This window comes from Pseudorasbora parva, chromosome 21 (genome assembly GCF_024679245.1).
Source record: "Pseudorasbora parva isolate DD20220531a chromosome 21, ASM2467924v1, whole genome shotgun sequence".
Lineage (NCBI taxonomy): Eukaryota > Metazoa > Chordata > Actinopteri > Cypriniformes > Gobionidae > Pseudorasbora > Pseudorasbora parva.
In genome coordinates this window covers 31,444,022-31,588,200 of record NC_090192.1, presented here as the reverse complement: position 1 = coordinate 31,588,200, position 144,179 = coordinate 31,444,022, and the positions used below count along the sequence as shown (strand labels likewise).

The 144,179-nt window shown below is 38.1% G+C and overlaps 9 protein-coding genes across 20 annotated transcripts in view; 3 read left to right on the top strand and 6 right to left on the bottom strand.

The window, feature by feature from the left end:
• Window positions 1–6,388: 6,388 nt before the first annotated feature.
• On the bottom strand, window positions 6,389–49,894 carry qki2 (QKI, KH domain containing, RNA binding 2). 6 transcript variants are annotated; one of them, XR_010900273.1, is made up of 8 exons: window positions 49,183–49,893; window positions 32,765–32,904; window positions 25,929–26,045; window positions 20,467–20,610; window positions 16,869–16,956; window positions 14,834–15,121; window positions 13,025–13,812; window positions 6,389–8,779 (listed from the first exon to the last, which is right to left on the bottom strand). XR_010900273.1 is itself a non-coding variant. In XM_067430293.1 (8 exons), the coding sequence occupies exons 1-8, from the start codon at window positions 49,322–49,324 to the stop codon at window positions 8,763–8,765; spliced, it is 1,014 nt and encodes a 337-aa protein (XP_067286394.1). In that variant the 5' UTR covers window positions 49,325–49,894; the 3' UTR covers window positions 6,389–8,762. The 6 variants fall into 6 exon arrangements, 4 of the variants coding, with proteins under 4 accessions (XP_067286394.1, XP_067286392.1, XP_067286393.1 ...); XR_010900272.1 differs by having other exon boundaries at window positions 14,834–15,124; window positions 49,183–49,891; XM_067430293.1 differs by having other exon boundaries at window positions 13,025–13,102; window positions 49,183–49,894.
• Window positions 49,895–77,914: 28,020 nt separating this feature from the next.
• prph2a (peripherin 2a (retinal degeneration, slow)) lies at window positions 77,915–83,035 on the bottom strand. Its single transcript, XM_067430323.1, has 3 exons — window positions 81,778–83,035; window positions 80,726–80,972; window positions 77,915–79,275 (listed from the first exon to the last, which is right to left on the bottom strand). The coding sequence occupies exons 1-3, from the start codon at window positions 82,356–82,358 to the stop codon at window positions 79,066–79,068; spliced, it is 1,038 nt and encodes a 345-aa protein (XP_067286424.1). The 5' UTR covers window positions 82,359–83,035; the 3' UTR covers window positions 77,915–79,065.
• A 2,629-nt stretch (window positions 83,036–85,664) lies between these two features.
• On the bottom strand, window positions 85,665–87,577 carry tbcc (tubulin folding cofactor C). The gene has a single exon (XM_067430322.1). The coding sequence runs from the start codon at window positions 87,206–87,208 to the stop codon at window positions 86,153–86,155; it is 1,056 nt and encodes a 351-aa protein (XP_067286423.1). The 5' UTR covers window positions 87,209–87,577; the 3' UTR covers window positions 85,665–86,152.
• A 390-nt stretch (window positions 87,578–87,967) lies between these two features.
• bicral (BICRA like chromatin remodeling complex associated protein) lies at window positions 87,968–96,798 on the top strand. Of its 2 annotated transcripts, none has more exons than XM_067430319.1 (11): window positions 87,968–88,332; window positions 91,382–91,427; window positions 91,541–91,589; window positions 91,665–91,730; window positions 92,259–93,623; window positions 93,714–93,774; window positions 94,111–94,195; window positions 94,301–94,446; window positions 94,535–94,629; window positions 94,753–94,855; window positions 95,364–96,798. In XM_067430319.1, exons 1-11 carry the CDS (start codon window positions 88,242–88,244, stop codon window positions 95,822–95,824), a joined length of 2,568 nt encoding a protein of 855 aa, XP_067286420.1. In that variant the 5' UTR covers window positions 87,968–88,241; the 3' UTR covers window positions 95,825–96,798. The 2 variants fall into 2 exon arrangements, with proteins under 2 accessions (XP_067286420.1, XP_067286421.1); XM_067430320.1 differs by lacking the exon at window positions 87,968–88,332 and adding an exon at window positions 88,377–88,606.
• Window positions 96,799–96,816: 18 nt separating this feature from the next.
• si:dkey-21c1.4 (mitochondrial nucleoid-associated protein 1) lies at window positions 96,817–104,727 on the bottom strand. Its single transcript, XM_067430321.1, has 5 exons — window positions 104,442–104,727; window positions 103,116–104,213; window positions 98,988–99,089; window positions 98,793–98,909; window positions 96,817–98,708 (listed from the first exon to the last, which is right to left on the bottom strand). The coding sequence occupies exons 1-5, from the start codon at window positions 104,449–104,451 to the stop codon at window positions 98,680–98,682; spliced, it is 1,356 nt and encodes a 451-aa protein (XP_067286422.1). The 5' UTR covers window positions 104,452–104,727; the 3' UTR covers window positions 96,817–98,679.
• Window positions 104,728–105,565: 838 nt separating this feature from the next.
• Window positions 105,566–109,977, top strand: si:dkey-21c1.1 (uncharacterized protein LOC100150256 homolog). Its single transcript, XM_067429165.1, has 4 exons — window positions 105,566–105,700; window positions 106,197–106,319; window positions 107,406–107,517; window positions 108,248–109,977. Exons 2-4 carry the CDS (start codon window positions 106,288–106,290, stop codon window positions 108,497–108,499), a joined length of 396 nt encoding a protein of 131 aa, XP_067285266.1. The 5' UTR covers window positions 105,566–105,700; window positions 106,197–106,287; the 3' UTR covers window positions 108,500–109,977.
• A 1,184-nt stretch (window positions 109,978–111,161) lies between these two features.
• Window positions 111,162–122,677, bottom strand: tepsin (TEPSIN adaptor related protein complex 4 accessory protein). Of its 2 annotated transcripts, none has more exons than XM_067429164.1 (13): window positions 122,634–122,677; window positions 120,585–120,657; window positions 120,409–120,500; window positions 120,151–120,244; window positions 118,940–119,007; window positions 118,567–118,648; window positions 117,198–117,266; window positions 116,249–116,437; window positions 115,986–116,172; window positions 114,945–115,058; window positions 114,680–114,758; window positions 114,430–114,564; window positions 111,162–112,110 (listed from the first exon to the last, which is right to left on the bottom strand). In XM_067429164.1, the coding sequence occupies exons 2-13, from the start codon at window positions 120,655–120,657 to the stop codon at window positions 111,613–111,615; spliced, it is 1,680 nt and encodes a 559-aa protein (XP_067285265.1). In that variant the 5' UTR covers window positions 122,634–122,677; the 3' UTR covers window positions 111,162–111,612. The 2 variants fall into 2 exon arrangements, with proteins under 2 accessions (XP_067285265.1, XP_067285264.1); XM_067429163.1 differs by lacking the exon at window positions 122,634–122,677 and adding an exon at window positions 121,359–121,515.
• On the top strand, window positions 121,900–125,638 carry ndufaf8 (NADH:ubiquinone oxidoreductase complex assembly factor 8). Of its 2 annotated transcripts, XM_067429166.1 has the most exons (4): window positions 121,900–122,177; window positions 124,457–124,513; window positions 125,131–125,241; window positions 125,586–125,638. In XM_067429166.1, exons 1-4 carry the CDS (start codon window positions 122,097–122,099, stop codon window positions 125,604–125,606), a joined length of 270 nt encoding a protein of 89 aa, XP_067285267.1. In that variant the 5' UTR covers window positions 121,900–122,096; the 3' UTR covers window positions 125,607–125,638. The 2 variants fall into 2 exon arrangements, with proteins under 2 accessions (XP_067285267.1, XP_067285269.1); XM_067429168.1 differs by lacking the exon at window positions 124,457–124,513.
• Window positions 125,639–138,749: 13,111 nt separating this feature from the next.
• The window catches only part of slc38a10 (solute carrier family 38 member 10), a 29,593-nt gene continuing 24,163 nt past the window's right edge, over window positions 138,750–144,179 (bottom strand). For 3 of the 4 annotated variants that reach the window (XM_067429158.1, XM_067429159.1, XM_067429161.1), the window contains 5 exons: window positions 143,789–144,179; window positions 143,476–143,568; window positions 142,835–142,855; window positions 141,404–141,655; window positions 138,750–141,208 (listed from right to left, as the gene is read on the bottom strand). The exon at window positions 143,789–144,179 is cut by the window's right edge and continues 74 nt beyond it. In XM_067429158.1, the coding sequence (XP_067285259.1) occupies window positions 140,070–141,208; window positions 141,404–141,655; window positions 142,835–142,855; window positions 143,476–143,568; window positions 143,789–144,179 (1,896 nt within the window). In that variant the 3' untranslated portion in view covers window positions 138,750–140,069. The remainder of the gene's footprint in view (window positions 141,209–141,403; window positions 141,656–142,834; window positions 142,856–143,475; window positions 143,569–143,788) is intronic. The other variant, XM_067429160.1, reaches the window with a different exon arrangement.

The window sequence follows — 144,179 nt, the reverse complement described above, 5'->3', positions numbered from 1 at the left end:
GCTGGACATGTCTTTGTGGTCGACATTGTTTTAGATCAAGTGGGGTTTGTTTCCTAGAAGACCCTGCTGACACCCCCCTCGGTTCAACAAAACCAAGGGAAGCTGATGGAATCCTGATTTTTCAAGCGATGCAACACAGCCATTCAAAGTTAAATGGGAGGGGAGTTGAAAGCTAATAAACAATGACAAAATGATTAATACAAAAGAACAATATTTATGTAACATTATTTAGAAGTTAAAGCTAATTTTTTTGGGGGTTAAAATACATTTTTGAACAAGTACACAATAAGCCAGTATTCAAAACTACTCCTTAGCTTAGCCCCATTCACAACGGAATGCAGTAATAATGTGTTTTAATTATAGTGGTATGGAAATTCAATTCGTCATTACATCACATCTGTAAACATAAAGAATGTCTGAATCCAAAATCTGAATCCAAAATCACCCGCTAAACCCTCATTCACTGTTCCCTACTTAATATAGTTCACTTGAAGGAGTGAATGAAAACGAAGTCGGACAGCCGTTGAGTGTACGTCGGCTGTACACACTCGTTATTGCGGTGCAATGTGAGACTGAATGAGCGCACTCAATAATGTCCACTATGGTTTAGGACACCACCGCAAATAGCTCTCCCCTCAATTAATGCCCTTTTGAGGGTATAGTCGATTTTGGATTCAGCCAATGAGTCCAGCTAGTAGTAGCACACCTGAGGAGCATGTTCTTCAGTGGATCATTTATAGCCTTTTCTCACAGCAGCTGGAGTAATTAAATGTATAATTTTGATGGCGGATTGTTATCCAGAAAGGTCCAAATGACATCATCAGTGACAAATTCAATCCGTACTCAAAAGCAAAAGCAAATAACTACAATTGCAGGTTTCAAACTGAGATGGCGACACAGAGGCAAAACTTACGTGTTCTTCAGAGATAGAAATGATGTAAAAAATGAAGTGACAAAAAAAAAATGTATCTGCCCAATACAATACATATATGTTATTTATTAGCTTTTTGGCCCAGACGAGACCTAGAAGGCGACAACACATTCGGCTTTCATCGCAGTTAGTTCTTTGATGTCGGGTTAATGTGTCCTGGCCTTTACAGAAATGTGTCCTCGCTTTTTAAGGACAACAACAGACGTCTGATAGGGACAGTTGTTGTAGTACATTTAGGAATCTGCTCAAGCAGCTGCATCGGTTTCTTCACATTTATTGCAATACAGTAATACAAACGCAATAACGTCATAAAAGCAACATGACAACATCTTACAACAGTTCCCACATGATTTATAGATTATCATGACAAAATATGCTTATCAATGACTTGAAGATAGCAACTCCAGATCAGCTACATAAATTCGTCAACTAACCATTCAAAAACGTCCTGTTGCATTCTACATGTTATCACTTCTTCCATCTTCCAGTCTCTCCAACATTGTTTGACTCCGTTTTAAATATAAAAGGCTGAACAGTTTCTGACCTTTTCAGTGTGTGCATGTGTGAGGTAATTGAAGCTGCTAACATGAGCTCTTGAAACTCCACCCTCTTCTTAAAAGGGGACCAGCAGCAGCTCATTTGCATTTAAAGGGACACACACAAAACAGGTGCGTTTTTGCTCACCCTCAAAAAGACAACATGCTCTAAAAATTATATATGGGGTATTTTGAGCTACAACTTCACATACACACTCTGGGGACATTAGACTTATTTTACATATTGTAAAAAGGGGCATAATATGATCCCTTTAAGTTGCTTAGGTTGCTTTAATATAATAATATTAATTTATTATATATAATAAATTATATATATATATATATATATATATATATATATATATATATATATATATATATATATATATATATATATATATATATATATATAATACATAATTTTTAATGCTTAAATGCATTAAATAATAATATATATAATTTTAAATGCTTACACCACATCAGTCTTACTTACTGCTGTATTGCCAAACATAATGTAAATATTAAAAATTTTAATGGTTACGCCTCTTCATATACCTGCAGTTTTAAGATCTTGACAATGCCACCTGCTATCATATTTTGCTTCAATAATATTAAAATTGCTAATAAAACCGAACATTTTCAACCATACCAACTTCCTTAGCTGAAATGAATGCTGGACTAGCTAATGTGCAACTACAAAAGGATTTTTTTTTTTTTACAACCAATAACATGTAGTCGAGTATCTGACAGATATTACTAAAATAAATTGACTGTGAAGGACAGTAAAGTGTTTTAGAGCGGTTTAAGGTGTGTGGTTGAAGCTATCAAAATAGAAATCACAACTGCCTTCAACTGAAAACCAGCCGCCATATTGAGTTGTATTGCGACATCCCTATTTCTTTATCTACGAGGATTTTGCTGCCTCTTCCTTAAACTGACTTTGGGTTGGGCCTGCCATTGGCATCCAATAAGATCAGTAGATTGACAGGGAAGGAAGGAAGGAGGGAAGTAAAATGTTCTATTTTCGTTTGGTAAGTTAGGACTGAGAGTTCTCAGTTTGTTTGTGGGCATAAAGGTTGTAAAGGTCATCGCAGCCTCTGAGGGGGAAGTCAGAGTGCGAGTCAACAGAGGATACTGTGTCTCTCTCTCATAGGCTCTATACAAGTACTTGCCCAGTTCATCTTTCCTCTTTAGCCATCAACTAAAACCGTTATCCATTCCACTCATTAAACGTGCTGCTGCATTACACTCCATTACTTTAGGTATAGGCTGTGTTTTGATAAGGTAAGCAATGCTGTAAAGTTAAGGAGGTAGGAGGGGGCATCAGACAAAGAACAAGACAGGAAATTGAGGTTTTAATTGCAGGTTAGAGATGGAGAAAGGATGGGGGGGGGGGGGGGGGGATGATTACCTAACATAGCAGCTAGTAATTTGGGACAGGCAGGAACCATTTAACACAAAACGCGTGGTGTTTAATGAACAGTTTGCCTTCTGTGGGAGCGAATTAATCGCACTCTTTCTTTTTCCATCTATTTCACTTTCTCCCTCTGAGTGCATGTCCATTTTTGTGCTATAAAAGGAACAGTGTAGAACTAAAATGAAAAACCTCTATTTACTCACCTTCATGCTCCATAAAAGCCTATATGCTGCATTTCAATCTCTTTTTTCATACATCTCACAAACATTTAATGTACCACATAAGTTCCAAAAACAAGAATAAAGGTAGGCTAGTCCCAGTCTAAGACTCGTGCTTAATTCTTCTCAAGTCATATGATTACTTTGTTTGATAAACAGACCACCGTTTATTATTTTTCTTTCTGCGGTCAGAATTTTCGCTGCCGAAATCCACTTATTTCAATCCACGCGATGGCCAAAGAGTTCCTCTCGCCGATTTCCGAACGTGTTTAAATTGGTCACCCCGACAGAAAGCTTTGTCTTTTGGTCTGTTTCTCTCAAAAATATACTTTTTAAACCATGGAATAGCCTATAGTCCGTCAGTTTTATGAAACGCTTTTATGAGTGTTGTTTTTGGCATCGAGTTTATAGCCCAATATGAACTGTATAAAATAACGGCATAGTAGGGATTCAATTCTCGAGAAAAAAAAAAAAAAAAAAAAGCAAACGTGCAGATAACAAATACAGAGTAATAAAACCAAGGAAATTTTGGTAACGTTTAATATTGGTACAATATTTGTAATCTGTTTAAAGTTGATTCATGCTTGACATTTTTTTAGATCCGTGACCACCTTGTTTGCTATTCTGATCATTTTGCATTATTTGAGCAATATGTATTTACATTTTTGATTTACGATTTTTTTATCATCCGTGACCGTGATACTTTAGGCAGGAATTGAATCCTACACTGTGTAACTTTTTAAGTTTATTCTTAGCTAAAAACACTTAGCTATTTCAAAAATATATGTGCTCATTAATGTATATTTACTTCTTTCAAGTAATAAAGTATTCTCTTAAGTTTATAATAAGCCATGAAAATACATACGGGTGAGGGGTTCGAATGCCGGTCGCCATTTTGTCCCTTCATTTTGAAAGTACAGTAGCCAGGGACATACCCATAAATTCAAGCTTCGCCTTTCGCGTTTTAAAGGAACACTCCACTTTTAAAAAAAAATAGGCTTATTTTCCAAGTCCCTTAGAGTTAAACAGTTGAGTTTTACCGTTTTTGAATCCATTTAGCCGATCTCTGTATCTGGCAGTAGCACTTTTAGCATAGCTTAGCATACATCATTGAATCGGATTAGACCATTAGCATCGCTCTCAAAAATGACTAAAGACTTTATTTTTTTCAAAGATAATATTTTCAAAGATAACATTACTATTCTGTAGTTACATCGTGTACTAAGACCAACGGAAAATTAAAAGGGACCCACTTTATATTAGGTGGCCTTAACTACTATGTACTAACATTTTAATTAATCATTTGATACAATGCACTTATTGTGTACATACATGTTTTTACATTGTACTTACATTTTAAAAATACCTGCATGTAATTACGTCTGTAATTACTTTCTGTAGTTACATTTGTAATTACACAGTTGGCACTTCCCTTACACCTATCCCTGCCCTTAAACTTACACACACACACCACCTGTCCCTAACTCTACCCGTATCCAACCACAATTTCACCAAAATTTCTTTGCAATACAATTTGAACACAGTAAGTACATTGTACTTATTTTTGATGTAAGTACATAGTACTTAAGGCCACCTAATATAAAGTGGGGCCATTAAAAGTTTTGATTTTTAGACCGATTACAGACTATTCTCTCATTCCTGTGTAATAGTCAGGGAACTGCTGCCATGCAATGGCTGCAGCAGTGCAGTGATATTACGCAGAAAATAGTACCTAGCCATATCGGCCTAAAAAAATTGTTTTTCATTTTCTGTTGGCCTTAGTACACGATGTAACTACAGGAGAGTTAAGTTTTAAATAGGAAAATATAGTAAAAGTCTTTTGAGAGCGATGCTAATGGTCTAATCCGATTCAAAGATGTATGCTAAGCTATGCTAAAAGTGCTACTGCCAGATACAGAGATCAGCTGAATGGATTCAAAAATGGTAAAACTCAACTGTTTAACTCTAAGGGACTTGGAAAATGAGCCTATTTTCAAAAAAAGTGGAGTGTTCCTTTAACACTCGATGGCACCGTGTCGAATGTGAAGAGGGGGATTGCCATGTTAATCTTGGACTAAGGTCGGCCACCGTAGAAAAAAATGATTTTGTTAAAACGAAATCAGAATTGAGAGGAACTGAAACTATTATTCACTGGATGGTCATATACCTTTTCACTGCTAGATGGGGAAAAATATCACACAGTGTAGCTTTAAGAGATTAGGAAGGACAAGCATATGAGTTCAGAATAAAATGAGGGTGAATAAATATTATATTGTTCATTTTACAGTAAACGATTCTTTTAAAGCAATCTTTGTTGTCACAGCGCGACAGTCACGGATTCAGCTCTGTTGCTGTTCTTTTGGATATGACCAGATTTGTTTAATGGTTGGTGACTTTGCTATAAACTGAAAGGGAAACAAAAGCGAGTAACTAGGACTCTTGGGTGCAGTGATGAGGTCTTGTGGGAACTAAAAGAGTCTGATTAGCTTTATCAGCTAAACACAGACCATTACACACAACAGAAGTTCATTAAAACAATAGCCTATGTGAACATTTAGAAAAATGAAAAACCGTATTCAGAAGGTTATTCAGATTTCCTTCGCGACTCCAGATCCTCTCAAAATTGGCTTTTAGAAAGTGTTATGACCTCTGTGATTTCCCTGAGGATTCACACTGTTCCAATGAGGAAGTGATTTATTTTAAACCTAACATTTTATAAGCCTGATGTTTGTTACTATAGTTAGGCAGTGATGATGAGCATAGCTGAAAAATATTCCAGTTAGTGGGTGTTATTGGACTGACCTTCAGTTATATTGCAAATGACAATGTTTGCTTCTTTTGTTTTCTTACCCATTTCAGAGAATCTGGAAAGTTTTGGTTTCATTGTATTGTTTCAATGGACTCCATTGAAAGGCAATTACCGGTGTAATCTATCTGTGGATACTCTTTTCTTGGTGACTCTTATGACTTTTCAAAACAGCTCAACAGATGGCTACAATACAAAAACAAGCACACATAGTGGAGAGTGTTGAGAAAGAGAGAATAATAAAACTGTGAAGTGGAGGTGGGTGTTCTTCAGCTCAAACAACCGTATCATTTATATAGATTTTACTTCTCCTTGAGCTTTTTTGCTGCCCCATAATCATCCTGTCACGTTCATGTTAAATGCAGAAAAGTTTGGACCCAGATCTTCTCCATTATCTACAGCAGACCTGGATCAGATTAGTAGGCAAAGTGTTCTGGCACATGTAAAAAGCACAAGAGAAAGAGCGACCAAGTTAGTTTCTTTTTTTAAAACTATGATTTTAATTCTGCTATTGCTTCTCATTACAGAGTTTAGTCCAGCATATTTCAGTCAGTAAAACACTCTTTTGCTTAATTTCACACAAATCCTGTTCTAAAGATTCAAAGCAGACAAAAGAAATTATTGACGGGGTTAAATGTAAAGAAATCATCAAATGTTAGTACAACCGGCAAGAAAAGATTAATCAAATTATATAACTAGAAATGGTTAATAGCTCACAATTTACATAAGAAGGCACAGAGGCAAAGCAACAATGACAAACCAAACACTCCAGCAAATCATAACCACTTTAAAACTTGCTGGAACCAAATAATATTGTTCATCAAATGGGGTTTTCCATTTTCCACCACCTGTGGAATTATATCATCTTGGGAAAAATAATATGTCTCATATCAATTTTTGTAATAAGGCATACTGTTCATATCTGGAAATGTGATTTAATGTTATTTCTCACATACAAAATATGATAGAAAAATACATTATAAAATGTTACAATGGTTATAAATAGGACCATATATTTTCCAATGCAGGGAGCTGCTTGGGTTTGAAATAAAAAATGACAATAATAATAAGCTTGAATGGCAAGTTGCAGTTCATTGGCATATACAATACACAAACACTCACTCACACAATCATCAGTAAACACACATGCTCACACACGTCGACACGGTCTATGGTAATACTGCATGGAAAGCGAACACTAAACCAAAAAAACAAAACAAAAAAAACACACACATTAACAAAGAACTCCAGTTCCTGACAGGGTCAGAGATACTCGTAAAAACACATTTCATCCATTAAATATATTTGCAGGAGCAATTTCCAGATTAATAATAAAAAATAAAAAATGACATGCAACCGGATAACCTCAAACATCTATAAAGTATTGCATTTGCTCTGCATAAATACAACCAATATTATTTAAAAAATAAGGAGATGTATCTTCTCAAAATCCAGTTATGATAACCAAATAACCAAATGAAATCATAATTTGTTAGTTTCTTTTAGTCTCATTGTTCTTAAGCACTGAAATGGTACTGGAAGACCAACTGAAGGAAATTTATTCAGTCATTTTAATAAAACTGAAAATCATTTGCATAGGAAGGTATGGAGAAATGTGACATGTCTGCACACAAACATGCTCCTCTAGTACACGTCAATTCTTCAAAAGGAATAAAATGTGTTCTGTACTAATTAACCCCAAACCTTTATACATTTCAACCTGCTGAATTGAATAAATGCTCCTTGAGATATAGGCAGAGTAAAAAAAATATGGAATCTAAGTAATAGTTTAGAAGTCGATGTGCTTCATTGCTGTATAACAGATGTAGTGATGGCTCTATAAACATACACACACACATTTTCAAAAAACAGATTGCGAGCATAAAGGGCTCAAGTAGTACCTAATGTAGTGTGACAGGGTAAAACTCTAATCATTCGTAAAGAAAAAATTATCAAATGCACATAAAACACTAGTTTTGGAGTTCTGTACACCTCTTGTTTTCATGATCATCGATAAAGAGGAATTGAACAGAAATACCTGATATGTTGGCATATAACACATTGATGGACATTCATACTTGTTCATAATTGATGATATTGTGTAAAATAAGGCACTTGTTTTTTTTATTATTTAAAAAAGACACCGTTTTGGTCTCTAAATATGTCATAAGGAAAGCGTTGTTTGTTCATCACATTTTGACAATACTGTTTTGTTTTTAAATACAAAAAAGGATCACCTGTGAAAAATATATAATCATTTCCTGTGCAGCACCCTCATATCAAAAAAGATATTAATTGACGTTCAGTGTTTGTACACTTCCTCATGTGACTGAATGCTTTTCGACAGCTCTCTGAAGAAAACGCTGGTAGGCAAGCATGGCTTTTACATCCCTTATGGACATTTGGACCTATAAGTCAGTTTTAAAGTAAACTCTTCAGGATGGTATGAGAACTAGAACTGCAGTGCTCAAACTTATAGTGTTAAACATTATGCTCAATTAGAAACAAATAAAGATGTGTGTTTATTTAGTGTGTGCTTGTGAAAGGCTAACATTAGGGTTTTAGGTGTCGCCCAGACAGCGTTATTGCTTTTTGACACTTCAGTGCAGGCTGGGAAGCCCAGCAGGTCACCTGACCAAGGAGGTCCGACGTTTGAGAAGGGGAGTGATTCGGTTCTGCGGGTGGTGGCGTGGGGCCATCACGGCTTCTCGGCTGTGTTAAGCGAATTAAAGCTGCTTCTGGGCTCACCAGCAGGCTGCCAAAACATAGAAGCGAAGGACGAGAGCCAGAGAACTGGTCAGCAGGCAGGCAATGGTCAGGTCATCATTGGGTGAAGAGTTCAGAGGGTCATTGGTTAGTTGCCGGTGGCGGCTGGGTTGTTAGAGAAAAAAAAATGGACAGACAGAGGGGAAACGAAAAAAAAATAAAAGGACATAAAAAGACACAAAAGAAAAAAGATAGAGAAGGAGATTAGTTTCAGCTAGTGACGGTTGGATGACAATATGACATTACTAATTACAGCTACTGTAAGAGAAAACTGCTCAACGTCTACATTAACACAGCAAAATCATGAAAGCCTCATGATTTAACTCCAGAACCCATCTCCCAGGTGAAAATGGTTAAAGAAGCAAAAGGGCAAATCAATTACAGAGTCATTACGAATTAAACTAACAGCACTTAATAGTTAGTAGCAGTCAACAGAGTTTGGGTGTTTGGAAGAAACCGAGAGCGAGATGTAAAAGGCCATCGATCGTGGATTAAGAGATGCAAACGTTTCGAGGAAGGATCCTCTGACTGCTATTAAGCATTAGAGTGCTGCTTCAATACAAAGCCACAAAGCTGCTAGTGATAATGATATGGATTCATGAGTAGTTACAGAGATGTGACGAGAGAAGTAAAATCAGAGAGTGACAGGCTAATCAAAAGATTTCTAGACAGTACAAAAAGCTTGGTGGGTTTTTAACTCAAATTTTATTGCCTTTAAAATTGGACTATTTACAAAAAAAACAAACAAAAAAATACAGAATGATACTAAAGCACATCGGCTGAAATTTAGGGCTAAAACCACACTACACACACACAATGAACACAGTCTACTTGTTTCGCAAGCTGATAAACTCTTAGCCTATAACTTATAAGACAGTGTATCAAGACTGTCGACAGGAACGACATCCTAAAAACAAAATGTACCCCTTATGGAAAAATAACATGACATTGTTCTCTAAGCTTACATGTTCATAAATTCCCTATTCATTTACAAATACAATAGAATTTCATAAATGTTCTTGCTTTATAGTTAAACATATTGCTTTCTTTACACACGATAACTTTTTTTTCCATACATTTGACAAAATTCAAAAAGAAGCTTACTGCAAAACAACAAACAAGAAACAAACAAACCAAAAATGGAATATTTCGTCAGTTCATCTGTTGTTCTTGTGCTAACAGGCAGGCACAGTGTGTGACCGTCCTGATTTGATAAACAACCTAACATCTCTTGAGGTTTTTTGCGTTTCGTTTTTTTTTTCCTTGTTTCACTTTGCTCTGTCTGAGTAGCGCAGACTAGGAGCTGGTGATTTAAAATCTTCAGTGCAAAATACTTGTGCCATATTTTTATGATGAGGAATTTCTTGAATGGGGAGTTTAAGGGATCATAAGCACTCCAAACTACTTTATTTTTGAAATGGGCAGTGCTTATGATGACTTACACTCTCAAACAAGTCCTAACCTTCATAACTAGTCTAGTCTATCTCATGTGACACTGTCCCAAGCCAAGCGGAAGGAATATTTCATCCAATGCCTTTCATTCAAGGGCATTTTCCCTGCTCAGGAATCTTTTACAAGATCTTTCTGTGGCTGTGGGCAGTAAGCCAGACAAGGCAGATTTGACTTTTTGTGCAATTTCACAATTGTTATGCATTAAACTGGTCAGTTGTATCGGTCTATTAAATTATGACATGTTAAGTCTTATGGGAGTAAAATTTACTTATATTGATCAGTAGATTCTCACGTTTACAGTTTTTTTCAGGAGTCATAGTTATTATATGTACAATTTTGGCACATCCACATGTTTGTAATATGAGTTTAAGTAAGTTTCATTACAGCCATCTTTAAAAGCTGGTGCTGTAATTCCCTTAGATCCAGTTTATTCCATTTAAGGCAAAGATTTTCATGACTATGCTCAGTGACCCAGGCCAGAAATTATGACTTTAATCTAAATGACAATTATCAACTGATCTATACATAAAAACTGCAGTAAAAAGGATCAATAAAGAATGTAAAATGAAAAAGAAGGCATTATGAAAGAATACATTACAAATCGCGAGGAGGAAAAAGAAAATCAAAGCATCTATCTGTAATGAGATACAGCTTATATAAAGCCTGAAAGAATATGCAGTATTGCATTTTCTCAATGAATATTATTAAGTATACATCTGTATCATAAATTGGGGGAAACTGGCATTATATTCTAATTGCGCCCATCTTCTAAACATTAGTTATGCTGGTCTGGCCAGGTTGAACTATGATAAATAGTATTATGGTTTCATTATACCATGTAAGACTTCCAAAACCTAAATCTTGTAAAGATGTTTCATTATTCGGAAAAAACTCTGTAAGCTGCCAAAAACAGTTTTTATGGATCAGGATTGGAAAGTAGATTTAAATGCGACACTAATGTACTGTATTTAAGCGGCATAAAATTATCTGCAAATACACTAAGAAAGGATATCAAAGGAATGACAAATGAAGAATAAACAGGTGAGCTCCATTACCCTTCATTGACTATGAGCCTGAAGGCCATCACTACGTCATCAGTGTAAGGAGTGCAGCGGACAGTCAGTTTGGCTCCATGAAGGTTCTGTGAACCCCAAGTGGTTCTAACACTATCACACTAGCTGTTCATCTACTAAACTTCAGGTCATGTTTGTCTCAATACACAATGCATGTAAGTGCTGAAGTTATCAGATCATACATCAATAGTCTGTTCCAAAACCTGGTGAGCTGCCTACAGAGGAAGTATTTTAAGGCACATTTGCAATGTGAGGGCTAAAGATAGCCTCGTTTTACCTCCTTTTAGCCTAAGGCAGAATCGTATGTATCCTTCACGTAAAAGGCAAACTAGAATGCATAAATTTAATTACTGACAAGTGTTGATTAAAAATAGTTCAGTGTACTTTAGCCAGTATGCGTTCTATGCAGAGGTGTAGTTTATGTGTGTGTGTGTGTGTGGGGGGGGGGGATTCTTCTGAGAATTTACAACTTTAAAACGCTATGGAGAAAGTCAAACATGATCTAAAATAGCCATATCAACTAAAAAGACGGATGAAAAGAGGAGAAAACATCATCTTCAAATTGCGTAAATTATATAAACTACTCATGACCATCCATACTACAATTTATCACGACTTTGAGGAACATTGAGGAGCCATCCTCACTTGTAATTATAGCCTTACTGTAACACATACTAGAGTTAAACAATTACAACAACGATATGGTACATTTTCATTTAAGGCAAGTACAAGTTAGAACTATAAAGTATGGACTTTTTTGAATTACTGACCAAACAATCATTTTTCCCAAAATGTGTTCTGTTCTAATGATGACTGATAGGAAAAAACCTGGCCTTCAGATATCCCATAGATGACATAGCCGAAATCATTATGAGCCTGATGAACTGTTAAGGAATAGGAAATAAATCAATTCAATATAAGAAAATGTTGAGTAAGCTTAGTTTGACTTCCCATGGCACTTTGAAGTAGAAAATTCTGTCAAACTGTTAAGGTTCCAGATGCTTAAATAATATAAAATACATCATATATCCTATGTAAACAAATAATTGTTAACTATAGGATAATACTTTATTGCAGAACTGACTTTGCATGTGTGGATTATAGGTAAGGTAACACAAAATACCAATAAATAAACAAACATATAAATGTATAATAAATGTAAAAAAATGCATAAGGGAGCATTGTCAGGGGTTCATGCTCCAACCCTCCAATTTTCACGCCCTTCGTTCATCTTTATCCTTATAGTATCACACTGTTAGCTTAGCAACATGCTAACTGCAAACTATTGAAATCCATTGCTGAGTCTCCTGTGTGAAATGCAATTTATGTTACGCAAATTGTACATGAACAATGTTCCATGGTGGTTATGATGCTCTCTTGGAAAGTAGCTCACTAGATATTGGAACAGAACTTAAATCTCAAGAGTTTGGAATGTTTTCACAAATTGAACTATTGTAAATCAGTTTTTTTGTTACAGTATTCTATTTTTTTTTTTAACCTTCGCTCCAGTGACCCCAAGAACATGATCAAAATATAATACAAGTAAGATGATGACACTTTCAGTTTCAATGCATTTCTAGGTTGGCAGGTTTAGTGAGTAAACAAACCCTGCACAGTGTGACTGGCATGTACTATACCTGATAACAGCAACACTGAAATCTCAAATGATGCTTTTTGTTTGGCAGGTTAGAAGTTGCTAAAAACAGTTCATCTCTTTGTATTAAGTGAGATGCAGTGAAAAAGACAGTGTAATCAGCATACCGAAGAAGAGAACACACGCACACGCACACACACAGCACAGTTTGAACACTGGAGCTAAACTAACCTCGTTCTGCGGTCACTACCCTTTGGTAAGGATGGACGCGCATATCCTGCCTTCGTACTTTAGTAGTCACTGCACCTGCTCAGAGCGCAACATTGCCAACAAAACAAGAATTAACAGATTATTCATCAAAATACATTAAAACCACATTTCACACAAAATTGTTTCACAAACAAGGCTTGTAAATCCAAATTACAAGGCACAAGTGACTTCCTTCATTGTGAAATCACATCATATGTTATTCCCCTTCTCAATTTCCCAGTAAATCTGAAGTATTTCCATCAAAACACTTTTTATAATGCTCTGACTAATTTATACAATGACCATAAAGCCCTTGTATTCCTCTCAACACACCATTTGCTTCAGATAATATGAATTCACTACAGGCTTTCATGGAGAATGTTTTTTTCACAAGCATGTTATATTAGCAATAATACTGATCACTCTCTAAATATCTAAGATACAGTTGCAGGAGAAAATAAGTGATACAAATATTACAAGCTAAACAAATATAGATTACTTTCAAACAGAGGAATGTAATAAGGCTTAATTATCAGTATTTATCTGAAAATATCCATTTTTAATCTATGAATAAGTCAACAAAACAGTTAAGACCAGTGTAAACACGAGTAGTAATGATCTTTAGTCTTTTGTTTCTTATAAAAATCAGTTTCTTCGTTTGCTCTTTTGTTCCAAGGCGGCTGTAAAGCAAAGCATTTTTAACACTCGTATGGGCTGAAGACTGTGTAAAACCCCTGAGCATTACTAGCCTTTTGTCGGGAAAGCCATACCTACAAGGACAAGACAGAACGCTGGAGTTAGTCTACTGGATCTCTGAGCAAATGAGGACAAACTGTGTACTCGAAAAAAGGTTTGGGCAGTATATGTGCATGCAGAAAAATAATACAAAAATTGAAAATTAACTTTAGCTTTTTTTAAATATAATAAAATGTAATGTTAATAACAATATATATATATTTAAAATATAGAATATAAAAACACTTTAATATATGTTATTTAATGAAATATTTATTTGATGTTAATATATAGTTTTATTACTTTTGGTAACACTTTATAAGTATATAGTAACAAAGCATTTTTTTATACGGTTTTAATAAAATGTTTAATTAGCTCATATGTAAAGAGTTAAATAATGCTTTGTTAACAATTTATAAACCATAAATATTCTCACTTTTGATTAGGTCATGGAAAATGCCATTAATTAAGTGTTTTAATCCAGCCTTTGTAGGACATTATTTACATACACACCCGTTGGGTATTATGGGGACTTTCCATAGAAATAATGATTCTATCCCCAAACCCTAACTGATGTATTTTAACAACGTGACCTAATTGTATGCGTTTCATATTGACAGCATTATGTTATTAATTATTATTTTTAAATGGTTATGTTTAGATTTGGATTTAGGCTTAATGCATTTGTAAACACTTTAAAGAAATCTTAATACACATATAATTAATGTCCAATAAAGGTTGGATTAAAAAACTTAATGACATTTACGATATTCCATAATCTAATGTAAGTGGAGAACTATTTACTTTATTACAGTATAAGTATTATATAAAGAGTTACCTTATTATTATTATTATTATTATTATTATTATTATTATTATTAAATTATGAATATGAATGGCTACAGACAGATGAACAGTATGGCAAAATATCTGCCTGTTGACAATACCATAAATGTTTGGGTATATCATAATGCCCAGTCATAACTCCAAATCATGGTAACTGAATAATCTGTACAAAATACCTTTAAAGCCAAAACAAATAATCAAGTCTCTTACCTAAAACACCACTTGAGTCAATAGGATATTCAAGAATGGAGGTGGCAGGGGCTAGGGTGTAGGGGTAATCGTAGGGTGCATAGATGATGCCTGACTCTGGGCTCTGTTGTACGAGATGGTGGGGTGTGCCCGTGGGCATGAGGGCAGAGGTCTGGATCTGTCGGATGAGGGGCATGAGGGTGGGTGCGGTGGGTGCAGGGGTACGCAGTGCCCCAGTGGGCATCACCGGGGAGGGGCCGGTGATAATGCGGGGAGCTTGAGCTGTGGCGGCCAGGGAGAAGGCTAAGGCTGCTAAACAGAACAAGATGCACAAGAGCAAATACACAAAGATGTGAGGAAAAAAGAAATTTAGGGGCTATTCAATTTGGCAATTCAATGCCTTAAGGGGGTCGCACACCGGACGCGAAGCTCAGCGGCATTCAAATTTAGAACAACTTCCTGAGTTGCCGCGGACAGGCGCCGAATGCCGCCACCGGTGTGTGTACACTCATTGAAAACAATGTGTTCGAATTTTAAAGACGTGGTGCCGAGCGCCACTGAGCTTCGCGTCCGGTGTGCGACCCCTTTTACATTTCAAAAATATAAACCAGCTGCCTGCCTATGCAATAATTTCACACAAGCACATACGAGAAGTTTGCTTATTACTTCATCCATATGGACAGTGCCTGCATTAAAAAAAAATTAGGGATGGGCAACTGTCCAGCAGAGTTTAGCCCCAACCCTTCTTTCTAGCATTCCTGAAGACATGAGCTATGTCCAATTCAGAGGCTTCATACTGATCACAGCGGCACGACGATGGCTGTCACAGTTTGTATCTAATAATAGAAATAAAGTGGTGTAAAAGTTGATGTCTTACTGAGATGCGATTATATAATAAAGAGTATAAACTATCTATTATATATATATATATATATATATATATATATATATATATATATATATATACAGAAATGGACTATGGTGAACATAGTTTAACTTTCAAAAATGTCTGGTACAAACACTACTGCCATTTTTGCAGGGACAGTCTGACAATAAACGCATTTAAGACAAACCTGAAACATTGGCTCAAGAGTAACCAGGTCTATAATCATTGTATCTGAATTGTTGTTTAAGTCTAATGTTGTCATTTTTATTGAATGTGTGTACTGTTCTGTTATTTCTTGTCCTGACCATTGTCTTCCGAGACAATGTGATCATAGCCTCTGATGTGTTGTTTAAGTCTAATGTTGAAATTTATATGACTGCATGTATTGTGTTATGTTATTTCTTGTCCTGATCTGCCAGGGACTACAGATGGAAAGTAGCCAATGGGCTAAATCTAGCATATTTACATATATGTTCATCAATATGCACTGTCCCTTTTAAATGAATGAAAGAATGAATGAATGAATGAATGAATGAATGAATGAATGAATGAATGAATGAATAAATAAATAAATAAATAAATAAATAAATAAATAAATAAATAAATAAATAAAAATGTATCAATGGCAGTTGTCATTGTTGCTAGGAGACAAGAAACAATCCTCCATGGGCTAGAACGTCCCATTTAACAACACTGCGGCCTTCGTAGGATGCAGCCTCTGAATTGGGACACAGCTATTGATTATCTGATCAGGTGTGTTTGATTAGGGTGTGAGATAAACTGCAGAGGAGTGTCCCTCTAGGACCGAAGCTTTCATTTTAATAGTTTCCAAAAAGTTCACAAAACCCCAAAATAGACAGCATATCTAAAACTGAAATGATCTACAAAGAGGGTGCAAGATATACACTTAGTGGCTCAGGTTTAATAAACTGCAGAAAAGATTCATAACAAACCCCAAATCAGAATGTATGAGGAATATCAGTATAGGGATATAAAATCCAATATCTAGCCAGCACTGTCAACATAAAGCTAAAGAGTCCAAAAGAGTTGTAAATGTAAAAAAAGTAAAACTTTGAAAAGAAATGAGTTCAATATAAAGGGATGAATATTTGATGGGAAGAGAATCTGGAAAGATAAACACAGGTTTATGTTCGATGATTTTATTCTTACGTGACTTGATATTGGCATCTCTGTATGTGCCGTTGAGTATGGCCAGCTCCATCAGCTGCATTTTTTTCAAGCTGTCTTCACCTTCCGCCTGCACATACACAAGGAATAAATAAATTGTTAGGAATAATTTAACATTGTTTAGCTTACTTAAAAAGATTCTACATGACTACACCTTTAGTCTGCTAGCTTATTTCAGAAGTGGGCAGTGGAGTGGCCTAATGTTTCACACTTGCTAACAGCTAGCAGATGATTTACTCTGCCACTGTTAAAACAAGCCAGCCCCGAAGAGCAGGAGGTTAAAAAAACAGATAGCATTACTCTCAGCAGCGAATGCCATGATCAACGCCTCTCTGCATTCCCGTTTTACGTCAGCTCATGTTGGAAGCTGTTACCCCTCTGCACAGCTCACTTCCCATGAAATGGACACTTTTTTGTCAATTAATGATGAAGTAGTCCATATAAACCAGTAGTTCTCAACCAAGGGGCCTCAGCAAATATATTATATATATATTTTTTTATACAGTAATATACACCTGGAAAAGTCATGAGGCCTTCGAATATTGTGGACAACGGAAGGCTTTGGAGTCAAAAAGGTTGAGAAACAACACTTGTTTCCCACCTAATCTGTGCATGACATGTAAAACAGCCATAAATGCACTGATCTATTGGCAGCAATAGATCAATAGAATAATATAAAAATTCAAGCAAAAATAAGAGAAAATATCAGAAACTAAGTCTGGATTTTCGTCAAGCTCCCAGACAATGAAGTCTGAGTTCAGAGCAAGTCAGGGAGGGGCATGGCAGACAGTGCACAGAATAATATGAACTATGTCAGCAAGCAGAGAAGCGAAAGAAAAGCCGGGCTTTTCAAAGTGGGATCAGTGTGAGTATATGTGTGTGTATGTGTGTGTACACCGCTCTTCTCTCTGCTTGCTTTGCTGAGATCTGTCAGCCAAATGACCGAAGCTAGCGAATATAAACCTCTAGTCAGACTGTGTGTTAGTGAAAATACAGTTATAATCATTTAAAATTATTGATAAAGGAAATGCTGGATTCAACAAAACACATTAAAATCTGAGTTATTCTAGAGAAATTCACATCTCTTCCATTAGCTTTTAGTAGAAAATTGTGGAAGAGCACAACTCTAGCTCAAACCTTTAACAAAAAACTGGTTTTCAACTGGTTTGGCCATGGGATCCACATAGTCCTACACTGTAAAAAAAAAAAAAAAAAAACTGGTCTCCAATTGAACATTTTCCAGTGACTGGTCACATCTAATTTTTTTAGTTGGCCAAATTGAATTTCTTTTAATTAAATTATATAAATTCACAGAACTTTAATTTGGCCAACTGAAAAATTTAGATGTCGGAAAAATTTCACATCTGGAAAATTTTCAATTGGAGAGGCCTGAAATGTTTTGCAGTGTATGGTCAAAGTAAAATAAAGTGGAATTTTTGGTTAATGTTACGATTGCTAAATAGTAAAAACCCAATACTAGCATGAACTGTTAATAAAACATAAGGACAAGATAGAATAGTTTAGATTAAAGAAATATATTGAAAAAAGTTTAGTCACCATTCAAACCAGGAAAGAAACTAATGGGATGAATTTGCTTGGAGAGTGATTTGTTGCTATGGGGATTCTTTTATATCTTGATATATAATTGAAGAGATGCATTATTCTCCCAAGTGAGACGGGAAGACTACAGATTCTAGTCTCTGAGGGGAAGGGATGTCTTTCAAATGTTTTGTGCCTTGAGCTGGAAAACAAACGCTACAAGAACTTTTTTCTACACTGGCAATGAAACGTTTAACATTTTTAAAATATGAAAATGGTGACGAAAGTGTCATTGGCTTATCACTGCGATACTGACTTGCCTAAAACAGATCAAATTCATAAATATCAAAACATGATCTTTGGACAATATTTTATTACAAAAAGCAACATCTACAAATGTTTCACAGCTCTGAATGAGTAGGCAATGACAAAAAAAAAGCTGAACACTTCCCCTGGATGGTTTGATGAAGACAAACACAAACGCAGTGGGTTTACCTTTGAGACGAGAGCTTCCTGGAGTAAACAGTGCTAAACTTTATAAAGAGCTTATTCCCCATTCAGGATTCCATTGCAGAGAAAGGGCACAACTGTCAATCAAGGATCAGTGCATCCCCAAGAGGGTTACCATGGTAGCACCACAGGGAGTCCAGAAGCCCTCTCTCTTTGACAGCAGAGAAGGGATTACAATCCACAATTACATGAAATTCCTGAATTCTATTCTCTACTAATTCTATTCAGCTTTCTACATTAAATAGCTGCTGTTCACAACAAGAAATGACACAGACTCAAGAAATATGTTTTGTATTTCACATTAAAGTTAAGAAAACTGCATTAGTAACAGTATTATTTTATTATTATTTATTAACTATTGCAGTATTTAATCAAATGTATTAAACACTGTATACTATGGCATTAATTTATGTATTATTTTGAATGAGTTTTTTTTTTTCGGTTTAAATTTGATCAACTAATTCATATTTATTTCAGTTTTAGTAATTTTAGTACTTCAACTGAAGTTAGTTGTCAAAGCACCAGTTCTGATTTTCATTTAAGTTTTGCATTTAATATTTAGATTTCATGCAAGCTTTATTTAATGAACAACAACATTTTTGCTTTATTTTTAAGATTAACAACACCACATAAATGATTTCTTTGAGTGAAACTGAACACTTAATGAGGGGGAAAAAACTATACAACTCATTTTACAGGTATTAAACAAGAATAATATTTTTATCAGTAATTGAAGTTAAGAACACATGATTTAAGGCGTAAAAGCAAAATCATTTCAGAGGACAAGGAAATCGAATTAAAGTAAATGGTTCCAATTTTGATTTCAACCCTCTTTTTTATAAAAAATAAAATAAAATCCTAAAAACCATAAAAATGTCAATTGTCATTTGACATTTTAATGTATCCAGCTTAGATTACATAAATTAAAAATATAAAAGACAAAACGCGGTGAAAAACACTACAGAAAAAGAACATTTCTCTCAAATCTCACTAGGCTTCTAATGGCACTTCCTCCTAACCTGCTGTCACTTCCTTTAGACCCAAAGGTTAATTGGCATTCAGCTCTGTGTCCCAGAGCAATGCTGAGACTTCCGTTGGGCCCCTGTAGGGATCTTTTGAGTCTTGACCCTTCAGTCCTGAGCTCCTCATTAATTTATAAGCAAAGGTAATTAAGCCTATTAAAAACTGCCCACGGTGCTCACCTTTGCACATCTGGAGTCATGCGTGCTCATTGGCTCCAAACTTATTCTCATGGAGGAAATCGACTCCTCTGTTTCTGCTCCCGCTCATATTTACCTGTCTGAGGTTGCAGAGCAACTAGCAGGAAAACAGAAGACCTGCTGAGCGCAGCTCTTTTTATTAAGCGTGTTCTCCTCAGATTAAATATATTTATCAGTGCCCAAGCGTTGCCCAAGAGTTGTTTGTTGAGGTGAATCGATGTGCTTTTGCCACTCTACAGATTTTTTAAAAACCTCTTCTCAATAAATACACACAAGGTCAGGAGGACATCAAAAGGACAAACATCACTCACCGCAGGGACTAGCAGTTTCTTGACCTCCTCAACGGCTCTCTTGAGTTTGATCTCAGCACGGTTCTGAGAGTCTTCCACAGTTATGAGGACATGCAGGTCTTCATTCAGGTGTTCCCAGTTGGGCTTTCCTCTGTTTTGCTCTTCCTGTTCAAAAGAACAAAGAGGAGCTGTTTGAGAACCAGGGCTGTGTACAATATTCAAAACTGAATTAAGAATTTCAAATCAATGCCTGAATTTGAATTGATGTGTCAAACACAATGCAGAACTACAATTCAAATTTGAATGCAAGTAAAATTAATTTAAATCCAAAATTAATTTAAAAGTGTAACTCATTTCCAGACAGACAGAGGGAAAAAAACAATAGACAGAAAGAACAAAATGACAGACCGACAGACAGACAGACAGAACAAAAAACAACAGACAAACAGACAGATAGAGAACAAAAAAATGACAAGACAAAAAGAACAAAATGACAAACCAGAAAACAGACAGACAGAACAAAATGACAGACAGACCAAAACAACAGACAGACAGAACAAAACAACAAAACGACAGACAGACAGACAAACAGAACAAAACAACAAAACGACAGACAGACAGAACAAAATGACAGACAGACCAAAATGACAGAGAGACAAACCAAAACGACAGACAGACAGAACAAAATGACAGACAGACCAAAACGACAGACAGACAGAACAAAACAACAGATAGACAGACAGACAGAACAAAACAACAGACAGACAGATCAAAACGACAGACAGACATGACATAAAACGACAGACAGACATGACATAAAACGACAGACAGACAGAACAAAACGACAGACAGACAGACAGACAGACAGACAGACAGACAGACAGACAGACAGACAGACAGACAGACAGACAGACAGACAGACAGATAGATAGATAGATAGATAGATAGATAGATAGATAGATAGATAGATAGATAGATAGATAGATAGATAGATAGATAGATAGATAGATAGATAGATAGATAGATAGATAGATAGATAGATAGATAGATAGATAGATAGTCAAATTGTGGATTTAAAAATAACGAAAAGGCTACAAATAAAGTCATGGACAGTCAGAGAAGAGACAGGAAATGACCGTGAGAAAGGGGTGAAGTGGGATTTGCAGAGACTCAGGTTGCCCGCATAAGCGCCACTGGAAGACGTGTCGAAGCACGTGCACAACCAGCCAGACCACGTTCCAACAAGACATTTTTTATAAAGTATTTTCCAGGGACATTTGTAAGACTTTGGATCGTTGTCTATGAGCGCACAGACCACTTCCTGTCACTCCACGGCGCTCCGCTTTCTATGGAAACTTTTCCAGACTCTTATTCCAACTGTGCAGCTGCAGCTGCACATGGACAAAACCTAAAACATCAACAGAGTCAGACACTTAGCAACAGTTAGCTTAGAGACGAGTTACTATCGGTTTATCTCAGGGTTCAGACCGCCAACAGCAGTGACACTCCTGTTGTCATAGAAACGGGGAGTTCTGTCCCAAGCATTGAGCCTTATTGAATGCATCGTCTCCAGCTGGGTTTTTCATCACAGCGGGGCTTATGTTTACGATACAGAGCTCAGGCCAACAGAACAATCAATTACTGTGAACTCGCTCGCCGACTTCTGAGGTTCCCACTTCAAGCAATCACAGACATCGGCTTGGCCTCAAGGGTAAAGTTTGAATGAGAGAAACAAAGGCATAGACGACCCGGCCTCATCCTTGACCGGGGGACGCCAGTCTCAGAGCACAGTTGGTGGTGTTGTATTTGCTAATAAGTGGCTGCCACCTCCTCAAAAATAGAGTAATTAGATGATCAAATATCTTGTGCACAGCTGGATGTGTGCTAATAATAATTTTATTCTGAAAAAAAAAAAAGTCTAAGCAGCAGCACAATGCATAGAGGTCTTCTTCTGGCCTACTTTTGGTCCGCATGCAATTTTGTGCACAACACAGCAAAGTCTGTAAAAGTTAATAACGGCTATAGATCAGCAGTGAACGTAAAAGGCCAATCCAACACAAGCTATAAATTACAGGAAATTCACAGCAACATGACTTTAGCAAGCTTTCTTGGAAGGATTGAGTACCTAATGGTGTATTTGCTCTATTTTCATTTGTACACACTTCCCTCAGACATAAAATCTTTATTTTCCTTTTGCATGATCTGAATTACAGCGTACAGCCTAAACAGGCTATTCTGTCATGTCATGTGATATTATAAAGTTAGCAGTGTGCTAAAGGAATAATTGACTCAAAAAAGAAATCTGTCATCATTTACTCACCCATACAGGCTTCAGAATCAGTATGACCTTTTCTTCTGTGGAATATGAAAGAGCTATTTAAGGGATAGTTCATCCAAAAATTTAAATTCTGTCATTAATTACTCACCCTCAAGTCATTCAAAAACTGGGTTTCTGAATCATTCATAGGCAGTAATGTTATTACCACCTTCAAGGCCCAGAAAGGTAGTAAAGGCATCAGTAAATGGTCAATGTGACTACAATGCTTCAACCTTGAAGGGTTAGTTCACCAAAAAATAAAATGTATGTCATTACTGTCTCACCCTAATGTCGTTCCACACCCGCAAGACCTCAGTTCATCTTCAGACACAGTTTAAGATATTTTATATTTAGTCCGAGAGCGTATTCAAGTGTATGCACACTACACTGTCCATGTCCAAGAAGGGAATAAAAACATAATCAGAGTAGTCCATATGTGACATCAGTTAGTTCATTAGAATCTCTTGAAGCATCGCAAATACATTTTGGTCCAAAAATAAGAAAAACTACGACTTTATTGTGCATTGTCTTCTCTTCCGCATTTGTTTTCAAACCTCAAATAAAGATTCAAACGGTCATGAATCAGCGGATTGATTCATGATTTGGATCGCGTGTCAAACTGCTGAAATCACGTGACACTGGCGAACCGAATCATGAATCAATACGCTGATTCATGACCGTTTGAATCTTTATTTGAGGTTTGAAAACAAATGCGGAAGAGACGACAATGCTCGTAGTTTTTGTTATTTTTGGAACAAAATGTATTTTCGATGCTTTAAGAGATTCTAATTAACTTTACTGATGTCACATAAGGACTACTCTGATGATGTTTATATTCCCTTTCTGGACATGGACAGTATAGTGTGTATACACTTAGATATATAAAATATCTTAAACCGTGTTCCGAAGATGAACGGAGGGTGTGGAACGACATTAGGGTGAGTCATTAATGACAAAAATTTCATTTTTGGGTAAACTAACACTTTAATGTTATAAAGCGACAAGAATATTTTTTTCTGCGCAAAAACAAAATAACAAAAAACAATTTCTTCTCCTTTGTGCACAAAAATTATTCTCGTCGCTTCATAACATTAAGGTTGAGCCACTGTAGTCACATGAACCATTTTAACAATGTCTTAACTACCTTTCTGTGCCGTAAAATTGGTAATAACGAGTCTGTGTGGGATCAGAAAGCTCTTTTCATCAACAAAATCTTCATTTGTTTTCCGAAGATAAACAAAGGTCTAACTGGTTTGGAACGACACAAGGGCGAGTAATTAATGACAGAATTAATAAAAATTTAGCTAAACTGTCCCTTTAATTTGAGAAAATCCAAGTAGCTTTTTCCATTAAATTAAACCACAAAATGTTCCTCATATTAAGATTTTAGCTTTTATTAAGACAAGCTTTTTTGCTCGTTTTGGAGACTGACAGTGTCTGTTCCCGAACCACTTTAATTGAAGAAAAAATGAACAACTAGGATAAGCTTTCTGTGCTCCACAGAAAAAAGAAAGTCATACAGGTTTGGAATGACATGAAGGTGAGTAAATTAACAACATAATTTTAATATTTGGATAAATTCACGCTTTAATTATGAACACCTTTCACAGCCTAACAACCTAACCTTTATTCGAGGAAATGTGACAGTAAATCTAATTTAGAGAAAGAGAATAGATGCAGATGGCATCTCCATTTGACGCCTGACTTGTTTGCCCCTGGCTGTAGCTTTTCTTATTTTTCTCGCTTCCTTGATTGCCATAATTTTTCTCAAGATTTATGTGCAAGTTTCGCTCTGCTGTCAGAATAGTTTTAGTGTTACAGAAAATAAGTCTGCAGAACAGGAGTTGATGGTTTCATAATCTAACTTTTGATTTTAGGACAATATTAAAAAACTTCAAAGATTTAATTTTGACATGCTATTATAACAACAGCCTTTTGCACAACCCTGGTGGCTTCTCTCAGAAAACAATTGTCAAACTTGAGGAAACAGCTGAGGTTTAAACTTTCGATTTCAGTAGTCTGTTCTGAGCTTTCTAGATGTGCAACAACTAGTCTGGCAAAGAATGCTGAGCCACCAGTCTGTTTTTCCATCTTGACTTACAGAACGAAGCAGCCCTTTATAAGCATGTCTGGTGTGATAGACAGATTGTGCAATGCAGTGGGAGAATTGTGCTTTGCCTAAGGCATCTTAGCTCATTGTGTTCCATTAATTCCCCATAAATCTGAATCTCATCGATGCCTCTAACCCAATATTTTACCATATATGCTCTTAATGTTTTATGTGCACGCCTGTGTAGGAAGTAAAAGTTGCAGTTTGATGAATAAACAGATGGTGTATCCTCAAAATTTTAATAAAACAAGTGATTTATATTATGCAAAAAGGAGACATTTGATCATCAATACTACGGGCTTGGAGTGTGGGAATGGGAAACAGGCCTAAACTCAAGACTATATCACGTTGAAATCAAACACGATACATCAAACATCTTTGAAAAGCACAAATGCAATGCTATTAAAGTATAACAACCTTCTGTTCTTGTTCATTTGTTCTTTTCTTGAATTCGCTAGTTTAAAGTACTGGATATTTGCAACATGCCCAAATTTACTCTTACCAAAAAAAACTTGGACTAAATGGTGCAGGATGAGACATTGAAAGGAAGTGAAACCATATTCTTTGAGCTTGAAAAACTAGCATTCTCCTTTCTCTAATAGCCCTCATTTTCATTTTAATGCGACTCATTTTTCCTCTGTGTCAGGCAGCCTTGGAGGCAGGCAGATCGTCTGCCTCAGTTCTTCAGTTGGGAAGGCCATGCAGACTCCGTCAGGAATTCCATTAAAATGGAAATGCCTGGATTTTGTCTCCTCCCATTTGGTATCTATTAGTTATGCGCTGTCGCAAAGATAGTATATGGTCTTCATCACTATAAAACATGGCTCACAAAAAGAAAGAAAGAAAGAAGGAGAGAGCGAGAGCGAGAGAGAGAGAGAGAGAGAGAGAGAGAGAGAGAGAGAGAGAGAGAGAGAGAGAGAGAGAGAAGGAAAGGAAAAAAGCAAAAATGGAAAAGACAAGAACATTTAAAGAAATAAAAACAATAACAAACTAAAGAGGAAAAGAAAAAGATAAATAGTAAAATGCAAAAGAAAAAAGGAAATAAGAAGATCTCACCTTCTTCTTGTCTCTCATGGAGCCTTTGCCTCGCACCATGATCTTGCAGCCCGTCTCGGCCTCCAGTTGTTTGGCTGTCAGGCCCCGGGGCCCCAGGATTCTTCCAACAAAATTGAACTGTGAAGAGCCATCAAAAGGTAGAAAAAACAAGAGTTCTTTCAGTGGAAAACATCTGCATTTTACACATCTGGTGTGAGCTGAAAATCTGAAGCGGATCTGAAATCATTTGTGTTGCAGTCTCGATTACTGTGCATGTGCATTCATTTTATATGTGCATATTTCTGATATTTGAATCATTATATAACTATTTAACTTCGTTTAAGCCTAGAGAGGCAGAGGCAGAGGCAGAGGCAGCCACAGTCACATCCTCAAGGTTACAAAACAGACCATCATGCCCTCAGCTAATGGTTCTCCCATATGGAAGCTTTGGCAGAGCTCGGCGTAAACTGCAGCATGGTAACATAATTGTATAATTCAATCAAAGGGAGTCTGTAAACCCTGGCAGAATGTGTGGAATGTCTAATCCCCTTTTATTGAAAGGGGAACATCTAGAGACCAAATGCGGTTTTTGGAATGTACCATTTGCCACAGGGAAGCCTTAACCGTGCTCCACCCTATTCCTGCACTGACGCAAGTCACAAGGAACAAATTTAACTCAACAAAGGGGTCAAAGAGTCATGTAAACACTAATACCTTCCATATTTAATAGCTAGATTTGAAATAGGTGCAGGATAGGGCACATAAAAGGGCTTGCTTGTTTTTTAGTCCAATGAAAAATCATGTTCCAATTTATTTTTATAAGATGTCTGCTGTAAAAGTCATATAACACAAACCTGACGTGGGGATTTCAGCAAGCAACACTTTGTATTCTTACATTGACATACTATTTTTAAGTTAATTTTGAAGGGATTGTTAGGATGATTTACTCACCCTCAAGCCATCCTAGGTGTATATGACATTATTCTTTTAGACGAATACATATTAAAAAATGTCCTGGCTCTTCCAAGCTTCATAATTACAGTGAATGGCAGCCCAAAATTAAGCCCAAAACAGTGCATTTATCCATTAAAAAAGGATACACACGGCTCCAGGGGTTAATAAATGCCTTCTAAAGTGAATTGATGGGTATTTGTAAGAAAAATATTTAACAAATTATAAAGTAAAATATATAGCTTCCGGCGGATTGCCTTTAATAATTAACTTACGGAAAAAACGTAACTGACGCGGCGATGACGTCGGACGTAGCATAAGCATTTCATCTGCTGTTACACTTTCTGTGAAAGGTGGTCCACCGAAAGCTCGATATTTTACTTTATACATTTTTAAATGTGGATTTTTTTCTTACACAAACCCATTGATTCACTTCAGAAGGCCTTTATTAATTTAGTGGTGTGGATTGCTTTTATAATGGATGGATGCACCTTTTTGGGCTTCAAATTTTGGTCTCCATTAAAATGCTTTGATTAGCCAGGAATTTTATATATATATATTATATATATATATATATATATATATATATATATATATATATATATATATATATATATATGAAACTCTGATTGTATTCGTCTGAAAGAATAATGTCATATACGGCTTGATGGTGATTAAATTATTAGATACATTTTCTTTTTGAGTGAACTATTCCTTTAAGTTCCTTTAGATTCCAATGTGAAAAGTGTTTACTCTGAAATAAAACCACACATTTCCATTAGTTTCCGCAATAAAACGAATACCACAAACATTATAAATTATGTTTTTCGACGTCTGGTTAAGTAAGCCACCAGTCAAGAAAAAAACTGAATTATTAGTAAAGCTGCGATTCGACCCATGGAATGATTTTTATTGCGCTGTCCCTTTAACAGTGGCCAGAACATTGTGCTTTTTGGCATTTGTGGTCCAGTGGCAGCGCCGCTCTTTCAGCATTTAACCTTATCTGTCACAAGGGCTGAGTGATAAGCCAGGCAGCTGCATCTCTCTCAGGGTCACAATGCATTCTCTTCCTTTTAAAGCTCATGTCTTGTCGGTCTTGTCGGGCCGTTCACAGCTGCTGGGGGTTGTTGGCGCTCTGTGCCATATATTTAGACATGAGCTCATCAAACTACTGTGTAGCTGGCACTGACGGTCTATGTCCTTGTGTTATTGTTGTTTGGTGTTTTTAGGCAAGGTTTCTGTAAATGTTGGCTTAGTGAACTTAGGTTTTGTCATTCAAGATGTTTCTGGCTACCTTCCTCTCATTCTGGGGTGTGATTCCCCAAAAGCATCATTAGCCAACCATGGTCACAAGTCCTGTTGAATTGTGTTGGTAACGACTGAATTTGCGACCATAGTTGGCTTCGGGAAACGCACCCCAAATTGTTAAGTCATATAACAGTGAGATCCCGAGTCAGCGTTGGTCTCGCACAGACTGAATGACTGAAATGACAGCTACTGTTTCATTTCCAAAACAAATCCCCACTGATTACCAGGTCATGCAGATTAAAGATGTAAGGTGTTTAATTTCTTCCAATCAAAAATGTAATCATGTATATCTGATCATAACCTCTCAGTGTGGATCATTTCGTGAACCTGACCTAGAGCAGATTAGACATTTCACAAGTGAACAGGATGTTTCTTAAAGGTATGGCAGCAAAAAATAGACAATTCATTTCTAAGAGTCAGAGGGTGGAAATATTTTTTGTGTTTACAGCACAAAAATACACTTTACTAACAGTACAAGTGGACATTGGGGGGGGGGGGTACTATAGTTCAAAAGATTGTTTTTTTAATGTTTTTAAAAGAAGACTTAAATGTGCAACAAGGCTGTATTTATTCAAACAATAATACAGTAAACCAGAAATATTGTGAAATAATTTAACTATTTAAAATAACTTATTTCCATTTGAATACATTTTGAAATGTAATTTATTCCTGTGATGCAAAGCTGATTTTCAGCATCATCAGCATCTTCAGTCACATGATCCTTCAGAAACTTTCAAAAATGACGATTTTCTGATTAAGAAACACTTATATTATCATCAATGTTGAAAACAGTTGTGCTGCTTTTTGGTGGAAATATGAATAAAATATTGTATTATTATTTTTTATGTGTGTTCATCTGAAGAAAGCAAGTCATATACTTCTGGGATGATATGAGGAATTGATGAGAGAAAATTCATTTTTAGTTGGAAAAAAAAAACTATTCCTTTAAGAAAACAAAGAAAGTCATAGAATGCTAACAAAAAGTAAACACTGTCTTTTATGTGATTTTGAACTAGCTCAATCTAAAGTGTGTGGTTCTCAATGAACAACAATGACGCATTGGAAAAACTCATTACCAGTCGACAGCTAGAGTGAAAAGAGTGGGAAGAGGATGACAGACTAAGGCGACGGTCTTTACATAGAAACAGTGAGAGCATGCAGAATAGAAAACTAATCATCATTCCCACCCCTCCCCTTAAATCTCCTCATCAAAGTCCACATTTGTTTTCACACAGACTAGGCAGGCAGGGATAATGTTCTAGATCATTCTCTCCAAAAGGCGACGGAGGACAGAAAGGCCAGTGACCTGCATGTCTCTCACCCACACTTGGCACTGATTGTGGGACGGTGGTAGCCCTGACAGTTTCCCGCGGGATTATCGGAATTCTGGTTCTATTACAGGGGAGCAAAGCCTGATGATTGATGGCTGCAAATAAGATAAGATTTGTTGTGCCCCCAACCAATCTTTAAAAGGCAACGACCAACAAAGTGTAAAGAGGAAAACAGGAACAGGCAAAGCAACAAAGCAAAAATAACTAACAGAGAATAATTTACACTTGCTAATCATATACATTTGTTTTAAACCTTGAAGTTGAAAACATTAGATTTTGTATTTGTAGTTGATTAAAGGAAAATCTAGCTGGTTGACTAAGTTATGTTGAAATGGCGAGAATTTCTTGAGAAATTCTTAGAAGCATCAATAAAAAATATTTGAAAATATCAAAACGCACATACAATATTCCACCACTTTCTAGCAAAAGTGAATCTTTGTTCACTTAAATAATTTCAAAATGTAAGGATTTCCAGCTATATTGCAATATAAGTTATCTATAAATTAATTTAGCCAAAAAAGAAATGTTTATTTCCAGCAACATATTTTAGTAAATTTATTTTAAAACATTTCACTACAGAACAAATATGTACCTTATTTTGAAGTGAGGCCAGTAAAAATGTAGGGTAGGCAATTAAAAACCAGAAAATCCCTTGTTGAGCCTGAATAATCACAAAAATTTGGCAATATTGTACATGAGCAAGACCCATTGGTGCTGGTTGTGAGCTGCTCCAAATGACTTTGTTGCTTTATGAAGTTTGTGACCTCAATAAGTCACTCAACAATGGCAAATTCTAAGCAGGTTGTCAAAATGCATCACATTTTAATACACTAGACACCAGACATCAAATCGAAAGTTCCTGTGTGTTGTCATCCATCTGACTAATCTACTCAAAAGCTTTTCTTTCATCAAATTGTCTTTACTTGATGCAAGAACAGCATCAGAATGATATGCATTGCATTTTAGGAGTTCCAATTTCTCTGCACAACTTTTCAAACGTTCAATTTGTACACTTGCTCAAGTGCTGTCAGTACACAGTTGGGTTTCCCTGATATAGAGAACAATGCAAAGAGGTTAATTATAACTAAACGAGAGATAAGAGAGAAGTCCCATTTATGCATCTCACATTCAAACTAGATTAGCCCTGACCTGACTATCACTCTTATCAGCTCTTTAAAATGGCAGAAACGTGAGAGCTGACAGCCAGAAACCCTCCTCTGTCTACTCAACGTCTCCATAAACTCAGTCTCAACCCTAAACCCGGTCAAGATCAAACGAGCCAGATAATCGCCCAATGAAAACATACATCCCAACACTTTGTTCAGTTCACACACAAACGTTTCAGATTAGGCTCTTCGCAGAATCCACTCTCAGGCCTGATGAGCGTTTCTGAATAAATTATGTTTTCTGAGAAGACAAGCTTCCCTTGCATACAGGAATTGACAGTCACGATGCATTCAGAGAAGAAACACAGGCTGTGAGTCAAACAATGCCTAGGCTCACAGTGTTCACCAATATTTACCATGCTAATTATTATCTTTTGATTATTGCTGGCTTAGTAGAGACAAGTTAATTGGATCAATCTACCGCAGGCTTCTCCTGCTCCTCTGAGTCGACATCTAAGGTAAGACAATACAAAAAATACAAAAAACCTGCAATAATAGACTTGACATAAATGTGTTTAAATTACCAATTTCTGTCAATAGAGTAATCTACAAAAACGTGTTAATGTAATACTAATTGCATGGACTGGTAAATGTGCATTTTAATCCCACATAAACATATTTCAGAAGGTTGAAATGGTAGTTTCGGTACATTACTTTTCCAGTAATACCATGTAATAATGGTATTAAAAATTACTTCTGTAAAGCAGCTTTATTGCCCTTAATTCAAACTTCTACCCAACCGTCTATGAGTTGGAATAGAGCAAGGACTTTGGGCAGCATTTGGGACAAGGCCAAACATTATTTTTGCAATTCTGGGAGCCATTAGTGTCACATAAATGGCTTTCTATTTTTTATTTGCTGCCTTTAATACAAACCATTGGCATGAATGTGTTGACTCTGTGGAAAAAAATAGACTGTCAGAAAAAACCCTTAGGGACACAACAGATTGTTTCTGTGCAGTAGCCTTAATGAGACAGATTTGTATCTTATATACCCCTAAAGACTGCCTATTAGTATGTTATAAATTAAATCTATTATTATTATTTTAGGTGTGCATACTAATACCTTAAATGTACCTATTAGTATCTTATGCCAGGTTCATACTACATAATATTTATGTCTGTTACGATAGTCACTGTGTCAGATTATGCAATTTTGTCTTCTAAAATCATCTCATCGCGAACAAGACTGCACGTTACTTTCTGACCAATCCTCACTAACCGTCTTTAACGATGTTCTTGATGTCATCAAGGCGGCGGAACTAACGACTGAAAAAAAGAGCGCAAACAAACAATGGCTACTGAAGTGGAGCTCTAACAGGGTTGCTGAAGTGCCTCCGCTATCGTTCACCAGCATTCATCTTTTTCACCCTGTCCTGGTAGTCCCTCAAAGATACATCATAATGGCAGGAGTGTTGCCATATCTCCACAAACCTTTCCTTCATTGCATAATGACAGCCACCAAACAGCACCAATACTGTCGTCTTTCTTTTGTTTCGCCATGTTTGAAAGCCATGCATGGAAGAGCTTGATGTGACGTTTATGAAATCACTCAAAAGAGGCCGTGCCAAAATGTGGCTGATATCGTGTAGTCTGACCCAAGCATTAACGGGTTTAGTTCACCGATAAATTAAAATTCTGTCATTAATTACTCACCCTCATGTTGTTCGATATCCGTAAGAGAAATCTTCGGAACACAAATGAAGATATTTTTGTTGAACTTTGACGGCTCAGAAAGACCTCCATCATCCACAATGTAATTTCCTCGCTCATGACCCATAAAAGGCACTAAAGATGTCGTTACAAAGCCCATCTCACTACAGTGGTTCTACAATCGTTTTATGAAGCGACGAGAATAGTTTTGTGTACGGTCTTACAGGTTTCAAATGACATTAGGGTAAGTAATTAATGACAGAATTTGCTTTTTTTGGGTGAACTAACCCTTTAAGATATATAATCTTTAGTGTAAGGTAACATACAAAAAGTAAAGCATACTTTTTAAGGGTCTTTTTTTTAAATACTTTTTTTCTGACAGTGCAGCTACTAACAAAAGATTTCTAAAACATTGATTTAAGTTACAAAAGCAGTGAAGTAATACTCACGTCTGGGAATTCTTTGACAGGCACATAGAGTTTCTCTTGGAGTTGTGCAATGGGCCCCACAGCATCCGGGAGCTCGGAAGTCCTTTTATCTGTGCCGTTCAGAGTGTCATTGTACATGTCCTTCCGTACCCGTCCGATTTCTGTCAAACAAACACATTAACAACTCGATTATACAGAGGCTCATTCCATAAAAGTTGCCTCATCTATCTTTAAAAACAAAGAAAAGCACTTTCTGTTAAAAATGACTTGCATGAACTCATCAAGACTCCTGCAACTATTAAATATAAAGGCAACTCCTAAAGGGCATGAGAGCCCAGCCAGCCATGGAGGAGCTAGCGCACCATGATGTGCATTCACAAAGAGTGAATCAGACACCAGCCTTTTGAATGCTCGCTGGTCCAAACCGAGGAATTCCAAAGAGACGAGCTTAAAAGACTGGAGCGATAATTATTATTTAACTAAAGCTCTTTAGAGAATATTGGGAAGAAGCAGCAGTATATTAGAATGGATTTACACTGTTGTACAATATGGTTCAAAATGACAACATCAAAGCACGGCCCAGGCCTACAGATCAAAATGACCTAAATATAACCCTGATCTGAGCTAGCTGTAGCTTGTTGGGCTCCCATAGGATCCCCCCAAAGTAAAGCAGAGAACCTCAACAAGCTCTCATAAGCAATAACTCAACAGCACTCAGAAGGATGTGGTTCTCTTAACTCCGCCGACACCACCACCCCATCCTGAAGAACGAACAGGATTGTTTTCATATGCCTTACATTAGGGAACGCAGGCATGTAAGCATATTTACACTCAATTACATACAACACATGCTCTTGGCACGGCCCCAGCAACCATGTGTTTGATGCCTGCCAAGAAAAGCAGCGTTTTCTGATTTACAATGAATTTTTAAATGAATCCAGACCGTGCTGTCACATTAGGACTGGTTTCATCTGTTCATATGCTACAATTCAGAATAAAGCTGATGAATAAACCCGCCGAAATACAACCAGCCATTCAAGGTCCCACAATGAAGCACAAATCCAAACATCAGCTCAAAGCCGATTAATTTACACATTCTGGGACTTACACAAGAAATTGGTACTATTGGTTACTTTACATTGAGCGTTGAAAGGGGATTAAACAGTCAGTCAGAAGTTTATATAGGATTTTGTGTGACTCTGTGGCTTAACATTCCAGTCTCGACACTTTGGACTAAGTATGACTTATCCCATGAGTCACAAGGGCTGGGCGATAAATACAATATTCACAATGATTCTGCTGCCAGTAATAAATAGCAACATTTTGTATATGGCGATTTTAATGTTTTTCTCTTTCAAACTTTAGTTAGTATGTAATGTTGCTGTTAGAGCATAAATAATACCTGCAAAATTATAAAGCTCAAAGTTAAATGCCAAGCGAGATATTTTACTTAACAAGAGTTCCCTTTCAAGGCCTGCAGCGAACGGCCGGTTTGGACTACTGCAGGAAGTGCAGGGATGTAATGCCGTCACTAGAACCGTTTGTTGACTAACCCTCCGCCCACAAGAACACGCAAAATAGGGGGCGTGGTCTCGTTGCTCTCCCACGTGGAGAAGAGCGCATTCAGCGCTTGCATCTCCCCGTTATGGTAAGAGGTGGGACCTTACCATCCAGGCAAAGTGCGCTAAGCTGCTGTCCAATCACAACACAAGAAGCGCTGGCCCAATCAGAACTCGTTACGTGTTTCTGAAGGAGGGACTTCATAGAACAAGGAAATCATCAGGCCGTTTTTAGGACAGAGGAAACAGCGCTGTACAGATAAGTCAATTGTGTGAAAAATACTGTGTTTTTTTTACACGCGAAACATGAACTCATGATATATTGCACACTGTAAACATAATCAGAGCTTCGAAAACACGCGAAGAACGGGACCTTTCATATAGTATTATTAAAGCTACACTGTGTGATATTTTCCCCCATCTAGTGGTGTAAAGGTATATGACCATCCAGTGAATAATAGTTTCTGTTCCTCTCAATTCTGATTTCGTTTTAACTCCTACGGTGGCCGATTTAGTCCAAGATTAACATGGCAATCCCCCTCTTCGCCATCGAGTGTTAAAATGCGAAAGGCAAAGCTTGAATTTATGGGTATGTCCCTCTTTGGCTAATGTACTTTCAAGATGGAGGGCCAACATGGCGACCAGCATTCGAACCACTCACCCGTATGTATTTTAAAATGGCATATTATAAACTTACGAGAATACTTTATTACGTGAAAGAAGTAAATTGACATTAATGAGCACATATATTTTTGAAAGAACTAAGTGTTTTTAGCTAAGAATAAACTAAAAAAGTTACACAGTGTAGCTTTAATATATTACCAAATTGGGTTGCATTGGTGCAAATAAAAACGTTCAATATTGAATCTTCTTTGTATTCAATTAGTAAATATTAAATGTGAAACATTTTGGATCTACATGGAAACACTTGGTATTTGGTAAATGGTAAATCCTTATATTTAATAGAAATCTAAATGAATACTACTATCTATTTTAACCATATATATTTTGTCTGTAGTACAGCTGAGGTGAGATAAGACATATAATTTTCCACCCCCAGTTTGGCTGTTATTAGCACAAGCTTCAAGTGCACTAAAAACAAACATTACAGGTGAGTGGTCAACACTGCAAACCACTACATACACAGACAGTGAGATAGTCCTTCCTACTGCTGCAGACTATCATTTACGTGTGTGTGTGTGTGTGTGTGTGTGTGTGTGTGTGTGTGTGTGTGTGTGTGTGTGTGTGTGTGAGAGAGAGAGAGAGAGAGAGAGAGAGAGAGAGAGAGAGAGAGAGAGAGAGAGAGAGAGAGAGAGAGAAAGCGAGAGAGCGAGAGAGGGGGGGGGGGCAAGACAACTCTGATTACAGTTTGTGTTTGTTTACCGTCATCCAAGTCTACAGTCCAATACTACAGTATGATATACTTGGTCTGGTATGGCTGAAAGCGACCAACAACTACATCACTGAGTCATAAATATCACCTCCATAATGCCAGCAGATCCTGCACTCTAAACACACAGCGCTACAGATAACCTATTCAGTTGCTGTTATTTAGTAATGACACACTGTCATGTGTCTGGTTTAAACTTCTTCTGACACCTTTAGTATTTTTCACGCTTTCAGTGTTAGCCATTGGAAGTTTGCACCTATATCGTAATTTCAAACAGGCAAATTTGATTTTTAGACTTTCTGAAACTTTTGACTTTTTCAACCTAAGAATTGGAAAGCAGAAATATGTGCTGGCAGAAAAACAAGCATGATTTAATGTGAGATGTCAGACACATTCCTTGGTCATTTAGTGAACAAAAGTGTTGTTGCCTGCGAGAGCTGGCGGTCTCCAGACCATGCTGGACGCTGGATAAAGACAAAGCGGTTACTCAACCAAACACTGCTTCACAGTGTGTGCCAGTACATAAGGTCTGAAAAGATGTGCGCGCACGCACGCACACACACACACACACACACACACACACACACACACACATCAAAAGTGGAGATAACAAGAAAAACAACACAGTATGAATAAATAATTTAAGGAAGGTTGTCAATTCAAATACTTAATAATATCAACCAAGTACGCAATACTTGTTTTTTCCATATCCAGTTTCCACAAAAATACTATTTCTCAAGGATTTTCACATTAACATTAATAACAATAAGAAATGTTTCCTTATCAGCTTATTAGAATGATTTCTGAAGAATCATGTGACACTGAAGCTGTCATCACAGGAATAAATGAAGAAAATATATTAAAATTAGGGTGGCAAGATATTAAAGAAAAACATGATATGCAATAACTCATTAAATAATGTTGATGTGCGATACGATAATGCTTTAAAAACGAATTGTGAAAAACTAATTCGATTTAAAAACTGAAAATGATATAACCAACATACATGTTTCACTTTCTTTGTTATGAGAAAGCATAAAACTTCTGAAAGTGAACAGCAGTGTTTTAGCATTACATAAAAGTAAGTGTAATTTTAACACTTGTAAACTAGTATAAACCAAAGGAGTTAGGGTTTCTGGAAGGCTAAATTAGGTCTAACAACAGAAATTAAATAATCTGTAATTATAATAATAATCTTTACATTACATTAGGTTTCATTAGTTAATGAACAACACTGTATTTTTTTTTTGTATTTTTTTGCTGGTTTTAACCTGGTTGCTTTTGCTAAAGTAACCTAAAAAAAGTAAAAAATTTGAGTTGATACAATGAAGGAAATGTGTTTAATAAATAGAAACGCAAAATATTATTGTATCTGAACCACATAAAAAAAATTGATAAAACATGAAAATGGCACTATTTGGCATGTTTCACTGCGTCATCAGAAATAAACACACAATTACCCAATATGCTTATAAAATCTTTTAATAATATTTTAATAAAGGTTATCGAATCTCAAAAAACATTCATTGTTCATTCAATGAACTCAAAATTAAGGCAACCAGGTAATTTTTTTTCTAGATAATTTTTTACAGTGTAATAATGAACTGCACTTCTAAAGTATTAATGATTGTTCATGTTCATTTTACCACATTACTAATACATTATTAAAATCAAAAGTAAAATCTGAAACATCCTCCCCCACATCTCCCCCTCCCCCCTATTGACAGAAATGAGAGAGGGAGGGGGAAATGTGAGGGAGGATTTTTCAGCTGGGACTTTTTACTGCGCCGAGTCGAAGTACTCTCAGAAGTGCTATTCCGCCATACATTATAGTTCTCCTTTTTAATCAAGAGAGACGAGAGAGGTATGTATCAACACATTTTATTTAAGGGAATAACAGTTTAATATGAAAAAGCGGAGAAGTATCCCTTTAAGAGCTACCTGGATCCAATATGTTGTTACACGTGTGCTTGCTTTCTGTCGGTTTACTTCATAACACAAAACTGACTGAGTTTAAAACTCCCTAATATTTGGCCATATAAGCTAAAGAAGAGATCTGAAATCTGATTACGTGCTATCTGAGAGGCGGCTTCCTGTGTGCGTGAAAACTTTGCTTATTGCGCCTAATGAGTTTAAGCATATCACACGTATGTAACAGTCATGTATCCATCTATTCTCTGCAGCACACTAAAACTTAACCTTTTGAACAATTAAAATACAGTTATAGTAAGTCATTGCCATATACTTATCGTATTAAGTACATTGATGTACATCAATACATTGTGCGCCCCTAATTTAAATTACAAAACACACAATATTACTGTTTTACTGGCTATCTGTGCCCTATCGTAATTCATAAAAAAATATAAAATAGTTTTTTTGCAATGACTGATTATAAGTCCCCACTGATTTATGAGTCTCAAATAAAAATCTGTTTATTTAATTATTAATATTATATGTACCACTCCACGGTAAAGTGCACGTCAGGCACCAGAGAGTTTTAAGACTTTGGAACAGAAACAGATTATTTCAGTCTCTAACACACACAGTCAGTGGAGTTGACCATCTGTGGCAGTGTGGGAGAGATGAGAGACGCTGAGATGAACAGAGGAAACGTGATAAAGAAAGGTAAAAAAAAAAAAAAAAAAGCTAGAAAAAGGTTGCAAGAGGGATGAAAGAGTAGACCGCAAACCGTGAAACCATCTGGATAATAGTCGACTGCCAGGAAACTGTCCGACGACTCCTTAGTTTTCACACAGAGAGCAGACACCAGTTACTGCAATTGTCAGGCTCTTAGTGACAGGGTACAAACAAATGTGTACATGAAAGAATAATCTTTCCCTTTTGCTCTGACATATCTTCAAACTGAATGCTGTTTTAAGCTTCAGGCCAAATACCTGAGGTGAAAGCACGTCTATTGCAACAACCATTTTAACCAATAACTTAAGACCTAAATGCAACGTAGTGAAATGATTCTAAATAACAGCATTTTGAATGTTTGCTGTGTTGACATCTCCTTGCATACGAATAATCTGTCATTATTTAATTGTGAGTGCCACGTATGATGAACAGACACAAAATTTAGCAACTTTTCACTAAAAAGCAGATCTGCTTGCATAGCTCTTAAAGGGTTACTTCAGCGATTAGCATATGGCTTTGTATCAGTAGAAACCCTGGAGTATATTCAAATGATTGTGCTTCCCCCCCTCATATCCCCCTGAGACAAGAGATTTATGCATTTTATTTCTGGAAAAATTCCTCAGATGATGCAAATTGACAGGAATTTTTGGCCAAAGGTTAAAGACTACAGCCAGCAGAGGGAGCTATTTCTGCATGTTTTCAACCCACGCATGGGGGATGGGAGATCACACTCACAGCTCAGCTCGCAGCTGCAGGCACTCATTTAAACGGAGCTATACTGAGCAATGTAAGTGTTTTAACTTCTCAAATTAATTTCTATGAAAGTTAAGCTTCCAAAGGCATGAACTGAAAACCCGTCAGACTGCACATGCGCTGTGAATGTATATGCCGCGAGCGCGGACGCGTTTATCTCAGCTCATCACGAGAGCTCATTCAGACTCCTGCAGCGTTAGTGCTGTGACATTCGCGTGGTGACTCACTCATTATATTAAACAGACACATTCAGTATTTGTTTAATTGTAGTAGTGTCGTTTCTCCAACTCAGTCACAGTAATCCAGTAGCTTTGGCTTTGGGAGTGGCCTCACAGGGCAGCAAAGCATTCTGGGAATTGTTGTCTTTCCTCCCCATGAGACAAAAATAATTTTCTGTCTTTTCTCAGTCTAGAAGGCACCAAATGCAAAAAATAAAAAAATAAAAAATCACATTTCTACTACATTAATGACCCAGTTTAAATACAGATTCATCTTCCCAGTGCTGAAGTATCCCTTTAAAGAAATAGTTCACCCAAAAATGAAAATTCTATCATTAATTGCTCATAATAAGATCTTAAGCCCCGTTTCCACCACAGGAACTTTACCCAGGAACTAGGAACTTTGGGTGGTACTTTTTGTGTTTAGACCGCAGGAACCAGGGTCTAAATGAAGTTCCGGGTAAATATTTCCCCCTCCAAACGGCCCTGCTCGCGAGGTAGTACTTTTTCAAAGTTCAGGAACTTTCGAGGGCGGGACTTGGGCGCTGAACATGCTGATTGGTTGAGCTCACGCAGCATTTTAGTTCAACGGGCATTTTTAAAAGTCTTTTGCGAGGTTCGGTCTCGTTCAGTAAATATCAGTCTTGCTCTCTGTCTGATGGCACGCGTTCGTCTCAGCCATCTCAAGTGCAATGTAATAGCTGATAATAATATACATTGTCATTTTAAATCTAGCTTTACAAGCTTTCTGAATATGCTGCATGCTGCGGAATCTGCATATTAGTGCTCTTTTCTGTCTTTGTTAATTACCTCGTAAAGCTATACATAACCAGCAAAAGCAGCACAGCTTGAATCTCTTCCATACTCGTTATTAATTTTTTTTCACCATGTAAACGACCTGACCGTTTACTTTTAAGTGTGCGTCCTTACATGACGTGACGGCGCGCACCGCGCTCATGTTGACAAGAGAGGAAAGTACATTTTTCTGAGGGGTAAACTTTTTATTTCGTAAGTTATGAAGATAATGTTGGAGTAATGACACGGCGTATATTGCCCCGGGCAGTTTTTACTTTAACTGCGCCTGACAGAATATTTTTTTTTTTTCTGAGATGATTATTACACTTTACAACAAATAAATAGCTATAAATAATACTGTATTAGTCCTGGTGGCCGTTAAGAGTTGCTATGGCGACAGTTAACACATTCAGCTGCTGGAGAAAACAGCGGCGACATTTTTGATGCGGCAGACAAACTGCATGTGACAAAATGATTGCGATTGAAAGTCATCACATGTAAACACCAGATTGGTTTAGATAGCGTCTCATGTAAATAGTCCACTAAACCTTTCAATCGGTACACTTAAAAGTGATTACTGTCCTTCACTGATTTGGAGGAGCAGTCGCGCGCAGTCCTACATCATTTGCCTAATCTTCTCGGAACTTTATCGCGGTCGAAACGCAGACAGCTGCAGGTCTGGGGGGGGGAGTTCCTGTAAAAAAGTTCCTGGTACAAATTGTTCCGGGTAATTTTGGTGGAAACGGGGCTTTATATATATTTATGAGAGCTGATACGCAACTGAAACTTTGATGCTCACATCAGTTGTGGTAAACGGAAGCTCAAGCATTGTTTGAATGATTAACCAATGAGCACGTTTGAGCTTTCGCAAGAAGTTTGTTCTTGTTTGTCAAGCAGTTTCGTTGATGTTTTGTTGATGTTCACTGATAAATGCTTATGTGAAAAAAAGCCTAAATTCAATCTGATCATCATCTAAAGCGATTGAGTCTCTTCAGATTAATACGGATTCATTTAATGAAAGTCTTACGGGTTTTAACAACATCAGTGAGAGTAATTAATGACATCATTTTAATTTTGGGGTGAATTAACCCTTTAAATTAATGCCAATAATGTTTGGTCATGTGATGTGCCATAAGAACCATGATCTCCAATGTTGTCATTGACATCTAACCTGACGTGAAGCAGTGAAAGGTACCATATATCACTCAAAAGCTACAGTGGAGTACACGACTTTCAGAGAATATAGTCTAAACATTTGACCTGTTCATCAAAATTACTTCAAAACATATAGACTGAATTGTATTAATGATTGGTGAACGTTAAGATTCTTCTAATGCTTCCTTTGACTAGAAGAAAAACAGTAGATTTAGAACAACATGAGGGTGAGTACATGTACATGACAATTTCCAATCAAGGTCATTTTGATTCTCCTTGCAATCAGGAAATTTGAACGTGCAACTTGCACTCATCACTCTGATTGTGATGGTCAGCAATAACGTGCTGTTGTGATTGGATGATTGCTGATTAAGTTTAAGCTGAGAGAGACAAAGAAACTGTCTGGTGGTGTCAAGATGACTGCAGGGCAAACTGGCAGTTAAGGGCGAGATAAGTATTGAGTATTTACAGATGCAAGCAAAGCTGCATGGAAATCGCAGGAGACTGATGAGATCACTGACACGCTTGATAATCAGCATCTTATCAAAGAAAACGGCCAAAAGGGAGACAAAGAAAAACAGACACACAGACACAGACAACTGAAAAGCACCTTCACAAACACTAGACATGAGAAGCTAAGATTTGACCTGAAAACGACATTATGACTTTATAGCTCCAGGCCAGACACTGCCAAACATTCAGAATGGCCATTGCGAAAAAAAGATCCTGTCTGAAGGTCAGGAAGTCAGATTTAAATCATTAAAACAAATATTTCCCAATATTGTTCGAGATTCATCCCTAAACTCAATCCCCTTGATTCTGGGAATCGGTAGCAAAAGCCAGATGTGTTATCCCTTTGTGGACGAATATTTATTTAGCTTTTCTCTGGGAAAGAAATCAATTGAGGCCAATTATGAATGTTATTCCATAGAAAAACATTTGTTTTTGTCATCTTTAATCGAAATAAGAACTTGTGCTGACCTCTGAAAGAACTTGCCTTTACTAAACCCTCTTACTTTCAAACCACTTTGACCACTTTCTATGATCCAATAAATTCCTGATGGATAAAAAGAATCATGTCTCGGAAAATATAAATATAATAAATTATAAACTTCCTTCCAGAAGTTTCCAGACAGCGCTGCCACAGAAGCATTATCTACAGATCCAGTAGTGCTCCACACCTTTCACAGGTCTGGGATTAAGTGCATATCGGCAGTCGGAATGAGATCAGTTACTTAAAAACAACAAATAACCAAATGTTTGGACAAAACACATTCCCTTTTAATAATCGCTGGGATCAAGTCATTTACACACAACGCTGGATAGGACACTCAAGAGTTACACATACATTTTTCCTAAAAGACAATTCCCCAAAGAGTTCATCTTGTCAGATTCCATTACTCATTAAACACATTTTGCTGGACTGTGAAACTTCTACCCCTTTGAGAAACACGTTGATACTTTTGAAAAGGTTTTTAACCAAGTAAATCCAAATTTAGCCGTAAGGTTTTTTTGAGGGGATAAATCGTAAACATAATTTAGCTTTATTTTTGAATAATTAAACCTTGTTCTTGCCATGAACATAGCCATAGAAAAAAGAAGTCTCTTATATGGACCTTTTATTTGAGAAATACTAAAAACAGCAATATCGTGAAATATAAGTTAAAATAATGGTTTTATAGTTTAAAATATTATTTATTCCCATTTAGCAAACACTGTCACACGATCCTTTAAAAATAATTCAAATATGATGATATGATGCTTAAGAAACATTTCTTTTTATCATCAAAGAGTTGCTATGATTTTTTTGATTAAAAGAAAGTTCAAATCAACAGCATTTATATGAAATATATTTTTTATAACAATGTTAAAAACATTTTCTTTAATCAATTTAATGCATACCTGCTGAATAAAAGTGTTAAATAAATCTAACTGACCCCAAACTTTTAAACAGTAGTGTAAATGTAATAATACAATACTGCTTTATTAATAAAGCGTTTTCTGATGCTAAATAATAACTTGTGTGATTTCCTGATTGAGTTTATCATTGGGTTGAAGAGTTTTAAAGGGGTGGTTGCATGTGATTACACTTTTTTAATTTGAGTTAGTGTGTAATGTTGCTGCTTGAGCATAAACAGTCTCTGCAAAGTTACAGCACTGAAAGTTCAATGCAAACAGAGATGTTGTGTTTTTCGGAGGAATGGGCTTCATAGAAGCAGGAAGCAAACGAGCTGTTCAAAAGACAGTGGATACAGCGGTGTACAATAAAAATACTGTTATTTTTGACATGGGACATGGGACTTATAAGACATGTTATACTGCACCCCATAAACACAACCAAGCCTGGAAAAAAACACTGAACCACCCTTTAAGAATGATTCATTTAGTGCATGTTCATTTTGTAACATCTGTCCTGACTGCACTTTCCAGGAATTTGAGGGAAGCTGTCTAGTCGACATACCCTCGCCCCAAACCTGATCCCCTGGGACTTTCTGCATCTCTCTCTGTCTGTGTCACGGGATCTGGCTAAGTAGGTAATAGCTTAATGCAGTCAAAATCAAAGACCAGGGATGTCACATGTATTCAGTCGAAAAGGTCATATAACTTCACTCACACACACCACACTGACACACATACACATTCGCTCACACATTTACTCACACACTCACTCAAACACTCACTCACTCAAACACTCACTCACTAACACACTAACACACTCACACACTAACACACTCACTCACACACTAACACACTCACGCTCACACGCTCACACACTCACGCATTCTCACACTCACTCACACTCACTCACTCACTCACACTCACTCACTCGCACTCACTCGCACTCACTCACACTCACTCACTCGCACTCACTCACTCGCACTCACTCACTCACTCACTCACTCACTCGCACTCACTCACTCACTCGCACTCACTCACTCACTCGCACTCACTCACTCGCACTCACTCACTCACTCACTCACTCACTCACTCACTCACTCACTCACTCACTCACTCACTCACTCACTCACTCACTCACTCACTCACTCACTCACTCACACTCACACTCACTCACACTCACACTCACACTCACTCACTCGCACTCACTCACTCACACATTCACACTCACAGAATATGGAACAATTATGAACTTGTTAAATAACAGATACATGGACACAATTATATTTGACAAAATATTTTCCTGGAACACACATTAATACCCAATACACTCTCTCTCTCTCTCTCACACACACACACACACACACACACACTTGATCTGTGGAAGATTCAGCACATCTAACAGTCATGAAGTGCAGAAGAATCATGTGATCTTTGCTCCAATCCCCTCTGTGTGTGCCCTTGTCACGGTCATATGATGCATATAGGTCAGAGTGGTGTCTCTTCATTGCTCATGTGCCAGTCTGTTTGGATGGGGTGATCAGAGCTTTACAGTTTACCAAGAAGACCATAACGTGAGGACAATCAGAGGTCAAGAGGCGCGAGAGAGATTTCAACTTTCCTAACACATTTGTCTGGAGCAACTTTCACCCGTTTAAGAAATACATGATACTAAGGAGACATGTAAAACTACCAAATTACTAATTTAAGTGACAGACTTACATATATAAAAAATAAGGTTTTCATGGGGTTTTGGGGGGGGGGGATTTTTTCTCTTATAAAACCTCTCATAAAATAATATTTATTTGACCTCCTGAGGTTGACCAGGAAACTTTCTTTTGCTGACCCTTTTATTGAAAAATTGTGAAAATAATTGTTTGGCTATTTTTGTACCCCATTTATTGAAAATGTTTCCAACAATAACATTTGACCAATGTTGTTAACACAAACCCAATATAAGTTATCCTTCACAATCAGAGGCAACAGAAAAATTGCAGTAAAAAGAGGGGGGGAAAAGCACATTTCGCAACAATTTCATCTTTGAATCACTAGTAGGCCCTCTGGGGCTCCGAAGTCCCTTTTTATATCTAAAATCAGATAAGAAAAAGCCAGTGTTTTTAAAGAGAGGTTTAACACTGCTTCTGGATCCTCTCCCAGATATTTTCCTTCTATGATGGCATAATTACTCAAATACGGTAATTAAATTAGCTGAATACATGTTCCTCAGAGGAAACACAAAGGAAGTGAGAAGAAAAAGAGCAATACTTGGAAAACCAACACTGGAGATTTACAAAACCCAGATCCACTAACACACCACTGTGCAGAATATCAAATATAGATTATCAAATATTATATATAATTGGCTGTGTTAATTTAGAACACTACAAATCCATTGCTATTAACATAACATTTCAAATAATCCAGAGATAAACCTAGACCAATAAGAGCAACTAGAAACTGTCATGATGCCTTGAAATGTATAGGTAAAAAATTTACACATTTGAAAACTGCAAACCCAAACAACGGAGCGCAATGAGTGTGTTAAAAAATAGCCTACAAGTGCTCAGGCAAAATACCAAGCTTATTATTCAGTGACACGTTTAAAATATCCTGAGAGAACTGGTATCATCATACAAGGAAAATATATGAGACAAAGCTAAACTTCCTCCATTTCCACCTATTTTTCTGTCAATCATCATTTCAGGAGCTCCAACCAGTTTTCAATTTGCTCAACTAAAGAGAACAGAAAACGCTAAATTAGCTCTAAACAGAGGAACTGAAAACCCTCGAGTTTATTTATGACACGTACTTCAATTTGCCACAAGCTATGGGTAAGCTATGATGACTCTGGAGAGATTCAGTGTACCAATGAAGCAGAATTCACTCTAATACGGATTGCACGATAGTCTGGATATACAGATCACCCTTCTCTCTATAAAAGTATTGCAGTGATAACCTTTATATTATTACACTGGATTATCAGCAATAAACTGTGAATGAAAAAAGCCAGGTCCATGGGCTGTTTGATTAGAATGAGAGAGAGAGAGAGAGAGAGAGAGAGAGAGAGAGAGAGAGAGAGAGAGAGAGAGAGAGAGAGAGAGAGAGAGAGAGAGAGAGAGAGAGAGAGAGAGAGAGAGAGAGAGAGAGAGAGAGAGAGAGAGGTTTTGTTATCACATCCTTAGCTTCCACTGCATTCTAAGAGGAAAACTGCTGGTAACATGCGTTCTGCGGCATTCAAATATGTTAGAAGTGCGTCAACTTTGAGCAAACTCAAGCTTTTCGCTTTAAGAACAAAACTTGTTTTACAAATCCATCCAGGACTGGAGAGCCTGGACGGATGATGTGCCACTTTAGTATATGTTAAAGTCCTACCTCTAAATTCACAAAACAAACAAGTAAGTTAGTCTCAATCACAGCCAGCAGTTCTCCAAATCTGAGTATCATCCAACTGCGCCATGACCCGTAAAGATATTTTGTGATTGGATTTATCCGTGCAGATTTAATAAGGTTACTGCAAAATATCTCAGTGTGTTTGGATTTGATTAGAGATATTTACAGGGCATGTAATTGATTAATTTGAGCAAACAAAAAAAGCTTTAAAAAAACTTGGTGTAGGTAAGTTGTTATACCTCTAAAATGTTTCTGAAGCCAGTTAAAAATCTAAACATTATCATCATTGTTACAGTCTGAAAGAATAAACAAACTTCTGTAGTAATAAGCCAATGTGTTCTTTCATTCATCAACAAATCAGTTTTTTTTTTTTTAAATAAACTTTCATTTCATTCCATGGAGACATATTCATTTCGTTAATCAAAATCTCTTTGACTGCTTTCACTGAAGAAACCACAAGCCAATATCTTTAAAGTAAAAGCTGAGAAGAAGATTACTTTCATTAGTTGGTTCAATTGAACAAACACACCTCCTTCACAGAATAAATCGTTGTTTTGAGGTAGCACTGAGTTAATCTTGTTAAAGGTACAATATGTAAGATTCTGAGGATTAAAATATCCAAAAACCACTAGAACAATGTTACATATTTTGTTGACTTGTGTATTTATATTATTCCAAGAATATTTAAATCCAGATAATAAGCAATTGACCTATTGGTAAGCCCCTCCCCTCGAATGCAGATTAGCCAATAGCAGTTGAGCATCAGTTGCACGGGCACCAGAACTCCGACATCTTTAGAGAAACACTGGAAAATCTGATCCTCTCATCGGTTTGATGGTGCTTATGCTACAAAAATGGTAAAATGATGTTCCTGTGGTACTGTAACACTGATACCAGGTATCCTGAGAGGATTTTTTTTTTTTTTGATTGTCATACTCTAATTTATGATTAAAGTTAGTGATAGGTTTACTTACTTTTCTCACGTCATTTAACGGAGTATGTTAAATCTACATTTCAGTGCATCTCTCCATATTAGATGGTTACATGTAATTAAATTAAATTTAACCTTAATTTAACCTTAACCCTGTGGTATATGAATAGTGTTGATCATGGATGTTATCATCTGTGATTGTATGAGGCTTCTCCTCATAATGTTAATTATCGTTTAGTTTGTTTTTGTAAACATTTTTGATATTTCTTAGAGTTTAAATATGTTTAAGGTCTACTTTCTCTTACTATAGTTGAGGGACTCCTATTTTGATGGGTATTATAGTTTACGGGTAGTGAAAGGGAGAGCTCGCACACAGTTTATTGGAGTTTTTTTCCAGATAGATTTACCAGTTATAAACTGCACCCACGAAAAGGCAGAGGTCTGTATATGTTTGTTTTACAACAACAAATTGTTAGTTGTTGTATGAGTGTTTTTGCTTGGTATGTTAATAATAACGCAACAGAGATAGAGTTTCTGAATGAGATGTAATGCGCACGCTTTGTTTGTTCAGCTCTTACGGTGATCTTTTTGGAGTAAATAATGATGTAATAAACTTCATAAACGATCAGTGGAGTTTGGTCATCATTCAGACAGGGTATACGCTACATTTTGTGTCCAAAAACATCTTGGTATAAGGTTTTCACACTGACAGCTGTCATTGTAAGACATAGCAAATCTGTTTGTTTGTCCGAGTTAGCAACAGTAACTAAGGGGGGTGGGGCTTACCGATAGGTCAATTTGAACCAGAACACGGGCTGTGTCCGTGCCTCACCTATCAATGACATCATACCCGCGTGGAAACCATGGAAACACCAAAGACGCATTAATATATTATGTGTTTTATTAGACAGGAGGAACTGTTTGGATACATTCAACGACAGAAACCTAATCGTTGTTAGTTAGCTCAACACAGTTTTCACAGTCTTACTGTTTAAATCTCGTTTTCTTGATTTACTGAGAGTACCATGTTTTACCATGCCTAGATCTATATTACTGCAGTGTGCAACAAGTGTCTCATAGTAGCCACCAAGCAAACACACTGAGTAGCATTATAACAACTTTCAACAGTGAGATGTACGTAATATGATAAAACAGCACTGCTTTACCCCACATATGCATGACAATAAAAAATTTAAGTGGTCGTCTGCAGCATAAAATTTCTGCAAAATCAAGGCATCATCAAGCTACGCCGTTGTCTTGAATAAGTGACCTCTAGTGTCGAAAAATTACATATTGTGGCTTTAAAGAAAAATGTGTAGAAATTACCGTTTTGACTCACTGATTAAAAAAATGAATAAATAAATGACCATATTGCATAGTATATTAGCAAACACAGACATTTAATATTATAAGGCTTGCTTCAGCCCTGAAAGACTCGATGCTTTCAACGAATTAGTGAGTGAATGATTCAAAGACTCATACGCACTCAACAACATTCCTATTGCAAAGTGTAAGCTAGGCTACTTACTAAATGTAGGATAACAAATTTAAAAAACTCAAGTCAAATAAAGTCATACATTATTGCAACAAAATTAAGAGCTTGTTTACAACAAGACTGGGTCAGAAAAATGTCAACACTGACATATAGGATACATCTTGTGTTCATCCAAATACATTCATTCGTTCTTTTGATAAATATACAGAATTCTCACCTTCATCTAACAGTCGCTCGAGGTGGTTGAAAATGCCACAGAAGTTTGGCAGGCTGCTCATCAGTTTCTTGTCGTTCATGAGCTGCATCAGATAATCAGGAGTCGGCTTTGGCTTCTCCTTCGTTTCCATTTCACCAACCATGTTTAAAATATTGGCCAAAAAAAAACAACTTAAAAATGCGTTAAACTTTGGGGAAACACGACAGCCCCCTACAAAACGCAAGCGAATGGGTTTGATATGTTTTCCGTTTTATTCCAAACTTTTGACTCAATCTTGATACTTTTCAAACGACAACTTTCAACTTTGTATCACCTCTATCATCAGTTTTTTTTTAAAATGATGACCCAATTAACTAAACGAATCTGCGCGAAAGTTCTTATTTGTTAGTAGAATGTTTGCAGTCAAATAACTCCAAAAACTCCCGCATGCCCGCTGAGATTTGTAAGTCTCTCCTCTTCCCCGGAGTATTCTTATCGCCACCAAACCTTTCTTTATCCAGGCTGTTCTCTTCTCCTCCCCGGTACTTTTTTTTTTACCGACCGTCGATGTGTTTCAGAGCACTTGAATAACGGTTTAAAGCAGGGGCAATGTTCACTTGTATCTCTCTTTCGCGCTGTGGAAACTCCTTTAGTCGCGCCTGATGTTTCTGCGTTCAGTGCCGTTCTCTCCCAAAGCTGTCTGTCACATGATCATGATCAGCCCCACACTGCTCAACATTGCCATCGTGCGAAGTCGCCAATGGGAGGAGAAACCTGCACAATCTCTCTCTCTCTCTCTCTCTCTCTCTCTCTCTCTCTCTCTCTCTCTCTCTATGCAGACAAAATTGTACACATATAGGCTTCTTTATGGGAGTTCCCATTCACAACATTTTTCTTAAAGTCATTATGAATTATACAGACTCTTCTGTTCATGGGGAGCCAAATATATTTATAAACTATAGGAATGTAAAATTAAAAGTGTATTTACTCTGGACCACAAAACCAGTCATAAGGGTCTATTTTTTTTATTGACTCCACCTGAAAGCAGAATAAATAAGCTTTCCATTGATAGGATTTGTTAGGATAGGACAATATTTGGCCGAGATTAAACTATTTGAAAATCTGAGGGTGCAAAAAAAAAGATAAACATTGAGAAAATAAAGTTGTCCAAATTAAGTCCTTAGCAATGCATAATAATAATACATTTTTATATATTTACGGTATAATTTTTTCAAAATATCTTTATATAAATATCTTTATATATTTACTTAATATCATAATGATTTTTGACATAAAAGAAAAAAATGAATAATTTTGACCCATACATGTATTGTTGGCAATTGCCACAAATATACCCGTGCGACTGGTTTTGTGCTCCAGGGTCACATTTATGCAACAAGGAATGTTCTCAGAACTGTGGCTAACGTTCTGGCTATGCTCTCTCAAAGTTATGAACAAACGTTAGGACGTTCAATCAAATGTATCTGCTCTTTAATAACGTTCTTAAAATGTTAGCCCAAAAAACTTTCTTTTTTTTTTATGTTTGGGAAACATTAGCAAATATTCTTAGAACATTACAGATATAGCCATCTTCCTTGTGTGACAACTAGCCCCGGTGCCCTTTTTAAACCTAAACCTAAACCTTACTACATTAACATTTTCAGACATTCTGCCCTGTAAAACAAACACACACACTCAATAACCCCGAAGCAATGACATATTTTTCTGCATTCCATTGCATTACTAAATATTTAAACATGGACTGTTTTAGAGATAAGTTTATCTTGGTAGAAGCATGGTGGATATCATGGCCTTTAAAATCAAGTTCGACTATTCCTGCGTCTTTACTTCCTGTTTCTTCACTGGCCTTGTTTTATAAGCATGCATTTTGCATGTTCAAATGCCACATTTTCAATGTGTGAAACATCCCAGCCAAGTCTTGAGAAACAGGAGAGAGTGAGGAATGAAAGGGCTTGGGGGAACAGGAACAGTTTTCATCAATTTGTGCAGCCCTCCTCCTTCCTCTGTGAAGTGGGCAGCATTCTTATGCAGATGGACACAGAATTCAGCTATTGCTCTCACAACAGCAAAAGGCCAGAGTGAGAGGCCCTCCAAGGGAACCGTTTGAGGGTGAAATGCTGACCTGGGATCAGGTTTGTGTAATGTAACATTTTAAGCAACTATCCCAAATGCAAAGACACATGCAGGAGAAAAAGACTTCTCTGCATTCACATATGGTTCTGCCGCCTTACCTTAGTGTTCCTGCTGCTTTTTGATTGTACACTGAGCGAGCGTGAAGGGCAGCATGGGTTAGCATGCTAAACGACGCACACACTGTGAAAAATCTTAATCAGCGCATTTTTTCCTAGTAAAAATACACAAAAATATAAAGACAAATTTACTACACTGTAAAAAAAAATTTTTTTTTTTTTGGTTTAACTTAAAAAAAGTAAAGTAAACTGGTTGCCTTCAAATTTTGAGTTTATTGAAATTAAAAATTTGAGTTGATACAATGAAGGAAATTTGTTTAATAAATAGAAACTCACAATATTATTGTATCTGAACCACATACAATTTTTTGATAAATCATGAAAATAGCATTATTTGGCATGTTTAACTGCGTCATCAGAAATAAAACACACAATTACCCAATATCCTTACAAAATCTTTTAATAATATTTTAATAAAGGTTGTCGAATCTCAAAAAATGTTAATTGTTTTAACTCAAAATTTTAATTTCAATGTACTCAAAATTTTAAGGCAACCAGGTAACTTTTTCTTAATAATTTTTTACAGTGTAGATACAATAATATATATTAGATTATATCAGATTACATTAGATCTTTCATTTTAACAGATAATTCATAATTTATGCATGTGGTACATTTTTTTAGAATTATTTGATGAATAGAAATGTCAACAAAAAACTTTTTTTTTTCGGAGAACATTTTTTGTAACAATGTAAAAGTCTTTACTGTCACTTTTGATCAATTTAATGCATCCATAAAAGTTTACGTTTAAAAGATAAATCATTTAAACAGATTTTTTTAAGGATCACGTGGTTTGGGGCTAAAACACGTGCCTAGCAGAACACTGTCATGTCACAGTGTATAGCATATAACAGATATTTCAGTGGTCAGTCAGAACCATATCCCGGGGTGCTATGCGTCCCATTTATACCCTTATTTTTCACTATGGGAGTAAGATGGGTGCTAATTTGCCAGGCCGTGGAGATGAAAGTGAGGATGGTATTAGCCTGGGCATCAAGGGATTGGAATGCAGGCTATTTAGCATGGGAGTCAGACAATCCCCAGGGCCTCCCATCACCACAGCACAACGGCTAAATAAATAGAGAAGTAATTAACAGACTAGTGAGAGAACAGTCCGTTTCATTACTGCACCTTCTCTGATAGAGAGAGAAAACAGTTCACTAGGCAAAGCCAGCGAGATGTATTGACAAAAGACTATGTGCAAATCTCAGAGGAAAAACACACAATAGTAATTTGATTGACACCTCAATAAGATTATTATAGGCTTTGAGCAAAACAAAGAAAAAGTGTTTAACTTTTCTTTGTGGAAAGAACTGCTTTCTGTTAAAAACAACACAGATTTGTTATGCTAATGTGCACATCACACTTTTTTTAGCCATCTAACAGAGCCTTATTGAAGCATTTATCTAGTGATGGCTGCTACCAAAAAAATACATCTGAAATGCACAATTTTATCACTAAAAAACAAAGTGCAAAAATTACTACTTTTTTCAAATATGTTTTCATTTTTCCTACCTGCCATTGATCGTACAAACAGATATCTGTTTTAGACAATGTGTAATAGTATAAATGGTTAATTTTATTTCCTGATGTGACATACACCTATCAAGCATAACATTATAACATTAAGTGAATAACAGTGATATATTAGGCAGCAAGTGAACAATTTGTCCACAAAGTTGATGTGTTAGAAGCAGAAAAAATGAACTAGGATTTGAGCGAGTTTGACAAGGGCCAAATTGTGATGGCTAGACAAATTGGTCAGAGCATCTCCAAAACTGCAGCTCTTGTGGGGTGTTCCCATTCTGCAGTGGTCAGTGTCGAATCAAAAGTGGTCCAAGGAAGGAACAGTGGTGAACCGGCGACAGGATCATGGGTGGCAAAGGCTCATTGATGCACATGGGAAGCGAAGGCTGGCCCCTGTGGTCTAGTCAAACAGATGAGTTACTGTACCTGAAGTTGCTCAAGAAGTTAATAATAGGAAGGTGTCAGAATACACAGTCCATCACATTTTGTTGCGTATGGAGCTGCAGTCAGGGCAGTCAGGGACCCCTGTCCACTGCTGAAAGTGCCAACAGTGGGCATGTGAGCATCATAACTGGACCACGAAGCAATGGAACAAAGTGGCCGGGTCTGGTGAATCATGTTTTCTTACATCACGTGGATGCCACAAAGCAAAAATTCAGGATTCAGGAATGGTTTGAGCACACTTTGGTTTGAGGACTTAAATGATCTGCTGCTAACATATTGGTGCCAGATACCACAGCACACCTCCAGGGGTCAAGTGGAGCCCATGCCTTGAAGGGTCAGGGCTGTTTTGGCAGCAAAAGGGGGACCAACACAATATGAGGTAAAAATGTTATGCCTGATCAGTGTATAAATGAGTGAAACAGCTTTTTAAATGAGAAAAATGTAGGGCGAGATTTCATAAGATGTCAATTGCGAGGGGGAGGGAAAAAAATTTAAATTAAAGATTACGAGGGCACGTTATTTTAAATAAAATAATAATGTGCATGGATAAATAATTTATAATAAACTGCAATCTTCTATAAAAAAAAAAAATAAGAATTGCCAATTTGATTGTGGTTTGCAGCTTAAAGGGGTCATGACATGAGAAATTTACTTGATTTTTGTACCATTAAAACATCCTGTAAGTTTCACCTTAAAACGTCCTCAATGCATTTACTTAAAGGGATAATTCACCCAAAAATTTAAATTTCCCATGATTTGCCCACCCTCAAGCCATCCTAGGTGTATGACATTCATCTGTTAGATCAGGGGTCCCCAAACTCGGTCCTGGAGGGCCACCGTCCTGCACAGTTTAGCTCCAACCCCAATCAAACACACCTGAAACAGCTAATCAATGCATTTATAGGCACTGATTAGCCATTTCAGGTGTGTTTGATTGGGGTTGGAGCTAAACTGTGCAGAACGGTGGCCCTCCAGGACCGAGTTTGGGGACCCCTGTGTTATAATAAACAATATCCAGGCCCTTCCAAGCATTATAATGGCAGTGAATTGCAGCTCAAAATGTGAAGCTCAAAAAAGTGCATCTATCCACTATAAAAGTAATCCAAACGGCTCCAGGGGCTCCTTTTGAAGTGAATCGATGGGTTTGTTATGTAAGAAAAATATCCATATTTAAAACTTCTTAAAGTAAAATATTCAGGCGGACTGCCTTCCGTATACAACTTCCCAATTAAGCGTAACATCTCTTGCAGTTCAAAAAGCTTAAAGTTCTCATGTAATCAAAACTGACCCTATTTACTTTGTCAGCCCATATTACAGGTCTTAGGGTGAACCATATCCATGCAAGTTAATACACAGATTTTTTTTTTTTGCCGTGGTAATCTTTAATCAAAATCTAAAAAGTTACTTCCGTTCTGGAAATGGCGTTCAGACGGCAGTTTGGCGGCATTTTAAAATGCGTAACCGCTCCCCTCCAGCCGTTCGTCTGCAATGAGCGAGCGATGGAGAGGAGGAGCGCTGAGGTAAAACCCTGCCCTCTGTTTAATATTCCATTTCACTTTGAAATACGTCACAGCACTGAAGAAACTCACTTGCTACTTCCAGTTCACTGGGACTTTTAAGCCACGTCCGACGTCATCTAGATGCTTTTTCTGTAAGTTGAATACAGTACAGGTTGGTGGTCTGGCAGAAGATAGATATTTTACATTATAAAGTTTTAAATATGGATATTGTTCTTTCACAAACCCATGTATTCACTTCAGAAGGCCTTTATTATCCCCAGCCATGTGGATTACTTTTATAATGGATGGATACACTTTTCTTTGCTTCAATTTATGGATATAACTCTACATTTTTTACAATATAACTCTGTATTTGTCTGAAATAATGTTATATATGGCTTGAGCCAGAGTAAATCATAGGGGTCATTTGAATTTTGGGGTGAACTAACCCTTTAATCAGGCAATTCATTGAATGCAAACATTTTCTTTCCATTTCATGTTTTTCCCCACCATCATTTCCCTTCCTTCCGAAGGGATCCTTAAAGAGGATTTTTAAAACTTTATTTTAGTCATAAGACAAATGGCATCATTGTTAAGACAGAGGGAATGCCTGCACCTGTTTTCATTTGTAGACAGGCTGGCAACTACTTGTGACTTGGTGATGTGTTGTGTTTGTCCCAGTTGTGAGATTTTGTTAAACTATGTTTGTTCACAGTTTGTGAAGGACTGTATATATTTGCATGTGTGTTTGGGTATGAATGTATGCTCATCGAACAATCAAGTCTATACATAAGCATTCATTGCGTGTGGTGTATGTCTGGGAATGTACATTGGGTATGACATGGGGAATGATGCATAGGCCTTTGTGTACTAACAAAGGTTTGTAGCCTGTCAGTACTCTGCAATCCAGTGTGTGTGTTATATTAGTGGAAAACGGAGAATGAACATGCTTTGTCTATGATGTTATGATGAATGCCGGGAGACTACTAAGCGTCTCTCCCACGTCATAGCAAACATACCAAAGCCAAGAAGGAGTTAAACAGGCAAGTGCATCTGCCTTTGCCCTGTGCATGCATACTGTTCTGTCAACAAACCAAACAAGCTTTACATTCAGCATGGTGCCAGGGTCAGTTGAAAGGTCAAAGTTCACCCCATGCTTAGGCATCCTCTCTGCGTCTTCTCACATTCCATTATTGTCTATTGACACAAGTGGAGCAAAGTGTAAAGCAAGGAGTATGATATTACATGGACATATGGTTCCACGCATTAAGAAGATGTATATACAGTTATACATAAGTTTCAAACTCTTGGCCTCTGAAGGCCATCAGAATAATATTAAAAGTAAACAACCAAGATGAATTTAAAGTATAGAAATTTAAGCTTTAATTCAAGGGTTTGAACAAAAATATCAGGTAAACATTTTAGGTACAGCAACCATTTTTATACACGTCCCCCATTTTCAGTGGCTCAAATGTAATTGAACAAATGCATATAATCATAAAATGTACATTTAATATTTTGTTGAGAAACCCTTGCAGGAAATGACTGCCTTAAGTCTGGAACCCATGGACATTATCATAGACTGAGTTTCCTCCTTTCTGATGCTTTTCCAGGCTCTAGCTGCAGCTGACTTCAGTTGTAGTTTGTTCTTGGGTCTTTCTGCCTTTAGTTTTGCCTTCAGCTGGTGAAATGCATGCTCAATCGGGTTGAGATCAGGTGATTGACTCAGCCATTGCAGAATATTTCATTTATTTTCCTTAAAAAACTCTTGGGTTGCTTTTGCAGTTTGTTTTGGATCATTGTCCATCTGTACTGTTAAGCGCCGTCCAATCAACTTTTCTGCATTTGGGTTAATCTGGGCAGACAGTACACACTTCAGAATTGACTGCTTTTGTCTTCTGTCTCATCATTAATAAACACCAGTGATCCAGTGCCACTGGAAGCCACACATGCCCGTGCCATACAGACATCCACCATGTTTTACAAATGACGTAGTATGCTTTGGATCATGAGCTGTTCCGAGCCTTCTCCATACTTTTTTCTTCCCGTCATTCTGGTAAAGGTTGATATTCGTTTCATCCGTCCAAAGAATGCTTTTCCAGAACTGGTCAGGCTTTTAAAGATGTTTTATGGCAAAGTTTAATTTGAGGCTTATGAATGGTTTGAACCTTGTGGTGAACCCTCTGTATTTGCTCTCATGAAGTCTTCTCTTGATTGTAGACTTTGACAATGACACGCCTACCTCATGGAGAGTGTCCTTTATTTGGCTGGGTGTTGTGAATGGATTTTTATTTAAATTTAATTTTTTTTTACCACAGAGAGGATCCTGCAATCATCTATCCCACTGTTGTCTTCCGTGAACGTCTACAAATCCAGACCTTTTACCTGCTTAATTGATGAAGAAATAATGAAGGAATAGCCTACACCTGTTTATGAAACAGCTTTTGATTCAATTATCCAATTACTTTTGGTCCCTTAAGGGGTGGGGTGGGTACTCCCAAGATATGTAATTCCTAAACTCTCCCTCCAATTTAATTGTAAATAGCCTCAAATTAAACCTGAGAATGTGCACTTTCAGCCCATATCCATTATACAAACATAGCTTGAAAATGTTTAGGTAAATACTTGAAAAAAACTCAAATTGTGCCTGTGTCCAAATATATTTAAACCTAATTGTATATATATATATATATATATATATATATATATATATATATATATATATATATATATATATATATATGTTTTATATTTATATTTACTTGTTATATTTAATGTTTTATATTAACTTGTCTTCGGCGTCACGTGATCCTTCCGAAATCCTTCTAATAAGCTGATGTGCTGCTCAAGAAACATTTCTTTTTATCATCAATGTTAAAAACAGTTTTGCTGCTTAATAATTTATAAATGTAATATTTTTGGGGGATTCTTTGATGAATAGAAACATCTAAAGAACAGCATTTATTTGAAATATGTATATTTTTGTAGACTTTACTGTCACTTTTTATCAGTTGAATGCATCCTTGCTGAATAAAAGTATTAACTTCTTCTTTTTTCTTTTTTTTCTTTTTTGAACAGTAGTGTATTTATAATTGTACATAATTATCTAAAAATGCACCCAAGAAAACGTGACTATAAGCTCCATATAGGTAATTGTGATTAAGTTGCATTGGCAAGAAAGTGGCTGCCAAAAATGTGTGTAAATTTACACTGTATGTGACAAGAATTCTGTGAGCTACTGCCCACATAAATAACACTGAATGAGACCATCAGTCTCATTTCAGAAGGACTCAAAGACTCATTGTTTCATGATTTCTCTACAAGTTTTTTCATATCAAAACCCTGTCTGCATCACTGCAGCAAGGCCACCTCCAGTGAGGCAGCCCACCTCAGCTGTAGATTCAGCTGCCCATCACCTGTCACTCTCACCTGTCAGCTGGTGGTCCTAACTGTTGGGAAACCATAGTGAGTCAATTTGGTGCTCTGTTTGAAGAATAAATTACTCAGCTTGAGAAGAACACCCCTTTTTTCTTTCCAAAATAAAAAAGACCTCAAGACTGAGGTTCACATCTGTGGCTTTTCTCAACCCATATCTGCTGGAGTTTTCTGAATTTGAAGAACACAGAAGGAAAAATTTTCTGCACTCCCTTTTGAACTATCTTTTCAAATGTTAGACGGAATTAAATATGTGTGATCATGTTTAAACATAAGCCTCTTTCACACAGATAAATCCCATAAAATTGCTAGAGTGCCTTCTGTGTGAATGCAAATATGTCCCGGGATTGATCCCAGGATGGGGACCAAGTAATATTGCTGAGATCAGTCTCATATGGCCTGTATGAAAAAGAAGGCAGGATCTATGCTGTAAGGGGCGTGTCGTAGTTATGACGCTGAAGCTGAGTTTGTTCTCCAGCTCATAGACAGTAAAAAAAAAAAATCAAGGAGTGACGACAAAGCGCATCGCTACTGAAAACGGGACGTGGATGGAGCTGAGGTGCCTGGTTGCTGAAACAACGTCCGCGTAGCTTGACCATAGGGACACCTGTCACTCAAGAGGCCACACCCTTAATTATGCAGAACTTTAAGGCTTCATATAATTAAACCAGATGAGTTATAAAAATAAATAAAAACTCACCCCCTTCACAGTTGTCATGAAGGGCAAAATGAGCAAAATTATTCTTCTGTAAAGTTGAGCGTGTTTTCTCAAGAAAGAAATCGCAGATCATAAGCAAACTTAAGACGCTGCATGCGGACAGTGCGGAGACATTACACATCTCATCCCGATGTCACCCCTGATGTCTTTACGGGATGTGTGTGAACACACTGGGGGGGTTGTGAATGGATTTGGAGGCAGAGCTATCAAGAAAGGGGTGTGAGTCTTGTTTTCGGTATAGGGTGTGTTTGGTTTGATGATTTCAAATATCAGCAGTGTTTCTCAGAAATCTCTGACTGCACTTTTAAAGGAAAATGTGCGGGATTAGGAATGAATTTTTAAATTGTTTGACTATTATTTGTAGCTGAAATCATAAGAGAAATAGCTACAATTATTTAATACAATTACTTGTTATACTATTTAGTTTAATCATCAAATTGCAAGGGCTGAGGGAAAGAATTTTGTGAATATTGGGAGTTCTATGACATTTTAGAAGATTTCTATATGGCACAGATTGAGTATGTCCTTGATTATGATCAGTGGTTGTTGAAAGAATTACATCAGATGTATTCATTTTCTGATACATCAAACCTGTTTATTTTTCGGATGCACCAATTACGAATCTATTATCTTCAGATGCCAAGAATGCATCAGTGTTTTATCGACGCTGAATAATGCAGTGCCAGCATACTCACTCTCCCTATCCACAACAGCTATTTTAGCTCCATTCCTCCCCCTCATCACCCCTTTTCATTCTCCCTCCGCTTCTTCCTGCACAAAATCATTGGTATTCACTAATAAAGACCTCAGAGACATAATGCAGGAGACATAGCCCCGTTACAGAAATAGATTTATTGCTAATCCATTATGCATAGTGGGTAATGTAACATATCTGATGCACAGGCGCACAGCGGGAGGAAAAAGAGGGTTTAAGTGCATTGAACATTAGACTGGAAAACTGGAGAGCAGAGAAACCCACAGGCATCACAACATGCCACCCTGCAAGTAGATGGGCAGTCCTGGCCTCCAACCACACTTCTATTGCTGCCACTTCATTTCTTCTTCTTTCCCTCTCAATAAAAAGGAAAGTTTGCTGAAGGCAAAAAGATACCCTGAGGTGACTCTCAAACCCACATGTAGCCACTAAATGCTAATAGGCACGGAATGATGCCAGGCAGAATGGAAATAGACGTACTGGTGTGAGGCTGTGGGGATGATGCGATTCAGTTCAAAAAATGCTCACATCATTTCACATTTGTGTCTTTGCTTTTTATTTATTTGAAAAGGGACAGGGTACATTAATTAAAATTCAAATACATGTAAATCCACTCAAGTTAGCCGTGAGGCTTATTCTCATTAACAGTCCCTTTCTTTAAAAAAAAATATAATAGAGGAAAAAAAGCAAATACAGCTATAATTAAGTAGCACAAACAATACATAATATAATAAGATCATATTAGGATTTTGAGCACAACTTAGCTTTGCATGGATACAAAAGTCTCAAACACTCAAAAAAACATGATAAGACATATTTCCAGGCTCTCTGGAAACTCTATTCTGGTTTGTCAATTGCACCATTCAGCAGTCAGATATTTCCTAACATTCGCCGCCATCTATGGCAACGCTGCATATTGGTCCGCTCAACTGGGAACTGAAACTGGCACTACATTCATGTCTCATGCACATCACTCTTACAAAAGCAACTAGAACTATCTTGCATCTGAGTAATCACCTGTGGTAAAAATGACCAAGGAACACTTCCGTATAATACTGTAACATTGCCAGTGTCCATCTTGTTACTCTGCTTTCTTATTTGTTGATTTTTAGTGAAAACTTTAGGTGAAAAAAATAATATTATTCAACATACATATGTATTTATTTCCTTTGTTAGGAACTGTTTTTAGCAAAAGCTTTACCAACATATTTATTTGGTGAGTCACTGTATTAAGCACTCTGCATTGGGATCACCATGTTTTAGGCCAAATTACACCAAGAACGACAACTATAAAACATCTATAATGATATTAGCACCCTCAACAACATGCGATAATGTTCTGTTTATTATACGTTTGTTTTGGATCGTTGTCCTGATGGAAGATCCAACCATGGCCCATTATAAGATTTCAAGCAGAGGCCATCAGGTTGATTTTTTTATCTGTTGGTATACCATGTATCTGAACAAGATGTCCAGGACCTACAGCAAAAAAAATAGGCCCTCGACATTAAAGATCCAGCTGTATTTTTAGCCGTGGACATGGGGTACTTTTTATCCCTGTTTGCACCAAACCCATCTGCCAAAAATCTCTTTTAATAGTTTCATCACACAGAACCAGGTCCCTTTTGAATTTCCAGTCACGTCTGACAACTGAATATACTGGAGTTTTTTTCTGCATGAGCCAGGAGGATTTTTCTTGAAACCCTCCCAAACAACATGTGGTGATGTAGGGGTTGTTCGATTTTTTTTTTTTTTTTCTGACCCCAAGACTCAACTAATCTCTGTGATTCTCTATCTGTGATCCTTGGAGAGTCTTTGCAGTCAAACATTCCTCATCGCCTTGCATTAGGATATACACCCATGTCATTTTTAGTTTATAGTTTAGTTTACCTCTTTAGTTTAGTCATCTTTAGTTGATTGGAACTTCTTAATTATTGCCCTGATGGTGGAATGGGGATTTTTAATGCATTAGCTATTTTTTTTAGAATAGCCACTTTCTATTTTGTGAAGCTTAACAATCTTTTGCTGCACATCAGAACTATTCTTACTCATTGAGATGAATGATTAAGGGAATTTGGCCTTTGTGTTTCCTCATTTATACTCCTGTAAAACAAGACATCATAACTGGACAAGTTTGTGTTCCGTGTCACCCTGGTGTGCTAAAAAAATTAAATATTAATGGGAATATACTTCAGAGATATTTTACTCATAAAAAAAATGTAAGGGTGCCAATAATTGTGGCCAATGTGTTTTGGAGAAAAGCATTTATTTCATAATGTGATTTACCCCCCACTGTCAATTATTTTACTTCAAGTAAAGGTCAGATATTTTGTGATTTAAAAAAATAATAAAAGATCAAAAGGATAAACAATGCAGATTAATTTTTTACAGCCATATTTAATCATATTTCCCCAGGGTGCCAACAATTTTGACCACCACTGTATGAGCAAAAAAAGAGGAAGAGTTCTTCTGCGGCATAATAAAAGCTCTCAAACCGTGTTTCTCACTTGTTTCTCATGAGCAATCGCTCCACCCTGCTTCATAGTTCAGTAATGTTAGTAAATCTTTAATATATTAGCTCATTCATGAATATGATCTCTGTCCCCGTCAGATTCTTTTCCACCGACTGTAGAGATGAAGACAACTCCCATGATTCCACAGAATCAAGGGGTCATCAAGCTATGTCTTTCTTTTGTGTCTTCTATCGGTGAAAATTACAAATGCTATACGTGCACTTTATTCTCAGTTTTATCAGGCAAGTCTTTTGTTCTGCTTAGGTTTTTGTCAGTATGAAGGGAAATGGCAAAAATCTGTAAATGCCATTTAGATGCTTTTAGGCTACTGAACCTCAGTGACTCATATCATGTTGACTGCAGTGGTTCCTTTAAATGAACTTTACAATAGGGGACATCCACTAAAGTGTTGCCAGCATCATAACAATTACGGTTGATTTATGGGCAACAGAGGGAGATCAATATGATCTAGTTGACACCTTGGGCACTGGGCCGGTTGAGTGCTATAGATAGGTCTTTGTAAAGCCCTTCACATCACCACCTTACCTCCGCTGCATGTCGCACATGCCCCAAGGTCCCGGTGCCCTTGTCACAAATCCAAAACAGAGACAGATGGCTGTTAATGGGGGGGACTGGGAGGGTGTGACAGCCATATCCGACCAAGAGGTGTGTCAGAGACAGGCATGATAACAGGAATCTATGCCTTGTTTTTTCCACTGGTTGATCCAAGCAGATATTACACTGATTCAGATAGAGTTAGAGCCATCCATAATCTCTGTTTGGACTCTCATATTGATGACAGATACATCAACGATCATCAGGCTCGCACGTCCACTCCATGATCAATGGATGTGATTAGATAGATGTCTATTCCTGAGTTTGGTTTAGTTCCAAAATGCCAATCAGTGAGGGTTTGAAGGACACAAAGTCTGTCGTTTTTAGAAGTGACTTCATTAATTGAGCTAGCAGTCTAAGTGATGACATCACCACAGCTGCCTACGGATTGATCTGTCGGTTCAGTCATCCATCACACCAGATGAGCAACCTCTGAAAAATCGTACGACTGCCTCAGAAAACACTGATGAAATATTCTGAAAGACTGATGACTGAGAATACAAGACCTAAAAGGGGTCTTAAAGGTATAGTTCACCCAAAAATGAAAGATCTGTCATCATTTACTCACCCTCATGTTTTTCCAAACCTGTATCTATTCTGTTATTGAAGGTACACTCCATATATCCAGATCTTCTATTCTAGAAGTCTGTGGTTTTGCTAAATAAAAGCTTGCCTAAACTAATCCAACAGTTGCCATGAGGCAGATTCATTGAATATGTGACTAATTTTAACCACAAGGACTGATAAGATTGTGTCAAAAGTTTAGCAGCATCCTAAGCTGAAAACAGTAGATGTGCTAAAAAGAGAAGCACATGTTATTTGGTTGTGTGTACATTTGTCTTTTGAGCTTAGAGGGACAAGCGAGGATATCTCAGTGTGAACCAACGGTCTCTCAAGAAACATACAAACAGGCTTGGAGGGTTTGAAACAGATCCAGTTTACCCAGAGGCCTACATTAAAAGCAAACATAGAAAGAAAACAAAAGACACATTTTATAGCTTCATTTAAAACAATTGTCATCTCTGTTGGCCTGCGTAGTAAAACCAGATTTACCACAAAAATTAGATGGTTTGTTTTTACCACATAACACATTGGGGAATCGTGTGGGACAAAAACAGCTTCTTCTTCAAGATCATAATTTTATTGTATTGTTTCAGCAATTACAGAACTGATACTCCCTATGCCAGTATTAGCACAGTGTGTAGTAAAATGTATACTTTCTACGACCCAAAAAAGCAAATGTGTCATCTAAGGATCACATTGCTTTGACACTATAGAAGGAAATGTGCTCTGTTTGTATTAACACACCTGGAATTGTCTTCAAAGTTGTCCAGTTTTGGAACAAAAGAAACTGGATCAAGAGCTCAAAGTATTCTTGGCAAATGCTCTCTTCTCTTTCTCAGGAATGGGGTGTTGCACATTACACACACATGTTGAAGGAAATATCTCTAAGTTCCACTACGTCATAGCCATCTGCCGAAATCAGATTCTCTCCTCTCTGATCTCACTCTAATGTCAGCACACACAACAACAGAGAATGAAGACTGCAGCTCAGCCCAAGGCATAACACGGTCAGTTTCACCACATCATAAAATGCTGGGTGGGGAAGTACGATATATGTTTATGATTGCTTCAACCATACCGAATAATGAAAAACACATGATACAGCTACTATATGTCACTGCAAAATCAAGAGAAACAAGAGTAGACAGACAGTAATAAGAAGTTCAGTAATCAAATCAATCATGAATAGTAAATTATAAATAGCGAAACATAAATAGTGACTCGTAAACAGTGTCTCGAGATATTTAAGCGCAGACATCTGATCTACTGGTATTACATTTGGACCAGACACTAATAGAGGAAGTGCTCACAGAAGTGGGAGGAAATGGAAGGACTGGGAACCGTGTGTAGATAATGAATAAGACATGATGGAACTTGTGGGATTTGAAAGATTGGTAGTCCATCTGAATATGCTTTACTTCTGAGAGCAATTTTTATTGAAAGATTTAAGACTACCCTCCTCCTCTGTGACATTCATCCCTGAGGTCATTAATGTCTGATTCGCTGTGACTAAAAGAGGTCTTCAAGAGCCATATGTGTGGTTTTAATAGGAATTATCATCCACAGTCTTGCTGGCTTTTGTTTAGAAGATACACTGGTCTGGAGTCCATGATGTGCACAGCAACTTAAATGGAAACACAAACAATAAACAAACAGATAGTATACATAAAAACCGAAACATTTTGACAGACTTTATAGTCTTTAGAATGACTAAATACTTTAGTCATTCATTTAAATAGATGGGAGGCAGACTCAAGTTAAGGCATCCAATGATTTATTGAAAAAAATATAAATATGTTTTAAAATTTTGCTTAAAGGGGGGGGTGAAATGCTGTTTCATGCATACTGAGCTTTTTACACTGTTAAAGACTTGGATTCCCATCCTAAACATAGACAAAGTTTCAAAAACTAATGTTGGACGTTTGATGGAGTATTTCTGTGTTAAAAATACTCCTTCCGGTTTCTCACAAGTTTCGGCGAGTTTTTTTCGAGTTTGGCTCGGCTTGACGTGAACAGAGCGGAAGGTCCTTGTATGGGCCGTACGGGCTCTTCTCCCTGTAGGGTGCACGCGCATCGACCACAGCGAGAGAGGAAATGCACGCCCATAAACACTCGCTCAGCTGCAGATCCAGTCGTCAGTGAACACTTCTGTCACGCCGCGCTCCACTTTATTCCTATGAGTAAGCGACTTCAACGCTTCAGCACAGCATTCCGGGAAGGCAGCGCTGCATTTGAACCGATTTGAACGCAGAAATGACGGGAAGCTTCACAACATCGATTCAGTGGCGTCGCAAAGCGGATTTCCAGGGTCACTGCTGTCACAGGACTTCACCAAATCATACTAAAGAAGTGTTTTTTTGACGGAGCGGTCCCAGCGATAAAGGTTCGGTCCTGCTTTGGAAGCAGCCGGTGAGTAAAACTGCTTCAAATGTCTCTGCTTTTGGCTACCGTCGCGTGAGTAAACATCAGTAAACGACACGATCGCTTGCTTAGTCATTCAAATGCGCTAACGGACTCCATTCTATGTATGTTAGAACTTTACACTAGTCTGACATGCAAAACCGTTTTGCTTGCTACTGCTAAGGTTTAGTCGCATACAATAGTCCATAAACCGAATCATGTCCTCATAAACTGCGAGTAAACACACACAAATGTTGACAGGCCACTAAATACAGTACATACCACAGAGACGGACGTCCTGCTGTTGCTGTTTCTCCTGTTCAATTTATTTCAGCCTCAGAATCTGATTCTGGATCATATCTGTATTAGCTGAGAATCGATAGCCATGGGTTTCTCCACGCTTGAGGACGTCACCGCTTTGTGCGCATTCGTCATTCTCTAGCTCCGCCCACACGATACGCCTCCAGGCGCTCTGTTTTTTACAGAAAGACTCGGTACAGCCTATATTTATTTTATAAATATAATAAAACTAAAGACTTTTCGGAGATATGAAGGATGCAATACTACTCTATAGGTACTCTGAAGTTTTTTTTTTTTTTCAGTTTGACTGAAACTGAGTCCCCCCCCCCCCCCCTTAAAAAACATTGGTTTGTGTTATTAATTAAAAGTTAGTGATCAATTGGCAGATCATAGTGGTGGTACAGGTACACTATCCACTTTTGAACTTTGATAGCTGTTGGTAACAGTGGTAGCCTTTATAACATTTATTAGCTTTATTTTACAGTAAGTTAATTGTAAATGCGGGCAAGAATAAATAACCGTATTTAATTGTAGGATTCCGATCTAATTCTCATAGGCCATTCTGACATTTTTATAAAGTTGTCATTTAAATCATTCTAAAGCTGCTCAAACCATGAGATAAAAAAAATCCAATCAGAACTAACATGGAGCAAAAAAGGAAAGAAATCTGGAAGCTTTATAGCAAAGTACAGCTGTTTTAAGACATTGTGGAGAGATGTGACATCCAATAAGAGGCAAATGTAACTGTCAATAATATATAGAGGAACATATTCTCCGTTATTGTAAAATATTTCTTTGGTAAAGGCTGATGTGTGTGTGTTACTGTACAGAGCACAATGACAGGCTCTATCGCACTTGTCTCTGAAGGACAATCTTAAGCAGCAACAACACAACATTATCTGAAAATCAATTTTCTCAAGTTTCCTTTTGATCATTTGAGAGTTTTGAGAGCTGATGCGGAAGGGGAATAAAAGTGAGCGTATTTTCAAGACAATAAAAATAAAAGGCCTTGAGCTGGAGAGTATATAGCATTAATAGGAAATATCGATCTGAATGGGTCTGTTCAGTATGGTGTGCATGCTGTTGGGGAAGGAATGTGACATGTAATGCTTTAAAAAGGGTAATACTTTTAAAACTCCTATTTTCTTGTATTTCAAAATGGTATATGTTCCACTCAAACCTCTTTAAATATTTATTTAGGTGATCACCAATCAGTACAACAGGGTTATACTTTATTTCAAGGTGAAATACATTGTACTCACTCAAGTAAGTAAGTAATTCAAATTGCTACAGTTTAAATATACTTTTAGGTACTGAGTTATAATAATGAACTTGTACTTACTATAGGATTAGGGTTTGGTTGACATGTAATTATGCATAATTTACTGTTATTACTGTGGTAACCACATGTATAACAATGACACCCATTTATGTTACCCAAGATAGAAATATTGTAAAAATATGGATTTCTAATTGTATATACTTTAAAATGTGACCATTCCTGTTATGGAAAAGCTGAATTTGGAGCATTGTTACTCCAGCCTTCAGTGTCACATGATCTTTCAGAAATAATTTTATTATGATGATTGACGGCTATCTATGAAGACATGAACATTTTACATGTTGAAATTACGTAATTGCAGTAATTAGGACATGGCATGAACGCAGTTTTCAAAAATGATCTAAAACAGCCAATAACCTATACACTGTAAAAAAATAATAATTCAGGTCTCCAATTTGAAATATTCTAGTGACTGATCACATCTAATTTTTTCAGTTGGCCAAATTGAATTTCTGTGAATTACATTTCATCAATTCACAGAAATTCAATTTGGCCAACTGAAAAATTTAGATGTCATCAGAACATTTTCAGTTGGAAACGGTGTAAAAAAAACTGATGAAAAGAAGATAAAACATTATCTTGCACCAACATAAATTAGAAAGTGGAGTTATAATGGTCAGATTTTATCTATAACCATCTTACTGGTGTGTCAGCATTATTTAAATAAATGTTTATTTTGTATTAAACCACAGCTTGTCCTGAATTGGTTAAGACATGCTGTGATTTTGAAATTTGAGCATGGATTTTTATTATTTTACACACAGACATTTTATGGAATGTTAGGTCATGAATATTTGCCTCAAAAGTCATGGAACAATATTAGTAGTAATGTGAATGAACCCTGAATATGAAGATACAAATGTCAAAAAAGAAAAATGCATAAAGCAAAAGGCATTGTGGCCAGTACTTCTGTTATCACATGCAATCGGCCCCTTATTGCAATCAGAGGGGTGTTGTCCCTCAAAGACAGTGTTGGCCCTCTGAAACGTGCAATTGTTCTGGTTGTGTGAGAACAATGGGTCGTCTTCGCCCTCACATGCCCACCATACCAGCTGGCGATGACAAACCATGTCGCCACACTAACCCTCCTTGTACGTCCAAACGCCCATCGGGCACATAAGAACTCTGTTGTCCTTGGCTGGTCAATGGACACTTGATTGTTTGTGAACCAGTGCTATGTGTTGGTTTGCCTGGACTGGGGGTGGAGGGCGGCCTGGACGGGCATTCACGATGCTACATATTTGTCTTGGAGGCCACAATAGAAGTACACATTTGGGCTCAATGAGACACATTGAGTTAAACTGGACAAAGGCAGGGCAGTTCACGAACTCACTCATGTAAAAACATGGGCACATATATGTTAGCGCAGCATTAGCATGTCAATACCGAAGAATCCTAAACTGCTTCAGCATGCATTGGATTACCATAAAAAGAAATTGGAATTAAAGATGAACTGGCTCATTAAATCATGCCCCCCTTTTTTCAGTGTCTTTTCCTGTTGTAGCACAGATAATTGGGCATGTTCCAGCTGAACACAGTGTGCTTGAAAGGAATCTCTTAGAAAATGACAAAAAATACTAATCATGCAACAGTTTTTGGCATGTAACAGTTAGTTTTCAAGGCAGATTACAAGTGGTCACAGATTTAATATTTTCGACAAACAGGAACTTCACAATGAGGAAGTATGCTTGCGTGACCTGTGTGAGCATTTGCAGTATCCAGTAACGAGCTCTGGAACGAGAAGATCTCGATATAACAGACTGACGGAACACTGTGTAGCATAAATGAGCCAAGTCTGCATTACAGTGGGCTGTGACATTTGCTCTTTGGAAGATTTTGACTTCTATGACTCACGTCTTTCTAAAGGTTGGGCATTACATCTGAGTCGCTGACAACAAACCACTCATGATGAAATTAAAATGCAATTCTTTGTTTAACCTTGGTTTGGTTGTTTTTGACTACTTGAACTTGATTTTGCACGTTAAGAGTGGCAAAAGGCTTGATTTCCCCCCCTTAACTTGACAAATACATACAATGTTTGAATTTCTTAGTGGCATTTTTAAAGAGTAATACCGGCAGTGTCACTGCTCAGATCAGCAATAACTCATTTAGAACAAACTATATTACAATATGTTGTATAATTGCAAAGTGTGAAGGTTTTGTCCAATTTTTAACTTTTTTTGTCTGGTCGGCAAATTGTCAGTGACTCAGTGTAAAAGTAATAAGACCAAAAACTTAATCCAAGCATTGTAGACGACTTTGGAAAAGGCTTGTCACAGGTATAATCTGATAGCAATTACTGATTATTATATTATATTATATTATATTATATTATATTATATTATATTATATTATATTATATTATATCCATTAAGTGTTAGCACATTTCAAATGTTTTTTGGCCATTATAACCAAGGCTACATTTATTTTATCTAAAGTCAAACTGTAATATTATACAGTGGTGGCTAAAATGATTAGAACACTTGGCCTCTGGGAGTCGTCTTATTGGGCCTGGATTTATTTTCCAATAGGACAATGACACAAAACATTCTTCTAACTATTGCTGGAACCATCTGCGATGGAAGGAATCTGCTGCAACATTGAAAATGATGCGGGACCCCTCAAACTCCGGACCTCAACTACATCGAGCACATTTGGGGCGAGTTGGAAAATAAACTGGACAGATCTATTGTACATTTAAAGGAAAGCCTTTGGCTTCAGTAGCAGAAGACAATAAGGCATGGAATAACATAATAGTTTTCTCAGAGGAAATATATTGACACTTTGCCAGAGAGATGTGCTGCTGTAATTGCTGCAAAAGGTGGACATACTATATATTAAAGTTAAAAGTGGATAAAAACATCTGATATTTGTTGGTCAGAGCAACCATCTGCATGTTTTATGAACATTATGAAATGAAATCAAGTTTTGGAGGCAGATAAAGGTCAATATTTTCTGATCTGTCAGGTGTTCATTTTAGCACCACTGTAAAATGTAATTATAATTTAAAATAATATTTTTCTATTTTAAAATATTCAAAAAGCTGATAAAATTTACTCTTGTGATGGCAAAGCTAAATTTTCAGCAGCCGTTACTCTTTACATGAACATGATCCTTCAGAAATCATTCTAATATGCTGATTTCTTGTTTTGTATTATATTTGTGTCGTGTGGAAACTGCGATAAACTTATTGTCAGCATTATTTGATGGTTCAAAACAACACCATTAATTTAAAATGGAATATTTAACATTATTGTGATGCATCTTTGCTGTAGAAAATTATTAATATTATCTTAATCATCTTGCTGACCTCATATTTTTGAGGGGTAGCGTATAGAAGGTTAACGGACAACTCCTGTGAGAAATGAACCTAAGAGTAATTTACAGATGGTTACCGAGTAGATCGTTCTCTGGGATGCGTTTTCATGAAAATTTAATGTAAAGAGTTTTATCTCTAAAAACAGTTTAGCTTATAACGCTTGTCTATGGGGCACAGAGTAAGTAAAATGAAATAGCTAGTTAACAAGGCTCAAAATAGCCTCACACTAACACGGTAGAATAATGAGGGTCCCTAACTGAAGCATTGAGAACTTTGTAAGTGTACAAACAGTTTAATAAAAAGACACTTTATAAAGACAGTCCATAACGCGTATATAGACAGCAGCCATCTTAGAAAACAGTCTTGACGAGTCGAGCCACGAACGCTGTGCTAAGTGAACTGATTGATAGGAATTAAGTTTGTGAAATCTAATTCAGTGCTTCAGTGCTTTCTTCCGGACCATATGAGATTCCAAGTCACAGTTCATCACTTAGCACAGCGTTCGTGGCTCAACTCGTTTTCCAAGATGGCGCCTGTCCGTAAACGGGTAATGGACTGTCTTTATAAGAGACAGTCCCCCCACTCACACACACACACATCCTTTGTCTACCACTCCTCCTTCTCACCTTAATCCATTTAACACAAATAAATTGTTTTCTCGGCAATCTAATATGTGATATGTGTGAAGGAGTAGGACATATAGCTTGCCGTTGTGAATGATTGATTGATGGTGCTATGAGAATGAGTCAATCGTAGATGTTTGTTTAAGGGTTTAGGTGGAATACAATGAACTATTCTTTTTATTGTGATGCAGAAACTGTTAATGAATACCAAAAGCCTGGTAACAGAAATGAGTGTCTTCTTGAGCTTTCACTCAGGTAATGTGGTTCTGGCACTAACATCAGATTTGAGGCAAATTCCTCTCTAATATTTCTTTATCTCTTGCTCTATCTTGATAGATTGATGACAGACTGAACAATATTTGTTTTTCTCCGCATGTCAGTTCTGTCTCTCAGGCCAGAGTGAAATACAAAGTCTTTTAAAGAATATTCTAGATGAAATACAATTGAGAATTAGTGGCATGCTACAATTGCAGCAGTGCCATATACATGCATAACAACATATAGTCATGCTCAAAAGTTTACATACACCTTGCAGAATAATATAATAAATTATAAATAATATAATAATAATAAATAACATTTGATACACTGATCAGGTATGACGTTATTATCACCTTCCTAATATATGTTGGTCCCCATTTTGCTGCCAAAACAGCCATGACCCGTCGAGACATGGGCTCCACTAGATCCCTGAAGATGTGCTGTGGTATCTGGCACCAAGATGTTAGCAGCAGGTCCTTTAAGTCCTGTAATTTGCGAGGTGGGGCCTCCATGGATCGGACTAATTTGTTCAGCACATCCCATAAGCGTTCTAATGGATTGAGAGTTGGGGAATTTCGAGGCCAAAAGCATCACAATTGCCTTCTTCCCATAGTGCACTCCCAGTGCCATGTGTTCCCCAGTTAAGCGACACACACACACCCAGCCATCCATGTGATGTAAAAGAAAATGTGATTCATCAGACCAGGCCACATTCTTCCTATTCTCTATGGTCTAGTTCTGATGCTCACATGCCCACTGTTGGCACTTTCACGGTTCAGCATGGGCTCCCTGACTGGTCTGCGGTTATGAAGCCCCATACGCAACAAACTGCGATACACTGTGTAGTCTGTCACCGTTCTATCAGAACCAGAATTAACCTTTTGAGCAATTTGAGCTAGTTTCTTGTCTGTTTGATCAGACCACACAGGCCAGCCTTCGTTCCACGTGTGCATCTATGAGCCTGTCGCTGGTTCGCCTTTTCTTCCTTGGACCACTTTTGATAGATACTGACCACTGCATTAACATTTGTAATTTTTTCCTGCTTCTAACACATCAACTTTGAGGAAAATTTTTTCACTTGCTGCCTAATAGATCCCACCAACTTACAGGTGCCATGATGAAAAGATAATTAGTGTCTAACTTCACCTGTCAGTGAAAGAAAGAAAGAAAGAAAGAAAGAAAGAAAGAAAGAAAGAAAGAAAGAAAGAAAGAAAGAAAGAAAGAAAGAAAGAAAGAAAGAAAGAAAGAAAGAAAGAAAGAAAGAAAGAAAGAAAGAACATATAGCCTATTTAAATAAATGGGTGCATGACACCCTTGTAAACTGAGGGATGAGTCAAAAAATATAGTTACAGATGCTACACTTCATTTGAACCTGAAATATTCTTTAATAGAATAACTTTTTAATCAGAACACAAACAGATGTGATGAGATGGGCTTTGGAAAGCAAAAGTGAAAGGCTTCGTCAACTTACCTTGAATAAAGATTACCATTATCAGAACCTAATTATACCTTTAAGCTCTGCTGCCAACTGCCTCTGCAAAGCTGTGCAGAGAACAAACAGACTGAACATCAACTCACAATGAAGCCTCACTTCAGCATAACTTGACACGCTAATGGCTCTAAGGCTGAATAAAGACAACCCAAGCCCACATGAGCCTTTCACCTTCACTGAAGTTTTTGAAAAATAACATAAGGGAAAATAGTGGGTAAAGTTGCCCATGTTTTAAACTATAAAACCACCATGGCCTCCTGACAGACCTCCAGTTATCAGAGCCAAGCTGGTGGCCATGTTGTAAATCACATAATGAACTTAAGTCTTCCCCTGCAGACTTTCACCATCTTTGCTGTTTAATCCTGATCTCAGAGGGCCAACATCCAGCAGTAGCCTATCATAAAAAGACAAAACACTCTCTCCTCTAGCCAGAGTTTAACCTGCCCTGCAACAATGAAAATATACCCACAAAGAACCTCTCGTTCTTCACTTCAATGCATCCATCAATCTCTCCCTTTCTCGGTCCCCAGTGTGTTTTTGTCATTCGCAGTCTCCTTGCAGGCATTTATCTCCGGGTCACGTAGAATGAGACCAACCCTGGACTCAGGCCAAACACAGAGCGCAGATTGGTGAGAGAAACGTCGGGGTCACGATTGTGCAAGTATTTGATCATCATGAGATTATTCCGCTTTTTTTACTGGTGTATGTGATTGAAATGCGTGTTGCGAAATTTTGGGGGTCGCACACAAAGATCACATGGGTGTAACTTGTCAGTATGCTGAAAGGGTCATGAGACACACTCCAGTAAATGCTGCCCCCATGAGGAAGATTATGTTACTATCTCGTGTTTTTTCTCATATTTCAATGTGCACTGCTATTTGAAAACCATGTACACTTGAATGATATGAATACTCTAGTACTATAAAAGCCAAAATAAAACCAAAATAATTTTTTACACCTCATAGGGACAAACATCTTGAGATCATATGGCCAGTCTGAAATCAGGGGATTTGAAAAAATAAATCATTACTCAAAAGCAAGTTTTTATTTGGAACAGTTGTTCTCATATTTAGCCTGATGCATCTGCAATAACATCACATTGGGATTTTAGGGAGATTGGGGTTAAGTTGTCACACTTCTTACTACAGTAAAACTTTCTGAGGGTTGGTATATTTCTGAGAGCCAACCTCTGCAAAATAACAAATTAAAAATGTCAAAACCTAATCTACAATAAAAACATAAAACACAAATGTAACTTCCTCTTGACATGAGAAATAGGGAACTAAGGATTCAAATTGCTTTAAATCATTAAACAAAAATCGCAAAACACACCAATTGTGTACTTGGATCAAAACCTTAATAATGCAATCATTATTATATTTCCCCACATAGGAAAAGTAACTTGGCGATTGGGATTTTAATCTTTTATGTGCATGCAAAGAATACTCCCTGCCTGAAAAGATACAAGTACACTCGCTCACATGGATCAATGCTCAATCCCATTTTGCTGAATGTGTGGGATGCCATCAGCCGTCTCTCAGACACATTACCGATGAGGCTGTGGAGGGCTAAAAAAAGCGCAATATGAGTGCTCTGCCTTCTTAACTGTTGGAGTGAGTAATTTTATGAACATGGACGTAAGAGAGTAAGGAACACTCAGGAAGGGTGTCTTACAGATAGCCCAAAATGATAGGTCTGATTCTGTCATCATTTAGGTAGGCCAGGGTTTTTCAAACTTTAAGATGCCAAGGACCCCTAAATATGATGAAGCTTATATGAGGGACCCCCTTCCTAAAATCCATCCATATATGTATGGAATGTTTTTTAAACTGTTATACAAGTATAGGCCTATGACATTATAAATACAACATATTGTTTCCAAACATAAATTGGATGAACTTTTTCAATGAAAAATTCACATTTTTCAACTTTCACAAAAATTGTATGTAAGCAGCGTTTGTGCTGCGTTAAGAATACTACCTTACAACCCCAGTGAGCGAGATAAGGGGGACTATAGTGAGAGATATACATATACAATTCTGGAAAGTATGTATATAGCAAGAAAGAAGAGAAACATTTAGAAGTGAAACAGTTAGAACGCTATCCATTTTTGCTTTTCATTCTCTGAAATTTTCTGGGGACACCTTAGAGCCTTCTGGAGGACCCCTGGGGGTCCCTGGACCCCAGTTTGAAACCACCCGAGGTAGGCTACTCACTTTCGTGTTGTTCAGAATCCATATGCCGTTCCTCTGTGCAATACAAAAGTAGACATTTTTGAAGAATTGCAATGCTTGTAGTTTATGGAGCCTGTCAAAATCCAACAAGGGACAAAAAAAAAAACAATGTTCTATAGTTTCATAAGGGTCAGAATATGGTAACTAAGTAGATTTGTAAATATGCACATTTTAATAAAGCAAAAGACATTTGTCCTTTTTAACAAATAAATGCAATGCCTCATGCATAACACAAAATACAAACACAGTATGATAAACCATCCTGTATGATGTATAAGCATTTTTGAAAGTGGGGACATGGCCAATGTTCTCATATTTCACCCTCTCCTTGTAATACCTGTGTCATACCCATGTCATTATACACATTTGTGTCCTCATATGTCACAAAAACATGCTCACGCATACACACACACACACACACACACACACACACACACACACACACACACACACACACACACACACACACACACACACACACACACACACACAAAAGATGCTCGTTCGTCGCCACCTACTGGCTTAATGTAGCCTACAAAAAATATGGTCGCTGAACGAAACTTGTTGGTCAACTGATTAAAAAAATTCGAGAAACTGGGATGAATCACAATTAGTTTAATTTTGATGAGTAAATAATGACAGAATTTTCATTTTAGGGAGATAAAATATTGATGCAGATCATAAAGAAAATTATGTAGAAATTGAAGGCAGTATAATGGCCAGTGTGAGAGAAAGTGTGTACGATTTGATGTAGGAGGAGCTCGACTTTGCCTGAAGATGCTGGCAAAAGATGGATCGAGAGATGAGGCAATTTTCCAGCTGAGAGGAACAAATAAAGGAGGTAAAATCCCCTGAGAGAGAAGACACAATCCATCACAACACAGAGAAGCCTGGCTTGGAGCGTTTGTAGTCAGAGACTTAATTCAGTCTGAGAAACAAATGAAACTTAGAGAGAACTACCTCATCACCTTGATACAAATAATAGTGATTATTGAAAACCACTGCAACACAAGCAAACCAACAGATGGCAGTGTTTGGAACGTAAATCGATAGTTTAGGTTTAATGATGTGTTTATAGTGGCTGGCCTAGTTCTGTTACTGACCCCTACTGTTCAAGCCAGAGAAAGAGGGAGATTTCTGGGCCATTTTAATGAAATTACATAAATATCGTCAAATGAGGCATTATTGAGTAGTAGGTAAAAATAAATGAATCCATGTTTATGTTCTGACCCTTTTGAGGTTTAAGCTGAGATAGATGAAATACTTTAATATAGCTACAAAGAAATGATACACTTCACCTATAAGAATTAAATGATTCAAAGCACCAGCTGTGATTTCTATTAATCTGATAAAGGAACATAATTATAGGAATTTATAAGAATGAACAAATAATCATTAACATCCTGATTATCTGCTCTACATAATTAACTAACTTTAATTCCCAATTGTGTAATGATCTGGCATATAGGTTCATCTGACACGTAGAGACATTGTTCTACCAGTTAAATCACATACAGCTAGAATGTTTTTCCCTCTTGTGTCTGCACTGTATTTGTTGTGTCTGTATATAATAAATGTTGAATTCACATCTGTGGTCTGATCTTTTTGTGTTGAGCAGAATACAAATGTAGCCAGAATTTGAAGGTTTTCTCAACAAACTATTAAAATAGTGCTCTACCTCACCTGAAATCAGTAGTTTTGGACTGCAAAACAGATCAAAATAAAATCTCACATGATGATGTTATTTGACCCCAGTTTGATGTGTCCTTATTACAGCTACAAGATCACTTTCTCTTATAAAGCTAATCTGAGATCAGCACTTGTATGATTTCCAGCCACTCTCAAATATCCTGTGACCAAAAGGGAAGGGGGAAAGAGAAGTGTGTGGATTTTCTTTGAAAGATTCTGTACCTGCTCAAGGACATCCTGTATCCTTCAATGCTTGATACTCTTCACCGGATATTCAGCAGAAGTCCAGGTCACCTGCCAAGAAGTTAAGCTGAGCGCACTCAAAAGCAGCTTACTGTCTTTATCAGATCACCTGTGTTTATGTGCTTGTTGGCAAACCAAAATACCTAAAGAAAGTCTCCTTCTTTACAGCCTTATCATTTTCCATTATATTCCATGCTAATATGCTGCTTCTTTCCTAAAAGCATAACAGCATTGTTAGTGCGGAAGCTTTCTGATTCACTGCCATGTGCCATGTGCAACAAACACCATGTGAATGCAATAATCACATAATTCTCTGCTGATCTTATTGGATAAGGAAAACCTCCCACAGAGCTCCCAGAATGCCCTGCTCTTTGACCTCAGCAAATGACTGGACAACAGAAATCTGCATGTTTTAACATTTAAACAAGTTTTATTCACAATTATAATCACTACTACGCACCAAACACTGTCCTAGAGTATAGTCAACTTGTGTTTTTACAAAAGGAAAAATATATTTGTAATAATTCTACACTATTTACATAGACACACAATTTGAATTAAAATAAAGTAATTACAAAAAATTACAGGTTTGAGCATAGAGTCTCTGGCCTGGGACATGTCGTGGAGTAATTGTGCAGATGTAAAAAGCACAGGAGCTCCCAGCAGTGGGAATGCAGAAGTCACAGGTCAGGGTTTAGCTGCCAGTCTTAAGCTGTCTCCTCAACTCCAGGGGCCTTCTCAAGCATCCCCTCACCCTGTACCTGGTTATCCCTCTGTACCATAGCACACATTGGGGACTCACATGTTGATAATCTCCTAAACCTGCAAAATCAGCCTCTCTTTTCAGTGCTGATGAAATCATATGTGTTATCTGATTCTGAACGTGTGCACAAAGCAGAGTAATAGAGTACTCATCATCAGGCAGGCCACAAAAATTAATTGTGAAACATGGATTTTGTTATACCCCTTTCCCAAATCACAACCCTGGTACTTTTTTATCTTTAAAATAAAATAAAACAAATAAAACAACTAACTTCTTGTCTCTCCATTCATCTGTCAAGTATGTGCATTCTCACCTGTACACATTTCATAACCAAGTCCACAAGGGTAAAAGACACCAGTCTAGCTCCTCATAGAATTTCAAAGGTAAAAAGTGTTTTCTTTGCATTTGCCATACCCGCCCCATGATAAATGGTTGTTGTTTATTCCTAATTAATAAAAGTACTGACTGTACTGAGGCTAGTTGCCATATTTTTAACTTTCTGTGACTAGCCATTCTTAGGTTGAATATCAACTCAAATATGAAATAAATGAAACAAAATATGACTATAAAAATGACTATAAAATGTTTAGATATTGTGTAGCAAAGTACAAAGTCAAAGAGAAAAGTGAAGCTGGTAAAATTATAATTTGATAGACTGTATTATATTTAAAGCCCCTCTTTACAAGCCAATCATTTGTATACTAAAATGTTTTTGTTGTTGTTGTGGTTATTACACCATAATATAGGGTTCTAATACACCAAAATATTTAAAGGAATGTAAATGACTGACAAAGCTTTGTAATTAGATTTTTTCTTCACCAGTTCTTGGTTTTGTCTACACTTTGTGTAGTGTAAATGATATAGTTACAGTTTTAGGCTGTGTCCCACAGCTCTCTACCTCAGGTAGGTGTGGCCAAAGTTTGGTGGGCGGGGTTAGCTCAGCTTGCTGTGGCAACAGCCTCTTCATTTGCCCCCTCATCCACTTGATTGCCTTTGCCCATGGCCTTCATCTTAGCCATGATATCAGTGAAGGTCTCTTTGACAGTTTTCTCCAGGATCCAGCCCTCGCTCTCACTCTCAGGGTCTTCTGGGTTGACCAGCGTGGACAGAGAGGTGTTCACGTATTGAAGTCCAATCATTACAGCAGTCTAAAGCAAAGCATGAAATATATGAGTTGGATAGTAGCACGTAGTGATGTGTTTATTCATATTCAACATATGTCCAAGCAACATTTCACAGATAGATATTTCTATTCATTTAAGTTCAGTTCCTATGATTCTCATTCTGTAATTCTGAACTTTGACAGGAATAAAACAAATAGCCTATTACAGTGCTGTATAAATAATTTATAAAAAGCTCACACACACTAGACAGACAGAGATAGATAGATAGATAGATAGATAGATAGATAGATAGATAGATAGATAGATAGATAGATAGATAGATAGATAGATAGATAGATAGATAGATAGATAGATAGATAGATAGATAGATAGATAGATAGATAGATAGATAGATAGATAGATAGATAGATAGATAGATAGATAGATAGATAGATAGATAGATAGATAGATAGTTTCCTGTGATAGGTAGGTTTAGGGCTAGTGTAGTAGGAGGATATAATCTACATTTTATAGAATATACTATAAAAACAAATCTACATAGATATATAAAAGCAAGTTTGTGTGTGTGCATAAAATCAATGGATGGAATGTTCTACATCTTTAATTGGTGATTGGAAATCACCTTTTCCAAGAAAGCAAGATTGAGCTCCGTCCCGCAGATTAGAACATTTGATCCCTGTGAATCTTCAGTCACCACTCCATCTCACACTCCTAATCTCCACCAACCCTACCTAGTTCAAGGTCTTGTTGTTGCTACAGACTGTTATAAGCTCAGCAGATTTTGCTTGAATAAATGTTTTTACATTATTACCATAAGTTTCCATCAATACTCAATTTCTGACGTGCAAACATTGCAAATATATATTTTTTTTAACTGGGTAAACTAAAAGGTGCTTTATAAATGTTTATTTTTTATTTTTATTCATTTATTAAGTCAAATAAATTATTATTAATATTATTCACCAATCTTTTTTAAAGTTAGATCAGGTCAAAATAGCTCCTTACGGTAATGGTGTATTTTAAAGTCTTATTTTAATTGATCCCAGCAGCTCAATCAATATTTCACTACTACTAAAAGGTAGTCAGAAGATTTATCACATTTAAAAATGTCCCCTGATGGTGCCATGTTGATTGATTGGGGGAATGAAGCTCCTGTCAGTAAACATGGTATGACGTCATACAAAGATGAGCTATTACTCCTCTAACTAACCTTTACTTTTGCACCTTTTGGGGATTGTCTGATAAGATGGACAAGGTCCTCAAAGCTGAAGTCAAAGCAATGTGTAGTTTACCTTATTAGGGGGCAGACAACAAAAACATCTTGTAATAGATTAAGTATCTGGACTGGACAAAATGTTCCTTATGTACTGATCAAAGATCAGTTTGACCTTTACAGCACAATCCATGTAATGTAAGTCATTAAGGTCTGATCCTGGATCAGCACATTAAGATATTCCAAAGCTAAACATCTTACATGCAAGAGGGTGACCACCAACACAAGTATCCCAATAGTGTTCATCATTCCACCATAGTAGGATACAAGAGCGTCTCGGCAGCCACGTTTCCAGATGTTTAGTTCTTCGGTGTAGTGGTCATAGCTGTAGTGAGCCGAGTTGTTGGTTATTTGGTGTTGGATGCAGGGCCGTGGTGAGCTAGGGTTGCAACAGCTGAAGGGAACACCATCCATTAGGTATTTTCCATCCACATTGCTGCTGATTCGACTAAAGACAACAACAACAAAAAAAACGTTTTGAAATATACTTTGGTAAATCATTTCGGTATCACTTATATTACATTTCAGAATGCATAAAACAGAAGTAGGTCTCAAATGTACAGTAAATTAAACATGGCAAAAACAATATACCACTGCAAAACTTTAACGTGACATTATTAACAATTGCAACATAAAATTAATTTGTATCTTAGTCAGAATTTTTGTAAAAAAATGGTTTAAAAATTTGAATGCTCACAAAATTAGCAGGTTCCCTTATTATTGTAATCAATAAAATGTATTTATCCAAACAAATTCATTTATAACTAAATATAAATCATTTAAATTAACTTGTAATTGACTTTATAGGTTAGGTGTTAAACATCAAAAACACTATGATATTAAGGCTAGTAATTTCATTGTCTATTCCAGGACAATCTACCAGGTATTCAACTGATTGAAAGGGACAGTAAGCTCTGAGGGCAAGAAAATGTGATCCAAGAAGATTAGTGACTAAATCTAAACTAGTTAACATACCTGATACCACTTACACTACAAACTGACCCCTGCAAATCACCTAGCCTCACTTTAAACTTGCTAAATAATTCCATAAACGGCATAAAAACAGGCATTATATAAACCTTTGAAAATACACTCACAGGTTTTGATCCATTAAAAGTGCTAAGCATCTTAAATGAATCTTATCCAAAAGTCTAAACTATCTGAAGAAAAATTACTGAAAAGGACTAAAAGGAACAAAGGTTTACATTTAAGGGTGACATCACCCAACCATAAAGCTGCAAAGAGACACTCACTCTTTGACTTCTTTGGAGCTGAAGTCCAGGTAACGGTTGCTCACCCACTGGATCTCGAACCAATCTTTGTAGTTGTTGTTGCCACAGCAACGGAACTCTATCTGCATGAGATCCAGAGTTCTCTTCATGTAGCAGCGACCGGGTGTGTCGGTGTCCTTGTAGTACTTCATTCCATTCTTCAGGCCCTCCGCAAGGGTAAACTCTAGAGGAATGCGCATGGCAAAACACAGAGCCGCCGTGAGGATGAGGAGGAAGTTGAAGAACAAACAACAAATGAGAAAGGGCTTCAAAATGGATTTCCATTTCGCAAACTTGGTGGAGTCGAGCGAATCATAGCAGATCTTGCCTCCAAAGGCATTGAGGCCACATGCTAAAAACCCCACAGCGATTAGAATATTGGGTACAAAATGACTCTCATTGTTGTCCATAAGTTCACTTCTCTTGCGAAGTTCGATTTTAAAGAAAAGGCCCATACTGAAGACCAGAACACCAGCCATAACAGAAAACCAGTACATGAGCCATAGCATCTGGGCCAGCTTCACCCGTTTCTTCAGGTCAAACTTTACCTTCATGAGAGCCATGTTGAAGAACTAGTTAAAGTCCAAAGAAAGAAAAAAACAGAGTTTGATGATCTCCAAAGACAGCAGCGGATTGTAGCTTACAAAAGCTGAACGTTGAAATTACGTTCAAGGCTCAATGTGTAATCCATTCCAGTAGAGCGAGAACTTGATAGCTATTTTCATGATGATCTTCGCACCCATAATAGACTAAATCCAACTCAGGTTCTTTTAAAGGTAAACACCAGTTTTATACATTATCTTCTTCACAATCTTGGATTTTCAACTACAGTACTTAAAAACAGCAGTGTGGCCAGGTACTGACACAAACAGTGGTGTCCCTCTATCTGCAAAGGGAGGACAAAAGCCAAGGATCCAAATGATTAAACACAAAGTTACTGTACGTCATCCTAAACCCAGCTAATCACCCTCATCCCATTTACAGAAATCCCTGGCCAGCAGATGAGCCTATCTGTAAGCTGCTGCCGTGGCGTGTGATTGGCTTGATTGGTCACATGGTATGACTGGCATAACTAAAGAGACACCAAAAACCAGGAGGCAAAGACTTAAGACAACTACACTTCCACTTCAAGTGTCTTCATGACAGACACGCCACTATTTGAGAGGATCTCTAAATGGAACTAATGATAGTCAAAAACACTGAGACTCTAATGTTATTCTCATTTGTTAACATTAACGCATTAGCTAACATAAACTACAATGACCAATATCATTTTACAGCATTTATTAATTTTTGTTAAGTTAATAAAAGCAACTGTTCATGCTAGTTTATAGTGCATATACTAACACAAACAGATAATATTTTTGAAAAGTATATTTTTTGTTAACTAATGTAGTTACAGTATTGTTCAAAATAATAGCAGCACAATGTGACTAACCAGAATAATCAAGGTTTTTTGTATATTTTTTTATTGCTACGTGGCAAACAAGTTACCAGTAGGTTCAGTAGATTCTCAGAAAACAAATGAGACCCAGCATTCATGATATGCACGCTCTTAAGGCTGTGCAATTGGGCAATTAGTTGAATTAGTTGAAAGGGGTGTGTTCAAAAAAATAGCAGTGTGGCATTCAATCACTGAGGTCATCAATTTTGTGAAGAAATAGGTGTGAATCAGGTGGCCCCTATTTAAGGATGAAGCCAACACTTGTTGAACATGCATTTGAAAGCTGAGGAAAATGGGTCGTTCAAGACATTGCTCAGAAGAACAGCGTACTTTGATTAAAAAGTTGATTAGAGAGGGGAAAACCTATAAAGAGGTGCAAAAAATGATAGGCTGTTCAGCTAAAATGATCTCCAATGCCTTAAAATGGAGAGCAAAACCAGAGAGACGTGGAAGAAAACGGAAGACAACCATCAAAATGGATAGAAGAATAACCAGAATGGCAAAGGCTCAGCCAATGATCACCTCCAGGATGATCAAAGACAGTCTGGAGTTACCTGTAAGTACTGTGACAGTTAGAAGACGTCTGTGTGAAGCTAATCTATTTTCAAGAATCCCCCGCAAAGTCCCTCTGTTAAAAAAAAGGCATGTGCAGAAGAGGTTACAATTTGCCAAAGAACACATCAACTGGCCTAAAGAGAAATGGAGGAACATTTTGTGGACTGATGAGAGTAAAATTGTTCTTTTTGGGTCCAAGGGCCACAGGCAGTTTGTGAGACGACCCCCAAACTCTGAATTCAAGCCACAGTACACAGTGAAGACAGTGAAGCATGGAGGTGCAAGCATCATGATATGGGCATGTTTCTCCTACTATGGTGTTGGGCCTATTTATCGCATACCAGGGATCATGGATCAGTTTGCATATGTTAAAATACTTGAAGAGGTCATGTTGCCCTATGCTGAAGAGGACATGCCCTTGAAACGGTTGTTTCAACAAGACAATGACCCAAAACACACTAGTAAACGGAAAAGTCTTGGTTCCAAACCAACAAAATTAATGTTATGGAGTGGCCAGCCCAATCTCCAGACCTTAATCCAATTGAGAACTTGTGGGGTGATATCAAAAATGCTGTTTCTGAAGCAAAACCAAGAAATGTGAATGAATTGTGGAATGTTGTTAAAGAATCATGGAGTGGAATAACAGCTGAGAGGTGCCACAAGTTGGTTGACTCCATGCCACACAGATGTCAAGCAGTTTTAAAAAACTGTGGTCATACAACTAAATATTAGTTTAGTGATTCACAGGATTGCTAAATCCCAGAAAAAAAAATGTTTGTACAAAATAGTTTTGAGTTTGTACAGTCAAAGGTAGACACTGCTATTTTTTTGAACACACCCCTTTCAACTAATTGCCCAATTGCACAGCCTTAAGAGCGTGCATATCATGAATGCTGGGTCTTGTTTGTTTTCTGACAATCTACTGAACCTACTGGTAACTTGTTTGCCACGTAGCAATAAAAAATATACTAAAAACCTTGATTATTCTGGTTAGTCACATTGTACTGCTATTATTTTGAACAATACTGTATGTAATGTAAAAACATGTAGTAATGTAAAACGGATAGTTCACCCTAAGTTGAAAATTCTGTCATCATTTACACACCGTCGTGTTCCAAACACATAAGACTTCCGTACATCTTTGAAAAACAAACGAATATGTTTTTGATGAAATCTGAGACATATCTATCCCTCCAGACAGCTACGCAACTTTGACGCTTGTAAAACGAATCCATATGAATTGACTAGTTTAGTCAAACATTTCTGAAGAGACTCAATCACTTTATAATGAACAGATTGAATTTAGACTTGTATTCACATATTCATCAACTCACACATCAGTTATGGTAAACGGAAGCTCAAGCTTGACATGCAAGAACCAATGATGTTTATTAAAGCAGGTTTGGTTGAGCTTATGTCCACTGATCAGTGTTTCTATGTGAATAAAAGCCTAAATTCAATCTGTTCATCAATAAAGCGATCGTGTCTCTTCAGAATTTTTTTATTAAACCACTTAATTCATATGGGTTAGTTTTACAATCCTTTTATGAAATTGTTAAATCTCTTAAATTTCATCCAAAATTCCATTTAATCAAAACTTCATTTGTTTTAAAGATGAATGAAAGTCTTGCAGGTTTGGAATGGTGAAAAGGGTGAATAATTAATGAAATAATTTATTTTTTTGGTGAACTAACCCTTTATGTTTACAAATGGGAGACCTAAAGTTCCCCCAAAAGTTACTATTCTACACAACTAATGCGTATTTAGATAAAAAATAGATCCTTCAGATGTATGCATTGTTTTGCACTTAATATACAAAAGAATAATACTTTTTTCCATAAAGTTTTTCTGTTGAAAGAAAGAAAACAAATTTGTTACCAAACTATTTTTATTTTTTTTAATAAATGACAATCTATGAATGAGAGCAACAGAATTATGTGTGATAGTTCATACAAAAATGTTGTTTCAAACCTGTATGACTTTCTTCTGCAGAATACAAAAGGTTATATTTCAAAGAATATTGACTTCCGTTGTATGAAAAAAACAACAACATTGGGTCATTTTTCAAAATATCTTCTTTTTTTACGTTCCACAGAAGAAAGTCGAAAGTTTTGGAACAACATGAGTGTGATGAAACAATGCCAGAAATGTCACTTTTCTATGAACTGTCCTATGATTTTATTTATTGGCACGTGAACTACAAATAAACATGTGTTAAGTCTTTTATTTTCTTACAGCATTCAGTTCATTAATGAGCTTTGTAATTGAGGCATTTGGGAACATTCAATGTTTATGGAATTTCAATATTAGCGTCATATTTACTGAGCACACAATAATGTAATAACATCTTTTTTTTTTTTAAGATTCTGGTCCCACAAAATCCCAGCTACATATTCTCTCAGTCTCAGGAATGACAGTCCAGTTGGGTGAGGGTGTGCCAGCAGCAAGCCAATTGAAATCATCCACATCGGTCCAATTATTTTTGTTCGGATCAAGTCCGGCTACGTTGAAATGATCTTGAATACCAGGATAAGTCCACATGAATGGAGCAAACCTGACCTCACGGCAATCCTCAATAATTGCCCGGCTGGTCACATGGACATATATCTGAGTGGCAGTGGTGTTATGGGTGCGCAGCTGCTGACAGGGGAACACTAAAGTGCTGTCAGTGCACTGGTCCACAAAAACAGAGCTGGACACTGGCCCGCAGAGGATCTCGCAACTGCGGATATTCTTGATGTGCAAGGTGCTCGGACAGCCATAAAGTCTCACTTTACAGTTTGTCAGATGAGATAACAGAACATCTCGTTGCTGGATCTCCTCAGCTTGTTTGATCAGGACTTGATTTTCAACATTAGAGAATCCACACTGATATTCAGAGATTGCAGAATCCACTACTACAGTACCACCAACTTCAGATGCAGGCGTATCTGTTGTTAGTTTACCTGGTTCAGGTTGCTTACTTGCTCCGGCATTCCTAGATCTGAAAGCGAATTTCTTTTTAGGCAACACCATCTCCCTCTTCTCATCAAGAGCGCTCTGGAGTTTCTGCATGGATGCCTGTGCCTGTCTTATTTCATATTGGGTTAGAAACAACATGCTGTCATTGAGAAACTTCTGGAGCTGCTGAATTTTCACAGTGGCCTCCTCCAGTGTTTTTGCTGCTTTGTTGCGGTCACTGTGGTTTGAGCTGGAGAGCATCTCCTCGATTGTTGCCTTCTCAGTAGTAAATGTAGACGTGAAGAAATCGCTCTTTTCTTCCTTCACGGTCTGGCTCTCCTTGACATTTCTCCGGCGCTCTACTTCTTCCAGCCTCGCTTGATCTCTTCGCAACACGCTTTCGGGAACATTGACAGCTGTATTTGTTTCTCCGTCATCATTCGACACATTAACTTGCACTCCCAGTGCCGCCATGTTGATTCTAAAAAGAGGTGTGGTAGACGCACGTTGGTCATGTGACAAATCGTCTAAGCGTACTGATAAATGATTGGACAAAAAAACAGTACCATTAGTAACGCGGCGTTTTATTGGCGCATTAAATGTTCACGTTCATAATAAACTTTTTCCCACACGAGAAATGATTAATTACTTTGTTTAGACCACTTTCTTGTCTCATATTTGTATTGGATTCATATTTTTATTTAAATTGTTTATGTGAGATTTGTTTTTCACAACATGTTTTAATAAACCACGTAGATTTATTTTCTTTTAGAATTGCAAAATGACCTCATGACTGTAAATAACAAATTTTGACAACTGTTATTTTTATTACTGTTTATCTCTTGATATACCTTAATTTATATGGCAATTTAAAGAATTTTGTTGCCTACAACATGAACACTTTGTATATGGGCATTACAATCAAATCAGCACATTTTAGTTTTGAATGACAGTTTTTTTTATTTGTTTCCTTTCAAGTTTACTCTAGTTTGGTTTGTAATTGTATCACTGTTTTTGAGTTTCGCCATATTAGTTTTAATAATTAAAATATTTAATCAATAAAAAATCTTCAGATTTTGATCGTTTTAAGTGATGATTTTTTATTTTTTGTCATTAAATGTTTAATTTAGCTTTCATTAATGATAACCTGCTCACTGTGGCAACGATCTTATAATATACTGTTTATAAAACTCAAGCGATCAAAAGGATACATTGTTACGTTGTTTATGATATTTCTCTTTAGGTTCACACTTTTTTTACAGTCCAGTTCACACACTTGTGGGTGATCTGTGATCTCAGAACACAAAGGTGTGGTCGATGAGGGCCCCGCCCCCTGTCACAAACACAATTTTTATTCAGTTATTCATGTCAGGCATTTGTATTGATTAATCAAAACAGAAGCTTCAACTTATGTTTTCCATAATATACCGAAGAAGCCTTTGCAGTAGTAAAGAAACAGAATAAGTATATAATAAAAAGCCCTTGGTGTCTAGTGCACTATGTAGTGATGCTGCCTTCTGCTGGAGCCGCACTGCTCCACCGGCCCGTGCAGAGATGGCGAGGAAACCCCGTGGACACGGCACTGCTTTTTCATGACGGTGAGTTTCCCCTTTGAGTGTATTATAATTTTGTGATAAAAATTTCAAGGAAAAAACACACACAACCTCCTTCCTCCCCTTCCTTCGGGGAGGGAAGAGCAAGCGTGGAGAGAGAAAAATCTATCTGAGACTGAGCAGCAAGGACAGTGAGGGAAAAATATATGAGTGGGAGAGAGGGAGAAAGAAGAAGAAGGAGGAGGAGGAGGAGGAGGAGGGGGAGCAAATTAAAAGTTGCCAAATGGAGATATTGGGTTTCAAGAGGAGTGAGACAGGAGTAAGGGTTTGCCTCTTTTTCAAGTCGTCTTTATGTGATGCAAATTCAAATAAATATTTATGCTTCGCCAACGAATTGTTCTCCGTTCGGTTTTTCCTCGACGAATTCAGCCGTTTCTTAATAGGTGTGGGGAACGTCCACGACGTCAAGAAGGCCATCAACAACTCGGAGCACGGAGAATGCATAAGACTCGCCTGATGATCCGCGTTTACCCCCTTCACCAAACCTTAGACATCCGTGCCCGCATTAAACGAGCCGTCCGACGCAGAATAACCATTTATTTTTGCCGCCCGTACTACCGCGCTCCTCGGCTGTCACAGATGCGCAAATACGCCTTTTAGTAAGACATTTTCGAGACGTGCGACAAAACGAGCCTCTCCAGCCTCGGTCTATTTATGGACAAAGTCTCTGTGTGTTTCTAGCTGTTACTTTCAGCGAGATTAAGGCGGGTTTTGTGCGTCCTGCCCTTGCGCTATGGAGAGCCTTTTTAGTCCACCCTGTTTGACAAGTGAATCAGTAAAATGCGTCGCATTGCTTCAACAGGGTTTTACTCTGTATTTTGAGGGGTTGCTGGTTTTCTACGCGTATCTTTTCCGCCCCTTTGACTTATCAGGCAAAGAGGATAGATAGTTTTTTTTTCAGAGAGGAAGAATAATTCATCTCCTCCCTCATTTGGCTTGCTAGGTTGACTACAGCCTTAACGAATATAAGTTAAAAAAATATATCTAGTAACGTTACACAGTTTAGTTAAAATAAAAGGGGGAACACGTTAATTTACATGCAAATTAAGGTTTTTGTAAATACATTTTGAAGTTGTTTATCAAAGACATGTAAAATGGCCGGATTAACCTGTCACTTTTTTCTTCATTAAGACTGCACTAACGTTAACGTTAAACGGATGTTGCTTAAGCTTAGACTTGCTAGTAGCAAATGTTACGTTTTAAATATAAATAGCATATTTAAATCTTACTATTGAGAAGTTATTATTGGATAATCTTTAAATTAATTCGTATTCATGTATAAACTGTCTGTTCTTGTTTGTATGATGTTTAATTATGAATTACATTAGCAATTTTGTATTTCTGCAAGTTCAAGCTGTTTTTAATAACGCACGACGTCGTTTGTTTTGAAGCAAAGGCAAACATATATATATATAAACATATATATAACATACAACGCATTTAGTTCCCTCACTAATATGTGTTATAATACATTAACAGAAGCTTGTGAAGTGCCGAGTGAACAATCAAACTGGCCAAAACATGTTTCACCCATCCCCCACGGCTCTTCCTTTGTCACATTTCCACATGGATTTTCAAGTTGTTCACATGTCTGTGGCAGCTTTACAAATATATGATCTGAAATTACAGTTAATTAGCATTTTAACACTGCACAAGTACTCGGCGTCATAACGCCCTTTTGTCTGTTGACTAGTGAGCAGTGGCGCAGTTTCAATCTGCAGCCGCCATTTTGAAGTCTTTATGCTGCGCATGTATCTGCAGCAAAGATTACAGCCATTCTTTATCACACAATTGACTTGTGCATTTTCAAATATAAACATATTCGCTACAATGCATATTAGAGAACTATACTTTTTTAAATGTGTTCTTAAACGCTAGCTGATTAGGATGAAATTGTGTTTAGTGCATTTCAAGCAATTTTTTACTGTTTACTACACAATATTAATCAGCTATAGTTATTTTTATGTTATGTATTTATTCTCCAATGGAAGAAAAAAAAACAGAGGCAGTCACATTTTAACGTTTGGTTCTTAATTCATTTTCGTTTGTGTATTCACATTGCTAACCTAGTCAAAAACCCGGCATACAGGCCTGTAACTGCAGAGAACAGTTATTTGGCATATTAATGTAAAATGCTTGCAGGTATTTAATATCTCAAGTCTCATATTGTGCCTGTCCTGAGAATGTCCTTTAAACCTCTGGTGCTCCTCACCTGGCGGTAAAAACTAACGATTTATTTTATATTTTTGAAATTAATGTATATTTATGCAGTGGATCATAATCCATTTATTACACGTTAACTACTTAAATTTCTACTTCAAGTCATAACTGTTGTAAATCTTAAATGCTTTGGAGCATGGTTTGGTCTCTTTTTGAAGAAGACACTTGGCAGATTATTGCTGAAGTGAAAAAAAAGTTAAGTTTATTGTTATGAAAAATGCACAAAAATACTATTTTAAAATTGTATATGAAATATATATTTTCCAAAACATGTTTTACTTTAAAACTACAAGAAAATCAACCCATAAATGTAAAAAAGTTGTGTACCAAATTTGAGGTAGGTATCTCTAAAAATTACGTTTCAGTAATATTCTGTTTGGGCGCAGTACCAAACACTTCCACTAGATGATTCCCCCCCCCCCCCCCCCCATTCATAAACAATGCGGCCATTTTTCACAGTGATGACTACAAGTGTGAAATTTTGTGTGTGTGTGTGTGTGTGTGTGTGTTCACATAGCAAGTGCCAAAACCTTTACAAAGTGTTATACCATTCCAATAAAGTAAAAAAATTCAGCAACAACAAAAAATTATGTTAAATGTTTTGGTCAAAAATGATGGAAGAGTACCAGAGAAACAAACCGTATTCTGAGATAATATAATGGTTTGATTTTGTGTAAAACACTATGCACACTACATTGGATCCTTTAGGTGTGTTCAGAAACAAAAGTATACAAAGTATGTCTCAGTGTAGCCAAACGGCAGGTCATTTGTCTTCATTGTAAAATCTCAACATCTGTAATTTACTGTGTCGCAGGTGTCATGGATGATGAAGACGATCGCCGTCTTCTGGATTTTTTAGGGTAATCAGCTTTATAATTTTGATGATTATGGTTTAAATAACTACGAACATAGTTTGAAAATAAATTTTCCTCTTCATAAAAACAAGCTTTAATGAGATGTTTTATTTGAACAGAGATGTGCAAGCACTGAACGAGTATCTTCATGGTTCAAATAGTAAATCTGTAAGTATGCTTACACTTTTTTAAAACATTTGTGTTTTAAATGGTTATTGACACATTTCTTTGACATTAAAACAGATTGGAGAAGATGATGTGACAAATGCAGCATTTGGGTCTGCCAGCTCATACTTCACCAGTGACACCGTGAGTATAGCTCCCTATCAAGGAAAGTCAGTTAACATGGCGGCCATATTTGCAACTCTTTCAGTCAGCTATTTTGAGTATAATTTGGGAATACTGAAATCTCAAAAACTACTTACCAAACTCACATTCAAACAATTTATTTAAAACCAGAAACTAAATCTGACATGAGCTATGACATACATGTTGTTTATTATGCTCAAATGGCTTTAAAAGTGCATATTTCAGGTTGGTTCTGTCAATGCACATGTGATGTCATGTGTCACATGCACATCTTAAATGTCTTAATTTAAAAAAACCTTAACTGGGCTTAACTGTTTCTTTAGGAACAGGAGCTTATTGTAACAGCTGCAGTGACGTGATGACTTTACTGATTTGCGATTTGCTCTTTTATTTAGAAGGCTGGACTGTTTTTGGAATATTGCATGTTGTACTTTCTCCCATTCATAGTAATATGAGTGAATCATCCTGGTATACTTAGAATTGGATTTAGTAAGAGCATCTGTACAACTTGTTTGGTTTTCTACTCAGAGTGGCTCCAATGAAGAACTCAAAGATGGCCACAACCATTTGGGAGAGTTTGGGGAGGCTGGTGGAGGTGACCTTCAGCTCTCAAGCAGTCTTCCGTTCATCGAGGATGAGCTGGACGGTGGAACCTCACCAGGTGGGGTCGATCTCAGTGGCGAGGACCAACCGTTTGACATCCTCCAGAAGTCATTGCTGGAAGCAGATATCACAGAGCAGACATTGGCTCAAGAAGCTCTTTTGGACTCTCAGCCTTCTCTCATTCCCTCAGCCACCACCTTCCCTCAGCAGCTGGTCTCTGGAGGGTTTGGGGGTGTCGCAGGTCCTGGTGTTGTGGCACCACTGGCACAACCTCAGGCTTTTATCCAGCAGGTTCCCCAACTACCTTTGCCAAATGGCCCCGCTGGACACATCCAGGTAGTGGGATCCTTCAGTGGCAGTGCCTCCTCTATGATGACTATCAACAGTTTGGAACAGCCTCAGATCCTGTTGAGGCAGAGCGGAAATGTAGTGACAAACAACAGCGGGCAGGGTACCATGTTCACCCCTTCCGCAAGTGGTCAGATGTCAATGTCTTTCAATAAAGGAACAATACCCCTTCAGAATATTATCATCCAGAGAGGTCCTACACAACAGGCATTGATTAGACCGATTCAGCCTAAACCCTTACAGACAGGGGGACAAACTGTATACAATATCAGCAACATCGGGCTTCAACCTAGCACCACCACTACTGCGAATTTAGTCAGTAGCCCCTACACAGCCACTGGCTCTCCTCAGTCTGCTCAACAGGTGAAAGTGGTCAATCCATCCAGCAGCATTGTAATGCATTCACCGCTGGGGCAACAAATGCAACAACAGTCTCAGTCCAATCTGCCTCAGGGGCAGTTTTTGCTGCCCAGCTCTATTTCCCTAACCCCTGGTACGACTGTTCACAGCTTCCAGGCTGTGAATGGGCAAGTGGGCGACCCGGCGTCAATTAGCACTACCACCTACTCCATCCTCACCAATCAGAACACAACAGTACAGCTTATCGCTGGACAGAACTTTTCAGCTGGAGGGCAGCTAATAGTCAATCAAGGTTTGGTCGGTGGAGGTCAAATAGGCCAAGCTTCACCCACACCTGTTGTGCAGGTGTCTCAAAGGCCTGGTGCCACGGCCAAAGTTTGGAATGCCAGCGCGTCGCCAAGCCCAACCCCTGTACAGATGTCACAGACTTCAAGCCACCTCACCATGGTCAGTTCTGGTGTTCAAGGCCCACAGGTTTGTCAGCAGTTATCTGTGAGCCCAGGACAGCACCTCCTTATGCCCGTGGGCCAGAACGCTCCAGCTACTTCTGGCATTCCGGAGTTTCAAGTCTCTCTAAACCAGGTGAAATATATTTGGATTAATTGATCCAGAGTGCCCCTCCTTTAAAGTGGTATTGTTTCATTATATTTGAATGTTTCTTCCATTTCACAGGACACCACAGCAGCAACACAAAGAGGGCAAACACAATTAGTTAATCTCCTTGGTACCAAAGGTAAGACTATATTTAAACCTTTTGTGCTTTAATCAGTGACCATAAGTGAGCTCTATTTTTGTATATTTAAAATTTAATTTATTTTTTGTCATGGCATCATTCTAATATGCTGACTTGGTGCTCAAGAAACATTCTTATTATCAGTGTTGAAAACAGTTTAATAACTGCTTAATGTTTTTTTTTAAGTCTTTGATAAATAGAAAGTTCAAAAAGAACAGCATTTATTTAAAATATAAACCATTTGTAACATAATACACGTCTTTACTGTCACTTTGCGCCTTAATTTCCTCTTTTAGAACTATAAAGTCTTTTTTTCTTTATTCTATTCAATCTTAGCTGTGAAAACGCTCACTCCTGCCAGTCAGGAACTGCCTCTCACACCGAAGCGACCTGCAACTCAGCAACTTACTAGAGCTGGAATGTAAGTGCCCAAATTGTAATCTACACCTGTTATAGAGTGTGTAATGTCTGTCCCATAAGTGTCAACGAATAAAATAGCAGAAATAATGAGTGTCTTATTTTACAGGGTCCTTCAGCAGTTAAGAGAGGATCACTGTAGAGTCATGTCTTCAGTGCGGACACCCTTCACTTCATTAAATGATGGCATTAACAGATTACTGCCCTATCATGTTTTCCAAGGCTCACCACCTCGAGATGAAGATTTCACCAAAGGTACATTTTCAACTTTTCCTCTACATAATTAATATTAAACCATAGATAAATATGCCATAGTTTCTGATGATCGTTTTTGACTTTACAGTTGATGAGGAGTTTGAGGCAGTTGCCACACAAGTGCTAAACAGAACGCAGGCCATGGTAAACAAATACAGGCGCTTACTCATGGTGGAAGCAGAGGTAGGTTCAGAACCCGTTTTTAACTTTAATGCCCAAAAGACCACACAGTTATTTGTAGGTAATTGATTACTCTAATGCCACATGCATTCATGCACAACCATTCACTGCCTCATGCTCTTTCAGAGGTCTAGCCCTTCATCAGAAATGGTGATGATTGACAGGACTTTTAACCAAGAGGAACGGGGCAACTTGACCCAAGACAAACGAATGATATTAGTGGATCCAGGTGAGAGATGGGAGCCTGGTTGCATTTTTTCAATGTTATATTACCGTAAATAACATTCCACAAATGTGTATAAAACCATGTTATAAGTTGACCGTTTTATTTGACACAGTTTTATTTTGGTTGAATACAATTAAGTAGTATTTTGCAACATTTTTTTTGTTTTTGTAATTATTTAATATTTAAAATGTACACAATGTTATTTTTGTTATATGCAAAGTAACACATGCATAACTATATACAGTGTGCGGGGCAATTGCCTAGGAGAACAAATTAGGAAATTAATTTCTTATATAAATAATTAAAAATGTATACAATAATCACAACAGTAGAGTGTGACGGTGGTGCTGGTAATTCTTGATAATTCAGATTAATAAATTGTGCACGGTAGGTTTTGGTTACTTTTTAAATTATTGTTGTGACTTATGGAACGTTTTTATGATGTTTTACATGCAACCAAAATGTAATGTTTCAAGCGCTCACTTGACTGTATGTTTGTAATTTCTTTCAGATGGCTTCTTGGAAGACTTCTGCTGTGGCCCTAAACTAAGGATCCCAAGTCCTAAAGTCTTGACCCCAGCCACCAATGAGGGCAATTCCAGCATAATGGAAACATCACCAAGGCATTCGATAGGTCTCACTGTACAAGATGGGCAGGGTATGAACAGTCACACAGAACCTGCTTATAGGACAGAATCTCAACAACAAACAATGGAAGAACACAGAAGATCTCCCATCAAGTGCATCCTGGACCTAAAAAAAATGAAATCCAACAACCTAATCAGCAGCAACAGTCAACATGCTCACTACCCTACATCTCCCAGCCAATCACAGCATAGCTCTGCCCAAGGCTACCCTTCAAGCCTGGGGCAGGGGCATGAACAACAACTTCCCTCAGATCATAGTCACACTTCATTGGCTGACACAGACTCTGTGCTTGAGGCTGCCGTGAATAGCATCTTAGAATGTTAGACAGTGCCATATTTATGTTTGTTAGTTGTTCCATGTTAATCTCATTTCATTTCATGCCATGTGTGTGCGAGCTGAACTCCACGGCATGTATGTTGGCATTATCACGGTTTGAATAGCACACAGCAGCTCTGACTAAGTTGAGGAACAGGAAGGTAAATCTAACGATAGCGATACTCTAATACTGTGCCTGTTGTTCTAGAGAAGTTTACATAAGAAAGCCTTTTTGACAATGCTTTACAGGATACACTTGCAATCACACACATCAATATATGCACACACACACAAACACACAATCAAGCAGTAAGTAAGTGTGATGTTTGGAATGTCATGAGTAGACATTGATATTTGTAGCGTATCGATCAATATCAAACACTTAGTCTAATAGTCTGTCCGCACTTAAGGTTTTATGGTCGTCTCAACACTTATGTTGTATCATTGCAGTAGACTTTGACCAAGTGAGGCACAAAAACACACCTGCGCGTTTAATTGTTTTTAAACATTGGTTGTGCTCTTCTTTTCTTTTTTTGCAATTAGTTTTGTACCTTACAGGTATGTTACCTCTCCACAGCGACAAAACTCATGTGGTTTTGTGCAGGGGAAAGTTAAGTCCTCAGATTGAGGGTACAATGTTACATGATGTTTATCTTTTTTTGTTTGATTCATTTTTTGAAATGATGCATTATATTTTTTTGTAAGTGTGTGCTGCTCCCTGCCTGGAGAAAATATGTGCTGTTTTGCACCTTATGTTAGTGTCTCAAAGAACCCACAGGTGAATCTCATGAAAACACATCAGTCGCATTTCAACCCAAAATCAACGGAAATAATTAAAATAAATAATATTTAGCAAAAAGAAACTTATTTTTGGACCAGTGATATATTTTTATTGCATTGTGGATTTTAACCAATTAAGCACATTTAAGTGTTCTTTATTGTCGTTAAATTCTTATAACATTTTAAAGGGATCTCAAATAAGGGATCTTAACTAATTTCTTTAGTTAAGTAAGGCATATATTTTTAACATTTATATCTGTGTGAAAATAAGGCAGCGCAACAATCGCTACCATTATAGTACATTACAATTTAAATATATTCTCACATTATCACAAATTAGATTTTGTTGTTGCACTATGGTAAGGCAATTATGCTTGTCATAAAATTTGTCATCGTCATTGTCATCATAATCTAAGTGGTCCTACAACTGGTGACATTTCTCAGAACAAAATATAATTTCCGTTGATTTGGGGATTTTTGTGAGATTTACCCACTGATGTTCTTTGAAACTTCATTTTTTTCCCCTTGTGCTTTGAGTCCCCTGCTGGTCAGGCTGTAGTCTTGGCAGTCGGTTTGCAGTTTCTGCCTCTCGTGGCAGCTTATATTTGCACATGTTGATGTGACCTTGCTCTCACAGCCCCAGATCAATTCTCTCATTTGTGCAGTTTTCACTTGGTGTAAGAAGAAGTCGTGATGTCACAGCATATCAGGTTTTTTTCATTCGTATCTAATTAGTTGCATTAGGAGATGGCTGTTTACTGAGATAATGCAGTTTGGTTGGAGGACAGGCCATCATTTCAACAACTAATTTTGAGAAATCATTTCTATAGAGGAGACTGTCAGAATTCAGTCCTGTTTTATAAACTTGAACCTATAATTACTGTGCCATTACAGTGCTTTGTCAGCTTCAATGATGGGAGAATGACCAAGACAATGTCACAAACTGACCAGGGGAGCGTTTCCCGAAGCCAACTATTGTCGTACGACTTGAAAGGAACTTGCGACCATAGTTGGCTAACAATGCTTTTGGGAAACGCACCCCAGAGCAGAGAAACTGCGGTGTGCGCACATTTTCACAAGTCTGCGTTTCCAGTAGCATCCATTCCAGAGCCGGAAGGTTGCTTGTTTTCATCTATAAATGTCATCCCATTGTTTTTGCATCATTAACACTAAACACCACTGTCTTTCCCAGCAATTCAACCAAAAATGAGAGACAGACAGACAGAAAAAAAGAGATTTTTTTTCTCTCTGGTCTGAGCTCTAGTGGTCGGTGTTAGGGAGCATTCTGAAAGACCTTCACTTCGAAGGGCTTCTTTGCCTTAGGACAGAGCGAGTGAAAACAAGTTTAAATAGTCTATCGTTTGTTTTTACTGCTTTTTGTGCGAGTGTGGCCTTCAGCTATCGTAATACCCCATGGTAAAAGTTGCTTTTATCGTTTTATTTTCTGCATTACCTAAAACTTGATTTGTAATGTTTGTATTACAAAAAATAAAAACATGAAACACAAAATATTTATACTTTTTGTAAAGAAAAAGAATGTAAAACAAAAAAGTTATTTTTATTATGTTAGGTGTACACGTCATACTGTATGTGGTCAGTTCATGATTTGTTGTTTTTGTGAGTGTTCATTACAACAGCAGAGATAAATATTAAATTCATTTTGAATACAGCCAAACTGTTGTAATGTCTTCCTTTTTTAACGAAGCATCGATATTTAAATGTAACAATATTACATAAAAATTAGGAAATTAAAGGATTATCACGTAAACAACAAACTAAATAACCATATGACAGGCCTTACAAAAAATTGTGCAGAACAATATTATATAATGTATTAGATCTCGGGTAAATCACAAAAAGTAAAAATGTTCAGGTTAAAAGCATTCTATCTGATCTTCTTATGTTCCTATCAACATTTTTTATTATTCATAAGTACTTCTGTCACATTCTTGACATTTCTAACAAAAACACAGCAAACCTCAACCTTAGTAAACCAATAGTTATTAGCCTATAATCTTGCCCTTTAATTATTATTCTTATGCCCTCATGGCCCAAAACACAATTACAAAGACCACCAAGCGTCCTTAATGATACTTCCTCCAGCGTTCTTTCTCTGTAAAACAGAATAAAACAGACATTTCAATCCTGCATGCCAATGATTATCAGATGTTTGTTGAGGACATCGATTCAAACTCACTGAGATGTGGGTAACTCCATATGTAACACAGAACACAGTATCCAGTCAACAGCATGGATATCCCACCGATTCCTCCTCTACGGACATCGATATACTTCCTGTAGTACCACTGCCAACCTGATCACATAACCAGAAAACACTAGAAAAACCACTAGCCCAAATGTTATGCTATATTATGTTGGAAAAGGAACAAACCTTGCTTCAACATGGTCACAATCTCTCTGGGTGACACCGGAGTACGAGCGGCAAGCCAGACACCAAGCTCCTTCAATCTGACATCTCCAAGTTTCTGCTGCACTAAAGGCAGTACATGAAAAAGGCATTTATTTAAACTTTTGGGGGGTTTTTCTATCGGTATGAGAAATTGGATTGTCAGAAATATTGAGATTTAAACACAACGCTGTTCCTTCTTTATTGGATCCGACAGGAATGGTGCAGCACACTTATGTGAGTAAACCGTGTTTTTTATATGTAATAGTATTGCATTTTTACAGATACGTTTTGATTATGTGTACATATCTAACAGAACATTTCATGCATAGCATGCTGTCACAAACTGGAGAATACTTTATTTGTTGGTTCATTGCGATTCAGGGTCAGACTCGGACATGTAAGGGCCAGGACTCAAAGGATGTATGCAAAAGCCCAATGTCCCAGGGCTGTGTGTTTTTCCAGACAGGCTACCAAAACGTAAGCCCGTCGGCAGGCCGGTTAATCTTAAATAGTGAAATAATATTCCTTTCTTAATCTGTGCGGTTCACTCTCTTGACTCTTGATATTTGAAGGGCGCTTCACGGTCTTAGATTATATCCACCAATCGGGTGGGCCAAGTAATACAAAAATAATATTCCAATCAACCGGTGGGTGGATGAGAAATAAATCAATGTGTTTGTTTGAAAAACATGTTTACGAGCCCTGTGATCGAGAGAATAATTTTGGTTAGCGCTTTCAAAACAACTCTCCCTCATGTTAAGATTGTGAACTGACAGGGGAACTGAAGCTTATTAAATATGCAAATCTTATCCAATCCTAGCCGTGGGTGTTTACTTCCAAGTCTCCAGTGCCGCCCATCAAAACCCAGCGTTCAGAAAGCCTCAAAACTAATATCCTATTACTTATTAATTATGATGTTTTTGAATGTAAAAAACACGCAAACATCATAAGTTGATCTCAGACAACAGTATAATTTTTTTAAAAGCCAGTTCATGAAACCTTTAATAAATATTGTAATATAGGAGGAATGAGATGAGAAAATGTTTCATGGGCCAACATCCCTTTTCAGCCAAGCTGACGAAAGTATAGCTCATTCACTATTAGAATCACTGAAGAATGTGCCAATTCAAAGGTACTTTAATGTAAACCTAAACCGAAATGTAATGCTCAGTTCAGGATTGTGTCGTGCAACTTTGGCACCCATAGCACAATTAGCGAAATGTTAGCGATCTTTAAAAACATTTTGTGATATACGTGTGATGTATATTGGAACGGACATGGAACGGACATCGTATCATCCCTCACAGTGGGAATCAATGATGCCACAACATTGCACAGCTTCTGATTGTGAAACCTCCAAGATTTAAATTCGAGAAAAAATGGGATAACCTTTCATAGGTGAGAATGTGTTTTTTTTGTGTTTTTATATACATTAACTCAATATTACATGTTTTTACTATGGTACTTTAAAAAAATTACTTTTACTATGGTAATTTTTTAATGTTGTGTCAACTGATGCCTTCATCTTGTGTTATATTAGCAATCATCTGCTGAAGTCTATTACATATATAAATATTCAAACATGCATCTAACTACTGTTCCAGGCGCTTAGTCAACTTTCTCTCGATTGTTCATGGACTGTTCCAATATGATGGATAGATGGCTTACATAGCGGACTATTGAAAACATAGAACGTCAAAAACAACGCGACTTCATTCTCTTCCGCTTAAGTAATTGAAGACTCCGGAGGTCTGAATATGGCGCTGAAATCTTGCAGGAGTGATCTCAGGACTGGAATCGGCGTGGTAGAGAGCAGGAAGTAGATGTGCGATATCAAAAGCCCGCCAGCACTCTTGCAGATGCAGAACATTTTATTATGTGGGTGTGAAATAAACAGTTATGGAAATGTAGAAATTAAAGCTAAAGCTCCAATCTCCTCCCGAAAAAAGTCCATTAGGGCCTCAGTGACAAGGTCACTCAGAGAAGCCGTCGATCTCAGCTGTCAATCATGAGGTCAGACCCCCCTGGTTTTTATAGCATCAAATAACTAACTAAAACTAAGCTTATTTTAAAAATTGAACACTTGAAATTAAATCATCGTGATAAAAACTGCCTAAAATGACAGAAACCAACTTTGGGAAAAAATAGGGATAACAATTTTTTTTTAATAAAAAGCATTAGATTTATAAGCCATGAACCAACCATACTTTTATGATGGATGGACTCACTTTTTGGGGCTTAAAATTCTCGACCCCCATTCACTGACATTATAAAGCTTGGATGAGCCAGAAAATGTTTTAATATGACTTTGAATATATTTGTTTGAACAATGAATGTCATATACACCTAGGAAGACCTAGGGTATGCGCGTGACATCAGTGTCTGCTGAAGTCACTGCGATGCGGTTAAGCCCAGTGAGTGGCAAAAAGACTGAGGCAGCATTGGTTTTCGGCGTAAATGCAGCGAAAAATTTGCCTAGAAATCTAGACGCACCCTAGCGGCAGCAAATTTAATCTGCCCGCAAGTGTCGTCTAGGAACTCTCAATACCCTTCTGAGCTGTATTCCTCACAATCTGGACGGGCCAATTACATCGTGTATAGAGTCGACGGGCGGGGCCATAATGACGACGGCCGAGTTGCGTTTGCGTGCTTCTAGTAACACAGTCTTCTAGTAAACACAGAAACTGGCGAACGGCGGCGGTCTTTCGAATCAGCTTTGACCGCGACTCTGGAAGACTTGGAGTTAAGCTTTTCTCTGAGAAAAGAACAAAGAACGGCACTGAAGTCATTCTTAAAAAGGGAAGATGTGTTCGGAGTTTTGCTGACCGGATACGGCGAATGTTTAATCTATCAACAAGCTCTGTTTCACCTTCGTTGCTCTAGTTGGTGTAGCGCTATCCTATCGCGTGCAGAGGGAGTTTGAAAGACAACCGTTTATCCCGCCCCTCGGATTGAGCCCTGTCTATGGTGAGTTTCCAGACCAAACATCTTGATGTGGGTCTGGCTTGTCAGGCTAGCAAAAAATACACAAAACACATCTAAAACAGGAAAGAGCTTTGAGATTGACTGTATAAACAGATTTGAGAAAGAAATCTGAGGTACATTTTTACAGACTGTCAAAAACTACAGAAAAGAGAAGCAAAGGATCGCTGTATTTCACAGAAACAACTGACCTCCAGGCAATGAATTGGGATTTGCCCTTATCATTTTGTCTCAATATGTTGATTTTTGGGGTAAAATCATGTCCTATATTGTATCATTATATATTGTATTGACAACTCATTAATGAAATATTTATCATGTTATATATTTTAAATAAACACTAATATATATATATATATATTAGATTATATATATACAGATTTAGACCTACCTATATTGTATTTATATAATATATTCCACTGCACCAAAATCAGGCTCATATAAATGTCAGGAAACACAATTCCGGCAGCATGTCAATATCCATGGATCAAGGGATATTTAGTAAGTTTTAAGGAACACCACATTGAGACCAATCTTTAGTTTAAACTGATAATCATTTGTTTTATTCACGCTTTTGCAGTTACCCCTATTAAATCCAGTCATTCTACAGGCTCTTTTGCCATTCAGGTCGGCTACGTGTTCTGGCAGGAAAGTGTCATCAATGCATACCCTTTATACATGGCCAACTATTTGTTTTGACTCCTTTTAGGGCAGTCCAAGCTTTAATTAACTTGTAATTAATCTAATTAAGTACAAGTTGCAAAAAACAGATATTAAGCACTGTTCAGACCAACAACTAAACTATCAAGATAACTATATCAGGAAAGCGTCCACACCAACACACAATAACACTGTTTATTATAAACAATATTCTAGGTGCTTGGGCTCTTTAGAGCAGGATGAATTCTAACTGGATGTTATCAGCTGGAAAAAACCTTGTGAAAGTGCTTTGTTCTCCTTATTGTAGTCGTGTGTGGACCCTGCTATTCTCTTAAATTTAGAATTTATACATTTAGAAGATTTCATCCTTGGTGTGAACAATCTTTAAAGTTATATTTTTTTAAAGGGATTTCTCTTCAAATAATTATATAAACAACCAAGCATCACATGACATAAATCATGCATTACCTTCACTTTGGGAGGCTGGCCCAGGAAATTGATCCTTCTTCCAAATATTTTCCTTAGCATAGCTGCCTAAGGGTACAGAGGAGAACTGTATTCTGTTGTAAGCAGTCACTCTCTCTGGACTAGATGATAGCTGTCTTACACCTTGCAGTCTTGAATGAAGGATGTCTTCTGCAGGTTGATAAATGGTTTCAGGTGAAGCCAGTGAGGGTGGAAAGGCAACCTTGGTAACTACTGTTTCACGGTTGTTTGATTGTTGCATGGCTGAAATCTCCAGAGCAGAATCTTTGAATGTTTCAATAATAGGATAAGGCACATACAGATTATCAGACCTCTTGTAATACAAACTGTAATTGATGTGGTCCCACACAGAAGTCTTGGATATAAAGAACGCATGAGCTTTATGGTCTTTTGCTCTCGATACTAGATCGATATTCTTGTTCTGGCTGTTCGGAAGTCTTTCAAGCTCCTCCAAAAAGTAAACTTTTGTTTTGAGTTTTGGATTTTCATGCTGTACATTGCACTCAGATGGGAGGCTAGAGTTTTTCAGAATGGCTGGCACAAATCCAGGGGTATTGATTTTACTCTTGGTGATGGCCAACTGTTCTGATAATGGTGCCTTCTTTGGCTTCGTTTTGCCTTTAGTACCTTTTCCATTGTTTTGAGATGTTCCCTGATTTGGTCTTTTGGAGATCTCACAAAAGCTTTTATCTCCGTCTTGCTTGAATAATGAGGTAGGGTTGCTTGGATTGTTTAAGACTGGCACTAACAGCTGTAATCTCTCAAGTTCCCTTTGTCTTTTAGCCAGCCATTTGCTTTTAGGCCTCTCCATGTCCACAGATTCAGATGAGACTTTGACATCAGAAGATGTGAAAAGAATGTCTGCATTCGAAATATCGTCTTTCTTCTTGCTTTTGGAGGTTAGTCTCTTATCAAAGATGACATCATTTGTCTTTTTATGGATCTTCTGTCTGGAGGTGGTTGAACTCAGTTCTTTGGGTGCTTGAATGCTATTCTTGGTTTGTGCAACTGGTGCCATTTTGCAGTGTGGCAGGTGGGTTTTTAGCCTCTTGAACGGCTTTCCACAATATGGGCATTCTTCTGAAAGAGAAAAGTATAAAAAAAGTCAGATATAACAGATAACCCCCCTCCCACCCCCGTTGTGTTGATGTAATTCCTTTAACTTATTTAATAGCTTTAAATATATGTATAACTGCTAGTTGACATTGACAACTTTCATTTGAACACTAACATCTACAAAACAGATATGGGCTAATAGCCACAAAAAGCCGACAAATAATCAATCAGATATTTAGGTTTGTCACTCACCTACACTCATTTTAAAACTTCACTGCCATCTGTCAATGGAAGAAGGAAGGTCTTCTCTCTGGTTTTTTTACGTCATTATTAAACTCTTGAGTTGGGAACCTTTTGCAGCCACTTTGAACCAAGTCAGTGGCATTTTTAACTAGCTCGTGTGCGCATATAGAAAACCTGCCGTTTGTTACCATGGGAAAAATGTAGTAAAATAACGGACACTGCGATATGCGATGGCCCCGCTAGAGGACAGGCTGGATTATTTTGAGTTACGACGAAAGACCCTGTTAGCCGTCTTGGTCAATGCCTGCGTGTAAGTACCAGTACTACATGCGTGTGTGCGTGCGTGCCCGTTGGTCATATCATTCACGTCATCCAGTCTTTACCATAGACTTACAGATATTTCTTACAAGGTATTCACACAAGAAAATAATTATCAGTTTGTATTTAGTTTGGTGTCCTAAAACTCAATAAAGCAGCTAACATTTACAAGCAGAAAGGACAAAATATATATCTACATTAAATTCTAAAATGAACCAAACCGTATTAAATATCTTTTACACCATCGAAGTGTCTGGCAGCAAATTTAGCGTTCTTTAAAGAATCCAGATAGCTTTCTTGAAAATAACATTTTATAAAAGAAGGCCTTGTGAATAATATTATACAAAGAATATAGTAATTAAATAAGTATAAACTTAATGTGAAAGGGTATGTCGCGTTTTACTTTTTACTTTTTTTATTTTATTTTTTACAGTGCTTTATCAGAACGCTTTCCGAGCGCTAGATTACCCCCTTGATTGAATTGAGAATTGGCCTACAGAAGGTTTTGCCTACAAATTGACGTCATGACTGAATAAAATGTTGAATAGGACAACATTCCAAATAAACTGATAATTTGTCTAACCCAAATCACCTTAAATGTATGATTTCATGTAAATAAAGAAATAAAAAAGAAATCATCCCAAAATAATAATATTCAAATACAAATACAACGTTACGTGTGAATCGCACGTAACCCTTTGCTCAAAGGCACGCAAGTTACGTCATTATGACAGCAACAGATGGAAGTGTGAGCGAGCGAGAGAGAGAGAGAGAGCGAGAGAGAGAGAGAGAGAGCGAGAGAGAGAGAGAGAGAGAGCGAGAGAGAGAGAGAGAGAGAGAGAGAGAGAGAGAGAGAGAGAGAGAGAGAGAGAGAGAGAGAGATCCGGCGAGATGGATACGTTGTAACTTCAGAAAATGACTGAACTCCAGATCCATCTGTGAACAGAGAGGTAGAGTACATCACACCCCTTTCGTCTCTTCACAAACTCTATTTATTCCGTTTAAATCACTTGGTTGGTTCTGTAGTAGGAACAGTTCATCGCTAGGAGGAAGTAAAGTGAACTACACATAGCATTGTGCTATCTGTCTCTCTGCTTGACATTCTGAACGCACTGTTTTTGCATGGCAACAACATAAGTATCGTTTTGTATTAGTATCGTTTTATAAGAGCCATTTTGTCACAATAATGTCAATTAATACTAGACGTTTATATTTACATTATATAAATAAGGTGGTTCCCTTTCGCTCTTCGTCACTCTTATGCAGATAATCTTTCTAGTACGAATATAATAGCTCACTGTATCTCACGAATGCATATAATGCGTATTAGCTGATAATATAAGCTGTGAATTAGCAATATTATGCATTCTTCACACCTGCACTGGAATGTCAAGATGTCTACATCTTCTCACAATGAATTCTATTTTTCATTTCGCTCATCATTAGGGGAAATCTTGGCAGATCCCTTCATTTCGCTGAAAAGAAGCCGGTGGTTTCTGAGACTGAGAGGTGTCGTGTGCCCTTATTCGGCTGTCAAATGCACAGACACGACATGTTGACAGAAAGCAGGTAACCATTTGCATATACTTGTGTTTGTACGCATGTTTCATGTTGCTTTTATGTAACATGTCATGTAAACGTCCATGTGGCTGCTGTTGTCAGTACTTCATGTCTGGTGGTTATTTTTAGACGTTCTTTAGAAGGCTGATCCTCTTGACTAGCTACTACTATATCAGTTAAACGAGTCTGTGCTTTTATGCAGCATTAGGCTTTGCTAGCCCTTGTGTTGATGACATTTTTATTCTTAAATCTGAGTCATAATCCTGCAGTGGACACATTGATGACTAATGGTGGCAATCAAGTCTGCAGTGCTCCATTTCTTAAAACAGGGGTTGTCAATCTTCTTTCATTTCAAACCACGGACCCCTCAAATATAATCATCCTCGTGTGAGTGACACCCATCCTGAAATTTGAATGGCATCTGTTCAGTCTCCTGTATAAAAGCCATTTTAATATTGTGGAAAATTAATATTTTAAATATATTTGTTTACATTAAAGGGACAGTTCACCCAAAAATGTAAATTACCCCATGATTTGCTCACCCTCAAGTCTCAAACGAATACAATCAGAGTTTTACTAAAAAATGTCCAGGCTAATCCAAGCATTATAATGGCAGTCCAAAATTTGAAGCCAAAAAAGTATTTTTCATATCTAGCTTCTCCCAAACCGCCTTCTGTGTTCAACGTACGTAAAAAGCATAGCTAACACGAGGTTAGACGTAGCAAAAGCGTTTTGAACTGCGAGAGGCGTTGCGCTTTCTTCACAGTAGGTGGTCTGGAGGCATCTAGATATTTTACTTCATAAAGTTTTAAATACGGATATTCTTCTTACATAAACACCTACAGAACACCTACAAACACCTAATATGGCTTAAGGGGGAGTAAATCATGGAGTAATTTTCATTTTTGGGTGAACTATACCTTTAAGGTAATTATTATATTCAAACCCCTGGTTTAAGAAATGGTGATGCTCAGTAGTAAACTTACTACTAGGAATATTTAAATTATTCTGAACCAGCTTAAACAGACCTGGCTTTTATGAATTATTCCATGCATGTTGAACAGAGTAGTCAAAGGTGATGATCTCTGTCAACAGAAAACGCAGACACAGCTGTGATGCTGAGCAGCTCCAGGTTTTGCCCCAGGCAAAGAGGTCTGGAGGTTATTCCTTTCTCCCTGAGGTTGGCCGTGATGTCTGGGACTCTGAGGTAAGAAAAGACGCAACAGCTGGCCATTCCTTCGCTCAAGAACGGTCAACTGTTGGCGTTCATTCTAGAATGTATTTCGTAAAGGTACACACTAAGCTAAGAGTTCAGGTTAAAATCAAAGCTGTATCAAATAGAACCTAGCCTTCTAGTAGTAGTCTACTAAAGTAGCCTACATATGATGGTATTTTGACCAGTTGAGAACTCGTGAAGAGATTTTAAAATGTGTAAAGATGTCAAAACAGTGTCAGGAATCCCTCCTTTACACACACCAACAAAGAGTTACTGTGAGGAGACGCATTTCTGACACCTGTAACTGAACTGTGTTGGACAACATCATGACTATGCTAAGTAAAAACAGATATGCTTGAGAATTCTGTCCTTTTTAGGGTCGCTTTAGGGGTTCATTTACATGTCTTTGGTCAGTGTTGCGTTCATATTTCATTCGAATACACGAGAGTTCGTTTGGAAGCGGACCGAGACCCATCTTTCCGCCTGTTTTGTACGCACCAGGTTTGGATGGTAGCGTTCACACTTATTCAAATGAACCGCACTAAGAGAACGATCGCTCCAGGGTTCGTTTTAATCGAACCAAACATGCCTAGTGTGAACACGCCCTTCATCTCTTTCTTTATAATTGTATTACTTGGCTGCTCAATTGTAAGGCATTTTACTTCGGAAACTTTAACCAGAAGTGCTACAGGAGAGAAACCCTCATCTTTTTTCCCAACAGTCTTCCAGCAGTGACAGCAGTGGGATCAGCAGTCCGGAGAGCATGGCCGGTGCCAGTTCCAGCATCCAGAGGACCGACCAAAGAGGACTCCATGTTTCCCAGGCTCCCTGCAGCCCTATTGCTCCCGCCATCGCGGCAGAAGAGCCGGCCATTTCCTTGAGCCACATCGTCTCATATGATCACATCAACCGTATCTTAAGGGAGGCCCACTTCAATAGCCTGCAGACTCGTGGTCAGCAAGGTCCGACGTGATGGACAGTGACTCTTCCAGCACCCATTGGCATTGAGGAACAATGTACAGGGGAGCTTTTAGAGGGATTTTTTTGGTCACATAAGGCCTGGCACAAATATAGGCTCTCTAAATGCATTCATGTTCTTTTTTATAGCACTTTTTCATGTTCATAGTGTTTACGTGGGGCTCTACTTGATGTGATGACCATGAACTTCACATAGGTGCTATATAAAAGAAATATCTTGAAAAAACAACAATAACATCAAGTTCTTTGTAAGCTTTTCCCCTTTACGAGACAGTCACAGATGGTGCTACTGCGGTTCTGGGTCATGTTTTACTCAGACATGCATTTGGCCAATTTTGACACTCTGGTCAGTGTAGATAAGGAAAAGAAATAAAATAATGTCCTTTATTTAAGAGCTGAGGTCTGGAAACCATGTGATTTATATTTGCAGGCCTGCTTTGGAGTCATTCCAGGATGATCAATAATGCTGTTGTTTACAGATGTGGGTTTGTTTCTTTTGGGAAGTTTTTTTTTTTGGGAGGAGGGGGGAGGGCTGGACGATTGCTTACATATCCAAAACTCAGGTCTAGAGGATTTCTCTCTGCGTGCCAAGAAGGTTGAGACTTCAAACGAGGACCTTGGTGCCAGATCCTTCTAAATTTGAATATAGCGTAGTCTCTCTTACCTTTACCTTTAGAGAAAATGCATACAAGCACATCACGCTGTAGAGAGACTATTCTGAAAATGCATGCTGGACTCAGGTCTGATAATGTACATAATGAAGCACTCTTTGCCTATGAATTTAGAAAAGTTGTAAGCCAACAGATAAGTGAATTAGGGTGTACATCCAGTGACTGCAAATTAAAAGCCATGTCTGATATTCATATCTGAATTTTAAAATGATCAGAGCTTGATCATTCACTGTAATACGAGGACTCGTCTTCTATGGGCAGACCTAAGGAATGACCTAAAATTAGCTTGCACCTAACTAAGCACTCTGCAGTGTCACATCACCACAAAATCCAAAATATTCTACCATAAAATGTCCATACAACACACTCATGCCTGTCTCTGACCTTTATATATGATGGCTTAATTCATTTCAGAATGGTAAAATGAAAAGGAATGACAGTGCTCCTAAATTTAGTATGCACAAGTAGAGTTCAGTCCTTTTTTAGATACATATCCTCAATTAAACTTCAGCTTAGTCCAAACAGATTGTATGAGGACAGTTACATCACTTCAAGCAGGTGATCTAATTGTGCACAAGATAATGATACTTTCAACTACTCGGTGCACAATACTGTACAACCAAGGCACTGTGCTTTGTGTGAAAGACTATTAGCTTTTGATGATGAAAATCGTCCCCGCAGTCACCATTGTTTTGTATGTAGGACTGTACATAATATATAGCTAGCATACAATATTTGAAATCATTGTTATTTTATGAAATGTTCCTCTGATGTAAATGAAATAAAGATTTTTTTAATTACATGTATTTTTTGTTTTTATTCCCGTTTCAGACATAAATTTAAAGCTGCCTTTTATAACTCGTGGCTTTAGTTTTATAAGTTAATGCAACATTTTCACACAATACAATTCTTTATATATTAGCACACAAGGTAGACAATGGTTTGGCAGGGTGTATTCTGATCAAACTCGACTATATGGGTGTTAATGTTTGTTCTTATTTTATAATGCACACAGGAAGACATAAGTGCTTTTAGTAAAAGGGAAAGACTGTAGTGCAAATAGTAGCAACCATTTCAGTAACACTCGTGTTTAACACCACAGCAGAAAAGCATCCTGAGTTGTTTCTCAATAGTATGGCAGACAAATTCTAAATGATTTAAAGAGATGCTCCATACTGATCATCAAGACTATTCCCAGCCATAGTGTGAACCGCTAGTAGCATTGTAAAAAGAGTACGTTGCAGTTGCAGGCAGATGTTATCTCAATAACTACTGGTTAAGTCAGTAACCACATTCACGTGCACACAAAAAAATCTTGGCAGCAACAATATTCCTGTGTACAGTACACGACAGCATATAAACTAAGACATGCATGTTCTGGTGCATTCTCTGGTGGAAATACTGTTTTCTTCTCATCAAGAGCACTGACATTCAAAACATACACTGCCTTTCAAAACCTTGGGGTCAACTCTACACTTTATTTTAAGGTGTCCGTGTTAGTTATTATACATATAAAGTGTAATTTTTGTACATTTATGCACTGTGTAATTATAATTAACTAAATGTACTATAGGGTTAGGATTGGTGTTGGTTTCAGGTTAGTTGCATGTATTTATGCATAAATTATAGTTGTTACTACAGTAACATGTAAAATAAAGTGTTACCGAATTTGTGTTTTTGAAGCAAGTATCTCATTCTCGCCAAGGCTGCATTTAATTGATAAAAATACAGTGAAAGCCGTCATATTGTGAAAAATTACCATTTAAATTCACTATTATGTTTTTATATATTTTAATTTAAATGTATTTAGGTGATGGCAAAGTTGAACTCTCAGCAACATTACTCCAGTCTTCAGTGTCACGTGGTCCTTTAGAAATCATTCAATGCCTATTTGCTGCTCTAGAAACATGTCTTTCTTATTATAATCCATGTTGAAAATAGATACATAGTTGTGCTGCTTAATATTTTTGTGGAAACCCTTTTTTGTTGTAAATGTACCATTATAAATCTTATGAACCCCAAACTTTTGAAAGGTAGAGTAGATCATGACATTTTAGTTTTTGTGAAAAAAGTAAATGAACATTTGATCTTCCTAATACAATAGTTACACGTGATTCAGAATTATGATTAATACAACATCCGGCCAGTGGTCTCTATTCAGTTTTCTGGAAGCCAGAATATTGGTTTAATCAGGTTGTGGCAATCATGTTACTGCAGACTAAAATTTTCATGTGCATGTAAATGTAGTAACTTGCAGCAATTATATAATCATATAATTATTAATATCCCAAGGTTGTTAACTATTCCATTCAAACATTTTTTTTACTGCAAAGCTGATACTGTGCTCAAAGACATCACTCATAGGCTGAATCATGTGAACATGAATGGAAAAGTTTTTTCCCCCATGTCAGCACACGACTGCAAATGAATGTCGGCATCAGAGATTAAGGAAGGAGAAGGCAGACACTTGCTCATTTGATGTGGGTGAGCTTGCAGTTCTCTCACAGCTTTTCTCAAATGCACAGTCTAAGCCTCTACTGGCTTCTACACTAGTCTGGGCTTCTGACTCGACGGGAACAGGCTCAACCAAACATACAGGTTTGCTTCTGTTCACTAGCTCCATTCCACTGAAGAGTGACAGTCTGGGTGGTTCTGAGATCTTGGTGGTGTCCGTGTTTCTGCTTCCCCTATCTTCTTGCTCTCTTTTTATATGAGACCCAGGCGCAGCACTGTTGTCCTGTGGGTATTGTGTAGATGGGGTCTCCTCTGATGGGATAACCGAGGTTGTGATTTCTCCAAGTTGTCCAGGAACAATGGGGATGGTCATAGATTCAGAGGGCTGGTCTGAAAGTGAAGAGCTGGAGGAGGTTGGACGCCCAACACGGTCACACCTGGGATTTGTGACACCAAGCAAGGCCTCAAACTGCCTTAGGAGCTAGTTAAAAAAAAAAAATCTGTTAGTTCCACATAATAACAAAGAGGATAGTACTAGGGCAATTGTGATTGTTAGTAAATATTAGCTGTATTAGTATTAATTGTTATTAATTATTATTAAAGATGCCATATTATGGCATTTTACAAAGTCTTGATTTTGTTTTTGGGATCTACTAGAATAGGTTTGGCAAAACAAAAATCATTGTTGCAGCACCTCTCTTCCTAGTCTGTCAGTAGTCTAGTGTAGCCAGACCTTCATACTGACGGCAGAAGGTCTGGACAACGTCTGACCAACATATAAAGCAGCCAATCAGTTTATTTTGTTCCGCGTCATGTTTAGGGACGTGAAAATGTAACGGCGATGTTCCTACAATAACAGTCTTGTCTGCATAAGTCTTGGAATGAATTTTAAAGAATTTATGCCGTAAAATGTACGTACTTCACATACTTTTGAAAATACAGTGAGAGGCTGGAAAAACTAGCAGATGCCGAAATGTCTAATCGAGGAACAGGGACTCTCTGAGAAAACAAAGGAAATTAACATCTGAACTGTCCCTCACACACCACTGGAGACTCACCTCAGTATCAGCTAATCTACATCTTTCTCTCTTGACCCCCTCTCCCCCAATTCCTAAACCCCCTCATGCTGAGATCACATCCAAAATCTCTTTGTTACAATGTCAATCCTCACAATACAGTTTTATATGCATTTGATATCGTTTGAACTGTCTCTGTGCGACTGGTACAAATATCTCATCTTCATAAAAGTAAACCAGAACATAATAAAGAAAGGTTTTAAGAGTTTAGGGATATCTTGCCTTAGTATGGTGGGTGTGGCTTTCAGCCATTTGGTCTTTCGTCAATACAAGTCTATAGGACTTGATTAATGCAAATTCCCATTGTGAACTCGTGTTTACATTTGAAAGCTGTCTTGGTCTGGGTATTTAAAGGAATGTTTTAAAGAGATCAGGGCTTGATTCTGTAATCAGATAAACTGTCTTTAGATAACCCAGCATTCAGAAGTCAATTCTATATTTCATTCTTTACTTCAGAGTATTTGATGTTATATAGATAACTTTGAGTGATTATGTAATTGGAATTATACATTTAGGCTACCTGACTGTTGATAAATTATTACACTTTGATTCTGACTTACTCTGGAATTATTCAGGTTATGAAGGGTATAATTTCAGCAAAGGGTTAAATGGAATAATTAAATATGTGGTTAAACTATTAAATATAAATGACCAAATAACCATTTGGCATTCTACTAAATTCAAAATTATGATTAAATGGAGTCAGATAAAGAGGAATTGGAATAAAATCCCTTCCCAGCTGAAAAGATCAAATGCGCAGCGACCTTCACCCACCAATCTTTAGCCTCCATTGGGGCAATTTGGGCGGCCTTACACCAGCGTTTATTTGATCCTGATAAGCGCTCATTGTCACAGTTATAAAAAAAAACAGTGTTATTCAACGAGTGGGTTTGGATTCTGGCATCTTTGTTTCCAGACGGACCGTTAAAGAATGTGACAAATGTCTCTCATACATGTAGAATTCAACTAATCAGATGACGACTTCAAAAAGCCTGAAGTGTTTCCAGTTAAGTGTGCCATATGCATCACATTTCATATTTGTGTGACCACAGCTTTTGATGTTCACCCAGCGGTGCGTTAGCGCGACGTCTGAGGCAGAGACTAGTCTGTCAGTGACGCTCTATTTAGTTCCTGTCTACTTGAAGCTACTCCTTCTGAAAAAGCACAAAATGCTCCATAACACTTGGACATGGCGACAACACACTACTAACACAACTTAACCAGGCCTCACCCCTTTTTTGCATATTCCTTGGGTGGGAATTATTTAAATGAGGAATATTGTGACGTGTTCATTCCAGGATGAAAACTCAAGACTACAATCGAGGCGTTTCTGCAAAGTGGAATTAAGTTTTATTTGAATGTTGGCCACTAAGAATGTAGTAAACAATACAGCTCTTTGTGCTTCAAACCATGATATTAAGATATAATATAATAAATTCCATTTTGCAATGTAAAGCAGCATAACAGAGTGTTTTTGTACAGCTAAAATAACTGAAAGTGAATAACAATGGAAGCCTCACACATTCAAGTTAAAAATGACCACATCCACTCATAGGTTAAATATAAGGTGGCTAGAGAATAACACCATTTGGAGTGGACCGTTTAACTCTGCAAACCTTTTTCATGTTCAAACTGCAACATTACACACAAAAAAAGCATAAAAGGTCCTCTTTAATATTAGCTTTATTATTCCACTAATTTACACATGGTTCCGCTGACGGTACCTTGGTTGCCTTGTTGGCGACAGGGCCTGCGGTTCCTTCACTAAGTTGTGCGAGGCGTTTGTTTGTGATACTGAAAATATGATCTAGAGAGAGGAAGTCTGAAGACATCAGGCAGGCCAGAGCGCACAACACCCTCTGCAAGAAGGAAACAGAAATGTTGTGTTATCAACACAAATTTAAAGAACAACATTTTGGATGCTTATTTAAAAATATATATACTGGGCAGTATAGTGTGAATAGGAAACATTACCATCTGGACAATTTGTGTGTGGTCCTGGAGTTTGCGAGCAAGAAGTTCAACAACCACCTCACAGTTGAGAGTTGAGCATCTGAAAGAAAACAGGAGAAAAACAAAATCAGTTACTTTAACTGTCACATTACTGACCACCGGAATAAACAACTGTGAAAAGAAAACTGCGTGCACTGATTTTACAACAAAAAGGTGTATTGCAGATCAGTATTGATCTACACTGATGCTAAAAATCAATAACATGTCTCATATGGATTTTGTTTACTCTTTGATGAAGAACTGGCTCTCTTCTCTGGACAGGAAGACTTTGGAACCATTGGACAGTCGGTTGATAAGCGCCGTCTCCTGACCACAGTCCCCCAACTGAATGGCTTCCACACTGATTTAAATGAACATAAATATCTCAGAATACCCATGTGAATCTCACAAAATCTCAAAAGCCAAAAGTCATCAATATACTGCATTTTGCATGTGAACAAGATAAAGTACTGCTCAAAGGTTTGTGGTCAGTAAGATTTATCAAAAGTGACAATGAAGACATTTATAATGTTACAAATCATTTCTATTTCAAATAAATGCTGTTACATGTCGCAACTTTCTAAATATCAAAGAATCCCCATAAAATGTATCACAATTCCCACAAAAATATTAATTATAAGATATAATAAGAAATGTGTCTTGTGCAGCAAATCAGCATATTAAAATGATTTCTGAAGGATCATGTGAAACTGAAGACTGGAGGAATGGCAGGTGAAATTTTGAAATATATTCAAATAGAAACAGATGTTTTTGATAAAATGAATGTAGCTTCAGTGAACACAAGGGACTTTCAAAAACATTAACACATATAAATATGGTGATATTTATTATACTGCCTTTTAATTATGCAGATTTTAATTGAAAAAAATATAGTATAATTTTTTTGGTATTGTTTATTGTATAAAACAGTAATAAAAATGGTCAAAATAAAGTCAAAGATGATTCATTGTGATAATGAGAATATATGTTTAATTATCAGTCATCTTATCAGTCCGTTTCAATGGTCCTAAAAATATTATGTAATAATAATAAAAAAGAATATAAGGCAAAATATTTTTCATATATTTCTTTATTGTGATTTTGTGTGAAATATGACGAATGACATTTGACTGTGTATGCTGCTATTTTAGTTCTGGAAATGAGATGCCAGCATTAAAATGCCCCTTGGTGATGCAATGACCTGGCGTTAATGACCTCAAACACTTGAGAAAGCAATGTGTGCTGACCTCCATCAAGAACATAAGCCCTGTAGCAGTCTGTCCCTTACCGTTCCGATAGGTCACCACTCTCCCGACTCGCCCCGGAGTGGCTGCCCGAGCCGCCCGACTTACTGCTCCTTCCCAGTGAGGCCTGGCTGGCTTCCGCGGTCTCCTGGGACGAGTTGTGGGAGGAGCTGTGCCCACTGTCCGTTTCCTCCCAGCCTCCACCAGCCTGCCCTGGACACCTGTGTGATGCTAAGAGAAGGAGAAATAGTAATTTCTTGGAAATTATATCACACACACTGCTTTTAAAATCTGGTGCATGACTCACCTCTGTGTCCGTGGGATTGGCTGTTGTAGGCACATGCTGGCACTGCCATCTCCACAGTAGCAGAGGGCGCCACCACAGCGTGGTAGTGGTTGTCATGGAGACGGATGCCAGGATGCTCTGTTGGAGGAAGGACAGCGCTGGCAACCACCTCGGCAGCTTTCTGAATCTTGTCCAATAGAGTCCCTCCACCTGAACGAGAGAGGGAAACATTGCGTTAAATAAAACAGGTCACACACAAGCCTGCAGTCTCCCTCTCATTTACTGAAGCTTTCGCGCCTCGATCGCCCCCCGGCGACCGGTCCCAGTATAGCCGCCCCTCTGTGTTTTCTAATGGACACGAGGCAAACTAAATAATAAAATTACACTTCAAAAATGTTCCCCCAAAGTTAGTATATGTCACTGAAGGCAGTTACCATCACGATGGTTTCATTTCAGGTGTTCGTTTTAAAAATAAGTTTAGTTTGAGTTAGTTATTTGATGCTATAAAAACGGGGGGTGTGACGTCATGATTGACAGCTGAGACTGACGGCTTCTCTGAGTGAAGTTGTCACTGAGGCACTAACGGACTTTTTTCGAAATTTTTGGGAGCAGATTAGAGCTTTAGCTTTCATTTCTACATTTCCATAACTGTTTATTTCACACCAACATAATTAATTGTTCTGCATCTGCGAGCGTGTGGGCGGGCTTTTGATATCGCGACTGTACTTCCTGCTCTACTTCCTGCGCTCTACTGCGCAACTCCGGTCCCGAAATCGCTACTGCGCAGACTCGGTCCCAAAATGTCCGCGCCGTGCAAGGCTGCCTGAAAGCTTCAAATATGGCAAGCGGAAACGGATGATGTCGAGTCGTCCATATTTTTTTACGGTCTATGGTCACACACCAGAAAGCCTTCCAGTAAATATTAGTGTTGAGCTCAGGACTCGGATGAATAACATTAAACGTGTCTTACTGGACTCTTTCCTTCCTGGGCTGTATCCAAATCCCTGCATGCCAGACCTGTGCGACTCGGAGCCCATTCCTGCAAACAAAAATCTTGGTATATAATTCACATACTATACTATAACATATATAAAAGTATCTTTATTATGCTTTCTTTAGTATTGTCTTTCATGTAGTGTTATAACCTTTGATAGACCTTATAATTAAGGTCTGCAAAATCGAAGTGCAAAAGAAAGAACCAATTGTCAACTGTCAAAAACAAGCCAACAATAATTCAAGTCTTACTTCCAGCACAAACCTACATAGGTTTGTAACAAATTTGCATAATTGCATTGGCTGTCCGTAAACAGTGTCTACTTTGAGCTGCCCACTGTAGTTGTAGTCACAGCCTTGCAGTCACATTTATATGGTGAAAACCGACGCCATTGTTACTGTTCAAATCAACGTGTGTAAGTGTTGAGGAAGCCTCTGGAGCTGAAATTTAGATATGATAATAGACGTTTGGTTTACAACATGCACTGTAAGCCGTAGACCAATCACAACAGACTGGGTCATCTGACCAATCAGAGCAGAGGAGTTTAGAGAGGCCGGAGCCTTGACTGAACCAGACATTGGTTTTGGACATTATGAGAAAATAGGTGATGCTAACATTATTAGAAAATGTAAGTGTTTTGACCTTGAATTCATGTAAACCTATTGGAGGAGACCTCTGAAACAAAATTAGGACCATATATAAGATTTTTGGATTAAAATATCCAAAAACCACTAGAATAATCTTATACATTTTGTTGATTAGTGTACTTGCATGATCACAAATGTTTTAATGAATGTTTAAATCCAGAGAAATAAGCAATTTGAACCAGAACACAGGCTGTGTCTGTGCGTCGCCTATCAATGACATCATACCCGCTTTACCCTCGATTTCCATGGAAACCATGGAAACCCCAAAGACATTTTAATATTATGTGTTTTATTAAGACAGATGAGCAACTGTTTCGATACTTTCATCGACAGAAAACTAATCATCGGTATATAGCTTAATTCAGTTAGTCTTACTGTTTACATTTTGTTTTTATGATTTACCATGCCTAATATAGATCTAGATTACTGCAGTGTGCAACAAATGTGTGCACGGAGTAGCTTTATAACAACTTTCAACAGCCAGATGTAGGTAATATGATAAAACACAGCTGTGCTACTGCTACCCTACATACGCATGACCGGGAAATGCGGAATTGGTCGTCTGCGGCATAAAAGCTTCGCGAAATCAAGGTGTCCTCAAGTTACGCCTTTATTTTGAATAAGCAATGTCTAGTGGCGAAAAATGACATATTGTGGCTTTAAAATCTTATTGGTGAAAATACCAAAATAGCACTCACCCACAGATTGTGTCACTGTTTTGTGTGGAGACAGTCCAGAATCTGAGGACATGGTATCATTAAATAGTAGGCTAGCCAACTCCTGTATAGAAACAAATGCTAGCTCAATTCAGATATTAATTATTAAAAAACAAACAACAAATCGACAGAATAATGACTGCTTCCTGTATTAAGTATATATTTTTCATATTGTTTATGAATAGAATTACATCTATGTTTGTTTTCTATATATACAATGTAAACTGTAAAATATACACTGAATTAAAAAGTCAACATATAAGACTACAAAAACGTAATAAATCATAGGAATGACTTAACTGGAGTTTAATGAGTCAATGATATTGATTTGTCTGCACAGAAAAGAAAGTTTTACCTGAGCTGAGCTTCTGACTTTCTGAAAAAGAGCACTTCCATGGATGGGGTCCGGGGGGCCACTGTAGACTAAGAAAGACATAATACACTCACCTTTTATATTGATTTAAAAAACAACTCAAAATAAAAACTCTTTAAAATGGTCTACTGTTCAAAAGTTGGGTCAGTATTTTTTTAAATAGAATTTTTTTGGTAACATTATGAATTTCTTTACAAAGTTTATTGTATAAAAGTAATCATTTCTGACCACAAACTTTCAAACAGTATGTTAAAAAATGTGTTTGCAAACGTTAATCAAAACATAAATTATTGCTTTGCCTTTAAATGCCTTCCAAATTTTGCTGACGTCACCAATCCATCCCACTTTTCATGTCATAGAGAGACCACTTTTTAGCCTGACAAGCCAGACCCACATCAAGATGTTTGGTCTGGAAATTTACCATAGTCAGGGCTCAATCCGAGGGGCGGGATAAATGGTTGTCTTTCAAACTCCCTCTGCACGCGATAGGATAGCGCTACACCAACCAGAGCAACGAAGGTGAAACAGAGCTTGTTGACTGATTAAACATTCGTCGTATCCAGTCGGCTAAACTACGAACACATCTTCCCTTTTTAAGAATGACTTCAGTGCCACTCTTTGTTCTTTTCTCAGAGAAAAGCTTAACTCCAAGTCTTCCAGAGTCGCAGTCAAAGCTGATTCGAAAGACCGCCGCCGTTCGCCAGTTTCTGTGTTTACTAGAAGCACGCAAACGCAACTCGGCCGTCGTCATTATGGCCCCGCCCGCCGACTCTATACATGATGTGATTGGGCCGTCCAGATTTTGAGGAACACAGCTCAGAATGGTATTGAGAGTTCCTAGACGACACTTGCGGGCAAATTAAATTTGCTGCCGCTAGGGTGCGTCTAGATTTCTAGGCTAACCACTTTTAACAATCTAGTAAATTCCCAGTGGCTAAAATCAAGTCCTAAATTGTTATCTCACTGAATAGCCTGTGTCACCCATAGACCGTAAAAAGGTGTCACCAAGTAAAACAGGTTGCAAACATCTGCATCTTGATTATAAGATTTCACAAGTTACTGATGCTCTAATTTTATTGATTGAAACATTATGGTTTTATGCGTGTACACTGACTCATAAGAATCAGTTAATATGTGTTCCTTGTAGAAAGAAGTGCTACAGTGTTTACCTTGAATTGCTCAGACCGGCTTACCTATTACTTCCTGTATAAATGTAGCATTCCGCCGTAGCTCTGTGAGGAAGTGAGGTGGTCCATGGCCACTTAAATGCAGGAAAATCTTCAGGACCTTGGACAGGGTTAAAAGAACAATAAACACCACAGACCAACCAAAGTCAAGATTTCAAAAACATTTAGCTCAATGAAGGGAGTTCATTACCATTTGCAGGGTTTGAACCTACAACCTTTTTGTTACTAACCCCAAAAAGACTGAGTCACACCAGCATATCTCACCTTAAGTTTGACATGGCAGGACTCCACCTGTAGTCTCTCCAAAAGGTACTCGAGAAGACACTGGCAGCATCCCACTGACTCATGGGAAATTTCTTAGTTATCATGACTGTCAAGGTCCATTGATGATATTATTCTACCCTACTCTACTCTCTTCTCTAATGCCTCAAAAAGGATACTGCCGATTTCCTCAAAAAGGTAACCGGGACAAGGCGATTCGTCATCTGATGTTGCTCGCATAAGTGTTGGCATCTGAGACACACACACAAAAGAGATTACATAAATTTGACATAAAATGGAAGTCGTAATAATCTTTTTTTCACTACTGTGACATATACAGGTGAAACGACTTATCTAACAAAAAGGGGGGAAAAAACATAGGACTAGACTTTATTAAGTTATTTGGGGATTGATTGGATCATTGTGGTTTTCTATTGATAATGCTATGCAAAAAAAAATATGTTTCAATAGGAAGGGTAAGTTATTTTGATTTTAAGATTATGGGTTAAAAGTAAAACATTTATTAATTAAAAGATTTGAATTGTCAATTTTGATTTCATGGTGACTTTAAATCGCTGTATATAAACGTGTTCTGCATTCTTAGAATTACTGTGGTATTACCATCTGAAGTACCATGGTACAGTGACAGTAATACTATCTATATATTATACACTATACTATACGTTACAATCTATGACACTTGTATTAACAGGCACTCATCTTACTGGCACTGCTATGGTACATGGCAAAAAAACATGGTAGGACCACGGTACATCATGTCCAAAACATCATGAAAGTACCATGGAATTTTGTCCGTATATTTTCAAGTATCTTTAAAAAGAAATATATACAGACATAAACAGTGCTAACGTCAAATATCCAGTAAACAACGTAGGAAACTAGGTTTGGCGTAAAATAAATTACATTAAATCCCTGGTGCCACGGATACGTACTTTTTGTAGGAAAACCAACCGTTCCAATAATGTAGCCATGATGGAGCAATCTGTGTTTTTTCGCCTGTCTATGTACCATTGCTCACAGGGCGGGTGACCGACCGTGCAGGTCCTGCCTGCCCGAGAATGTCTTCACTATCCACAATACGGACCTCTGTTTAGCTCGCCCACTCTGATTTGACACATCGCTGTCCGATATGTGAATCGGATCTTTTTAGTGAGCAGTTGAACCGGTTCAGATATATTTATTCACGAATGACTCATTTGAAACGATCTGTTCAAAGCTTTCGACTCGCGGAAATTAATTCAAGGTGGCCGTAGCCAATAAAACGCGGTCCTAAAGAGCACGTGTCTGGATACGGAAGTTAATCTGGAGTGGATTTCTTGCTGTACATAATGAAAATGTCTTTGAAATCAACTCATGTTTCTAGTGGCTTTCACCTTACGTAGGAAGCTACAACGGAAAAATCAACCAATCAGAAAGCAGTGCAGATGTTATGGGTTCCAGATTAGCGCGTTGATTGGCCAATTACTCGTCAATGGGAGGTTTACGCAACGTTATTCAGAGGTCAACAGCATGGCGCTGTCCATGTTCACTACAAATATCTCATAAAGTGTATGCCTTTTGTGAATAACTGTGATGGGTCACAGTGATTTTAAATGAACTTCGGCCCACCAAATTATTATTTTGCTGCCATATAAAAGGATTATTGTTGGAAATTTTCTAGTTTTTGAATTATGCCTGGTTCAAATGTTTGGACTCGTAGCAGAGCGAGAATGAGACTCTTCCCAGAGCTGTTGGCTCAGTGCTCAGGAGAGGTAACTTACACGTTCATTCAGTATTTCTTATTAGTTATAATGTAAATGTCTGTCCTTTACACTTTTCCTAGTTTAATAAAAATTACATAAAAAGGAGGCCAAATACAAATCTATTTTTACACCATGTACTTAACTAAACTAAATGTACATGTAAGCAATTTAGTGTTTTTGTGCATTTTTACATTGCAAAATAATAACCGAAGGCAGTAATAATTTAAACAATATTACTTGTGAACTAATGTCCATCTAAACCTATTTTAAGCAGTCATTAAGCTTCTACACACTGCTCACAGATACCGAGATGTGCCTTCTATTTCCCCAATCTGATTACTCACTAAAAACTTACAGTCATCATGTTTTCAGGCCATTTCAAGTTTGATTTTGATGCGTCATTAAGCAGTGATAAGAAAGTGGCTAAAGAGTTGTTTAGCCCAGCTATGGCTCTGGTTGACTTACTTTTTAGTTAGTTTTCCCAGGAGGCTGATTCATGAATGCCCACAAAAACTAGGCAGGATTTATTGCACAAACCATATCCAATCATCGATTTAGGCATTGCCTCCTCTCACGTGACTTTCCTTCATTCCTAGGGTGCGTCTCAACTAGCTCCCTAGTTCAGTAGTCAGGTCACTGATGATCAGGACATAAGTCAATGGGCTGACCACCTGATCAGTGTCCTGACTACTGAACTAGGGAGCTGATTGAGACCCACTCTCAATTACTACCCATCAAACTCACTGCACACTGTAGGGCAGGGGTTTTCAAACTGGGGTCCGGGGACCCCCAGGGGTCTTCCAGAAGGTTCTAAGGGGTCCCCAGAAAAATTCAGAGAATAAAAAGACAAAGCAAATATAGATAAAGTCTAACGAATATTCTATTTGTTTAATTTTTAAATGTTTATCTCCTTTCTTGCCATATAAATTCTAGAATTGTATGTTTGCTTTGTGTCTTTAGTGAGTTTTTATCACTATAGTCCCCTTTATCTTTCTCACTGGGGTTGTAAGGCAGTTTTCTTAACATAGTATGTACGCTGTAAAAATTATATAAAAACAATTTTAATTAAAAATGTTCTTCTTCAGGTTTATACATCCAACATCATTGGCTAATTTAAGATGGGAAACAATGTATTGTATTCATAATGTCACACTTACTATTTATCTTTTAAATGTTTTTTAAATGTTTTTTACCATTTAAATGTTTTTTCGTACATTAAAATATATGGATTTTAAGAAGGGGGTCCCTTATAAAGGTTCATCATATTTGGGGGTCCTTGACATCATTAAGTTTGAAAACCCCTGCTGTATGGGGTCTGTTATAAGTCAATGAGATCAGGGAAGGCCTGCTGTGACTACCTCCAGGTGTCGCTGTTGGACAGTTGGGGTGGCAGTGGCTCAGTGGTTCTTGTAGGTTGCCTACAAACCAAAAGATTGGGGGTTCAATCCCCAGTTCCACCTGACCAAGTGTCGAAGTGTCCATGTGCAAGACACCTAACCCCAGCATATCCCGATGAGCTGAAGGGTGCCTTAGATGGCTGACATCGCAGTCCGTGTATGAATGGGTGAATGTGAGGCAAAAATTTAAAGCGCTTTGGATGACCTGTTGAAAGCGCTATATAAATGCAGTCCATTTACAGTGCTACTTTATAAAATCATGTGATTTTGCACTTTTTAATGTCCTATTTTGTCACATTTGAATTGTTTTTGTTATTGTAATATTTTTTCATCCATTTTCTTTTGAGGAGACACTCCCTCCCTTGCCTCCTCAGAGGAAACATCACTGACATACACACACACACAGGGGCCTATTGCACAAAACTAGGATAAGGGATTAAGCCGGGAGATCTTGGCGATCCTGGCTCAATTTATCCGCTAATATACAGTTATTTTGTATTATCGTTATCATTCTTGGTGTGAGTGTGCCTTCAGGGTACGTTTAAACGACAGCTGTGTACTAAATTTTGCATACAGTTGACAAGATCACCAAGATATCCTGGCTTAATCCCTTATCCTAGTTTTGTGCAATAGGCCCCTGCTGGAAGTAGCTATCAGAGGATGGGTACATGGTGGTCATAAAGGAATGGACATGGTCATAAACAATGCTTAGGTAGGCCGTGGCATTTAAACAATGCCCAATTGGCACTAAGGGACCTAAAGTGTGCCAAGAAAACTTCCCCCACACCATTACACCACCACCACCTGCACAGTGGTAACAAGGCATGATGGATCCATGTTCTCATTCTGTTTATGCCAAATTCTCACTCTACCATCTGAATGTCTCAACAGAAATCGAGACTCATCAGACTAGGCAACATTTTTCCAGTCTTCAACTGTCTAATTTTGGTAAGCTTGTGCAAATTGTAGCCTCTTTTTCCTATTTGTAGTGGAGATGAGTGGTACCCGGTGGGGTCTTCTGCTGTTGTAGCCCATCCGCCTCTAGGTTGTGCGGGTTGTGGCTTCACAAATGCTTTGCTGCATACCTCGGTTGTAATGAGTGGTTATTTCAGTCAAAGTTGCTCTTCTATCAGCTTGAATCAGTCGGCCCATTCTCCTCTGACCTCTAGCATCAACAAGGCATTTTCGCCCACAGGACTGACGCATACTGGATGTTTTTCCCTTTTCACACCATTCTTTGTAAACCCTAGAAATGGTTGTGCGTGAAAATCCCAGTAACTGAGCAGATTTTGAAATACTCAGACCAGCCTGTCTGGCACCAACAACCATGCCACACTCAAAATTGCTTAAATCACCTTTCTTTCCCATTCTGACATTCAGTTTGGAGTTCAGGAGATTGTCTTGACCAGGACCACACCTAAATACATTGAAGTAACTGCCATGTGATTGGTTGATTTTTGCATTAATGAGAAATTGAACAGGTGTTCTTATATATGGTAGATACTATAGATTAATTATATTAAGCATGTATCCTTTTGTAAAGCTGTCTGTTTTTCTATTATTAGGCAACTGCTTATGGAAAATGTGTGGCCGCCACAACCACCGGAAAACAGGAGCTGACCAAAAACATGTGTGTCAAAGAATTTGAAACATTGAAAAACTGCTTTCAATCTGCTGTGAGTGTTTTATTGTGATTATGTTGCACATAGACAAGCATCCCGTTCACACAAACCTACATCAGAGACATGTATTATAAAGTAATATTTAAATAATTTTGTACTTTATTAAATTAGTGTAGATCAAACACCAAGGTCATGGGTTTGATTCCCAGGGAATGTATTAACCTACAAAATGTGTACCTTAAATGCATTGCAAGTTGCTTTGGATAAAAGCAAATTTAAATTACAAATGTTATATTGATGTTTAAAAATATGCTCTGCATTATTGAAATATTAAATTTGTATGTGTATATACAGTATATTTTGTTGGCCTTTCCTAACTAATAATTTTATATTTGCAGGCGAAAAAGGGAGTAAAGTGAAGAACATCATGAATAAATATCATGTTAACCTTTTCGGTGTTGGAGATCATTTTAATTAGCCAGTAAAGCATTTCTGGTTATGAATATCTTGTCTTCTTTCATAGTTGTTTTTGTAATTTCTCTCTCTCTCTCTCTGTAAATAAACATATATTTCAAATGGATAACTTTATTGTGCTCAAAACCACAAAGTATTTTTTTAAATAAAAACATGGAATCACAATTCTCTTCCTTTGTTCAGACATATCGATGCAATATAATATATAGAGGCAGCTTGGACTGAATTATATCACCATCTGCATCGTTACTTTGCTGTTTTCGCATATCAATATATCAGAATTGGGATAAAAGAGACAGACTAATGATAACCAGACGTTCTGTGTTGTTTGGTGTGTGTAATTGATGAGGGAGTGTCAGAATGAGGAATGAGATATGAGGTGTTACGTGATGGGTGGTCATTATCACGCCCTTGACCGCCGATTGCAGATCAGCACTCGAGTCAGGCTCCAAATTTGGACTCGCTCCTGAAATTTAGGGTGGCGGTTTTAAGGGGGTTGTTTCCAATCTAACAAAAGCAGGCTGAAACATGAAAGACCAGCTGATTAATGTGTATCCGTGGGGTGTATGTCACTGGCACCACAAAAGATTATGGGCTCTTAGTCGTCTCGTATGGAATGTAAAGCTTTGCCACTGTTAAATACACCCTTCCTGCAGAACCTGCAGCCTCATTAGCCACATGTTAATTGATAGAAGGGCCATAAAGGCAGCCACTAATGATTGGGGATCAACAAACGAAGAATAGCTCCGGTATTAAAAATGTTTTTCCAGCAAAGCAATGACCTGTATATCTATAAGAAATCACGTTACAGGTTGTTGTGCTTTGGCTTAGTTACAATCAATGTTTGTGGCCTCCCTTCATATGGGCTTCATTCACACATTTTCAGTGCACTACAAGGTGTTAATTGAAAGAGAATGGTCTTGTGGAAACGGTTGTGTTTGGTCCAAATTGGCTATAAAATGTAATGGTTTAGGCTGGGGAACTTGACATTAAAAAGGGTTAGTCAGACGATCAGCTCATAGTGCCTGATTGTCCTTTATCAAGCCAATACTTGACATGACATATCAACCAGGAATTGTAACAATGTTTTAAACGTGTCTAATTCTTATACTGTCATCAAACATGCAATATTTAGGACCTCGTTTTAATCAAGAGATTTAGCAGGATATTTGTGCATTCAAAATTTAGTTTGTCACAGTGCAGGACTATTTAAAGGGGTAGTTCACCCACAAATGAAAATTGTCATCATTTACTCACCATCAAGTTGTTCCAAACCGGAATTAATGTATTTCTTCTGCTGACCGCAAAATAATATATTTTGAAGAATGTGGGTAACAAACAGTTGATGGGCCCCATTGACTTATATATGATAGGTTTGGGTGAATTATCCCTTTAAGTGAACTGCACAAACAAAGCTTAAACAATTTAAATCTAAAACATTTTTACATCACAATAAAATGTAGCCTACCTATACCCAAAACTTGAGGGGAAACGATAAATAAAAAAAATGAACATAAACATTTTGTAAAGAAATGCTGTTACACAAATAATTTTTATTATTTTAACCAAATTAAAGAACAAACTAAAATGGTATAGGCCAAACAGTTATCACCTTCTGAAATAAGGCTAACATGTAACTTGAGCTTTTTAGAGGTCTCCACGTCATCTGTTAACTTTAAAACACCTGCACATGCAGGGCCGGCGTTTGCTATAGGCGAGCTAGGCGGTTGCCTAGGGCGACAATTGTGTTAGGGGCGCGAGCGCGCTCTAGTGCCGCGCATTACTACCCATTAAGCATAGAATCGGAACAAGCGAAATACAACATAATTGTAGAAAGTGCCCTCCCCCTGCCTTTGATACATGGACTCTCCCAGTCACCCCTGTCATTCAGTGCAAAATGGACTGTTCCAAAACTTTCCACAGGAGTTCGCGAAGTGACGGAGAAGAGAGCAGACGGTTGATAATGAGAATGGGAGATCGGCTGAAGATTGTATATAGTTTGAGTGAATAAAGTATTAGTCCAATCAGTGGAGGCCTTATCGACTGTGCGTGTGCGTGCATTACACCGTAAGTCGTCACTTAATCATTTAACACTCAACTAACGCTATTCCGCCTGTAGTAAACACGGATGTTTACAGTTAATGTTGTTTCTGTAATTATAGTCTACTGCTGTAACATCACTGTTATTCTATATTTGTCATTTACTGTCAGTTTTAGCCATATTTATATCATATAAACACCGATGCACGGTTGCATCTCAGGAAGCGCGCATGCGCTATAAAGCTGTTTACATCTGAGAGCTGATCGCACGTGAAGCAGCAGTCATGCTCACGCGCACAGCTCATGGACAGTTAGCGCACACACATTTTGTATTGTACTGAACGTCCATTCCGATTTATTCTAGTTCATCCTCATCGAGATTATATTGTGTTCTATTTCATAAGTGTTCATCAGAAGCTTTATTAGTATTGTGTTGTGTTTATATATGTTTCTTATATCCATATTTATATCTGTATTTTGTATTGTGTATTTACAGAACCACACATCTATGCACATTTAATAAAACCACCCATTTGGATAAAACCTGAGTAAGACATCATTGTTCTGACCGGACAAACTGTAGCCTTCAACCAAACCCGAACAAGCAATTAGAGTCAAGATTCACAATATTTTTCATGGTCCTTCGAGCCGGATCGGGTGAATTGCTACAGAGATGTCTCAACCTGAGAGAGAAGCGCCTGTTGTGCGTCCACGAAGACGGATCAACCCACCAACTCATTTAGCTGATTATGAGCTTGGTGAGCTATTGCCGCATCGACAGCCACTCCCAGACTTCAGCCAAAGTAGGGTCCATTCACCAAGTATGGTAGGATACACCAGATCATCTTCTCCTGTCAGTCAAGAGTTAGACCATGATAAGTGGACACTGAGAGATGAATGGCAAAGTGAAATATCAGATGGTAGAGGGGAAAATGAAGTAGAGCTTACAGCTACACTGCAGGTGCTGAAACGAGAGAATGCAGACTTACGGCTACAAACCAGCCAGCTTCCAGAGATTATTTCAGCACTACAAGAGATGCGTCAACAGAATGCTTTGTTGCATCAAGAACTTCAAAGTCTTAAGGCAGAAAGAGGAGCCCCCTTCAGGCCAGTGACTTCATCAGTGCCGTATCCAAGTCCCTTTACTCCAGTGGTGAGCTCTGAGACCCCACAATGTTTCCGTCCGACTCCAGCCCCTCGGACAAAGCCACCAACGCCGCCTACTGTAATGAGAGAACTGAACCCAGCTAGCTTAGCTGATGATATCAGAAACATGGACATTTCTTCCTCAATGCAGGAGCGAGTCCCACCACAAGTGCGAGACAGCAACCCACCTCAGCCCAGGTATTCTCGTTTTTCTCAACACCTTCCTTCTCATCAGTCAGAGTTCCAGACACCAGCATATGAGCAGAGGCCACCTCCTCAGCCAGACTCCAGACAAGCTTATTACCAGCCTCCATTGGCACAGGAGAAATTATACAGAGGTCCTGCTCCAACCATTCCCTTCCTAACATCCCCTGATCCTCGGGAGTTCTCTAGACTGAGGATAGCGTTGGAGAACATTCTGCCTGGGGATACAACAGAGCGATTCAGGTATCAGATCCTCACTGACCATCTTAAGTTGGAGGAAGCACTTAGTGTTGGGCGATATGCCTAATTTTCCAATCGTCATATCGTCAGCCTGTGAGATCGCCGATATGCGATCTTATCGCGTCGGGGCGGAGCATTCAGTGGCATAACTTTGTTTTAAAAAGTGGGTGGGACAGTCTCACGAAAATGCGTACGAGTGTGCAATCTCGTGGAATGTATACGTCAAAATGAGCTTTGTCTTACAAATGGTAGGCTACGCAGTTTTTTGTGTGCATATGATACACACTTTATGGCGTATTATAAGGGGATGCATCTAAACACAATATAGCGTTAGTGTCCAGATTTTTCACGTGAATAAAGGCATAGATTTGCACACTTTAAATCCTCGTATTTTTTCTCATTAAAACCGAATATCATCAGTGATTGTACATGAAGAGCAGGGACAGTTTTTGTGCATTTTGTTTCGTGATTTTACCGGAACGAATACAAAAGTTAGATTAAAGTGCTCTGCACATGCACGAGCCACGAGAGAAATCTGCAGCACTGAAAACAGCGGCAACGAGCGCCAGATCGCCTCTTATTTAACAATCGAAATGATGCTCTTCTAGTTAACCAGATGTGTTGTGTTTGTATTATTTAGGTTCATCCGTGAAGCAATCCGTGTGCAACTGGTCGGCTGTTGCATACCACAAACACAGCATTTATTCATTATTTTTTATTTAAAATCCAAAAGTTTTTACTGAACATGGCTCGTCACTAGCCTACAGCATTTTATTCAATTAATTTATTCATATTTAGATTTAGCTCACACAAGTGGCAAAACATTTAAACATAGGTTATAGCCTAAATCACAAACATTTTAAATTAGAAACTTACAATAGGCTATTCAAAAACAGCCGACTCTCGTCTTTTCTTTCGTTTTTAAACCTTTTAAAGGAAATCCTGCAGTCTCGTTTCCTTGCTTAACTTGAGAAAAAAAGCCATGTGTTGACTTTGAAACAAGAGTAGGCCTATATTTTAAATTATACAATTTAAATAATAGCCTCCGTCAATAGCCTACCTGTTTATTTTAATGCGAACAATGTTCTGTCGTTTTAATGCAGCAACGCAGCGCAGCAAAAAATAGCCTCGGTACGAAAACGATCCGTGCACTGCTGCAGACGCACCGCTCCTGGAACGGACTGACGGACAGCATCCGCGTGCAGTATGAAAGCTGTTATCCGTTAACATGGGTACGGAAAAAAATACGCACCGCACACGCACTGCAGACGGGGTATGTGTGAAACGGGCTCCATCGGAACGCGTGTTCAGTGCAGCGGGCAACATACTCCCCACCGCAACCTTCTCAAACCAGCTGGTTTTCTTTATACAAAACATTTTTGGGAATAGATACCTGAATTGCATAACAATAATTGTTGTCTTAATTGTTTCTGGCCTTGTGTTTGTTTTAGCAATAAGTTCATTCGAGTAGCCTATACATTTGAGGTGATTTAATTGTTTTGCCGTTTTATTTGAGTTCCTTCATTGTGTTTTTTATTTATTAAAGCCTATTTCGTTATTTATTATTTTTAGGCTACCGTCAACCTGGTGTCACAGCCTGTCTATTTTAATAAACTATTTATTTCTGTAGCCCATACAGCGGGCAAGGGCTAAAACACATTATTAGAAAATACATTGTCTGCTGACATTTAAGTATTTCACTGCACTTTAACAAGAAATCTTAGCTTAACGGCCAGTGCAATATTTTTTTGTTCATTGTTGTTCCGTCGTTAAGTCGTTTGAAATAAAGCTGCTTTTACTTTTTGACTGATTGCTCTGTTCAAATGTATAGGCTATAGCCTATAATTATAATATAGCAATTTGTTATTGTATTATTATAAGTATAAAATAAATGTACATTTATGAAAAAAAAATGCTTTAGCCTGATGATGATGATGATGCCGTTTTCGCCGTGGCTTATGTGAATTTGTGAATATAGGGCTAGGTTGATCACCTTGCAATTAAATTCTGAAACTATGTAGTTTTTTCGTCTTTAAAAAAACATTTTTTTTCACTGAAGAGTAACTCATTTTTACGTTTTAAAAGCGTGTGGTGTTGCACTCGCAGTATATATGCGGCACGTAGCCTGTGAGTGCAACACCACACGCTTTGATGTTGATGTGAATAGTAAGGCTAAGCAGAATAAGTACAATTAATGTAATGATGATGATAATAATAATAATAACTATGATCATAATATTTTCATTTAATAATAATTTTTATTTATTTATTATATTCATGGGGAACGAGCCAAATATCGCCTTGAAATCGCCAACAGCTTCAGCTTTCGGCGATCTCTCTGCCTATCGTCGATACACGATACTATCGTCTATCGGCACAACCCTAGAAGCACTATTAGTTGCAGACTCGTACAGTAACTCAAGCTTCCCTTTCTCAAACACCATGAGAGCCCTCAATAGAATGTATGGCCAGCCTCACCAGCTAGCCTTACAACGCATTGCAGAACTGATGGATGGACCGAACATTCGCAGCGGAGATGTAAAAGCTTTTCGCATGTTCGGACTCCAAGTGCGTTCCCTGGTTAGTATGCTGGAACAGCTGGGCCAGAAAGGTAATGTTGAGCTGGAGTGTGGGTCACATGTGTCCAGACTGACGAGCAAACTGCCGCATGACCTCAGGTCCAGTTTCAAGAGGTATACACATCCTCGTCTTGTTGCGATACCTACATTATTGGACTTTGCAGACTGGCTTGAGTACGAGCTTCAAGTTCAGGAGGACCACACTGACTATACCAGTCACTCTAAAGTTTTGTCGGACCAGAGAAGGGAGATGAGGAGAGATTCTAAGCAAACGCGCAGACCTACTACAATCCTCCTTGGTACAGAGAAACCGAAAGCCAACCCAGCATCACCAGTTCATCTGCCAAAACCAGCTGCTGCTAAGAGAGAAGGGGTGAATGCTTACTGTCCATTCTGCGACAGCAACAGACATTTCCTAAATGGCTGTGAGAACTTCAAGTTACTCAACAAGGAGCAGAAGGTGTCTTGGATTAAAGGCCAAAATAGATGTTGGCGTTGTGGGCGTGGTCATCATGCTGCAAATTGCACACTGAAAGCCCTCTGTCCATCCTGCAATAGGAAGCATCTGCAAGCACTGCATGAGGTAAATGAGCAAAGTAAAGCCACCGAAGAATCAGTTCCAGCCAGTGCAGTCTTGTATGTGGATCGTCCAACCTGTGACAACAAAGTTCTGCTGAAGGTGACTAAAGTTATGCTGCAAAATGGCAACAAATCCATGGAAGCATATGCCATTCTCGATGATGGGTCAGAGCGGACCATTATCCTACACGAAGCAGTGCAGAAGTTGAATCTCAAGGGACAGCCAGAGGATTTGGTTCTGCGTACTGTCAGGCAAGATACACAGACCATTCATGGGGCAGCTGTGACATTCACTGTGTCCTCAGTGGCTAACCCTCGTAAGACTTTCAGAATACGTAGTGCCTTCACAGCCAACAGCCTGGGTTTAGCAGAGCACACACATCCCGTTAAGGTACTCCAGAAGAAGTACAAGCACCTTGCAGGCCTGCCACTACAGCATCTTCACAAAGTGAAACCAGTAGTTCTAATCGGCTCTGACTGCCCGCACCTCATCACACCCATAGAACCAGTCAGTCTGGGTCCACCTGGTGGCCCTGCTGCTGTGAGAACGCGTCTAGGATGGACACTACAAGGTCCAGCACAAGAAGTAACCGACAGACTGTCCCCACAGCAATGTCTCTTCACCAGCTTAAGGCCCAGTACGGACATTTATGAGAATGTGGAGAAACTGTGGAAAATGGACATTCTTCCATATCGAACCGAGAAGGTACTGACAAGGTCAAGACAAGACCAAGAGTCCATCCAACTGCTCCAGGACAAAACCGTGAGAGTGGATGTTAACGGAATCCAGCGTTATGCTACTCCTCTTCTACGTACCAGAGGGATGCCATTTCTACATGCACCCAAAGAAGCTGTCCTGCCACAATTAAGGGGAATGGAAAATCGGCTTCACAAGAATCCTGAGCAGTCAGTAGCCTACCAAGAAGAGATTGTCAGGTTACAGCAAGCTGGCTATATCACCAAACTCACTCCTGAACAGGTGGGCCATTCCAAGGAAAGCTGGTACATTCCACATCATCTGGTGGAGCATAATGGAAAGAAAAGGGTTGTCTTCAACTGCTCTTTTACTTACCAAGGTCAGAACCTGAACGAGTACTTGCTCCCAGGTCCACCACTCAGCCCTTCTCTTCTGTCAGTTCTTCTGCGATTTCGAGAACATTCTATCGCAGTTAGTAGTGACATTCGTGGGATGTTCCACCAGGTACTCCTTTTGCCTGAAGACAAACCACTACTGAGATTCATTTGGAGAAATCTTCAGAAAGACAAGGCACCCGAGGTGTATGAATGGCAAGTACTTCCGTTTGGAACAACGTGTAGTCCTTGCTGTGCGACATTTGCTTTACAGAAGCTGGCCTTGGATCACAGTGAGTCTGAAGACACCCAGTTCTCAGTAGAGAAATCTTTCTACGTTGACAACTGCCTCCAGAGCTTTGCCACAAGTGAGACAGCAAAAGATCTCGTTGACAGACTCCGCAACCTCTTAAGTTCAGGAGGCTTCGACCTAAGACAGTGGGCGAGCAATGATCCATCAGTCATCAGCCACCTGCCAGCTGATGCTCGATCTCAAAGCAGCATCCAGTGGCTCAACGAAGGTCATCAAGATGCACAGGAGTCAACTCTTGGGTTGCATTGGCATTGCTCATCAGATACCCTCTCCTATAAGCAGCGTCGGACAGACCACCCACTTCCAACTATGCGAAGCATATACCATATTCTCGCTAGTCAGTATGACCCCATTGGCTATATTGTGCCATTCACAACACGGGCCAAGGTAATTGTACAGAGGTTATGGGACAAGAAACGAGAGTGGGATGATCCCCGACTGCCTGAGGAACTGCTGAACTCGTGGAACACTTGGGAGAATGAACTGGATGGTTTGCAGCAAATTGGTTTGCAGAGGTGTTACTGCAGTAAAGAACTGGATAACCCTACCAGCATTAGACAGATCCACATTTTCTGCGATGCTTCAGAGCAAGCCTACGGTTCTGTGGCGTATTTACGCACTGAAAACACTGAAGGTAGAGTGGAGGTGGCCTTTGTAGCTGCTAGATCTCGAGTAGCCCCGAAAAAACAGCAAACAATACCACGTTTGGAGTTGTGTGCCGCACTCACAGGTGCACAACTCGCGAAAGTTCTGAAGACAGAGCTGACTTTACCCATCCACAGTGTCACTCTGTGGTCTGACTCCACAACTGTTCTTACCTGGCTGCTATCACACTCCTGTCGTTTCAAGGTGTTTGTGGGGACCAGAGTGACAGAAATCCAGGATCTTACGGAGTCTGATAACTGGAGGTATGTGCCATCAAAGGAGAACCCTGCAGATGACATCACCAAGGGAAAATCCCTCTGTGACATAGGCCAGGAAAGCAGATGGTATAAAGGGCCAAAATTTCTCAGACAAACGACTGAACACTGGCCAGAAATGCCACCGTTTACAACCCTTGACCAAGACAGTGAACTGAGAAAGCCAATCTTCTGTGGTTTATCAATCTCCTCTCCATCCACTCCTGATCCACAGAAGTACCATACACTTACAGATTTACTGAAGGCTTACATCCAGCATGTCAATGGGGCGGCCACAGATATCCCTACAGCAGAAGACTACAAAGAGGCAGAACTTGCAGTCCTTCGTCAAAGCCAAAGTGACTCGTTTCCAGAGGAACTGTCCTACCTCAGAGAAGGTAAAGCCTTGCCAAAAACTAGTCGCTTGCTGTGCTTAGCCCCTGAATTCGATAAGGACACTAACCTCATACGTGTTGGTGGTCGCCTCCGTCAGATCAGCCAGCTAGAGGAGGATACTATACATCCTATAGTCCTTGACTCGTGTCATCCAATCACCAAATTAATAATCAAAGACCATGATGATCGGTTACATCACCCAGGACCAGATAGGGTGTTTGCTGAACTCCGGCGGAGATACTGGGTCATACGGGGACGAGCTGCGGTCAGAAACCACCAACGACAATGTTCTGAGTGTCAGAGATGGCGCGGACAACCACATCCACCCAGAATGGCAGACCTCCCACCCGCCAGATTGAGAATCCATCAACCTGTCTTCTACTCAACAGGTGTGGATTGCTTTGGACCTTACACCATAAAGGTGGGACGCAGGAATGAAAAAAGATGGGGAATCATCTTCAAATGCATGACTTCCCGGGCAGTTCATATCGACATACTCACCAGCATGGACACCGATTCCTTCTTAATGGCTTTACGACGATTCATCTCCAGACGTGGTAAACCCTTTGAGCTTTTGGCAGACCAAGGTACCAACTTTAAAGGAGGAGAAAGGGAGTTGAAAGAGTCATTCATCGCCCTTTACCCTGAGCTCCAAGCCCAACTCGCCAGCCACCAGATCAAATTCATCTTCAATCCACCCAGTGCACCTCATTTTGGTGGATGCTGGGAGAGAGAAATTCGTTCTTTGAAGGCTGCACTGCATGTCACCATTGGCAGCCAGACAGTTACAGAAGAAGTGCTAAGAACAGTCTTCATAGAAATAGAAGGAATTCTCAACTCCAAACCCATCGGCTACACCTCTTCGGACATTGCAGATCCAGATCCAGTGACTCCCAACATCTTGTTGATGGGGCGGCGAGATGCCTCATTACCACAAGTGGTATATCAAGATTCTGAACTCCTGAGCCGTAAGAGATGGAGACACAGCCAGCTCTTGGCTGACCATTTTTGGAGACACTTTATTCGGCACTACCTACCCAACCTCCAGATCAGACAGAAGTGGAAGACTGAAGAAACTGACCTGCAGGTCGGTGACATAGTCATGATCGTGGACCAGCAACTGCCACGTGCTCTTTGGCCTGTAGGGAGAATTGTTCAGGTCTTTCCTGGGGTGGACAAAAGAGTCAGATCTGTGGAAATACAGGTTAAAGACAAAACTTACACCCGACCTGTAGCCAAGATTATTACCCTGCCCCCTCTTCCAGACTAGCCCTAGTTAGCAAATTCACCTTGTGAATTTGGGGGCGGCTGTAGAAAGTGCCCTCCCCCTGCCTTTGATACATGGACTCTCCCAGTCACCCCTGTCATTCAGTGCAAAATGGACTGTTCCAAAACTTTCCACAGGAGTTCGCGAAGTGACGGAGAAGAGAGCAGACGGTTGATAATGAGAATGGGAGATCGGCTGAAGATTGTATATAGTTTGAGTGAATAAAGTATTAGTCCAATCAGTGGAGGCCTTATCGACTGTGCGTGTGCGTGCATTATACCGTAAGTCGTCACTTAATCATTTAACACTCAACTAACGCTATTCCGCCTGTAGTAAACACGGATGTTTACAGTTAATGTTGTTTCTGTAATTATAGTCTACTGCTGTAACATCACTGTTATTCTATATTTGTCATTTACTGTCAGTTTTAGCCATATTTATATCATATAAACACCGATGCATGGTTGCATCTCAGGAAGCGCGCATGCGCTATAAAGCTGTTTACATCTGAGAGCTGATCGCACGTGAAGCAGCAGTCATGCTCACGCGCACAGCTCATGGACAGTTAGCGCACACACATTTTGTATTGTACTGAACGTCCATTCCGATTTATTCTAGTTCATCCTCATCGAGATTATATTGTGTTCTATTTCATAAGTGTTCATCAGAAGCTTTATTAGTATTGTGTTGTGTTTATATATGTTTCTTATATCCATATTTATATCTGTATTTTGTATTGTGTATTTACAGAACCACACATCTATGCACATTTAATAAAACCACCCATTTGGATAAAACCTGAGTAAGACATCATTGTTCTGACCGGACAAACTGTAGCCTTCAACCAAACCCGAACAAGCAATTAGAGTCAAGATTCACAATATTTTTCAATAATGTTCATTAAACATGATCATCATATGGCGCCCCCTCAGCCACACGTTTAATTACTTATCAACCTGATTATTAGATTGAATTGATGGTGATTATTGATTATTAGTTCAGGCGTTAGGTCAGGCAAGTGCTCATCTTGCGCGTTCATCAAAAGTGAGGCGTCTAAACCCGCGGATGCACAGGGATGGAAAAAGAGAAAAAAAGAAAGGAAGAAAATCGAAAGAAAGCCCAGTATAGAGGTTAGTCTTCTTATCTCAGCCAATAAGTTGTCAAACAAAATAAAATTACTTAGTATCAATCTTATCAACTAATGTTTATTTTATAAATATTATTAATATTGTCACTAAGCTATCACTTGCTAGTTTTCTACATAATTACTATACGTATTGCAAACATAACTTCACTGACAATAATCTACAATAACCTAAATGGATGTCATTAAATATCAAAAGTCCAGTTCGTTATGAATATGGATAACGTATGCATGTTATTTATGAAAAGTACAAACACTCTCTACGTGGTCGTCGGAAGGAAATAAATACGGCCTCTCGTTTTTTTTTTTTTTTTTTTTTTACTGTAGCAGCCTAACGATAGACGCCATATTATTTACATTAAACACAAATATGCTGTGTTCACCAAATTCTTTGCAGTGGCTGTAGTGTAGTGGTAAGACGCATGGCAGCAAGTTTTGATGCAGATCGATCAGAGGTTCGATCCCGCCTTTTGCCAACCCGCTCTATTCCCTTTTCCCATCACATACCAGATCGGAAAGGCATTTATTTTCAATAAAAAGTGAGAAAATGTTTGAAAAGTGGAAATAAAGCGTCAAACGTGTTTAATAATAAGTGCTTCTCGGTTAGGGGTAGGCCTAGGAAAACAGACGAGCTGAATTAGAATAGAGACGATAAAAGTGAGTAGGGTGGGGAGGGGTGGGGGGCGCAAAACTCCATCTCGCCTAGGGCAACCAAAGAGCTAGAGCCGGCCCTGTGCACATGGATAAAGGCCCCTTCGCACCAAGGACGATAACGATATAGTTATAAAAACCGTTCTATTAAAAGGGCCTATTATTAAAGAATAGCCGAGTTCACACCACAGCTATAACGATAACGGCACAGAGAAACCATATCGTTGGAATGCACTTTCAGAAAGATTTATCCAACTCATGAACGATTAAAAAATCGCCAATCAGAATCCATTCTGCTGTAAAGAGCTCGAGCATTTAAAGCGGCAGACAAGTACGCGCTTGGAAAAAAACATAACGATATCATCCGTTGGTGTGAAATATATGCTTGTTTTTTTGTAAATAGAAAATGTAAGATCCCCAGAAGCAATTACCATGATTAGTTTAACCAGAAAGGTATATAAAATGCAGTTGGGGGAAAGAAGATGAAATCCACACACAGTGTGGGTGTAACAGACTTCACATGCACATCGCTGCAGAACATAAACCCATGAGGCACTGATAAGAATCACATTTTCATAGGCAAATACATGGAATGTAGACCAACAAAGCAATGCGAAAATGAAAAGAAATACACTGAACAGTTAAAACAAAAAATAATTGACTGTGGGAAACAGTAATGTTATGTTCACCACTGAATCAGGAATCTATATGATCAAATTTCAGTCCAACCTCAAAAGATGAAAGTGGAGTACTTACAAACAGTGATAAAACAGACAAGCAGAACACAACAAAACAACTCAGAAAAGAAAAGCAATAAGAACAATAATTCTAGTCAGCTAGCAATAAATCAGACAGTATGCATCAGTCAGAACATGAGCGATTCTCATACTTCATTCACTTATAGCTGGTTTGACTAACTATTAGTTAACTTTTAAATATTCTTAATCATAAGTTAACTCTTTGGAAGGAAAATCTGCTACTGCATTAATTTGATTGCATAAAAAAAGAAATCAGGGGGGAAAAGATTAAAATATGTGTTTCATAAAAAACTTTGGATGAATATTATTTTCAGGATTTTTCTGAAAACCATTAAGGAAGTCCCTGCCTGGACTCCCAAGACTTTAATACAACTTAACAAGGTACAGTGGAAAAACAAAGATGTCAGTAACTAGTCTGAGATAAGAACCTTATTTTTTACATGTCACTATCGGACTGAACACTAAACATGTTGGCCAAAGTAACATTAACACTCCATGTTCATTATACAGAACAGCAGATTAAAAACACTAAGGCACAGTAAATGGTTCAATCTGTCCTAGAGAGGAAAAAAGGTCCTACGAAGATAACTTTTTTTTCTTACCTCATATTAATTGTAAAGCCGACAGACATTTCTGGCTTCTATTTTCATTCACAGAAGGTACAACTTCAATAAGGAAGTATGCAAATAAGCACATTACATTTTACAACTTTGCATATAATTTACCATAGCAGCCACAAGGGGGTACACTTGTGTCGTTCTATGCGATGGTCCAAAACACAATATTCTTAAATGCCCCGTGTGCACAAGGCCCATTTTTAATGTGATGCCCGCTCAGTTTATTACACCAGACATTCAGTTTATTGCACCAGATTCAGCAAAATCTCACACAAAACAATAATGGAAGCTCATAAGGGACTATGGATTCAGGTATCCTGGTGGACAGCTAAAGGATCAAATCAAAGTGTCCAATGTCATCATGAACCCAAAAGGAATGTTGTCTTTTAAAACAAGGAGGAAAGAGATTCTTCTCACAGCCGGATCACTTTGACCTGTTTTTGAGCATGCATTTCCGCACGTCCATATGAAAAGGTCTAAGGTTTCACTCCTGAGTAACCTAGTCTAGTCTTCATTTTTCTGCCTTTGAAACGTCTGTTTAAGCTGGCGTGCTTGTACCAGAGACCCTGCCAGCAGCTGCCCCTTTAGGTCAGCGTTTAAGTCTAAACCTCCGACGTCCCGCAGAAGATCCAGGTCAGCACCTCCTCCACCCTCAGGGTCCACAGATCTGCGCCTCCTCCTAAGGTCCACCCCTCCATCCTCTCTGCTCCGCTTTCTCTCTATACTCTCCTTCAAGTCCCTGCCTCCTTTTTGCTTAGGCATTGGCAAGAGTTCAGCTTTGGGGTCGCCTCGCTCTTTCTTGGCGTCAATGACCTGCTGTAGTTGATCAACCCGTTCCTTCTGATCAAGCATTCTTTTCTCCTTCATAGCACGTTCCATGATCTCTTGGTCAGTCTTCTTTCGTTCCTGTTTTAAACTCTCATCCTCAAGACTTCCCTTCTCCCGCCGCTCCTTCTCCTGCTGATCACGTCGCGCATCAATGACCTGTTGCAGCTGGTCTATCCGCTCCTTGTGCTCAAGCAATCTTTTCTCCTTCTCTGCACGCTCTATGATCTCTTTATCCATCTTCTCTTGTTCCTGTTTCAACCTCTCTGCTTCAAGCCTCTCCTTCTCTAACTGCTCCTTTTGCTGCCGCACATGTTCCAGCTCCTGCTCGCGTGCCAGTTCCTCTCGTCTTTCCCGCTCCTTCCTCTCCTTCTCAACACGGGCTTGTACCTCCTTCTCAATCCTTTCCTTATCCAACTTCTCTTTTTCTATTCTCTCCTTTTCCGCCTCCAGTTGGACCAATTTCTGCCTCAATCTCTCCTCCTCACCTAGAATGTTGGAATTGATTTTGGGCTGTTCTGGTTCTTGGGGCAGCGGAACACCTTGGGCATCAACCTCTGCCTGTACTGCTTCACCATTCCCTGCTTGGTTTTTCAGGTCCAACTCCTTCTTGAGACCTTCAGAACCTCCATCTTTCACTGATTCTATGGCATTGTCGAAAATACCGGGTGCAACGTGAGCCTCTTTTGCGACTGGCTCCTCAGGCCCCCCGGCATCTGCAGCTACATGAACCGGCTGACCCTGGGGCTGCTGCAATTGGTCAACTTTAGGATTCACTGCCCCCTGCATAACATTCTCCACCTCACCTGCACCCTCTCCTACAAAAGACATGATGTGTTTCAATGCAAAATCACTTCAGAAGGAAGCACAAATAAGCACTGGTCAAGTCACAAGAATTTGTTTTTAAAACTCACCATTTACAACAAGTTCAAACAGACAAGTCTCAAATGAATTTGAAAAGAGCAGGGCCTGTACTTGTACCACCAAACATTATCTGACTTTTAGAGACTCACCTGCTGCTGCCTTTGGTTCAGCTTCTCCTTCCTTTACTTGATGGACCTCCTCATGTTTATCCTCCTGGTCCACATGTCTTTTCTGCTGTTCTACTCCCTTTGGTTCTTCTTCTCCGTCCTTAATTTGGTGCATCTCCTTGTGTTGTTCCTCAATCACCGCCAGAAGTTTTTCCTGTTGGTCCAGAAGCCTTTTCTGCTGTTCTTGCTGCTCTTTAATTACCTGCAGCAGCACAGCATGGTCCAACTGACCCTCTGAGGATCAGTCAAGCAGAAATGAAAAAGAGAAGAAACAATGATCCAAAATGCCTTGCCAATACATACAAATTTGATTAATTAATTTAATTTATTTTAAATATAATAGTGTATAATACAGTGTAATTATCTATGACTATGGCTATACTGAGTCTGATTGCTTATCAAATAAAAACTAGATTATTAGTTTTTCGTAAGAAAATGTTACAAATACAAAACCTGCCGTGATGTTGTAGTTGGCTTGATAACTTCCCCACTATTTGTTAAGCAATGTTCAGAACAGGGTGTTCTGAGTCTGAGGTATTGTTAAGTTCTTGTCTAGGTTGTTGTTAGGGTATTTTTAAACAGTCAGTAGGGCTTGTTAGGTGGCTGCTAGTTGTTGCGTTGTTCTGCGTGTGTTTTTAGTGCACAGCTTGCCAGTTGCTAGATAGCTACTAGGGTGGATCTATGCATGTTCTAGGGGATTGTTAGGCAATATGGAATTCTACCAAAGAAATCCCTTTCATCATAAAACAAGTGACAGACCAGGGATCCCAATTAAGAGGAGATGGATGTTCAGTTATATTTCCAGAGCTAAAGAACACTATACACACATAAGCTGCTTTTCCACCATCATGCCGAAAGCTTCTAAGAACAGTAAGGAATGGTTCCGGTTATATTTCCACCTCAGCCAGAATTTCTCAGCACGGTTGGTCACTCTTATGTTGCCTGGCTTCCAATTTCTCTGTAGTTTGCTAAGTGCACTATTTGAGCAACGCAAACACAAATTAATAGCAAAATGAAAATAAATGTTTGATCATCCTCCATAACGGTTGCTATTTACATCTCATATTATCTATAAACTGTAAGGCAATGACTGACACATTTGTATTACATTCCAAAGAACTGTGTTATCAGCCCCAGAGTGGAAAATTAAACCATATCCGTACTGGCTGGGCTGGAACGGCACAGAATGGAACGTTAAAGTAAAAATAACAACTTGGCCTGATGGTGGAAAACGGTTATATACATTAAACTAGATGAATAATGGTAAAAGTATAAAGACAAGTCACAGACTATTGGTTATTAACAGCTATGATTGAAGGGTCGAAGTGTGAGAGAATGACTGTTAAAAATAGTAGCAAAGATGACAGACTGAGTAGAGTGAGATCAGCAGATATAAGACACATCATTTCGTACCTGCAACAATCTTTTTAATCACTGTAGGAGGCAGGAGTCCATGGCACAACAGAATGGTGGAGGAAGATAAGAAATCGAGAAACAAAAAGAGAAGACAGCAGAAAGAGTGCAAAGTGCCTTAATAAAAAACAAGCCACTTGAAAGAGACAGATTTAAGATTTGGTGCTTCTTTGCAGTATATTTGAGCATAGCAATGCAATATGACATTTCAGACGCCGGCCAGAGAAAATAGAAAAAATAAAACAATTACTTAGAAAAGGAAAAGGGCAAGAGAGTTTCACATATCAAGGACTGTTTTATAATGGAATAGATATCATTAAATTAATTTGCTTGATAAAATTATCTTGTAATGTGTCCTTCATATTTTTACACATTAAGTCATGGGTAAAGGAGTTGCTGCATCTAATTCTTTATTATCGGTGTTGTTATTGTTACACTTAGAAAACGTCTGGCCAGGAGTTATGAAGGATAACAGAACCAGGCAAAAAGAAGGGACAACTGCACCTGTGAGCTCAGACATCTGACTGAATAACAGAACAGGAACCACTGTTTTTCAAACCACCAGCCTATAAACAACCTATATTTCAAACCACACTTCCTATAGCTTCTGGACAATTTTCTGTGATGGATAAAGCACTTACCTTCCATCTTGTCCCCATCTACGTCTGCTCCTCCATCCTTTCCATCTGGAACCTTGTCTTCCTTGTGCTCCTGCACAAGAGGCTTCTCCTTGGCTGCAGGAAGCACAGTCAATGAATGAACAAATCATTACAGAGTGGAAAAGGTCATTTGCTTGGACCTTATGATGTGTCATTTAAACAGAATACCAATTAAAACAAAAAGGTTAAAAACATTGTTAACAAGATATTTAAGAGTTTTTCTCAAGTTTTTCAGTCTTGTACGCTGAACAGAAACTAGATGGTTAGATAAGGAGATACTAATGTGTTTACTCACATTTTTCATCCTGGGGTTCAGGGGCTTTGTCCACTTCCTCTGGCATCTTTTCTATGGCTGCTTCATTCTCATCATGCTTTTCCTTCACTTCAGGCAGGTTTTCTGGTTCTTTATGAACCACCAAGGGCTCAACCTTCTTCTGTTCTTCTGGATTTTCTGCCTTGTCCAACACTTGATTAGCTGCAAGCTGGTCCTGGTTTACAGCCCTTTTTACTGGGTCTTCTTTATCTTTTAAATTCTCCTCTTTTATAGATTCCTGCCCTACTTCTTGTGCTTGCCCTGCCCCCTGCTCAGCAAGAATCTCCTCTTCCTCTCTGGCAGGTAGTTTCTTTTCTTCCTCCACAGCTACAGGTTGTTTCTTGTCCTCCTCTAGCTCCTCCTGGTTTTTGAT

What these genes read in the sequence shown, in the direction of transcription:
- prph2a (XM_067430323.1), bottom strand. Translation starts at nt 82,358, where the DNA reads ATGGCTCTCATGAAGGTAAAGTTTGACCTGAAGAAACGGGTGAAGCTG. An exon ending in AGCTCCAAAGAAGTCAAAGA is followed by an intron (nt 80,973 to 81,777) that starts GTGAGTGTCTCT and finishes TGTTGTCTTTAG; the next exon opens with TCGAATCAGCAGCAATGTGG. An exon ending in TGGTGGTCACCCTCTTGCAT is followed by an intron (nt 79,276 to 80,725) that starts GTAAGATGTTTA and finishes GCTTTGCTTTAG; the next exon opens with ACTGCTGTAATGATTGGACT.
- ndufaf8 (XM_067429166.1), top strand. Translation starts at nt 122,097, where the DNA reads ATGCCTGGTTCAAATGTTTGGACTCGTAGCAGAGCGAGAATGAGACTC. An exon ending in TGGCTCAGTGCTCAGGAGAG is followed by an intron (nt 122,178 to 124,456) that starts GTAACTTACACG and finishes ATGTCTCAACAG; the next exon opens with AAATCGAGACTCATCAGACT. An exon ending in AAAACTGCTTTCAATCTGCT is followed by an intron (nt 125,242 to 125,585) that starts GTGAGTGTTTTA and finishes TTATATTTGCAG; the next exon opens with GCGAAAAAGGGAGTAAAGTG.
- bicral (XM_067430319.1), top strand. Translation starts at nt 88,242, where the DNA reads ATGCTGCCTTCTGCTGGAGCCGCACTGCTCCACCGGCCCGTGCAGAGA. An exon ending in GGCACTGCTTTTTCATGACG is followed by an intron (nt 88,333 to 91,381) that starts GTGAGTTTCCCC and finishes ACTGTGTCGCAG; the next exon opens with GTGTCATGGATGATGAAGAC. An exon ending in ATGGTTCAAATAGTAAATCT is followed by an intron (nt 91,590 to 91,664) that starts GTAAGTATGCTT and finishes ACATTAAAACAG; the next exon opens with ATTGGAGAAGATGATGTGAC.
- tbcc (XM_067430322.1), bottom strand. Translation starts at nt 87,208, where the DNA reads ATGGCGGCACTGGGAGTGCAAGTTAATGTGTCGAATGATGACGGAGAA.
- tepsin (XM_067429163.1), bottom strand. Translation starts at nt 121,397, where the DNA reads ATGGCTACATTATTGGAACGGTTGGTTTTCCTACAAAAA. An exon ending in GGTTGGTTTTCCTACAAAAA is followed by an intron (nt 120,658 to 121,358) that starts GTACGTATCCGT and finishes TGTGTGTCTCAG; the next exon opens with ATGCCAACACTTATGCGAGC. An exon ending in CCTGCCATGTCAAACTTAAG is followed by an intron (nt 120,245 to 120,408) that starts GTGAGATATGCT and finishes ACCCTGTCCAAG; the next exon opens with GTCCTGAAGATTTTCCTGCA.
- si:dkey-21c1.1 (XM_067429165.1), top strand. Translation starts at nt 106,288, where the DNA reads ATGCACAGACACGACATGTTGACAGAAAGCAG. An exon ending in GACATGTTGACAGAAAGCAG is followed by an intron (nt 106,320 to 107,405) that starts GTAACCATTTGC and finishes CTCTGTCAACAG; the next exon opens with AAAACGCAGACACAGCTGTG. An exon ending in GTGATGTCTGGGACTCTGAG is followed by an intron (nt 107,518 to 108,247) that starts GTAAGAAAAGAC and finishes TTTTCCCAACAG; the next exon opens with TCTTCCAGCAGTGACAGCAG.
- si:dkey-21c1.4 (XM_067430321.1), bottom strand. An exon ending in GCCAGCCTCCCAAAGTGAAG is followed by an intron (nt 99,090 to 103,115) that starts GTAATGCATGAT and finishes TACTGCCTTTAG; the next exon opens with TGCAGCAGAAACTTGGAGAT. An exon ending in ATGGAGTTACCCACATCTCA is followed by an intron (nt 98,709 to 98,792) that starts GTGAGTTTGAAT and finishes TCTGTTTTACAG; the next exon opens with AGAAAGAACGCTGGAGGAAG.
- qki2 (XM_067430291.1), bottom strand. Translation starts at nt 49,324, where the DNA reads ATGGTTGGTGAAATGGAAACGAAGGAGAAGCCAAAGCCGACTCCTGAT. An exon ending in CTGTCAAAGAATTCCCAGAC is followed by an intron (nt 26,046 to 32,764) that starts GTGAGTATTACT and finishes GGCTCTTCACAG; the next exon opens with TTCAATTTTGTTGGAAGAAT. An exon ending in AGATGCCAATATCAAGTCAC is followed by an intron (nt 15,125 to 16,868) that starts GTAAGAATAAAA and finishes TGTTCTGTTTAG; the next exon opens with CAGCCTTAGCCTTCTCCCTG.